A 137,500-nucleotide genomic window follows, 5' to 3' on the forward strand; every position below is an offset into this window, starting at 1 on the left:
ATCTACTTTATTTATTTTATCGGACTATAAAATAAACTGTTGCACACCTCTTCAGCTAGTCGAATTGTTACCTTTAATGAAGGTTTCGCCTCAGAGCAAATAAGATATTTAAAATACAGTGGTGATTACAGCCATGATTCCAGCCAAGCAATCTGTTGTCTGACTTCTTTTTCCAGGCAGCTAAAATGCTCTCCAGCTTGATGTGGCTGTAAGCTCCATGCGTGCTGGTGTATAGAGGAAACTGTCAGCGAGGGTTGGCTATGATATAAACCAGACGCAGAAATTTTCTCTGTGGTTCAGCTCAAAGGCAGCTTTCTACCTAGCTAAAAAATCTTGATAGCTGTGCTATGATTTGCTACTTTGTTTAAACATTAAATCTTTTATTCAATCTATTGTTATTTTTTTGGTTTTTCTTCCTTTTTATACAGATGTTTTTTACCCTAAAAATATTTTAAATTATTTTCTAGTAAAGTGCTCTCTAATTTCTTCATGTTTACTTTTGTCTTTTTTTTTCAGCTGGTTAGTTGACATGGGAACAACTGTGAACAAAATAAAACACTACCTACATTTCCCAGGAAATCTTAAGCCCCTGTCACACCTTGCTGATTTAGCCAGTATGCCTGATGTCCCAGGATCTCCTGAAACGCTGAACTTTCTATGAATTTTTTTTATTTGGGGTGTATGCGTAGAGGATTCAGAACGAGTCCAGAACTTATGTCCGATGACAGCCTAACTAATGCATAACGCACAGCAGCATAATGTCCATGAAATGTCACAAGCCAGTGTCCCGAGGTGGGCAGCAATGCGCCCGGAGGCGCCAACCCTGCATAAAAAGATTTCTTTGATTGCGTTATTTACCTAGCTGCTGTTTACCACCCGCCAAAAAATAAAAAATAAAATAAATAGATAAAAAGAAAAAAGAAAAAAAGAGAGTTTGCAGTCGCAGCAGATTCAGTGTCATGTCTGCTTGGAAGTTTGTTCTCCATGGCCATGGGCATGAACGCAGGGAGGATGCATTACACTCACCTTCTCGCTCACCCTATGATGGGGAATGAAGTCTGGAGGAGTAAAGATGGTTCCTCCTGTAAACCCCCTTTTATAACAAAATGCTGCCAATAGGCCATTATACAGTAGCTGTAAGTTAGAAACACGTTCAGCGGTCATCTGGAATAAGTCAAATACATTGATATGCATTGGAGATAAGTTATTGATAAGTTATGCACAACCTATGTACAAGTTACTCATAGGTTTTGGATAAGTTAGACTCCACGACTTATGGGCAGAAATGGCAAAAGTACTCACTTTCCGTACTTGAGTAAAAGTACAGATACTTGTGTTAAAAAATACTCTGGTAAAAGTGGAAGTACTGATTAAACTTCTTTACTCAAGTAAAAGTAAAAAAAAGTACAGGCTTGTAAATTAACTTAAAGTATAAAAGTAAAAGTAGAAACCACTTTTTTCATGCCGTTGCCTACATTTTAAATGGATGTCTGCCAATAGGACTAGATCTCTGTTGTGTTCATTTTCAATCATTTCGTTGTCCATACTACTATGCTAACGCCACCGCCACCAAGCTGCAATGATTTGCCGCGAATGAATACCGCCGAATCTGTCGATTCATCTTGTACTGGTGCGTCAAATGCAACATAGATTCCCATCCAATTAGATTGAATTTGGTATTGATGACATGAAAAATAATAACGGTAACTCCATTGAAATGATTCAAAACTAAAGTAACGAGCCAATTTTTTAAATGTAAGGAGTAGAAAGTACAGATATTTGTGTAAAAATGTAAGGAGTAGAAGTAAAAAGTCGCCATAAAAATAAGTAGTAAAGTAAAGTAAAAATGTCAGAAAAATCTACTTGAGTACAGTAACAAAGTATTTGTACTTCGTTACTTCCCATCTCTGCTTATGGGTAACTTACATTTAATTTATGTCAAAGATTTCAGCATGCTCATAACCTATTAAAAAATGTACATATAACTTAAGTGGGGAGTATACTTTTGCAACCGCACACATCAAATGTCGCTTGCGTCTGATTGCTTCTGCAATGTCGGTCTGGAATTTCTAGGGACACAACGCAGTTTCCCGCCAAAGCGCAAAGGGGAGCCTATTCAAGAAAATGGTGCACCCCGACAACGAATCGAGAAGGTCGACCACACAGACAGCCGGAAAGGCATACCAAGAAACAATCACAACTGCTTTCTGTCTGCGAACTTCTGCTTGGGGTCTGCGCAGGTTTGCAACCGTCCGACGTGTAGTCAAGATTATTTTGAGGTGCCCGACGACAGCTGCAGTACCTCCGCAAGGGGGGCGTGGTCGCGCACAGAGACAGATTTGATGGTTGTAGAGGCTATGCGTCAGAAGTATAAATTGGCCTTTTTTGCCAGATTATTTGTACATCTGGCATAAGTTGTCTAAATCGTCAAGGTTTCACAGGGGCTTTAGAAGGTAATGTTTTTAGACATGAACCATCTAGATCATGGATGTCAAACTCAAGTCCTCAAGACCCCAGATTCTGCAACTTTTAGATATCTCCCTGGTCCAACACAGCTGAACCAAATTACTTAATTATTGCCTATAGAAGTCACATTGCTCAGGTCCTTCAAAGAATCGAATTATTTGATTGTCGTATGTTGAAGACAAGACTCATCTAAAAGGTGCAGGACATTAGCCCTTATGACTGGATTATGACATCCCTAATCTAGATGACGTAATTGTGTTGGAGCATCACCATCTAAATGCAATACTGCTCCAGGCTACAAAGGGAGACTATTCAACCAAAGAGATAATTAGGACCTCTTTCCTAAAACTGTATGATATTCATAAAAATGTTGTAGGATGAGGGCAAAGAAGGTCCCAAGCAGCCTGTGGTGTTTGTTTCTTTGTATTATCAGAAGTTTGGACCTTGTCTTTTAAGAGGAAAGGCTGAGAGGAAGAAAAGAGTCCTTCAGACAGAAATGGCCTTAAATATGAATTGCAATATGCCATTTTCATTGTTTGTTTTTTTTGTTATTTAAACAATTGTTAAAATCTATCTGTCCATCCGTCCGTCTTTCCGTCCACCTGGTAAATGTTACTGTTTGGAAAGGGTTCCGCAGGATCTATACTTCAGTTTCAAATCGGATGATGAAGCGTCTCAGACTGCAGGCACTCAGTGCTTCACTTTGTGTTGCAAATTTAATGATTCGATTCATGGCAGCTTTCCAGGCAGCATATGGGACATTGGGACTGATGGTGACGGTGTGGAAAGAGGTTCTGCTAAACTGACTGGAATTGTGCTCTTTTTCTCCTCCATTAGTTTGGCAATTAAACTAGTATTAGTTTAATCTAATACTAGAGTTGTAGTCAAGACCACACCAACTGAGTCCAAGGAGTGCTGAGACTGAGACAAGACCAGGACACAAGGATGTGTGGGTTTGCTGGATTGAGTCAAAGCCGGAGCCAGGAGATTAATGTGACTGGGCATCGTGTGTTTGAAGCTCACGAATGAGGAACAAAGGCTGCTGATCAGATTCAAAAGAGGCGTAAAATTCCACTTGACGAGTGAAGGTTTGCTTGCGTGCAGGAGAGCTAAATGAAGGAGATCTTGAAAGATGACTGACTTCAGAGAAGGTGTGGCACCCAGGTTGAATGGCTGGAGCTGAACGAGGGACATCACTGGTGGTTAATGTGAAGCTGGTAAGAGTCTTATTGATTGAATTTACATCTACAAACAAGTTATTTTAGTTTTTATATATATATATATATATATATATATATATATTGCTCCATTTTAAAGTTTTCAGTTTCTTTTTCAATTGCACGGTGTTGATTATAGGTCACATTAGAGCCAGGAAGTCAGAGCAGAATCCAGGATGAAGTCGGGTCACAGTTCAAGGTACAGTACACAAACAGGCAGAGATCTGGCTGGAGTCTGAAGACAAGTCAGGCAAACATATGGGGGTAGATTTTTATTTCCTTATTTTTCAATTAGTATATAAGTAAGTATTTGAAAGCAAGAAGTTGACACTCAAAAAAATACATTTGAACACTGCTTTTCTTTGATTGAAAAAGGTTTATTTTGTGTAAAGCAACTATTTTGATTGAAGTAACATTGCTTTTTGAGCATATAATGGGTAGGACATATGTGTCTTCATCATTCAATCAAAAAAGTTTCTTCAAACAAACGACGAAATCGAATTAAAAAATTAATTTAAATAAAAAGATAAACATTTTTAAACATAGAAAATTGTTTTTTGAATGCAAATAAAATATTTGATTCTTCAAAAATTGCACTTAACACTTTTTTTTTTATTGAAAATGTTCTCTTTGATCAAAGTCACCTTTTTTAGTGTTTTGCAACTGAATGGGTAGGATATTTGTGTCTTAATCATTCAATTCCAAATAAGGCGTTTCAATAAATAAAAAGTTTAATCAAAGAAAAAACTGTTCAAATGCAAAAGAATACCAGGTGAATAAAAAAGATTTTGAATAGAATGTGTGTGTTTTTTTTTATGGATTTATTTTGACACAAAAGCCCCTAAGTATGCGAGTGCTTCTCTGTTGGTCAAACGTGTTTGATTGACAAGTGTTCACAAAAACGACGTCTTTCTGACAAAAAGGTCAGTAAGCGAGGGAGGAGTCGTAGAGTTGTTCATAAGTCAATAAAACAGTTTGAAAGTAATTGGTGTAATGTTATTAGCCTATTCTGTTCTTAGTTACTTAGTTCATGTTGATGAGTTTACTGATGGTGTTAGGATAGATTTCTAAATATTTTCAGACAGGTTAGCATAGTGGGGGAACGGCAAGTATATAACGTTCGCCCTCCACACAGCAGCTTGCTTTGTGCTAGTGCTGTGTTATGTAAAATACAGACCAATGCTCACAAAGCTGCCTGTTTAGTAGATGCTTTATTTTGGGAGCAGTATATAGGCTACATATGCTGTTAGGTGGAGCTGCATGTGGCCCTCCAAATTTAACTTTGATAAATTTCTTTGGCCTCAGAAGAATATTTTGCTTTGGATATTTAAAGCATAATTTTACCAAAACTTCCCTCTTGTTTCTACCTGTGTTTCTCCTTTCTTTCTAAATCACACTCTGTGTGTCTCCATTTCCCTCTGTTTCTAACATGCTCATGATGTCTACCTTACTCTTTCTTTCTGTCCTTCTTTATTTTGATTTTTCCTCTTCTCCTTTGGACCTTTTGTATTTCACTCTTGTTATTATTGTTTTCATCTGTCTTCCTGTTTGTTAAGCTTCTGTCTGCATCAGCCCTGCTCTCTCCGTCTCTGTCTCTTTTGTAATGGCCAGTCCCTGGCCCATTCAAAATCCTTTTTATGCTATGCTGGTTTGGCTTATTCTACACATTTCTTACTGGACTCCCTTCATGTTCACCAGTTGGCTGCATGCTTCTGTGAATGTGTTTTCATATTGTATAAGTTTTTTAAAATTAATATTAATTTTAAGAAATGTGCTGCTCCATCTTATTTCTCTTTAGCCCTTGCACTTTTGAAGACTCTTTCATTTATTACATTTCAACTAGTGTTTGAGATTTTGGTTATTTTGAGCCAATTTCAGATTTGGCTCTGCATCTTTCTCCTTAAGCAGATTAGAATAAAGATTTTCATTTGATAATGATTGTGCTCTTCTGCTATATTATGAGATTTCAACTGGGGTTCTGTTAACTTCAGGTTTGTATCATTAAAGTCCCACATAGGAATTAAGCTTTTCGGCTTTTTACTAATCATAACATTTAGGCCATATTTCTGCTGTTGGCTTCATCTTGCTTCAGCTATTTTTGAGAAAAGTAATTAAGCAGTTTTGTTTTCTGCTATTTTTTCAGTTTTTGCTTTTGATTTCTGCTTGTTACTGGCATTTTTCTGGTTACAGTTTAGCATACAGCCTTGACACTGCATTTCCACAGGAAATACAACTTTTTCTACACTACAAAAAATGTAATCAAAATAAGTATTTTTTTTTTAAATAAGGGAAGTTTTTTCTTGAATTGAGGAGGTAAGTGAGGCAATTTGCCAATGGAAGAAGACAATTTACATTTAAAATAAAAATAAATCGCATTGTCTTATTTCTGGTGCATACTATCTACTTTTCTAATTCTGAGAGTAAAATAGTCATTACATTGGCAAATCTTATTCACACCTTATTTGTGAATAAACTTTATTTAAGAATGTTTTACTTATTTCAAGATTATTTTTTGTGAAGTTTTATTTTGATAACATTTAATTTCAAATTTTATCTCTGAGCTTGAAGTGTCCTGAATTTACTTTCAGAAATATGGTTCTTTTAATTATCCTAAAGACCATTTCTTGGTCGCAGACTTGTACAGTTAGAGGTAATTTAGAGGTACAGAGGACAATATTTTATTTCCAGGTGGATCATCTAAATAAGTGGTCCTCCTAATTGAGTTTTTGGTGATATGTTTACGTAAAGCTGTTCTACGTGTTCGCCCCATTAGCTATCTTTTTCTGAGCAGTTTATATGTGGTGAGCTACGGTTTCAGACAGTCATTGAAGCTCACCTTTCTCACTGCGGTTCTTTTAAAATGGCTGAAGGTTTTAAGAGACAAAGTGTCTACGAAGTGTATGAGAAGAAAAGAAAGGCCTCAGAAGAGGCATATATATCCCGTAATGCTTTGTGTGGAGAGCTCTCCTCGCTAAGCATTATGGGACTTGTTGTCACAGCGGGCCAGCATAGGTTGTTGCTGCCCGACAGAGGCGACAAATAACAAAGATGGCACAGTCACCGTGGAGGAAGAGCTACCTGACCAACAGAGCAAAAAGCAGTGATCATCTGTCCAAACGGTAAGTTTACTTAGTTTGCTACAAAGTCCACCATACAGTCCCTGCTCTATATAGTGATTGAGGGATTTAAGGGTTAGGGTGGACATTCAGGCACTGTAAAGCCAGGCATACACTGTGCGGTTTTCACGGAGCAATTTTGCAGTCGTGTGAAAATCTTTCGATCGGACTGACTTTCAGCCTGATCATGTGTAGTGAGTCGTGTAGTGCCCAGGCGGTTACGAGGGGCGATCAGCCTCTCACGACCGCCTCCCAATCAGGAATTTTGGATGTTTGCATGTTTCAGGATGTTTGCATGTTCTCCCTGAGCATGTGTGGGTTTTCTCCGGGTACTCCGGCTTCCTTCCACAGTCCAAAAACATGACTGTTAGGTTAATTGGCTTCTCTTAAATTTTCCTTAATTGTAAGTGTGTGCGTAAATGGTTGTTTGTCTCTGTTTTGCCCAGCGATGGACTGGCGACCTGTTCAGGGTGTACCCTGGAACTTTGGGATGTCTGGAACAGCAACTTTTAAACAGAGCGTGCATGAGGAGAAATGGGCTTGTGCAGGCTCTCGCACGCGCATTTTTTCTTTTAAGGTGGAGAGGGCAAAAATCCTCCACAATTCCTTTAAGTAAACTTATGCTATAAAGCTAAGAACTGGGAACTACGGCATAGGCCTGCAGTCTGAATATAATACTTAACAGTTCATTTTTATTTTATTGTATGTCTTTGTGCTTAAACTTCCAGAATCTAAAAATCCTTAATTCTATTTTATCATATTTGTTAAGCTACAACATAAAATATTTGTTATATTTTTGTAAGTATGTTAGATAGAAAGTACTGAAGGATGATGATGGTAAATAACCAAATTTGCTGACAGTTTAAAATCATTTCTTACCCCATTCATTTGTTCCAGCCTCCTTATTCTTGTGTCAGCGAGACAAAGCAAACATCTAGAGACATAACATTTTGGCATCTCTGCTACCCCTGCCAACGGTAAGGATCCCTGCAATCCTGTTAGTGGTTAAATAATGGATGAGACAAAAAGCTTAGGCAGCAGGCATCAGAGAGAAAGGCTCTCAGATTGACAACCCGTATGGTCCCAAATGTTATTCTGTCAGAAATATTGTGACACATTAGTGATAAGATTTATAGGACTGGCTTGTTTTTGTCAATATCAGAAAAGGCTGCCAACATCCCTGTACAATATTATGAAGAAAGGCTTCTCAGTCTTTGGCATTTTTTTTTATAACTTAGGAAAAAAATGACACAGGTTATGTGTAGTGAAATTATAATTATCATTATATTGGGTTTAAATTGACATTAAATAGGGTTAGTAACTGTTAGTCTTCAGTTTGCTGTGTTTTTGTCTTCACTGCTGAATATTTCACTTTCTGGGATCCAAAAGTAACTTTTTGAGATGAGAATGTGGGTTAGTTATACTGAAATATCCCCCCAATTAAAAAAAGCATTTTGTGTTTCTCTCGACCAACTCGTCTTGACAGCTGTGAGCCAATTGGGCCGTCTTCCCTCCCTTGCCTGATTCCTGGCTAAGAACATTGAACCTACTGCTGGGCTTGGTTGAGTTTGAACACATATCTTATTCAGATAAATGAATGAAATGCTTATGCTTGGCTTTTTTAAGACTTTAATTTTTTTTCATCTCTCAATCTCAGTTAAAGTTGAAATTCTGAACGAGATAACCTTATTTAACTTTACTAGAGGCAAAAAGAAAAAATCGCACCAAATAGTTGGTTTTTCTTCAGGCCTGCCCTGTTTGGTGATATTTCCCTTTAAAAATTAAATTAAGGACCCCTTATCTTAATTATAATTGATCCAGATTTTACTTTAACCTTTGTCATGTGACATTTACCGGTAATTCTTTATTCATTTGTATTTCTTAAGACGTGTATCCTTCCAATACACGATACACTTATCAGGACAAATAATGGAGAAAGAAGAGATAATTTTCAAACTTGATAGGTGCATTATGCTGTCACGGTTGCTAGGCAACCAAAGTTCCTCTGAGAGCATTGGACCGCTGCTGAAGGCTGGACCATCCCACTTTACAACTTACCACTTCTGCCCTTAGTTGTCTTTTTGTTTTTTTGTCTTCAGCCTCTAAATCGGTTGAATACGTTTGGTAAAATCAGAAGCATTCTGCAAAAGGCTGCCCAAAAAAATGGCAGTTAAAGTCCAGAGATTTCCTTTTTTTTTTTTTTTCATTAACCTTCTTGGTGTTTTCTTTAGTTGCTTTATTTTTATAATAATGCTTCCAATCCCTGATTACTTTAAAATTAAGTCATGTTTTTAGTCATTGTTTTACCCTCCTGTGTTTTCCTGTATTTCTCCTTAGCTGTTTTTCCCCTTGTGTTTCTTTGCATTGTATCGTTCTCCTTGAATGCCCCAGTTGATGCTCCTTCAAAGCTGTTCTATATTCATTTAATTAGACTCAAAAATTGATTGTCCTACTAATCACAACTCCATATATGCCAATCATATCTGGCTCATGCCTAATTGTTCTGTTGTAATATGTTTTGCTGTTTGGCTCCTAGTTCATATCACTCTGTGGTGCTATCTGCTTTGTTCGTCTGTTCTTTCAAGAAGTCATTTGAGTAAGAAGTAGTCATTACCTGGTAAATTAGATATGCAATCATTAGGATATTGTCTTTAAATTCAAGTTTAATCATATTTAGGACATAAAAAATGTAGGAAATAAAAAAATGTATAAAGCATTTGGATCCCTTTTTATACCTCTTTTTTCCTTTTGCACATGAGAATTTAACTTGAGTCAATGTGCATTTGTGTGAATGTGTTGTTAGCAGTTTGCCATGGTTCCTTTGCTATCAATTCCAGCTCTCTTACACAATGGGTAAAAAGTTACACAAGCAGCAACACTTACCGACAAGATACCGACTCACACTGGAAGAAAATAAATGCCATGTTCAAACTCTGCATTTTCTAGCAGGCACCTGTTTTAACAGTTAAAAGTCATAATCCTGTGCTTACCATTGTGTTGTGGCTACTTAGTTCAACCTAACACTTGCAGGGAAGAATAGCTTCTATATGTCCACTCCCAAATCACAGTTGCATTCAAGGTGTTGGCACTAACAGTGGGCTTAAATGGTGTCACTGGGTGCACTGGGGACAAAGGTGAAAAGATTTAAACTGACTTAGAGCAACAGCCTTTAGTGGAGAGTCAAAATTGATATGTATGAAATCCTCATTCAAAATTCTCAGGCTACCTACATAACATATTGTAATTACCCTGAAGATCTGACAAATTTGAGGCAAAACAATCCACAGAGTACTTCAGCAGGGGAGGCCATACAAGTCTTTGAGTCACTAACCAATTAATGGGCTGGTCATCAATAAACTCCACTGCCTTTTTTGTTTCCTGATCAAATTAGAGTTAAATTGCTTGAACAGATGTCTCACCCCCCTGTAGACAGCCTCTCCATTAGTGGTGGGCCTAATCATGGTCACAGGTTGGTGGGGGTGCTGGGGGGTGGCGAGAGTTTGCATAATTTACACAATTCTTTTGAATAGTTTAGGAAATGAGTTTGACTTTTTTATTTCTCTATTACGAGTATTTGAATTTTTATTTATCATGTTGAGGCCAACACAAGTTCACGGAAGTTACGTTGCGTTGGCAATGTCAAGCAAGCTTGTGGTCACCATTTAAAGAGGTGTCCCGCTCGCAGCAGCAGACCAGTAAATTTACATAGTCTAATGACAGAAATGAGGAAACATGGCAGAGAAACACATTTCAGATTTTTTTGGGAAAACCACCACCAATGAAGAAGAACACTAGTACCAGAACCACGATAAGGGAGAGCAGCCGGAGTGAGCAGACTGTCTGCTCACCTCTGATGGCAGTTGCACCGGCAGGCTCAGCCCCAGCATCCGCAACCCAGCCTAGCGTGATTGGATTAGATAAGCCCTTCCAGCCAACATCCAGTAATAGCATCTTTTTAATGTTCTTTGGGAACAGCTTGGTTTGCTAGATGGCAGTTGCTGCATTTTGTGGAAGAGACTGATCATATTTTGTGTTTTGATTGTCTGAAAGCAGTCAGAAAACTGTCACTGCTTTTAGTGTGAAGTTTAATTAGAATCGCATCTATTCACCTATGAACTGATTATTGATTCATTTTATTGATGATGTCTGTCTTACAGACCCTAGTTGTGTACACTGAAGTGTATATGGAAATAAAGTAGTGAATCTCAATCTGTTAATTTTATTTATTGTATATAGGGTCATAGGTATTTTGTCTAAAAAAGAAAAAAATTTCTACAGGATCCCCTGATAAAAAAAATGCATCCAGTGGCCCTGGCCGTTATCGGCGTTAACGCATAGCGTTAAGCCCAGACTCTTATCAGGCGATAAACAAAATATTGTTGTTAATCTATTCTCACAGTTGTATTGGGAGATGGGTTTACACTAATGATGACTTTCACCTTCATATTTTAGCGCAGGTGTATATCTGGGGGCAAAAAACAAATCAGTCTTCCAACCTCTGTACACATTCTGTGAAATTACCACATTAAAATGGATGCGGCTATAATCACAGTTCTATCAGCCAAGCTAAACAATCTCCTCGCTCAGGTGATAGACGCAACCTTCCAGCTAGTTCTCCAGACGATTAAAGGTGCCATATTCTTAAAGTGAGACATCTAGAAATGGAAGTAAGACACTATTTTTTGCAGCAAAAACACAGTCACAAATCAGTAAAAATGTATTTATAACTGTCAAAATAAAAAAAAAGTAAACCTTTTCTTTAACATCTGGAGGTAGCACACCCATATCATGAATGCGTTTGGCAGAATTCAAATGATTAATCTAGACTAATTCCAAGTTTATGGTAAGATTATTCTAGATTTTAAAAAATAATCTATGCCGACCACTATTTTATATATATATATATATATATATATATATATATATATATATATATATATATATATATATATATATATATATATATATATATATATATATATATATATATATCACTATAGATAAAACTGACATAAAACATATTTTTGGCATGACCAGTGACCTAGAATGTGAAGAAAGGAGTTCATTTGCGGCTGGATTGTGAAATTTGAGCTAAGCGAGATCTCCCTTTTTAGTGATAGCTACGATCTATGTCATCTGAATCAATTAGAACTGCTCAGATTGTTTGTGTCCCGAAAAGATGGCTGAAATGATGATGGAATAAAGCTTGAAGAAAGTTGATGAGTGAGAAACTGATTCTTAGAAAAGAACTTTAACTCTTTGGCCATTTTGCTGCCTTTTGTATGTGTTGTCTCTAAAAGCTCTTCTTGTCTGCTACCAATAGGCAACACTCAGTCATAAAAGATTTAATACAGTTGACCAACATCAAATGTGGAAACAGAAACATCTTTGGAGTCAACTGATATAAAGTATCTATTTGTACATAAATCTGTCAGATGAAAATGTGTAAGAAATGTAGGAAGATGGTTTGATAGCACCCCATAGTTCAGTTCTGTTTGAACATTTAGACAAAAAGATATGATCAAAATAAAATAGCATTTGATGTCAAGGAAATGGATGTCCCATCTGTTATTAAACAATGTTGGCATTTGTTCAAAGAAACCTAATATTTTCCTGTAACCTAGCAGTTTTCTGAGTCCAGCCAAAAGTTGTCAGAAATATCACAATCTGCTGTCATCAGTAGCTATTTTCAACAAACAGAAGACAAGACATAACACAATGCATCAAAAACAATAGTGTACTGATCTTCGGATGGATGCTGATCTTGAATCATTTGGAGTAGATGCCAAAACTTTGCATCTACTTTGGCTTTGGAAAGGTAGCACTTTATTTATTTAAACAAGGAGACCAATTTGCTGTACTAGCTGCCTGCTTCCAGCAGGTTTTTGCAAATCTGTAGGGGTCAGTGCAGACTGTCAATCTACAATTTAATCAAATTAGAAGTTGCCAGCTAAGATAAAATGTATGTTTTTGGACTTAAGGAATAAGTCACAGTACTGAGGGAACAGGGAGGACATCCACACTGTAAAAAAAAAAAAAATATTTCTAACCCAAACTCAGGATCTGAGTTATCTAAAATGGATAACAAGAGAGCCACTTTGCACCACAGAAAGATTGAGAAAGCAGAAATAAATTAAACTCCATAATCATAATAGACTTATTCACAAATTTTCAAATTTGGATAGAAAATTCATACTTACTTTATCATACTTCTAGTATTACCTCTCTATACTGATTTCATGACCAGTTACCGGTACGTATTTTTTCAAACAAACTCAACATGAACTTCCCAACAGAAGGGACTGAACAACAAACTAAACCCATCATTGTCTGTTTGTGGAAGGACATCATCCAGGAATAACTTCAGTCTCCCTGCAGCAATTGGTTCAGTTAATTGAGATTTGTGGTCCTTTCTCTGTAGTCTAATTAGAAAGTAAAAAAGGATGATGAACAGAAAGAGTATAAGCATTAAATTAGTACATTTGCCAGTCTCTCTTTGGGATCCAAATTGTTACATAGTAGGCGATATTACCACTATTGAATGATTGCCACCCTGTGATGGACTGGCAACCTGCCCTGGCTGATCCTCCAGCCAGGGCAAACTAAAAAAGTCCAACTAACTGTAATACTATCAGCCTCTAAATACATTAAGTGGATCTCTGTGCCCATTATTGATTCATCATCAATACACTTTTAAGTGTTGCACTTGTTGTGCAATTCTGTGTATTAGGTTATAAATATTATTGATAAATATAAAATAAAGTTATACTTAATAATAATTTGTCCTTATCAAAATCCATTCACAATGAAAAGAGTGTTAAGAATATTGTGATTAATAGCTAGAAGGCTTTAATGATTACAATAAATAATTTGGATTATCAATTAACACTTGTTAATTTAATTTATCAGTAAATGAGGACCTTTTAACAAATTGTGAAAATGGGTTTGAATGAACAACTAATACTTAGGAACAAAGTCGATTTCAAATTGGAATTGCCTATATTAATGATAATTTAAACTTTAAGAAATGTCTCTATATAGTCAAGCTTTTGATTAAAAATGAGTTATTCACCTCTAGAGCTTTAGTTAACAGATCACTAATATAAAACGACCGAAGACAAGCACTTTTAATATAGGATAAAATGTATTTAAAAATAATTTGCTGTTACATGTGGGAAAATTGGTTCTACTAGAACAAGCCACACTACTGAAAGAAGGAACACTGTATGAACATTTAAAGAATAAAATATACATATATTAAGATTCTGGCCCATCTGTCTGCTCTGATTTGTTCTGCTGTCTTCCTAAACAAGTTTATCTGTTCCACCTGTTCACTACTGCACAATTAGGCACCTGTTTCTCTGTCTATAAGTACAGCAAAAATAAGTGCAGCAAAACCTTTCTTATGTTCTAAAACATTTAAGATCCCATGTTCCCACTAACAGGAGTCTGTCTCTCCACCTATGGTAATGTCATCACTCTGCAAACAGTTCTTTTTCTTACCACTGAGGAACCAAAGAAGGGGTTTGAGGCACCATCTCGGTTCTGAGAAGGTTAGAGGCTTTTTTCTTTGGTTTTCTTTTTTTTTTTTTACTCATCCTAAACTCATCACAGCGACTAACCCATCTATATGTCCTTAGGAGTTCCTGTTGCTGGTGGCATGCAGTTATCCCACAGAATCAATAAACCTTTTAAAGCTATCCATTCACGTCTGGCTGGAATTTTGGGTCATCTGTGTTTCTAGTCATTACACATACTATTTAAATACCTTGCATAGTCCTTTGACCTTCTGCTTTAGCCACTGAAGTAACTGTGTAAAGCAGATGGGCAACCTGATACGCCTACATCACCCCTGATTTGCTAAACCAATGTGTCGGTGTAACAGTATCTGACATAAGAGGAGAGAACATGCTGTATCACTGTTCCAGGTAGCAGATTATATGGTAACCATGAGCTTTTCATGAGGCATAGTTTTCAAGCGCTGTGTCCTCTTTCTACAAAAATTACTCTTTCATATTCAAACAGTCTGTACTGCAAGTTTCCAGCTAATAAATAGTACATAACTGAGGGAAAGGTGATGTAACCAGAAGTCTAGTGGTAAAAAAAAAGAAGGGGAATGGTGGTTTTATTTTTTATTTTTTTTGGAGCAATATGCATGCTATGGTTGTTACTTGTCAGGTACGCCGGTGTAGGTACCAGATTGACACAATACATAATTGTTTTTGATTGGTCTGGACAGCTTACTAAAGTAATTATAGCGGGGTGTAGGTTTTATTCGAAAGCGGGATTGCGGTTTGTAAACGGACAATTTTACGAAGAAATTCTCCATGGTCCCTGCGCCTTCCGATGACGTCACTGAATTCGCCATGGGCCTTGCGCCTCCCGATGACGTCACATTATGGCAACGCCACTCAAACAAACTACATTGAGCCGCGGTCTGCATTTGTAACGAGAATAAATAGAGGACCGCGGGCGCAATGTAGTTTGTTTGAGTGGAGTTGCCATATCGTTACGAGTGGCGTTGCCATATAGTGACGGGCGGAGTTGCCATATTATGACGTCATCAAAAGGCGCAGGCCCCCGAGTCAATCTGGCAGCCCGAGTCAATCTGGTACCTACACCTGTCATTGACCTTGACCAACGCACCTTACAGTAGAACTGCAGTCAGTCACTGGACTGGCATGGCTATCACTACCCCTAAATAGTTAGTGTCAAATGCAGAGGACAAATTTCCCACTGGGGTCAGTTTCATAGTCATGGTAGACCACTTCTTTGAGTTTATTTATTTTGCTCAGGCTACTAATAAGCCCACAGCCCGCCAAATGTTAAAACGGGAATATTATTGCCATTACTGTTAATATATAGTATAGATTCTACACATTAAGTAATAAAATGTCACAGGGGATGGTCATTTAAGAGGGGGAATGATTTTTAAGATTTTTTAACTCGAGTACTGCACGTAACATTTATTTATTTTGAAGGGAAGTTAAAGTGTCATAAATAACGCAAGCATGACAAAGAGTAACTGGCATGCTGTAAAGATATTAAACAAATAAAAATAAAATCAACATGTCATGTCCTTTTTAAATCAAAGAAAACATCAAGTTTCATACATAACTGCAAATGCCATCCTTTTTTTCTTTGGAGCTACATACCAGTGAAAAACCACTGAGAACGACTCAGTGTTGCCAAAAGATATATACAGAGATATTAATAAGTATGAAGCACCCTGCAGAGAGGAGGGAAAATGTGCAAATACATATGCAGTCACTAAAGAATCTGATCCTCTGTGGCTGATGGTTCATTAAACCGATCAAACCATTTATCAACCTTGTCTCATTTTTTATGAGTCCAGGGCTCTCATTAGGGATGAAAACACCAGAATGCCACTAATTCCCTGAAGTCACCGCTAAAAACAGGCTGCATACTAATTGCTTCACAGGGTGAAGACTCATGCTTTACAGTGAGCAGGACTGTCACATAAACTTGATTCTTGTTAAATAATCAGTTTTTCTGAATGACTGTGAGTCCTTGTTTTGCTGTGGTTTCCATGGAAATCATGGGAGACAATTACCACCATGCACACCTGGGGTCCTTCTAACAGAGCAGTCGAAGGCTTCAGAGTGATGCTGATTTTTTCCATTTAAAGCTTGTTCTTTTCATGCTTGCCTCATTGTGGAAAGTTTCCCCTCATATCTCAGAAGAAAAGGTTTGTAGTTCTTACCTACTGAGACACTAAAAAGTATGAAATATTCCCTTTTATGACTGCAACCTAAGCATTGTTTACGATATAGATCTATATAATCAGTAGTTGTTTACCAAAGTTAACAGCAGATCGGCTGGCGTAGAAAGTGTTTATAGTGTCTTGGACTTGAGTCCCCCATAGCAACATTGTTTGCGCTGGCAACAATTGGGATAAGGACAGAGTAGAGCCCTCTGCCAATTGCAGCTTGTAAAAGCACACGCGAATGTTATTACTGGGATTTAATGGAGCAGCCACAGCAATAAATCCAATAAAGTATATATTACAACTTTCCCCGAACATACGATAAAAACAAGTCTGCACCTCATAATCACCCATTGTGCTGAACAAGGCTGAGAGTTCATAATTACAAAGAATTAGGTTTGGGTGATTACAGACTTACACGTTTCAATAAATCATAAACCAATTACTTTAAAATGGGTGACAGGGCTTGGGGCTGAAAGAACACTGGCTTTGGTGATTGTGTTACCATTTTCTTCAACTCTGTGCTGGCTCAGCGTTCTCATCACGGCAGAGAGCCTGGCAGCAGCCATGTGCAACCTCAGATCAATGCAGTGCAAGTCCACACTTCATCAATAAATAAAGACATGAATAAATAAAAAGCAAAAAATGAATGACTAGTGTTGTAATTACACTTTGAACAATAGATTATGTACAATGGAGAACTGAGTTAAATATCCTAAATTATTAATCTTATCAGGTATAGAGAAGAAGCAAACTTGTAACTTGCAATATTTTACTAGAACTTAATAAATAACCAAATCAAAGGGTTTACAATGGCGTAATTGTTAATGAGTATCTCAATCCTGGCTTATTGAGATTTTTCTTTTGTCCTGTCTTTAATGGAAGGGTATGTAAAATTTCAAGCACAACTGTATAAAGAAATCTGCACCAGGATACACACTAAGAGTCAAGGACAAAACATTGTTATAGTTTTCTTGTCTTCCTTAGAGTGGACACAAATATTCACACCATTAATTCACTTAAACAGTCCCATTTTACATGACTGCTACTTTGATTAAAACGTACCATCTAAAATAGGTGTATGAGTTAGACTTAGACAACATTTATTGTCATTTTGTATACAGGTAGTGTATACAAAGCGAATTTTCATTTTGTACAACTTTTCAAAAGTAAATGAGCAGCAGCTTTACAGTGAAATTAATATTAAGTGCAGCAGTGATCAAATGTAAAGCGTGTAAACAGTGCAGAAGAAGAAACATGATGCGAAATGCAAAAATACGGAAGTTAAGAGCATTTCAAGACAAATATATATGGTGCAAATATGCAGTATTTTGGTTGGGTGTTTACAGTTTGATGCAGAGTCTGTGACTTGATTTAGAGATTTTTTCAACAGTTTAGCAATCTTATGGCGGTGGGCAAGAAGCTGTTGCAGAATCTGTTGGGCTTGCAGTGGATGCTGCCGAGCCTCTTCCAAAAGGGCAGCAGGGAGAAAATTCCATGGTGGAGGTGTGAGGGGTCATTGATGATGTTACGGGCTCTGGGCACCAGGCGCTGGGATGAAATGTCTTTAATGGAGGGAAGAGGAGCCCCGATGATCCTCTCTGCTATTCTCATGCATATCGAGAACTTGATTATACACCTATTTTTACACAGTCCCAAAGCTTTTACATTTTGAGGTTAATCAGATCGGGCTGTACCACAGGTAGTGTTTGGTTGCACATATGGTCCTCAGTCATGATCTTGGTGCTGAAAACTGGCCTGATTACTTATTTCATTCATCTGCCTAGCTCCACCCAGGTCTCATTACCGCTCATCTGATCCACCTGCTTCAGCTTCTATTTAACCAGCCCTCAAGCAATCATCAGTGCTAGATTATTTAAGCCTTTGATGAGAATTCTCTAGTGTACCTGAGTGTTTCTGATTGCCTGATCCTGGCCCGTTCTGCCTTTGGACCTCTGAGCCTGCCTCTCCCCATTCTGATCTGTTTGCCGGACCTGTCCTCGGACTCCTGCTGGATTCTGCCTGTGTACCAAACCTGGAACTGATTCCTGACACTGTCCTGGATTCCCCTTCAGTACCTCTTCAGATGTCTGATCTTCTGGTCCTCCCTCCTGAGCACGTCCTCGACACCAGCTTTTGCTTCACCCTCTGGATTATCCTGCCTTCCTTCATCTGCTCGGATCTGATCTCCTGCCTGTTCTCCGACCTCTGGGGCTACAGCGTCTGGGACTCTGGGCGGCACCCGCGGTGTCTTGTCAGCAGCCGACTGGCTGGAACCAACCTTGTTTTCTGGGCACGAACTGAACTTTAAGACCAGGTTAGTGACTCACACTTTAATAATCCCCCTCTGCCAGATTGATGTGAAAACTGGGCCCTGTTGTTATGAGCCTTGACATTTCCTCACTACATAAAGCAAGACAAGAATGTGTGTGTTTTGTTACCTGGTGGGGGCAATTTTCCAGGAATATCCTACATTTGCGGGGTTTATAGGTACTTGTGAGGACCAACAATTGGTCCCCATAAGGAAGTTAATGGAAAGTCCCCACAATGATAGTTTAGGCAGATGTAAAGAATGTTATTTTGTACTTGAAGTTAGGAATAAAATGTTTTCTTTTTTTAAATCATCCTGATTGCTTCCCAAGCTCAGTACTTTGATCTACCAATTAGTCTTATAGTTATGAGATAGCTAGTTAGTCATATTGCAAACAGATAATACAATTTTTTGTATATACCCACTATACGAGAAAGCCTTGCAACAACTTACTGCAGTTTAATAAATGACAAAAACTAAGGCTTCACAATGGTGCAATTGTTAATAAGCATTATGATCCTGTCTTAGGTTTTAAACTTTTCTTGGTATTTACAGCACTTTGTGGCAGCTGGGGTTGTTTTAAAGGGCTCTATAAATAAAGTGTAGTTGAGTTGAGCCAGAGTATTACTGGTCCTTCTAGTAACACACATTGTTTGCCTTGAGAACAATTAGAAAAATTAATTGCTTAAGAACTTAAGCTCCTATACTGACCATGGGTCTGGTAGTTCTCTACCCAAAAGGTGTTACCCAGTAGCAAGACGTCAGCATGTACATAGGTCTACCAGTGTGTATTTCTTTTTCTTTTTCCATCTGTCTGTTACACAAATATAAAAGATTCCTGCTGTCAAGTTTTGAGTTTCTTTCTGTCAGTCTGAGGCTATGGACTGCTGACTCAAAAAATGGTACTGCCAAAACAAGGAGCTGCACTCATAATAAAACAAACAATCAATAGCACAATAATGACCAGGGCAGCAAACGTTCACTCTCTGCGCTTACTACTTGACATGAACTTTTAATATAATAGGCAGAGAATGCTGGTTAATCTGTCAGAGTAATGCCAGGAGACCTACCTGATTGGAGCATTCCAAGACATAGCAATCCCTGCTTTTTCCAAGCACTGTAACCGGTGCAGATAACCTTCTGCTCTGCAGGATGTATGGGAGACTCACTAAAAATTAAATCAGAACTGTATTTAAAACATTAGCATCTCTTTGTGATTGGTGAAAGTAAAAAATGCAAATTATCAATCTAACGTATTGCCCCGTTTTGCATTTAAAAGTTAATTCATTCTTTCTACTATTAAATAAGGAATTGGAAGCATTCCAATGGTGTAGAGGCAATAGAGACTTTAAAAAAAGCTACAATTTAGAACCAACTGTTAAGAAAATGTCCCCCACATCATTACACCACCAGCCTGAACATTAATACAAAGGAGCATAAATCCCATTTAATGGGAAACTAAACCAATACACTCTTAAGCCACTGCTGAAACCTCAGCAGACAGGGCAGCTTTCTCTTATTTGTTATTGTCCAGACTTTTAAATGTAGCCTCAATTACCTGTTGTTAGCTAACATCAATCATGCACTGTACAGTCATCCATATTATCATGCTTCAAGATGAATTACTGAATGTCCAGCTGTGATTTCCATAAAATTTGACTCTTATGATTCTGCACTTTTTGGTTCTGTTCAAGTTTTCTTTTTGAGTTTTCAGTTACACTTTGACTCATGTCATTCTGTCTATTCTAGGTAATTGTTTTCATTTCCATTTTTTGTCTTTCTAGTTGTTTTCTGATTAAATTTGAGTTCTTATGTATTTCTTGTTTACTCTCTGTTGCCCCCTTGTGTCAGTCTCCTCTCCTCTAGCTCCCTTCTAGGTCCTTCTGTCCAAACCTGCTCCCAATCAGTTTACTACTCCACTCTTTGTTTGTTTGGTATTTATACTCCTCTGCAGCTACTGTTTGCTGGATTCTTTTCATTCCTTCATTTCCTCCTTAACCCTTTGCTCTGGTTCTTGTGTTCCTTGATCAATTAATTTTGGATATATGCTTCTGATGTCACTACTCCTGATTAAATCTTAAAAGAAACAACCTCAGCTTCTATCTCTGCATTTGGGTCCTCTAAAAACCTCCACACAACCTGACACCTCTGGGATTAATAAGGTATTATTTAATTAAATTTAATTGAATATTTGACCTTCAGTGATCCTTCAAACCCTGGTTGTTACAAATCATTCAAGGTGCTAGTGTCTTTCTTTCATCTCACATCAGTAGGCCTAATTTCCTCTAGCCTCTAACATCAAAAGGTTTTTCATCAAACTGCCAAACATGATTTTTTACATCTTTAATGGACTGTCTTTAAGCTTTAAAAATGTATGTGCAAAAAAAAGTCTACAGTTTCTAGTATAGTCAAAGTCTCTGTGCCACCAATAACTGTGGGGCAATCAGTTATTTAAAGAAAGGTTGGATTTTTTTTTCCAAATCTGATTCTCACTTAAACTTCAGCAAATCCGTACCATATCACGATCATTTATATATTAAGCTGCTGACAGTTTTTTTTAACTGATTCATTATGTGATTTTTTACCAAGTGATTAATCAGGTGTTAATAAAATTACGCTGTATTTGGTCCTATATGCAGAGTGTAAAAATAAGATAATATTCAGATGTTTTTTGTTTTATTTTTATGAATCACACCATCTAATTCATATTTTTTTTTAAAGGATATATTTTAGGTGAAATGGCAGCTAGAAAAATTATCATTTGAGATACATTTATTTATTTTTCAAAAATCACAGACATTATTAAAGAAAAGACTGAACATGAATTTATATTTCTGATTCCTATGAGATTTTTGCTTTAACAATGTTTGTTCTATAATCAAGCTGCTATGAAAAAATTACAGTCCCATTTCCAGCCACATTTCTGGTCTTATTTCTGAAAATGTGCTTTATGTCTTTAGAAGGCATGTGAAAATATTTTTATACATTTTTATACAGTTTTAGAAGTAATCAAACAGTTTATGTTTTAAATTCAAGCTACAACCAGATAATTGAGTAGAAGGATAAAAGCGGGATATTATTGGCTGAATATTGATTTCATTTACTCTAGGAGGTTTACAAATGTCCTTGGAGCATTAGACTGTGTTTCTATACATGGTTTAAAAATGTCATCTGCTGCCAAGGTTTTTTTTCAAAACATAAAAAACACCATGATGTCATGATAACACTGCAGCTTATTTTTCATTATCAACAAAAATGATTTCTATAGCCCTGTATGAACCCTTACAGTCGAGTAAGACTATTTTAAACAGTGTAGTTTGTAGTTTAATGTTACAAATGATTTATTTTTTTTCTACTTTGAATAATTTAGTTTAATTTAGTTTTGTTTAAATTTGACTCAATGTAGCTGGTATATATATATATATACAGTCAGATTGTTAAAAAGTTTTATATCAACGTAAAACAAGGTCATTGTATAGAGTCACTGACTTTGCAGGATTTGCTCCTCCGGGATGAGCATCAATCAACAAAACTGCAATAAAATGACCTTAATGATTACCCTCCCTTTGCACTCTTTTATTTTATACTTTTGCCATAACACTTGCTTAAGTTAACAGTAAAGTTATATAATCTATATATATAAGAGCCTTTGTCAATCCTGGTGACTAGTATCGATGTATATCATGGTGTCTTGCTCTTGTATGAGGCACCAGAATGGACAAAGATTCCTAGTTATTTGTTGAAGCATTCGTGAGATAAAAATGAGCGAAAATCCTATTTAATCCAGTTTTGTGGCTATTTTGTTTGTCTGCTTCAGCTGTTTCTACCATTTCTTCAAAGTTGTGAGATGGCTCTACCTTGTCCCACCTCCTAGCCACCTCTACTAGGCGTGTTGAAAGAGAGGGAGTTAACAATAAAACATTTGGAGTTAAAAAAAAAAAGAAAAGAAAAAAAAAACATAGCAAAACATGATTTCATATGCTGTTCTTCACTTCTGAAGTAGCACTAAACTTTAAATAGAAAAATAAATATGAAAAATGCAAAAGCAACAATTACATGAGAAATTATCCCTTGTTCAGCCTTCATACAGAAAAGGCCGGAGAGAGGGAGCAAGACATGATACAAATGGTGGATCACATCATACATTGCACTATGGGGAGGCAAAATCCTTCAGCATGAGCAGTTTAGCAGTGGGTCAGTATTGGTGTGGAGTGTCATTACTTTGGATGGCCACACAGTCGCTTGCCAGAAGTTGTTATGATTCTGGCCTGTCTGCCTGCTTTGCTCTCCCTGTGAGCAATCATTTCCAGCTGCTGCCTGCTGCACTGCAGTGCAATCAGCAGAATGTCTCTCACCTGTGTTTAAGCAGCCTGTGGCAGGCAGACAGGGCTAGATAATTGCAAACCAACTACCTTCACGGATTTTCCCTTTTTGGATTTCTCTGCCCTCTGGACAACGACCCTGTTTCTGCCTCTTGACTTCTGCCTCCTGCCAAGCTCCCTGTTCACTAAGCCTGGCTTCCAGGACTTAAATCCTGCCTCTGTGCTCCAAGCCACCCAACTGTTGGCCACCCAACAACAGTTTAAAGGAGCAATCTCCTCTATTCAAACTGCTGATCTTACTGAAGGGAGGACTCTTTTAAGAAATCCCTGGCCCACGGTGGATGTGCTCCTGAAGTCCTGAGTTTTTAATAAACTGTTTAAATCCTTATTCTGTGTTCTGGCTGAAACTTTGGGTCTTCTGACTGGATCATTACAGAAGTAGCATGACCGAGGTCCTCAGACCCTTTGTGAGACCATACGCTGGGGCAGTTGGCCCTGGGTGCAATTGGCAGGGCAACACAAGACCCAATGTGACTGGAATGTGTCAGCAGTTCCTGCAAAATAAAAAAAAAACTGTTCTTAAAACACAAGTCAACATCTGATGTGTATTGACTTGACTGATGCAGCTTTCATCAATTCAGCAGTTAACCATGGATAAGCAAAGGGGAAATCTGATTTGCCATGTTGTTTTCGTTTATTTCTTTTAGTCTAGCAACAGTGTATCAATAAATAGTTTTGGTCTAATAGTCATTTAAGACCATAGCTCACCCTCCCAACTTGCACAAACTCTTGAGCTAAAAACACTGAGCAGGAAAACATGCTGCAGGTCCATGATCAATCCTGATGTTAATGACTGCCAATGTCACTGTGGTTAGTGTTTTTCCCTTGATAGCTACGGCTCCCACAACAGATGGAGTCGGTGCTCAAGGGGAAAGCTTCAACGACTGTTTAAACAAATTAGCCAAAGGCTCAACCTTAAATATTTCACTGCTCAGTGCACAGGCGTGTTCATTAGATCATCTGTATCAATGTTCCTGCATGTGACGGGCAGTTTATACCAGATGGCTACAGTCAGTGCAGGCACAACCTGATGAATGCGGCTTTATTGGTTTTTCTGAAGGGAGCTTTTATCTTCTTTTTTTTCTCGTTGTACAAGGCAAGCTAATACTGGCCTTGTACATAGTTCAAAGAATAGAAACTTATTGGGAAGACTTTTTAAATGGTTGTGTTTTAATGGTAACGTTTTTGTTGTCGCAGTACAAAGGCATTTGCAGAATCTATTTTGTTTAATAAAAAAGAGAGCAGGAGAAGGGTCTGAACAGCATATCACCTATATAAGTAAATGTTTTAGAAATAAATGTTCTAGAATGAGAATTAAAACATATGCATGTGGCAATGGTTTACAAAAAGAGCACAGTATCAAAATATTAACTTACCAACTTACCAACAAAACAAACGTTTGTACTCAATTAAGCAAGTAAATAATTTTTTTAACTCTGTCAGACTAACATTTAAGATCATTTTATTTAATAAAGAAGTGTTTTGCTAATAGGAAATGACACAGGCATTTCTCAAATAATAATACAAAAATGTGAAAGAGGCATAAATAAAAAAAATCAATGTTGTTTATTCTATAATTTAAATTTATATTTGAATGTTGGAACAGTTCTTGTTTTTTTTGTTTTTATACCCCATAGAGGGAAAACAGATTTACCAACAGCAAAGTGGAACACAAATGTAAGTGTATTCAAAAGGAAGGTGAAAAAAAAAAAAATATATATATATATATATTTTTTTTTTTTTTTTTTTTTTTTTAACATAAAAATAAGACTGTAAGACATCTGCAATTGAAACATTTTATTTTATCAAAACATAAGAATGTAATAGCTGAACCACCACTATCACATCTTGAAGAACTTACACTTGGAGGAAACAGTTTTTTTTTTCTTTGTTTTATGCAGCTTTGATGTCATATGATAAAGGATCCACCTTTGACAGGCTAGACGCATGGAAACTGGATGTTCAGGTGGATATAGAAAAGGCAGATTGGGAAAAGGCATGTTTTAAAGCCCAAAACTACTGTAATCTATCAACACTAGAATGAAAGGAAAAGGAAAGGGTACTCTATATCACTGCATATGGCATTGCCTAAATATAAAATAATATTGGAAACAAATAGTTCTGACTTTATCTGAGATCATTAGGAGTGAAGATACCTCACCTGGCACAAATATGTATACTTGGTATATATCCAAAAAACTTTACCTTTACTCCTTACGAGTCAACTTTAATTAATTTTGGACTCCTGCAGGCGAGGAGGATGATAGCTATGTCCAGGAAAAAAATGGATGTGCCCTCTGTTGAAATGATTCCCCAGAATTATACATATCTCTCTTCATTTCTCTAAAGTGAAGAATGTAAGAAGGTAAAACTAGCACATCTAATAAGTCTTACTTGTTGTGATTTAGCAGTAGTTTGGTAAATTCAAAAACAATTTCAAAATGTGATGTAACTTAAAACTGTAACTTGACCCTTTTGTTAGAAAATCTGTTTTTATTTTGAACATAAAAATGATCATTGTGAGCTACAAGTCCAAAAACAAATTTAAAATATATGAATATATTAATCTTAAGAATGTGGTTTTTGCTCTCAGATGGTTAACATAATTAACCATCTGGCATACCGGGTAATTTGTTAAGACCACTATTGTGATCATTTACAAAGCATAGCTACTGGTCGAAGAATGTCATCAATGCTATTCGAAAGAACATTAGTAGTCTGCTAATGTACAAGTTGCTTCACAAAAATTTGGATTTTCTTTAAACATAAACATTTGTTTGTGAAAAATTTCTTGTTCAGGTTACACCACATCATAACTAATTGGATATCTGAGTTTCTTCAAAAATCCCTCCAGCTCAAGCTAAGATGCTATTGGGGATAATTTGAATGTGCCACACCAGGTTCTGCACGGCAGGGTGTTATGTGTCAAAATAATTTGACAGTAAACCCAAAGAAATAAAAGAAATCCACTTAACACAGTGATCAACTAAGCACTTTGATGTCAGCATCATATGGTGATTCTGATCAAGTAAGTTAGGTGTATTCCCATTAGAATTATGCTTGAGCAATAACACAACCTCTTAGATGCTTTTACAAAGGGACTGCTGGGGGCTTTAAGGGGGTCTTAGTGATTGCAAGCTGCTAATGTAAATCAGCAGCACAGAGTGAAATATGTTTTTTTGTTATGTCTGAACTCAAGAATGATGATTCTCTATGTAACGCATCTCAGCAGCTCTTAAAGCATTCCTAGTGTGTAAAACATAACATCTCTATTATAGTAATTGGTTTTCAGGGTTTGTTTCCATGCAGATTGTTTCAGCTTACAAGACTGGTTTACAAACTAGTTTCATGTTCACAAGAGCTATTATAATGTAAGTATATTTCCTTTGATTATTCTTATTCAAATGATAACAGGGGGAACAATAAGGAGATACACAATCAATAATGAAAAAAACAGAAAGAGTGTCAGCGAAACCTAAATCTGATCGGAATAATTACTCCCGACAGAATCCCACCACATTCAGCACCACCACTCTTATAAATAAAAAATACCATTGTTTTGTACCTTTTTATAACAACTACAATTCCTAAGCTCTCTTGGAGTATAAAAATCAGTTCTTTCTTTTTTTTTTTTTTTTTTATGAAAATGTGCAAATAAATACTTAAGATTCATAAAAAAAAGTAAAGAAACATTGGGGGGGAAACACTATCAGTCTAGTTGAACAAAGAGCTAACCAAGTTCTTTTCTGTAGAATCAGAAGCAGTCCTGTCTTACATGTTGATTCATTGTACATTACATGATTCATTGTATTTGTTCTGTGGCTTTTATTAGTTGACAGTGAGTCACAGCAGCTTGAGAGATTGAGGGTCAGACTGATCTCTGGGGACAGAGTGAAATACAGGTCACTGAATGAATGATGGTTAAAACATTTTTAGGATATTGAAGGTTCTGCAGAAAAGACAAGGACTTCTGGGAAGCAAATGATACAGAGAGTTGGCCAGAATTAATGATAAAAAAGTAAATAATTGATACTACAGCTTCTTAAAAAGGTTTAAAAAATTAGGTACAATACTCACCCCAGCAAAATGGCATTAATTAATTGTTTTCAAATTAAAACCAGTAGGTTTTGTTAATAATATCAAGGAGTTACCAGGCTTAATTGTGATTAGTGGCTGAACACAAGGTTCAGCATATGGATGATGCCTCAGGAAACATATCGTGTAGAACCACAGATGGAGGGTAATAATTCAAAGCAAATGGTCATTTCCTGACAGTATTACAGTAATGTATGTTAGCATGCTGTGTCTGCTCTGAGACAAAGAGGCCAGAGATTTATCTGCGCAGCTCGGGTACAGCTTTTGTTGTAGGATGCTATGCTTAAAGCTGAGTAAGAAATGTGTTGCAAAGGATCACTAAACTGAAGCAGGATTTTCATAAGCTGATTAAAAGTTTAAGACTCCAATAAAGCCCAAATCTTAAAAAAAATCTGTGGATTCTGTGACCTTTTCTGTCAGTAGGACAATTTCACCGGCTGTCCAATTGGTTATCCATCAAAACACAGGACTATCTTCGACCGAAGTTAGCTGCATTCCCATAACCAATCAGACGATATGAGAGAAGGGTTTTCAGAAAAAATTATCTTTAAAGACTTTCCTCCCTAAGCGACACCGAATGCCTTTTTTTTTAAGTTTTGCACAAAAGCCAGATGCTCCTAATGGCTTGTAGTGTCACTGGCATGAAAAGGAAATCCTAGCCCGGCAAGCCAGACTAACTATGTACACAGGGCATAAGTCAGTCTGGTGAGCCTCAAGAGTCTCCGATCTGTTTTAGACAGTACAGGAAGTGGGAATTTACACGTGCGCAAAAAAAAAAAAAAACATAATGGAAAAGCATTTTTCTGTAACAACTGAGCAATTTTTTGGTTTGTTTACTTTTCTCTGTTAATGATGCCCTTAATTACGTCCGGAATCGGTTGGAAATATCTTTAAGAATTTAAACAGCTGAAAACTATAAAACATCTATCAGAAAGGGTTTATGAAAACAAGGAATATATCATTACAACAGGATAATAAAACCACTGAATCACAGAAAAAAGGAAAGAAGGGACAAATAAGAGTACCTTAACAGTTCAGGGAAAGAGCCAAAAAGTGAAGAGAGAAATGGTGGAGCCTAGAGGCGAGCAAGCTGGAAAGTAAAAGTAGTACATTCTTTTAGAAAATTATACCCCTTGCAATTATTTTGTTTTGTCCTCATGTGTCACTGTCTTTCACTAATCTGGACTGGTACTCAGATATGGCTGTTTATTTGTGCTTCTTTCATTCTTTTACAATATAAAGTACAACTTCCTTCATATCCCACTGGAGAATCAAGATAATCCACAATCTTTGCTGAAAAAAACCAAAGTAAAGTATATTAAGTTAACCTTGTTGACATTATGAATGTTTTTGTGCTCTCATTTGTTGTTGTTTTGATCATTATTGGATGATTGTTTGTCACATCACGTGACCTGTCTAATTTAACACACTCGTGTATAATAAAGGGTGTGTCCTTCAAACAAAGGGGGAACAACACGAAAACTGACTGAGTCTCATGCTGTCATGTTGAACGCTGTGCTGAAAAGTTGATTCTGCTAACAAACCTCCTTCAATATTAATACATTTTATGACTGTTTTTTTACAACAAAAAGTACTGTTATCCATAATAGCTTGATAACATGATTGATTACTACCAACTCCCTAAACCCTGTCCGCATATGATATTGTTTACACTTCTACCACCCCAACTTCGAAATACGGACTCAATTCTCCATTTTAAAATGCAACTCAAAACCCGTCTATTCAAGATTGCTTATTCTCTTTAAAAATATCAATTTCACTGTCACAGCCTCTGTATTTTTTTAAATGTTTTTAAATGTCTTTATAATTATTATTTTTATTTTTATGACACTTTTTATGTTTTTGTACGGTGACCTTGAGTGTCCAGAAAGGCGCCTTTTAAATAAAATGTATTATTATTATTATTATTATTCTATGCATGTCATGATTTGAGTGGCAAACATTTATTTTTTCTTGTCTTTAAATCATTATTATATGTAAATAACATTGCAAGTTGAAAATACTAGAAAATATGGGAACAATTTCAAGCTTTGCAGTCAAAAGCAATGTTTTATTGTTGCTATTTCAGCTGTTTCTCTTGCTTGAATATATTGCTTTTTCTCGTTCTTTATATATTCCATCTCCCTATCTACACTCCGATGAACCATTTCAGATCTGCTTTTAAGTACCACTTTTTTAAAATAGAATTCTCCATGCACCCTTTTCTATATTTTCATGTGCTGTTCCATTTCTGTTCCCACTCACTGGGACAGCGATTTTGCTTCCAAGTCCCACTTCTCCTGTCTCATCTCTCATGTCGACGCCGCTAAAGGTATTTCAGACAACTCAAGCAAAGAAGAATCTTGTGATTGTAAGTCTGTTCTCTATACTTTTGCAAAAACTATAATGCGCTTTTTTTAAAGTGTTTCAATGATTTAAGACCAATTTTTTACTTTTTATTTGTTGCTGTTTTCTGATGTGTGTTTTTAGTGACTTGAAGTTTGAGGGAAAAATATTTCAACAATTAATTATCAATGATATCTATTATTTTATTTCTGTGAAAGAAGCATTCAGAAACATGTAGAACCACTATCTCCATGATGCAAACTCATCCCTGCTTTTTAGACAAAAGAAAGACATCCATAAGTTTTTCATCATTCACAAGAGGATATACAGCATCATGAATGTTTGCAAGCTCATTTGGAGCCTTCGATTAACTTTAATTGGCACCATCAACATAGCTTCTTCTAGTTCCCCTCTGTGATGCTGAACAACATAAACCAGATGATAAGCAATGCATTTGTATCTCTAGGTTATAATAAGAATTTCTGTGCACATTCTTCCACTGGCAAAGTCCTTTAGCAGTGCCAAGGCTGCTATTGTTTCACAGTTACACATGCCTCCTTCATGTGTCATATAAGTTTATATATATACTGAAAGCAAACCTCAAAGAACATACATAGATCTTTTTCCTCCTTCACACAGAGTAATGGATATTTACAAGATCAAAACCAAGGCATATCCAAACATGGTTGTTTCACTAATTTTTTTTAGGTAATTATTACATAATTATATAAGGCTAAATGCAATTAAATTGCATTAATCAGGTTCAAATCATTACAAAATCTTAATGTGGATAATATCAGTTTTGATGCTGTATCCTTGACGGAAGTCTCATTTCAGTGTATTTGGGGAACTTTTAGTACTTTTTATTTTGTCATTTACGATTGAAAAACATTGTGTGGCTGCCACAAATTCTCCAGGCCAGTCCATGATTTGCCTGGATTGCCCACACGTTCTTGCAAGGCTAAGTTTTATAAATCCTGTGTTGTGTGACAAAACTTTAAGCCGAAGGTTTTGTGTGAAGGCATGTTCTATATAAGAGGAACCTGGTGAGTCTGTGGATGCTTTCAAGGATGCATTGAGAGAACTACTGCAGCAAAATCACGTCACTCTGGCATGATGAAGAACACATTGCTGTGTTCATAGTAAGAGACATCCAGGTTGATTTGACGAAGAGAAGTGTGCATGCAGACTGCAAATGCAAAACTGAAACAGTGAGAGGAGGGAGAAGTAGCTAAGATCATTCCAACAGCGACACTGTGTGTTACAGATATTGAAAGGAAACTTGTGCAGCAGATCAGCAGATGACTTTTCTGTCAACACTCGTCAATACGCACACGTGTTTTAAGACGGGAAAGAAAGCAACAATTAAAATAACAGTGATGAAAATAAAGACAGAAAACAAATAAGGACAGTAATACAAAATGGGTCTGACTCTAATGCATTCAACCATGCTGTAGATGCAGCATCCTAAAGGTACTGTAAATGTCAATGTGAACAGCTATAGTTGGAAATGCTCATAGATACAAAAAGTGTTAGAAATCATATTGAGGATCTTCAGCAGATATAAATGTATTAAACAAATGTCTGCTACAACAAAACTGGAATAACAAAGAAAAGGTTCTATGTCTATGCTCCAAGTACTCAACTTGGGACTTCTGTTTGAACGATACATGGTGTCCGTAGGGTTTTGATGCACTGCTACCTGTTTGTTTTTTTTTACAAAAAGAGGCATCTTTCATTTTAACTATATTTTTAAGTTCAATATATAAACTTTATGGGGCTGCTCAGTGGAAAAGGTAGCACTGTTGCCTTTCAGCAAGAAGGTTGTGGGTTTGATTCCTGCCCTTTTGTATTTCTGCATGGAGTTTGCATGTTCTCCCTGTGCATGTGTGGGTTCTCTCATGGTACTCCAGATTCATCCCACAGTCCAAAAACATGATTGCTAGGTTAATTGGCTTCTCTAAATTCTGCTTAGGTATGTGGTTGTTTGTCTCTGTGTTGCTCTGCCATGTCCAGGGTATACCCTGCCTCTCACCTGTAGACAGCTGGATAGAGGCACCAGCACCCCTTGTGACTCTGCTTGAGATGAGCTTGATGGAAAATGGATGGATGGATATAAACTTTACATCATCTATATTTCAAATATTGTGGCCAACTTACCCTCTAAGTACGGTAAAGGAAAAAACACTAAACACACCCATCTGCAGCCTTGAAGAAACGATGACTTACGGCCCTCAATTGGAAACTCCTTCTAGTGTCCAGGCATGGCTGGAGCCTCTACTCCAGATGCAGTAATAGATCTACCCACATTTAAAAACAGATTCTTTTCAGCCTTGTGTGTGCGCGTCAATACCATATTACAAAACTCACTGTTCTTCGTGGTAGCCTCACCTTGATTCAGTCTGATTCAGCAGTATCTTCACTATGCAGCCTAGAGTAAACAGATTGGGGGCTATGCTGGTGGGTGTGGAAAGAGCAGAGCAAATCTGGCCCCGAACACCCCGTATGATCTTCCGCCACAGAAGGTGTTTCAGCCTTATTAAGGGGAGTATTCCTTCCACCATCCAACAATGTCCCCTTTCAGAGTTAGCTCCATACTTCCATTGAAAATGGTGTCAGCAAAGTACTGCTTTCTCTTTTTGGGGCACTGGACAGTTTGCCAGAATCGCTTTGAGGCAAACCATTAGTCTTTCTACATGGTTTCTTCAAATCCCTCTCTGCTCCTGTCATCATTATCACTCATTCTTCCCACCTGTGTAGTCTCAGGACTCTTGTTTTTGTGTCTGTGTTTCTGTGTTTGTCTCCCTTCATCCACCAGGAGGCGCCTGATTCTGGTCCGCCTCCTCACACACCTGCTGATGGTTTCCTCGTTAAACGGAGTGTTCTTAAGCTGCTGACTGCCACTACTTCGATGCCAGAGTGTTTGCCAGTTTAGGGTACTCTAGCCAAGCTGAGTTTTTTGCTGAGTCAAGCTAAGCTGTTTGTCAACATGAGTTTACCTTTGTTTTTGTCTTTGCGTCTCGGCAGAAGGTCATCCTGCAAACTGGATTTCACAGACCTTCACTCCCTGGAAGGATCAACTGAGCTTCAAACTGAGCTGGGGTTCAAACAGGATGTTTGGATCCACTTTCCCCAAGAGATCGTTTGAGCTTCTCACTGAGAAAGGGATATTTCTCCACTACGACCTGTTCAAGTACCGCAGGAAATCTGAGTGGCAGTCAGTTTTCTCCGTTCACCAAGTATCAACAGCATTCTGGGTAAACGCTGTTCCGCCCTCCACCGAATCAGACAAACACTGGAACCGCGGCACACAGACAGGAGTCAAGGATTCAACAACTTCTCTGGAAACATGAGTCGGCTACCTAATCCTCTTCTCCAAGTTCACGAGTCAACTTCCCCACTGAGCCTGAACTAACCGCTGTGTCTTCCCCTCACTTTACAGTTTCGGTTGAGCAGTGTTCAGAGCAACACTTCTCCCTCTGTTTAACTTCTTCAATAAAACCTGTTCAACCTTTTCCCTGGTCTCTCTGTTCGGTTTTCTGCATTTGGGTCTGAACTTTGTAACATCATGACATGTAGCTCCTCCCCTTCGCATCAATAATTATGCATACCACCTGCTATCCTGCCTATTTAACCACACCCTTAAACAGGTTACCGTTGCCAGATTAATTAAAAGGCGATTAGATGTCTAGCAGTCCTTCCATACCTGATTGCGTCATCCTGACCTTGCATTTGCCTCATGGGATTCACACCTTTGCATTGCCCTCTCAAGCCTACTCTAAGCTTTCTGATTTCTGAACACGTATCTGACCTTTTAACTCCCACTATCGATTGCCGCCTTCCCTTTAGATACCTCAACCTGAATCTAGCCCCCTTGCTCTGACAGTGTCCCTGCCAATGACCGAGTTCTGTTTTTTCACTCGGATAACAAGATGGAGACTGCCTCTAAGTGAGTTCCTGATTGCTACCCTGTCCTTATCTGTTCTTGTGAGCAGCACCCTCTCCCTCAAAGAAGTACAATCTACCAGTGACATCATCACTGAGTTTAGCACATTTTAGTTTCCTCGTTCCTACATTTTTTGAAGGCTAGTGGCTTTATTTCTGTTTTCTCAGATCAAATTGAGAGCCGACCCAGTCACTAACTTGATATCTCTTCCTCAGAGGTTCCTGTTCCGGCTGCTAATTTGGTTCCTGATTTCTTTGCTGATTTTAGTATATTTTTTGAATGTTTCTGGTTGTTTGGTTGAATATTCGGTCCTGAGTCTGGTTCATTACAAGCACATTTTATCTTACAGACCTAAGACCCCCCAGGGAAATCTAGTCTCTGACCCTGCAACATCCATCTATCCATCTTCTCTTGCTTCATCTGCCAGAGTTGCATTGGGATTGGCGCCTATCTTCCGCAGTCTATGGGCGAAAGGCACGGTTCAACCTGGACAAGTTGCCAGTCCATCGCAGGGCAACACTGACACACAACCATTCACACACACACTCACATGTAAGGACAATTTAGAGATGCCAATTAACCTAACAGTCATGTTTTTGGACCGTGGGAGGAAGCCGGTTATCTGCAGACTCCTAATACAACTGAAATGGATTCCTTTCTTCGAAGATTGAATATTTTAGTTGTTAGTCCGTTGTTTGTTAAAAAGCTTAATGCACATGTTATCTCTCATTAATGTCGATGTTATGGTTTTGTCAACGTCTTAGAAAAACCTTGAAAATGTCCTTCCTGAAATTATTTATGAAGGACAGAATGGTTTTATTACAGATTTGTCACTTGCTTTTCAATATTCACACATTTTTCATCTGCTCTGCTCAGTCTCAAGCTAATCTAAGCTTAGAGATGGTTCTTTACCCAATGCAGTGACGTTATTTGACCTGGTTGAGTGGAACTAACGTTTAGAGATCCTAAAATTCAGTTTTGAAAATAAATGTATTTCAAACTACTATCTTTTTGCTCCTATATATTTTTACCCCTAAACTAATGTGACAAATAATTATACTTGCTTTTTAACAGCTAGGCTAGTATGCAGGGTTGCCTTAAGATGGTTAAAACACTCAAAAGTGAATTGTGAAACATTAGATCTCTCTGTTCATAGAGCTTGTTAGTTCATTACTTGTTTGTAATACATTTTGTTTTCTTTCAGAAACCTGCCTGCAGCAAGAGGGTTGTGTTCAGATGAATGAAGGGAGCTATTTGTATTTTCACATGCCCAGAGATTTTGGGTGAAGAGCGGTAGTCTTTCTGTCATATATCATTGATTAGTACAAAGCCAATAAATACAGTAGTTACAATTCTTTTGAACATTTAACTCATAGTTTCCCCATTCAAATTGTGAACAAAAAAAAAAACACTTATGTTTGCAAATTTGTATCATCTACCATGCCCTTACTCTCAATTTTTAAATCAGATTTCAGACTTTGTATATGATTTTGTTTGAAATATTGACAAAGGCATTGACAGGGATTTTACCATTCATGTCAACATTGAAGGTGATGACCTAAATGCAACCTTTAATGCTATCTTAGACTTGATTGGCTTTGTTCAAAATGTGCATAGACTCCTGCATTCTCATCTTCATACTTTGGACCTACTATTTTGGCATTAATGGTAAGGCAAAAAAAGTATTTCCTCACAACGCTATCCAACACTATCCAATTTTCAGTAACCTTTAAACTGAATCAAATAGAGTTCTTCTCCCCAATAAAAGGTTTTAATTTTGCACATCATTATCACATAATGCACTAACAAATTTCAGATCTATTCCCTTTTCTCTGCGCATTCCTTTGGAGAACATAGCCCCTTGAAAAAGAAGGCCTTCATTAATAGGAAACTGGTAGTGATGGGTTGATGAGGCATCGTGAAGCATTTCAACACACTGCCAAAATGTTGATACTGTCACTCAATACTGACACCTGCTGGACTTATAAAATCCCCACATGCGGCCCTTTTGTCAGACCAAACTTAACACTGATTTGATGACCTAGTAACACTATAATTAAAGCAACTCTATATTATATTGTATTATTTTAAATCTTAATTTATATGAAAAGATGTTTGATATTTTTTAGATGCAGTAAGTAAATATTACGATTACATAATGTGAAAATTTAGGTGAACATGTGAATGAGGATGCTTGTAGACTAGCATTAAAAAAAATACAAAATAATGACAGTAAGTACGATTAACTAAATTTTAAATTGGATTTATAACTTTATAATTTTATAACTTGAGGGATAACTGAAAGGAACAGGGTGACACAAAGAGAAAATCAAAACAAATACTAGATCAAAAGGGTCCCACGAGATCTCACAGTGGAAAGAATAAGGAGCTGGTGTTAAACACTGGCCAAAGAAAGGAGATCATTGTCGACTTTAGCAAGAGAAGAGCTTTACATAGACCTGTCATTATGGACGATCTCAAAATCGAGGTGGTCTCCATACCACCTCAGAGTCCACCTTGACAATAAGTTGGACTTGTCGGTGCAGGGAAATGCTGCATACAAAAAGGGGCAAAGCAGACTACTTCCTTAGAAGACTTAAGTTGTTTGATGTGTGTAGGGATATACTTTTCCTCTTTTATCAGTCAGTGGTGGCCAGCGCTGTTCTGTTTGCGGTATTCAACTGGGGAAACAGCATTACTAGCTGGGACAGGAGTAGAATAGACAAGTAATCAGGAGGTGTGCTGCAGTGATGGGGAGAGAGGCAGTCCCTATGGAGGAACTGGTGGAGAAAAGGACTAGGGCAATAATGAAGTCCATAAGGGCCAATGGGAGCCATCCATTGCACAGTACTATCAGGAAAAAGTGGCTCAGGAAAGCAGCCATGTTCAAGACTGATTTTTGTGAGAAGCAGAACAGAGAGCTACAGAAGATTGTTTGTCCCAGCACCATTATACAGTCTAATGCATCTTGAAGGACTGACTGCTTTATTAATATTTATTTTAGTCTAATTTTTCTTTATCCTATTTTATATGATTTTATCTTTGCTATAGGGCAGGTGAATTTCACCTACCGGGGATTAATAGAGTACCTATCTCTATCTATCTATGATTCCCAGCAACATTTTAGATATGATTAATCTGTCCCTGTTACAGGGATATATACTGAAGGCTTTCAAGGAAGCTGTAATTAAAACTTTAACTTAAGAAACCTGCTGTCAATCCAAATGTCTTGATAAATTATAGACCTAAAACCAATCTTCATCATAGCACTGAAACAACACTGGTTAAAGTGACTTGTAGTATTTTGTTGCCTCAAATTATAGTCTTATATCTGTAGTTGTTAGTACACATATAAGATATCTTAGATCACAGTGCTGGATTTGATACAGTCACACATTAAGGTATGAAGGTGCTGCAGAAATTAAGGGACCAGCACCAGACTGGCTTAAGTCATATTTGTTCAACAGATTCCAAGTTGTTCATGTCAATTAAATACTTTTCAAGTTCTGGGGTAACTTGTGGAGTATCACAGGGATCAGTACTAAAGTCAGTTCTCTTCACTATATATGCTCCCAGTTGATGAAATTATCAGACAAGCATTTGATCGATTTTCACTTATGATACTCCATAGTTCCTGATGAAGCTAGATCGTTACATAGACTACAGGCATTTCTTGAGGACATCAAAACCTGGATGACTTCAAAGTTTTTGGTTTTAAATCCAGACAAGACAGAAGTTGCTGTCTTTTGACCAAAGTCTTTAAAAAAAGAAGCTAATTAGTCAGTCGCTTCATGTGGATGCCATTAATAGTAATATTTAATGGCTAAATTATAAGACATTTCTAGAGGTTTACATTCGCTCATCCACTGATTTTCTGCACAGAGCTAGAGTTTTTCCTCTCCCTCTATATGAAGAATTGCTGCAGAATCGATGACAGGTTTTCTGGTTTTCCTGAGATTAAAAGCTTTTCTCCCATTGTGCTGTATCATTTTATTTATTTGTCTCTCTTAAGTACCCTAAGATGAAATATGTTTTGCATTGTTGATGTTCACTGTAAATAAATAGAATTAGATAGATTTGCAAACTGTTGGACATGTTTGCCTTGAAAGAATTTCCCCTTTTAAAGGTGACAGGAAACTGATGTTTCATAACTAGTCAATCCGTATTCTTCCTGTAGGGAAAGCTCTATGAAATACCTATGTTTTCATGAGGCTGAACTTCTAATCATAGAACTGGTCAGGAGAGTCAGGTAGGAAGAAAAAAAAAACTCAATGGCTTTTATTCCAAATAGATTTTAATGGATCCCCTCAATAAACAACTGAAGAATGGATAAAAAATAATGAGTCTTGATATTTTGGAAAAATCTTGCTTTTCACATTAACCAAAAGGACAACCGTGAGAGAACAGAAAAAAAAAACTGCTGTCTTTAAAATCTCATTAACAGTAAGTCAATGCTGAGAAAATGTACTCAAATGAAGGTAGTAACTCATATTGGTAGCACATTCGATTACTTTATCTTCTTTCATTGGCTAAAAACACCCAGATCCATTTCTTTTCCTGGGTATATGAAGATTTGCATCGCTTCAATAGGAACCTGTGTAAATGTAAAAGTTGCTGCCTTTGATCTTAAGGTGACATAAAAAAAAAAAAGGTTTCACAACAAAACAAGTTACAAGTGTGCACTATAAAACCAATTTTAATAGCAATGCTGCGTGGGGCAGGGTGGGATAGAGTGCAACCCATGAGCGGAACCTTGTTCCATGATACAAATTTATATTGGAGATCTTTGCTGCATTTCTTCTTCCTTGCTCTTTACCTTTAGCAAAACACTTTGATACAGATTTCACTTGCAAAAGCACGTTTTGTAGTTAAGAAACTGAAACCATTTGATTTGGTCTAAATGGGATTTTTCCCTTATAAAGCTTTTAAAGAAAAAAAAAGACAAATATGTAAACAAAGAAAATGGTATCAGATAAATAAGGTTATAAGTGTTTTTATAGCAAAGGCATCAAACAATCATGTAATAATTATTCACTGATGACATAGTTTGTACTGTGCTCAAAACATTTTGTTCCCAGAAAGGTGGAACCAAGATACCAAGTGTTGATCATGAAAGCTGTTTAGACTTCAGGAACTCCTAGAATCGTCTCTACTACGACCCCAGCCCAGAGGACAGGAAGTGGAGGTTTCAATTCTTCTTCGGATGCTATCAGAGACAAAGAGGAAACACACTGAGATCAATATCTTATGATTTTAGAGACATTTAAAGACAGACATATCAAGTTACATCTGAAGGCTCATAATGTCCCATGGAGCAGGACAGGAAAGTCTAATCAACAAAATCAGTCACCTTGTCTTAATGAACCACAGGGGCTGCCAGGAGAAATGCCAGGCATTCCACGATAACTGACTGATTAGGAAAGGACAAACCACAGAGAAGGTGGAAAACAATAACTCTGATATAAATTCCACAAACCTCTACAGAGCTCTACATGATTATCCAACCTCCAGGTTTCTGCTTGAGATCCTTAGATAAGGACCACTTGACTCGGGAGTCATATCTAATTAAGACGTTCACTCATCAGAGGAACCTTTTACCTGGCACCATAGAAGTCAGGAGATATATTTGCCTCAATTTGTAACATTTCTATTTGTAACAGATTGCCAGAGAAGGGCTGCAGCTACATTAACTGAATGCTGAAAGGATGTACAGGCAGTCGAGCAGCAAAGGAAGCCACACAGGAGGTTTGAAGACAATTAAATCCCCTCCAAAGGGTCAAAGACACAGTAGCTGGTAAAAAGAGTTGAATTATCCAAACCAGAGCACTAATTTCAGTTGGTAACTTTTAATGCGGAAGAATATCAACCATCATGGGTTGAAATGAATAGAAACAGACTGTGAGATTCATTTAACTACTTTTTTTAATATAAAAACACACAGGGACTCAGATTTATTATCCTCATCCACAAAATAAAATATTAACAATTTAATTTAAATGGATTTGATAGGAGATCCTAGTAAATCACTGAGGAAAGAGGTGCAATAGAAGAGATTATGAAACCAGCTACTTCATGAAGGGATTGAGGGAAAAATAAAAAACATTTGGATAACGTCTACAAGATGAACTTGGATGCAGACAGTAAGGATGTATGATAATGGCTTTTCTCAAGCGATAATTTCCTGTTTCTTGTGGCTGATAACTGATATAAAACACTAGATATACAGGTAAACCAATTAATAATATATATAGCTTTCATTTTACCAAAATAAACCTGCAGCAATATTATTTATAGCAAAAAAAAAACCTTAACTGTACAAAATCAAATTGTAGTTGTTATTCTCAGCAATAATAACATCCCCTGACAAGCTGTCAAACAATTGGATCTGGAAAGGATGTAAAATGAATAGAAGTAAGTTGAAATGGCAACATTGCATTTCCTGAGAAATAGGAAATAATGCCTCCTCATAAATAACCTTGATTTTTAACACAAAAACAGCAACTGTGGTTTTACAATCCAGAATGCCAAAAAGGAATAATACTACGGCAAAAAAATGTGTCATTTATCATTATTCTTGTTTAACTAAGGTCCAATCAGTAGATTATTTTTTATAAAAAGCAGCATCTCCCTCTTCTCACAGCTCAGTCTCATAGCGCCATGTTGTTTCAGTGTTCTTAAGGCAAGTGCAGTAATGTGACATCAATACATGCGACAGAAGCTTGTAGTAGGGGCGGAGAGCAAATGCTCCAGAATCAAGCAGTTTATTATTGGTCCTAATTATTGTTGAGATTTTAATCTATTTAACAGTTTGAGGACATAGTTGTCCATTATCGCCTAATAATTATTGGTAACCAATATTATCCTGCATTCCCTGGAAGATAGTTAACTAAATACATTCTTTATTAACTGAGGATCTAATTTAAAAGCATTGATGTTCTAATTTTAACTTAAGGAACATTAAGAAGAATCAGAAAAATTACATTCGCTACAACAGAAAATAAAGTGTGTTTTATGCAGACAGCTGAGGGAGAAAAGTTGAGGTCAGCAGCTAAAGAAACAACAAACTGAAATGTGAAAAATCGCTAAACAGAAATAAAAGGAAAACCACAAGCAGATCAACTTCAATAGAAAGTAAAAACTTAAATGAAATAACATAAGCTGACATCACTGCAAAGAGCGCTTTTGAAAAATAACATTTTGAAGAAAAAGCAATAATAAAGCATTACAGAACTGAAAGCCTGAAGGTTCTTGTTAGCAAAATGCTATCATCATCTCAATGTGTTTGTGTTATTGTCTAACCCAGATTATTATGTTTTCAACACTTTGTCATTTGGGGTCCCAAGATTCACCCCAACTGTGGAAAAAAAAAAGCATGTTTAGCAACCTACTATCAGGGACTATGAAGAGGCAGAGCTAGGAGGGGGTCATTCGATTGGTTCAGTTATTGACTCTGAGCCCAGAAATACAATTGCCTTTAACAGGGATTTGATGGAAACGGAGGAAGACAATAAGAAGCCGAATCATTTGGGAATAACCCAAGGCTTTGTCATCATCTGCAAATTAATGCGTTTCTGGGTGGAAGTATGCAGCATTATGTGGGATTCAGCAATGAGCGAGCTATAAAAGCATTTAAAGGTTTTACAACACCATTCATTTTAAGGGGATTTTAAAAAGTGAGATCATTTAAAAAGTGTAAAACTGGCAGTGGCCCATGCCCTGTGGTAGCAGAATAACTATAAACTGGAATGGCTGAAATAGCACAGAAACTGCAGCAGGGGTAGAGGTCCAAAAAGTGTAGAAAGAGGGGCATTATAGTCAGAATGCCTGCAGCTTTCACACTATTAATCTAGCAGTTTTTATGAGGAGAATGAGGAGTGTCTTTCGACATATATTGCACTGGATGCAACACAGAGTAAAGCACAGATTTTTTGCACACCTAACACAGCTATGATTTATTATTCCTCCACGACCGTCTTTCTGTAAATATTCCCAACATGTTATTACCTGATTTTTCTTCATTTTTACGACTTCTTTGCACTAAATGACACTTAATACACCAGGGGCTTCTAACCTTTTTTCTTAAGACAAAGTGCTTGCACATACAAAAGTAAAGAAATTACTAAAACCATCCAAAATATTATTATAACTACATTCCTGAAAATATGTAACAATAAATCTCTCTCTATTAACCGATTAAACTTAAGTTAATAAGAAATGGATGGATGGATGGATGGATGGATGGATGGATGGATGGATGGATGGATGGATGGATGGATGGATGGATGGATGGATGGATGGATGGATGGATGGATTGATGGATGGAGAAAGAGACCGCTTGGATACATTTTAGCAACCAATACCTGCTCTTAACACAGTCATGTGAACAATTCTTTATGTCATAAATTCAATAATCTAATAATGTTCTAACTCTTGCAAATTAAAAAAATTTAAGCAGAACTAAGTAATTTTCAAATTTTGGTGCCCATAGAGGATCTTTAGAAAATAATACTGACACCCTCTTTGAGCTGCTCCCCCAAACCTACATTTTAAATCACTATTGAAAACCGCTTGCACAGAGAATTGTACCTGTTATTCTAGCGTCTAGTTTATGATTGATTTTATTATGTTGTCCTGTGTTCTTATATGTCTTACTGTACTGCTGCCTCTTGGCCAGGTCTCACTTGAAAAAGAGATTTTATCTCAAGGGACTTCCTGGTAAAATAAAGGTTTAATAAAAATAAAATAAATAAATACAGCGCTGTCACTCTCTAAGCAGACTGAAGATTCGTACTATGACCAAATGTCTGAAGATATGAGTAGTATTGTACATTATTTTATGTAAATTAATACACCGCAGCCTTTTTACTGCAAATTGTTAGTTTGATATGAGTCAGTTAAGTCTGCCTCTCAAGTAAACAGTTTTATACTTGCTCTCATTAGGTGATTTGGCTTCTCAGGTTTTATAGTGTCTCGCTAAAATTTATCACTCTATATTCACAATAGTAACTAACTATTCACTAACATAAGTCAGCACAAATGGTATCTAAAAGTGGAAGTTCTTTACAATAAATTGGGTGTTAAATGCTTATTGCATATAGAAAATGCAAAGGTAACAACAGCCAACTGTATTTTTGCTGTACTGCATCCTGCTACTTGATTTCTAGCTTCGACCCAGGAGGAGACTATTTAAGCTTTAGACACTTTGGGAAATCTAATAGAACTGAACAATGAAACTGAGGACTTTCTGGTGTTTTCATGGCAACTGATACTTACGGCAGCGTTCAGAGCCTGGTCAAGGTCTTCAATGATGTCAGCTGCGTCCTCCAGTCCCACTGAGAGTCGGATCAGTGTGTCACTGATCCCCAGAGTAGCCCTCTCCTTCTCAGGCACCGATGCATGGGTCATGATTGCTCTGGGATCAAATAGAAAGCAGTGTTAGCGGCATGGGCGTAGGTTTGCATAGGGACCATAGGGACATGTCCCTACCAAAATTTTGAACCGACCTAATTGTCCCTACCAATAATTGGATGTGAGCAACATGTTTATAACTCTCGCAGCTCCTCTGCCTGGTTTCTCCTGTCCCTTTCATGCAGCAGCGCATGCAACTGTGCTGCGCTGTTTAACTCCACTCTCATTGGTTGTTCTGCCTTAGGTTCCGCCTTCTCTCTCTCTGATTGGCTGTTTTCTAGTCCTGGTGTGCTTGGAGCACAAAATTGAAAATTTATTCACACTAGAATGCAGTGGTTACTACAATAAATATTAGGCTACAAAACTAGTCCCAATTAAAAAAAATGAATATCATGTACACAAAAACCTTTTTTTTTCTTTTAAAAAGCGAAATATTCTGAGTCAGCCAGGAGTTCTGAAGACACAAAATGGGCAAATAAAGGCTGCAAGCCATCAACATTTCTGATTCTTAGCCACAGCCAACTAAAAAAGAAAAAGTGAGTGTTTCCTTTTTACCGATATTTAGTTGCTATTACTGTTTTCATTTTTTTATGACTCTTTGAGAAAGTTCAGGTATAATTATTAGCAGGTGTTATTTCTCTTATACAGTACAACAACAAGAAATGGCGTCTAAACATCTGCTGTTTTTCGTTTAAAAAGCATAATTAGGGTTCCACATAATAATAGTTCTATTTTATTGACTATTTATACTGCTAGAAATAGGATAAAGACAAGAACAAACAAAGGAAGAATATAAACATTGATTTTATCTTACATAGATTTCCACACAGTCTATAAGTAAATTAGTACAAACATTAATGTCTGGTAAAAATGCTTGAATCTGGCTGTTTATTTTGGATAATGTTAAATTACAGATAAGATAGTGTTATATTGTCTTTTATAATTGTTAAAAATTATTTTATATTTGAATACGGTACAATTAGGCTCATTCTTAGTGTTGTGTTTGTAGATGATGCCACTAAAAAAGAAAATAGACATACAGTAAGGAGCTATTTAAACAGTCAGACAGTAAGCAATATAGGACAATGATAAAAGCTTGTGTTACATTTAATCATTTACTATTAAAATTGCACTTATACATTATATGATTATAGGAAACACAGATATCCAGTAATAATGACGCAGGGCAGCTTGTAGGTGAAGCAGCTGGCCCTTCAGTGCTTCAGGTGATGTCTAAATAAACCAGGTGAAACTAAAGTATTTCCACACGAGGAGTTCTGGATGGAGAATATTGACAGACAAAACATTTTATATATATGTATATATATGTGTGTGTATATATATATATATATATATATATATATATATTGTATTTTTACAATTTTGGTATAATTACTGATCTAAGTGGATTGCTCTGTAGGGGAAAGGGACATTTTACATTTATATTATGTTTTATAGTCTCCATTCTCCAGTTAATGATTAATCACATACTAAATTAGTTGACGATTATTGAAATAATCAATTAATTTGATTCATTTTTTTCAGCCCCAGATAAAATACATGAAATGGGCTACACAGAGTAACTACAGCCCAGATGTTCAACGTTTATAGTGAAGTTAATATTTTAATGAATGTATTATTTTGCTTGATACAGAGAGAGAATAGTAGGTAAAATATAAGAGTGGGGTTTAACTCTGCACAATTGTATATCTTCAAAAGAAAATACTGTATTTACCTTCTCTCTTAGTCATGCAAATGAATCCATTTACAAAGTGGAAAACAGTCCTAATTCCACATTCATCAGAGCCGGTGATACTTCAAACATTGATAAACAGCATCTAATGAGTGTAGTGCTTATAAAAATTTTATTAATGTAGCAAAATGATGCTTTTCTCTTTTAACAATGAATTCGTCTTATCAGTACGGATGCTCACATCGGGCATAAAAAAGGGCACGCATATTGCAGCACCAATGACACCCGACCAATAGTGTCCCCACCGAAGTTCAAATCAAACCTACGCCCTTGGTTAGCGGCACACAAGCTGGATAAAGCAACAACAACAAAACTGATCCAGTGGTTCTGAATGAAAACAGAACTGTGAAGGCAAAGATTTTTTATTTCTTTATATCTGCTGCCCTCTTGTGACATAATTCCCAACTGCAGTTTATCTTCCACTATAAATGCTTAACACTACAATCTATTAAAATTTATATTTAAGACCAAAACCAGGGGATACTTACGGGTGTTCAGCTAAACTTTCATAACCACCAAGGCTTTCTGCAACTGCAAACATCTGAAAACAAACAGACATGAAGTGGAATGCACCATAGAAGCATATATTTAAAGCATCTACAAACAGATAAAAAAAGATACATGGTGCTTAACCTTAAGCAGAAAATACTATAATGAAATTTCCTCCATAATTAAGAAAATGCTAAACAAAGTGCATAATTCAAAGCACAATTAAATTGCATTTTTTGTAAGAACATCTGTGTTTACATGCTATACAATAATGAGATTAGCTCCCATGCTGATTAAGATTAACTCTATCTAAAGAGATAATACTTTAAATGATGACTTAATTCTCATTAGAATTGCTGATTTCATATGTCTTGGACCTCTTCCACACTCACAAGCATTTTATTCCTTTCCACCCAATCCAGTTTGAAAAAAATCCTCTATATATTACTTTAAGGTTGCTGAGGAAGGTGGTGGCGTGCTCGAGTTTTCCCTTAATGTAGAAGGTAATCATCCCTGGACACCCTGTGCATTGTTTCTTCATCACCTCATACTGCGGGTGGGATGGGAGGCCTAAAATGAGAAGAAAAAACATGATAAAATAGCCATTAAAACCATATAATATCCCTGTAAAGGAAAAAGGATGTTTTTTAATCGACTTCTTGTTTTAAACTGAGTCCTAAATAACCTGTAACAATGCTTGGATGCTTCTACTTAAACGGATCAGATGAACTGATAGACACAACTCCATACTTGTGTTCCTAGCTGTACTGTCCCCTCTAGTAAATCACTGTCAGAGTTAAGTTCACTGTATCTCCCCGGTTTCTACAGACCGACACATCAGATACCCGATATTTGGCAGATAGTCACACTTTTTTCTTGCATCTGTGCAAGAAAAATCTGTGTGCCCTTTAGTTTAAATGAAGACTTGCGTACCACTTGTCATCATTGCAGGGTTCTTGCCAGGATATCCAAGAGTGGCAGGGTGCTTTGCTCAAATGTGCAGCCGTTATGATCAAATTACGGAGGATGGGCTCATTTTTATGACAGCTTCGGCCCTTTGACTGACATCTTGGCTTTCTTCCAAGCGCCTTTCCGCACAGTGAGTGTAACAGCTGCAGTAACATTTACCTCCTTATTTGCTCATATACATAAGGGATGTGCTGTGTAAACATGAACCCCATGCTGTTAAAACTCATCGCACCGAGGTGTGCGAACGTCCTATCTGCAGCACTAGAGGGGGCTGTTGTACAGCGTTACTGGCCCTGTCATCAAGTAGGAGAACTTGAGCTTCAGTTTCAACACGTTTTTTTTCTTCTCTCATTTAAATGGAGAGAAACCAAAATCAGCCTGGCAGCAACAGCTGACATCAGGAGTTTGCAGTAACTGAAAGCAAGTCTCTTACATCAGCGTGTAAGAATTTTGGCTCACTGCTCTTTACAGAATCATTTTAATGGAGCAGCTTTTATTTTATTTTATTATACCAAGATGAGAATCCTTTAAGGCCACACTACAACAAATGGATTTAAGTCAAGACTTGGACAAGGCCACTCTAAATCTTTGATTCTGTTTCTTTCGAGCCATTCAGAGTTGGACTTTTTGACACTCTATGTATCTTTGTTCTTCCCCATAACACCAGTGCGCTTGAGCTTAAGGTCACAAACTGATGGCTGGACATTGTCCCTCATCCTTATCAGAATTCTTTATTTGTCATTGCTCCACAGGGGTGCAACGAAATTTCTCAAATCCTTATCTGGATTCCATTGTTCCATCAGTGATAGTCATCCAAGTTCGGAAGTATTAAAGTAAACCCAGAAAACTGAAATGTCATAAAAGCTGGCTGTAAATGGGGATAAGAATAATACATAAAGAATTGATAAAAACTAACAGTTCTTGGTTTTCATTACTATCAATGAAAAAAAACTGTGTGTGGCTAAAAGTTATATACTGTTGCTTTAAAAACACCGAATCCACAGAAGTACAGACAACAGGAGAATCATAAATATATGATTCACTGAGGGCATAAAGGCATAAGCACCTTGATATTGGACACTATGCAATTGTTATCAAACCTACAGTTGCATAAAAAGATGAAAGGTCATAGTCAGAGTGTACTGGCATGAAGATCATGAAGTGGAGCCGCCAGAGCTGATTACACAAGGTTACCGCAGTTTGTGTGAGAACATCAAAGCACTTATCATTGTGAGCCAGACTTTATGAAAATGCCAGCTACACATCATTGCAACCGCTGTTAAACAAACGCTTACAAAATTAATTTACAGCAAAAACCCTTTCTCATGGGTTTGTGGTATAAACACGCCCATTTGACGCATTTCTAAACAGCCTTCTGCTCTTAAGCTGCTTCTTTAATACCTTTCAAACAGTTCCCTGTAATCAGGGCATGTCTAATCAAGTATGGTTCTCGCTACAGGAATTCACCTGGGAAAATGACCTTCTCCACCCTGGGATCAGCCTCCAGAAACCTAGCTGCCGCCATGCCATTTTTAAAGTGCTGCTCCATGCGCAGGTGTAGGGTCTTCAAGCCACGGTTACAGAGGTAACAGTCGAAGGGAGACGGTACACCGCCGATAGCTGATCACAGGCAGAAAATAAATGGGAGGTTAATGACAAAGCTTCCGAAAGAGCTAGATTAGGCAAACAGAACAATAGCCTAACAATGAAAAGGTTTAGTTTGGTGAAGGACTTTGACCTCAGAAATATCTCTTGGTTGTTTGCTGAATGAAAGCAAGAGAGGTTCAACAAGTAACTTCACCAAAACCTTAATAGACAGAGGATGGTTTTAAAGAAAAAAATACAGCAATAGCTATAGTGTTTAGATTAACCAACATAGTTCCTAATAATTTTTTATGTTTGATCACTGTGTTCATGTATAACTGCAGATAAAAAAAGGCATGACATAAGCAGAATAAGAAGCATTTAAGCATAACTTTATCATAATACTCAATACTCTCACCGTTTTGCAAAAACCTCAGTCGTTCATTCAGATCCTCCCGGTTGACAGACACCAGACCCATCACCACATCACTGTGACCTGCCAATTCAACACAGGATTTTAGAACAGGAAGTAAGATGTGATTTTTTTCCCTATATCTCTATTTCAAAAATGTAATAAAAGCAAGTAAAAGGTTAATATATTCCAAACTTTTACAAATGCAGCATTTTCAGTTTTATTTAACAACCTGATTTGGGTCTTATTTGGTCTATTTAGCACAGTAGGGCATAAAAGTCTTTAAAACTAAACGGAGAATAACGATCAGCAATAAGTCAGTTCTGTTTTAAAAACTAAAGGCTGTTCTGTATCCTAATGAAAACAGTTACATCACTGTGGCTGATATGTTTGTGTTGACTTTCCCTTTCTTATTTCCTGTTTACTTAGGAATGGTCCTGGCTTACTGGGAATATTTACAAATGCCGGTGTGACATCTTCTTTACCAGCATAAATTTAGTCTTTCTCTTCAAAATAGATGTGTTAACAAATGAAATAAACTAAAATTGAAGCTTTTGAGGCTTGGATTTATTTTCAATGTTTACCAGAGGTTTTTTTCCTTGGACTGATTGCACACATTGAATAAATTCTGTCTTTTCAGTCAGGTTTGGTCATTTTGGACTGCTTTAGCATGTTGTTGACATATGAAACTTACAGAAAAACTATTCTGTTCAACTCCATTAGTGATTCGAATATAACAAAAAATGCAGCCTCTGTTTGTTTTAACCTTAACAATTTTGACATTTCCATGGTTTGAATTTTTTTGCTGTTCAAAACAAGCAGGGCCAATCAGAGCCTGTAGGGTTGTCACAATAAAATTTGAAACTTGATATTGATACCCAGGAAAATATTTGATACCATCTTTGATACCACAGGAATAAAAACAAATCCCAAATAATTACAGGCATAAAAACACATTATCATGAAAAACTAACTTTTTTCAATCTCAAAATGGAACGTGCTTTCTCAACAGATTCTCTTGGTTAAAAAAGTGTAGTAACAAATGGAAATAAAAACCTAAATACAACACAATTTGACAATACTTGAGAAATTACCATTATAATCTGTAAATAAACTGGAAACATCCTATTAACAATAGCAAAAACATGCAAAAAATACTTGTATTTAGTATCGATACCGTCCCTATGTATCCGGATACGTTTGAGTATCAAAGCATTTCTGAGTATGAATAACAAGGATAATGTTACAGCACTGCGATTATACAGTTTGTTGTTTAACTACCTTATCCAACTGCTAGTCCAAAATATTTACCAATTTGTAATAACAAAAAGCTCTGATATTAAATAGAGGCAATGTCTATGACCTACCGTTCATGTATTTGGTGGCTGAGTACATACAGATATCAGCTCCCAAAGCCAAAGGGCGCTAAGGGTTAAAAAACAAACAAGTTACTCATTGAGCGATCCTTGATATATCCACAGAAATCTGATTGCAGGAAATCATAAAAACCTGGAAATAAGCCGACATGAAGGTGTTGTCAACAACCACTACAATGTCTTTGTTGTGCTCGTGCACCAACTGGGAGCAGGCTCTGATGTCCACCACCTTCATCATGGGGTTGGTTGGAGTCTCCAGCCACACCAGCTAAGAAAAGAGCGCACATCATTGCAGAACACACTCAGATAAAATAAACATTAGGGTTAAATTAATGGTGACAATGCTAAGTACTGATTAATACTCACTGAATCAGCGAAAAAAAACACAACAAAAACCGACATAAATTAATATAGATACCGTAATTTTGATTTTTTATTTTAAAGAACAGCAAGTTATCCTCTTTTTTATTGCATCTATCCTTGACCTACTTTGGTGTTGGGTTTCAGGGCAGCCTTCAGCAGCTCAGGTTTCGTACAATCAGCAAAGGTAGTCTCCAGCCCAAATCCAGATGCAACTCTTTGGAAGTATCGGTTGGTGCCTTTACAGTGAACAAGCACAGCCATTAGATTCCCAGCATCATGGCAGATGTACGCACACAAGCATCCCAAAGTTGCATCTCACCTCCGTATACATCATCCATGCAGACGATTCCGTCTCCCTTCTTCAGCATATGGGTGATGGTCAATGTGGCTGCAATTCCTGAAGCAAAGGCAAGGCCTGTGGGGTTGGGGCACAATGCAAATCAAGTAGTCAAAAGAGGTCTGCTCTATAGTTTTGTTGGGGATTTTTTATCCTAGTCTAAATTTTCAAGGTTTCTGGACATTTCCCTGTTTTATGCTAGTTCTGGGGAGGTCCTGTTTATAACTTTCACACACATGTTTTCTAGGTGTGGCCAGATGCCTGAAGCGGTCTGGTTTGAGGATCGGCAAATTTAATCTCTGTGGCTCCTTGTTGCCAAGATCTACTGCTGCAATAATGCGACTACTGCAGCGTTCCATTGTGGATGAAGACGGAGCTAACAGGGGAGAATGATTATTATATTTATGTCTTTCTCTCCGTAAAAGTTTAAAAAACAATCCACCGGACTTGGTTTCCAAAGGTTTAAAGACGTTTCGCTTCCCCTCCAGGAAGCTTTCTCAATTCAAATGTCTGAGAAAGCTTCCTGGAGGGGAAGCGAACTGTCTTCAAACCTTTGGAAACCAAGTCCGGTGGATTTTTTTAAAAACTTTTACTGAATGACTATGACCTGGAAGACTGAGAATCTTCATCAGCATTTATGTCTTTCCAACCCTGACCTCTTTCTTATTGTAAATAGAAACAAAGAGGAAACTTTTCCAATGCCGATAAGAAAGTTCAGAATCTGTTGACTTATAATGACTTAGACAACCTTTGTTGTGATTTTGTATACAGACTTTATACAAAACTAAATTTCCATTAGCACCACTTTTCAAACAGCAAATGAACATTTACATTGCATAAAGTGCAGCAGTGATTAAATAATCAGGTTACTTACAGTATTTTGCTCCATCCAGCGCTGCCACAGCCTTCTCCAGACAGTTTCTGGTAGGGTTTCCACTCCGACTGTACTCAAAGCCCTTTGCAAAGAAAAGGGGAATAATTAGATTGCTAGAAACTTGTACATTGAACATGCAATGACAAAAACATCACAATTAAATGGTGAGTACATTTTAAATAAATAAAAAAAAATGTACTGAGGCTAGTATTGTAGCTCCACTATTTCAGCAGCTGGTATTTCTAAATGGTTGCCTATAGTAGATCCTCAGGGAATATATTGGTGGCTGTAAGTGAGAAACACCATCTGTAACATAGAAATACTCTATCAGCTTTATCTACAACAAACTGTATGCAGAAATGCTTCCCTATATCTATAAGGCCTTGTTTAGTTTGCACCAATCATTTACCAATTCTGAGAAAAGAGACCTTTTCTTTAGAAACACCACCAAAAAAAAAAATAAGATTACTTTACCTACCGTACTAGGAGCTGTTTTTGATTAATAGAAGGATTCAGGCTAATGAGGGAGTCTCTGGAGGCACGTTTTAACACAAGAAAAGTTACCGTAGTTGAATTTGCAGACTAACTGGGAATGTGTTTGGTGTGTAACATTTACAATATCAATTGAATGGAAAGTTCTGTTTTTGCTGATAACATTCTGCAGACCTTTATTCCTTGACCTGTCCAACAAGAGTTAACGAGAACTGTAATAATCTCCCCGTACGGAAAGCTATTTTATGTGCTTCTTTAATGCAAAAGCTCAATACCTAACTTGTGGTGTGAAAATTAAGTTTCCATATAACAAGCCATGTAATCATTAACAGAAAACAGCAAGTAAATGTGTGTATTGTTGCTGATAAAAGGAATGCATAAAGATTTGCAGAAACCTTCAGTCATACACTTGACTAACAGATCTGACTGATAACAGATGGTGTAGGAAATCTGCAGGACAATTACAAAGAAGTTATTGGGACAAATGAGATTGTTAACATGCTCCTTTATAAAGGCTCCCTGTGCAGTAACAATTTAAAGAGAACATAATAGCCTATATACATACATACTCAGCATGGTAAGATAAACCCTATGGATAAATATAGTGAATCCAGTAAGAAAACTGATCTTATTAGTTTGAAAAAGGAACTTAAATAATGATAGTGTGGTAGCTTGACAGCTGGCTATATATAAATAAACACTCTTATCTCTTAGACTATAAATGCTTCTCCATAAATATAAAGACAAATAGTGTATTTCTGAAATCAAACATAAAAAATAGATTCACTAAACAGCTTGAGATATTTCAAGCACTTATAAAAACTTTAATATAAAGCAAGACTCAGTCACTATGCAACTTATTAGGAGGCATAAAAGAGTGGCAGAGAGTATAGCTGTTTATAATATATTATATTTATATATAATTATTTTCTATTCCAACAGCAGTTTTAATGTCTATTTGGGTTTGTCCAAACAGTCTTATTAAGTAGAGGCTAATAAACTATTCAAACACTTTGTTTAATCCACTGGCAGCAAAGCAGACCATCATGATGTGACCACCACCATGCATTATTGGTACAGGAATATATTTAGCTTCTTAGTGCAGGAAGAAGCTTACATTTTTAATAGTGAATAGAGTTGTTGGTTGTAAAGCTGGGTGCTTGATTTCTTCTATAGATTTAGGTTTTTTGGACCATCATTTTGGCTTTACATGAGCTGTAAAGCAGTGATCACAACACTTAGTAAATGAGAAAATAGCCTTTTAAACATTATTGAAACAATTACAAAGGTTTAACTGTCTAAATTTACCGTTTGAAATAGATAAAAAATATAGATCATAGCTTTAATGCATGTTTATATCTCTGGTTCAAGAAGCACACTCTAATACAATAAATCAATGTTTAAAAAGGCTCTGAGGTTAGAGTCCAGATCTAACATGTTTAATGCGTAAAACAGCCTTATGTAAACAGATCAATTATTGGCTGATTCTGTAACATGGGAATCTTCCACGTGTCCTTCCGGCTTAAATAACCGACTCCTAACCGGCTACTTACAGCGTGGTTTCCCGGGGAGAGCTGTTTGAAGGTGGTTGACAGCGAAATCGGCGGCACTACAGCCATTGATGTCCACTGCTCCGGCTCCTGGCCGATGTGTATGGCATCTGTGGCGAAAGATTTAAAAGCCGTGCGGAAGCCGGCGAACAAATCGTCGGTTTCGTCTTTGTTCGACTGGGCCATGGCTGTGTTGTTTCCTGAAATCACCGCGAACTGTACTCGGGATGGGAGCGCATAGCGGTTAATAGTGTGGGGGGGAAATACTATTCAACGGGGCCGTTCGTCAAGCCCGTCCTTCTCAACCAATCAGCGCTTAGTGGCATGCAGAGAGCGGCTCTGATTGGTTGAGATATAGGGGGCGTCCGATGTCTATGACGACAGCACGTTGTTTGCGCTCCTGTCAGTCCTGGCGCTATGATGCAACGATTCTTGTTTTTTGAATCAGGAGGGTTTGGATGTCTCGCTTGAAAAACATTTTTCATTTCAGTTCTATGGTGATATATACTACATATTTTTTATATATATATATATATATATATATATATATATATATATATATATATATATATATAAATGCAAGCACTTGGAGTAATAAAGGCACCTCTCACTGTTGCTGATTGAGCCCAGGAGAAAGGTCTGTAGTTCCGCGTGTACTCTTATTTGAACCACAGGGGGCGGAAGTGTTCCGTAAGAACTATTACATCTACACTTTCAAAGATAACAAAGATTCTCTTTGCTCATTTCAGCTCAAACCAAGCAGGACTGATATAAATACAGTATATTGTACTTCATCTGGAAGGGATTAAATTGATCTCAGATAAAGTAAAAAATCTTGATGTTATTTTTAATCAGGAAGTGTCATTTAAATCCCATATCAAAGAGGTTTCTAGAAGTTCCTTCTTTCATCTCTGAAAATTGCAAGACTGGACTATTGTAATTTTTTACACTCAGGAAGTCCACAGACTGTAGGTACAAGCATTGAGCCGATCCAAAATGCTGCACCCAGAGTTCTTATGAATTTTAAAAACAGAGATCGTATCTCTCCTATTCTAGCTTCTCTTCATTGTCTTCCTGTTAAATCCAAAATAGAATTTAAAATCCTCCTTCTCACATATAAAGCTTTGAATGGCCAAGCTCTGTCATATCAGAGATCTGGTTATTTCTTATGTCCCATACAGGGGGCTTCACTCTCATTCTGCAGGCTTACTAGTGGTTCCTAGAATTTCCAAAAGAAGAATGGAAGGCAGACCTTTTAGTTATCAGGCTCCTCTCCTGTGGAACCAACTACCAGTTTTAGTCCATGAGGCAGACACTCTGTCTGCTTTCAAGGGTAGGTTTCAAACTTTCCTTGTTGATAAAGCGTATAGTTAGAGTGGCTCAGGTTATCGTGAGCTTTCTCTATAGTTATGCTGCTATAGGCTTAGTCTGCTGGAGAACCATTTCATCATTTTGCTTCATTCTATCTGGCTCCCTCCCCCCGTCCGCCGGAGTTCCTGGACTAGCCCCAGAGCTCACGGCTCGGTTCTGCTGCACGTTATTCTACCAAATTCCCAAACGATTTTGAAATTCCCCTGGCCCCTGGACATTTTTTTAGGTATCAAAAGTAGGACATGTCCAGAAAAAAAGAGGGCATCTGGTCACCCTGTTCCAGTTAGGCTGTGATATTATCGCAGAGATAAATATCAGCTGCCATCAACACCAACATTTTTTATATGTTGGAGCTTGACCTGTTTTTTCAGTGTAGTCCTGTTTCTCTTATTGTGACTAACTATATGTGCTCTCTTTCGACCTCTAACATGGCAGCTGGCTCAGAGCTCATCTGCCTGGCTGTGTCTTTCCTGGATGGAACTGTCAGGAAACGAGGACAGATGGACCCAATATTCAGGAGAGACAGTCAGTAGGAAAGTTCAAAAGATTTATAAAAATAAAAACAAAACAAAAGCGGAGCTGTGGCTCGCGGACACTGCAGGCGGGGGGGCAGACACTCTGGGGGAGAAACACAGGTAAGTGACCACGTTCAACTGATAGAAGATTAACTGTGTTGGTCACTTACCTGGTTTAACAGTCCAGACCACGAGTGTCCCCAGTGCTGCAGTCCCAGAGGTGATGCTGGAAGCCGATCCAGGTGAGGGATCCAGAACAGACAGGAACAGACAGAAACAGACAGGATCCAGATCAGGCAGGAACAGAGACAGGTGACATGATCCAGACTTCCAGGCATCCACAGGCTTCCAGGAGGGTTCAGAGTCTGACTGGGACCAGAAGCATGACCAGGTGGTCACGCACAGGAGCAGACAGGATCAGGTGCAGACAGGCAGGCACAGTAGAAGAGGGTAGCCGAGACAGGACGTAGGAACCGGAACTTGAAGCTGGACTTTAAACTGGTCTCCTCCCTGGAGCCAGGCTTACTTTGATAAAAACTGAACCTCCCCCCATAATGAGCCAAAAACCCAGAGGACTCCACGGGGGAGGAACAGTGGACAATCAGGAGACAAGACAAACACTAAAACCCTCTTTCCACTGGCAGCTAGGATCCAGGACATGAACCAAATAAAAACTGAACAGAAAGACTGACAGAGAGACAAGCAATGATCTGGCGCTGAATGCTCAGGCTGAACTGAATATAAACTAGAGGAAACAGGTGAGAGGAATAAATTATAATTGAGGCAGGGAAGGAAGAGGGCAGGTGATAGGAATTACTAATTAAGGGAGAGCAAACAGGCCAGATCATGACAGGAACCGCCTGTGGAGCTGGTTGACAGTTACCTGTTGTATCTCTGCTTCTTTCTGTATGTCTGCTTCTTTCTCCTTGAACCCCAGTCGGCCTCGTTGGATGGCGCTCACACTGAACCTGGTTCTGTTGGAGGTTTCTTCCTGTTAAAAGGGAGTTTTACTCTCTCAACCATGTTTGGCATTGGGGGCTGCTTTCGAGTCAATTAGGTTATGCAATCAGTTGGTTTTCCCTTGGTTTTGCATTGAGAATGTGAAGTGAATTGGAGCTATATAAATGAACTGGAATTAACTGAAATGGTAAAAGTGATTACAATACATTAATATTATTATTTCTTTGTACTTTATAACCCCAATTCCAGATAATTTTGATAGGATGACCCTGTGGGCCATCCTTTTTTATGCAGTTGAGCCATAAATAAGTATAGGACAAATTTAAGTGACAAAATAAGAAGAAACTTTGGTGTGGATGTGCAAATCTCCAAATCATGTCACAGACTCTGCATCACACTGATAACACCAAACCAAAAATATTCCATATTTGAATCATATATATTAATGCTCTAAGCTTCCACATCAATGTGTTTTTTTTTTTGCACCATGTTTTTTTCTCCCTCACTGTTTACATTTTATCACTGCTGCACTTTATGGAATGGAAATGTTAATTTACTGTCTACAAAGCTGTACTAAAGGAAATTTTATTTCGTATACACAGAGTGTATACGAAATGAAAACAAGAGTTGCCTTAATCATAACCTCCATTATGATGAAACCAAAGAAAATAATGTTAAACCAATTGCCTTCAAAAACCGTTCAAATGTATATCATGCACTCCATAAATGTGATTGAATTTCGTTGGGTTTGATAAGAAAAACGTGCTTTTCAGTAATTTGTGAATTACAAGTTAAAAAGAAGTCAGAAACCATAAAATTCTTTAAAAATTTTTAAATTTTCTATATGTGCATATAGTTTCTTTTAAAGAAAAGCCTTCAAGGAAAGTTAATCAGGTCTATTCTTGCAAAGTACTGTGACTACAAGTAAAAACTTCAGTAAATGGTTACTAAACCAACAAAACCTCAAACATCTTATATGTTTCACATAGGTTTTATTCTTCATCACCTATTAAAACAAATGAAAAAAATAAACTGTTTACCATTTTTTCTTTACAAATGTTTATCGATTTAAACTTCCGAATTCACTGGTTTGGAGCTTTACTCAGGTCTAAAGACATTCACTTCAATTCAAAAATACCTTATTAATCCATGGAAATTAAATGTTGCAGCAATTCATAAGCAATTTTTTAACATGGTGTTGTGAGTTTGAAGGATCTTCTGTATCGGTCTGTCTTGCACCGCATCTGGAGAAGCCTCTGACTGAAGACTCTCTGTTGTTTAGAAATCTTATGAAGAGGATGCTCACTGTTTTCCATAATTTTCTTAAGTTTTTCAAGAATTCTTCTTTGTGAGCAATCTCCAGAAGTTCTGGAAGTGTTCCTACAGTAGAGGAGAATCGCCTTTCTTTATTAGCCTGAGCAGAGGCGTAGCCATAACATTTTTATAAGGGGGGCCAGGCAATAACCAATGTACACTGAGGGGTGGACAAAAGCAGATAGGCACCAAAACCTCTCGGTCAATCTACACTGTTCCAACCGGAAATTTAATGAACTAAACATCCATATTTTCTAAATAAAGATAAACTATATTTTCTCACAGCCTTTGCCAACAAAATAGACAAATATATTCATAAATCTTTGCTTTCTAAATCAAAGGTATAGTGGATAAAATTCTTTCAGGTTTGAGATTTGGGCGAACATCTTTTCCATTGTCATTACTCAAGTACTTTTATCAGTAAACCTTCTGCATAAAATTGATATTTAAAAGTACTCATATCTACATAAATTTATTATTTGATAAGTTTTTATTAAAAGTTATTAATGATTTCACTGAAGACTCCTAGATGACTTGCAGAGATGTAATTTTCTCTTTAACCCATAAAACACTAAATCTATTACTGCTTGAATTCTGTGATTATCTTTAATGTTAGTATATTGATGTGCATAATTAATCACAGGGTTTTCGTTGTCAAGTAATTGTTAATATATCAAAAATTTAATTTTTCTGAATATTCTACTTGAGAGTATTACTGTTTCCACCATCTGTATTAGAGGGAAATAAATGTTAGGTGGCCAATGATTGTCTAAGGGTGGCTATGACCACCCCTGGCCCCCCATCTAGCTCCACCACCGTCGTTGAGTTAATATTATTATTATTTTTAAGTTAATATCTCTGGAAGGCCCTTTGTAAACAATGAAAATGGAACCTGCGAAATTACCTCATTTACTGTTTAGGCAAAATAATTACGAACGTGAGTCGACAATTTGCATCTTGTGTAATTTTTAGTAATAATATGATAAAAATGTTGAGGGAGAAGATTTTTTGTAACCCGCATAACAAAACAGTATTTTAATAGGGGCGCAAATACAACTTTGCAGTCACCAAAGTGGTAATAACCGTTGGTAACCTTTCCTGAACTCTCGCGATATTTTAAGGCGGAATCTTTCGTACTTGTGAAGTGGAGAGACGCTTCTGTGAACAGCACCTACAGTTTACAGGCCGGCGGGAGGGTAGGGAGCAGTTTGTTCAGACAATAAATCGGTAAACAACGCTACCACTTCGTTATCTTCGAGAAGAGTGGCGGTTCCGTATCTTTTGTCTGACGGGTTTTTGTTAAATTAAATGTTGTACATTTTCCAGCGCTTGCGTAAGGAGCTACAACCGGCGAATCGCATCAGTACGCCCGGTGGGTCATCGTCGGTGGCGACACCCTCCGCTCCGTCAGCGATAACCGTGTAGAAAATGACCGGAGAGAAGCTCCGCTCGCTGCGGAAGGACCAGAGGCCAAGCAAGGACGAAGATCTGCTGGAGCCGGACGAGGAGGCTGCCACCGGGACTTTTGCCGTCCCCAAGGCGAACAACAAGAGCAGGGCGAGTAAAATATTCAGCAACCACAAGTTAATCAAGTCGCCATCCACACAGTCACAGAATAATGGTAACACAAACAACACACTGACAACAACGGATGTTATTGATGACAAAAACAAAAACCCCATCATCAAACCCGGGTTGGACTTTCCAGTGCACGAATGTGTGTTTAAAGGAGATGTCCGGCGACTGTCGTCGCTCATCCGGACCCAGAATATCGCCCAGAAGGACGTCCATGGTGAGTTCACTTACTGCTTATAGGGTGGGATTCACGAGTTCCCCCCAAAATTAAACATTTTCAAGCTCCAGTAAATCATCTTTATTTTTTGTAATATACCATTAGTCTCCATCATCCTTAAAAGTAGGCGAGGCTTTTTCACGCAAGGCCCGAATAACTCCTGACAAAACACTAGTTTAAATCAAACACCCTGTTATAAACTTGCTATCCACCAATTATCCAGGCTGGGGATGGAACAGGTTTTTAATAGCTCACTTCAAAGCTAGATAAATACTAAAAATGTGACACATTCTCTTATTTATTAAATGCATCAAAACCAACTTCAACACCAACCAGCTTAATGTGCTCTTATGTGCTTTAATCTAGTTTAGAGAACATATTTATCTTCATTAAAGCTGTTTTTATGAGTTATGGTCAGGATTTCCTCCCTTCCAGGTCTGTAATCTACAGTTGTGTAGTAAACAGGTTAAAAAAACAAGGAAGGTGAACACACAGCCCTAATTTCTCTAAAAGGGAAATATGTCATATGCTGACTCGAAAAGCCTTTTTTTATTGGTAGACCATCTAATTTATGCTCTATTTCTGACCAAAATAGTAATGATCTACATGGACGCCAGCACTCTCTTTTTGCTCTGTTCTACTAGAAAAACCTTTTTTAATATGTGTGAAATTATAACAGTAAAATCAAATGTAGCAGTTCAACGGGAATTTAATTTCAGTCCACAGCTTCAGTCAAACATTCACACAGAAGAAAATAAAATAAGTTGTTACAGAATGTAATTATCTTAGCCAAACATTTAGAGAGTTTTTCATTTGCTTACAAAACACCCCTGAGACAGCAGAAGATGTTCAGATGTAGTCAATGAATTAAAAGTATCATATGATTTGTTACTGTTGCATAATGTAGATATTATAGAACACGTTTGTAGTCCTTTTCAAACACTGATTTATGTCGATGAAAGGTGCTACATTTTTAAGAAATATTTTCTCTTTATAACATGTTCATCATCATGCATACTTTTTCAGTGAGAGAAGCTTCAGATTATCCATTTAGTGTGAAAAAAGTGTTTAAAATTGCTATATACGCACAAGATTCCTTTTATTTTACTCTAATATGACCTTTTAACTAAATTGTTATATTTTAATTTCATAATTTCTATCAGGTTCATAGCTACTATCTGTATCAAATACCCTTCACTTACTGTTTTCTCTATTATGTCCAAAGTTCCTCAAAACATAAATTGTGAGAATCTGAAAAAGAAAGTCAAGAATACTCTGTCATTCAGCAAAAATCTTTCCCATATCTGTCTACTGAAGGTGTAACAGCAGACAATGTGAAAAGGGCGCTCTGTTCCAGGCAGTAGCGTATCACTTCCCAGCAGGGTAATAAGCATCTCATTAGTCATAATTAGTCACCTGGTATGTAAGTTTATTGACGATATGCTGTCATTTTACAAAACTTTTGGAATTACAGGTTAATTACAGTTACTCTTTAGAGCAAAGTCCAATTAGATAACGGCATGGTTTCCAAACAGACTTCTCTAGCTCAAACTGAACTAACCACGGTATAAGATTGTCTTGTCTGAATTACATGCCAACACAGTATATGGCCCCTACTTGTACTAAATGTCAACACAGGAATGTGCTTCCATGGCTTTAATTCAACAGGGTGTCAGAAAGGAAGGCGTAGTGGTTAAACCTGATCCTAAACTAGTTAAAAAAAATTTGTTGTTGTACGTTGGTCTGGCTTAGCTGCTTTTTGAATCTTGATCCTCATATTAGTTCTGCTTTTCAGAGAGATCCCTGAAATTAGTTGCTGTATTCCTGTTATGTAATAGCATATTTGAATAAAAGAATAATGAAAAAGCCTTTTAATTACTTCTCCTGCCTCCATTCCATACTTTAAAGCTAACCCTGTCATAACTATTTCTTTAAAAAGTATTATGCAAGTTCATTTTTAGGTAAATATATTTTTCTAGATCATGGAAATAGATCTTCAATATTTTGTGTTTGGTCACAGGTTTTAGAAGATAGTGTTTGCATAGTGACAGCAGTACTCTACATTTTCTAATGCATAAGGAAAATAAGTTAAACCATACAGTATGATGAAAATACTTTTGAAAGAAACCTTTAAGGACTACTGGTAACTGGCCTATGCCTTGTTATGTTGCTTGTGGTTTCCCTCACGTAGAAAATCCTTCTGGCTTCTTGTAAACCATCTTAGAAAATGTAACCCTATGGAATGGGTCCATTTTCAAAATCTATCTTTCTTCTCTTTAAATGCATGTACGAAAAAACGCTAAATAATATCTCAATTTAACAAAGTGTAACCAAAGGGTCTGCACAGCAGGACACAACCATCTGGTTATAGGAAAACTGTATTGTTCTCTGAAACTGGGAGCTGCAGCTAGTGTGCCTTTCCTACATAGAACTGCTCTCTCCTCTAATAATTTACCACATGTTACCTGAGTTGCAGCTTTTATTCTTACATCATATCAGGACTTTTAGTTTTTGATGGTGCTCCCTGTTCTCATCACCTCTATTTCCTTCCGCTTTTAAAATACATTGGGAAGAAAAACTAGGTTTTCTTCCCAATGTATTTCTTTTACACAACTAAAAAGAGTATCTGATGTTGCTCTCACTATGAATATATAATATATGTTCCATTAACAAGCCATGTCACTGCCAGATAAATGGAGATTTGTTTTTGTTGTGGTTAATAGCCATAGATAAAGTCTGTTATAATGAGATAACTCATAGTGGGCGCTCATTATTAACTTCAAGACTTGAAGGTAGTGTGTTCAAAATGGTTAAATCACCCAAACTGTAACTGCTTTAAAGAAAATCTTGTCACTGCTCTCTTTCCTGTTTCTATTAAAGTTACTATAGAAACTCTGTTTTCTCTCTTCTGCAGGAAACACACCATTACACCTCGCTGTCATGATGGGACACAAAGGTAAGCAGCCTTTGAAAGAGTCCCTACCATATAGTGTGCTCTTGTTTCTGACTGATGGCTCGTATCTTTGTGAAGGGTGATGTCCGTAAGTAGGCATGATATCTGTTTGTGTTTTACTTTGTTTCTGTTATGTGTTTCAGTTGATTTTTAGTCTACTTCCATCAGACATTTATGAATTTCAGAAGGTGATATGCATATGTGAATGGATTTTGGTGTTGCTTTGTTTTTGTCTTTCTCTCTATTGTTAGGGTTTCTCATCATGCATTTGAAGGATGGTCCTAAACCGAGAATTATTATACTCTGAATTTACAGCTGGTTTCTTTAATTTGTGATGTTTTGTCTGAAATAGGTTTGTAAGCAAGCATTCATATATCTAAAGCAAACATTTGCTGAGTGAAAACATATAAAACCAAAAGGGGAAATCACTTTTTACTTTTAGTGGGATGATAATGCCACAACATGTCAAGATAGCATATATTTCCAATACTATTGTGGAAAATTGTATCTATTATGAGTAAAACATGAGTTCCCCGCCATCCTCCTTTAGATGTATCATCTCTGTCACTGAAAAATAGATTGTAGCATTAAAAGTTGAAGTCTAAGTAGTTGGGCAAATAAGTCATCAACATGCAAAGCATTAATTAATGACACTCGATATAGCTTTCTACCGAAAAAATGCTCCCAAGCAGCCTTTAAATGCATTTAAATTGGATTCAATTTAGTTACATTTTATAGCGCTAACTTGAAAGGTATGTCCTCGCAAGGGACTTCAAAGAAATAGTGAAATGGTTAAAGTTTCTGTCAAGGAATACCAGCTGATTGCATTGAGTCATTAACTTGCAAGAAATGGGCGAACTTGCGGCAGTGAGTTTCGTTGCATTTTGTTGTCGACTCCACAGCAATCCCTTACACTGAGCATGTATGTGGAGATGGGAAGAGAAAAAAACTTCCTCTTAACAGGAAGAAATCTCTAGCAGAAATAGACTCATTGCTAAGCAGACATACAAAAAGAAACAAATATTAAAAAAAGGTAACTGTTAACTAGCTCCACATTTGGCACCTGTGGTGAAAGTGTGAAAGAGAGCACATATAGTTAGTAACAGTAAAAGAAACAAAACTACACTGGAAAAAACAGGCTCAACTCCAACATCTATTAACTAAGGTGTTACTGGCAGCCGTCCAGCTGCTTTTCAAATCCAGGATAGAGTCACAGTTAAACAGAAGCAGACCAGATAAAGCTACTATGACAAGAAATAGCAGCAAGAACACATTCCAGGGAATAGAAATAGAATGAAGCAGAAGGAGGAAAAGTGGTCTCTATGTCATCCAACAGTCCAAGCCTATAGCAGCATAAATATAAAAAAAATAGCTCAGGATTATTATCTATTTTGGTTGAGGTAACGGAAAAGGAGAGACAAGGAGAAACATCTGTCTGGACTGAATCCTCCCCCTGCCAGATTGGGCTGTTCACTCTACCTATTCCTACTTCTCTACTCATGCAGATTGGCTGACAATGCAATGATAAATGTGATTCACTAGAAAATAGAGGTGGGAGATGTGGAGTGAACAAGTAATCTCTAGGCCATTTGATGGCGCTGCCCAGCCACCGAACCAGGTGAGTCTATTCTGCACAAATGAATTTGCTGTGCAGATTGGAATCACCTATTTCAGTGGCTGGGCAAAACAAACACATTCCATAGGGATGACTTGTTGAATCCATATCTCCAAACTCTGCTAGAAAATAAAACTTTATAGTATACTCCTACGCATGCCTTGGTAGCACAACCTGCAGAAATGGCCTTTGATAGACAAGCTTAAGGTATTTAGCTGCCACGTTAATTAGTTTACAGTGTACTGAGAGGTTTAAAAGTTCTGAAACCAGCTAGTATTTATGCTGTCGTAAAGCCAGTTGCATTTCTGAGGAAAAAAGTCACGCACAACATCAAACATTGTAAAATAGACGTGTAGGGTTTAATGTCAGAGCCTTGAAGCAATTCACTGGGTTTTGGTATTCATTTTATAGTTAGGAGAAATACAAATGCAGTGATAATTTTTGTTGTTGTTGTAACCAGTTAAATTTTTACTTAATCCCCTAATCTTACTTAACCTTTCCTGAGTAGGATTGTTGATTATTTAAAAAAAAATAGATGTTCCTTATCTATTGGCTGGAAGCCCGAAAGCAATCGAGAAACAAAAACTTTAATGGTGGTTGCTTTGCAATAGATTCTCTAACAAAGTTACCACTCTAGCAAATTGAAAAATGATTTAAACCGCTGGACTAATCCTGTAGTCCCATTTCACTCTGAGTAAAGTTTGAAACAAACCTGCTGAAGCTGAAAGTTAAGCTTGCCAACAGGCACTTGTGTCTGGATATGTTTGAGCCTTGTATATCTATAAGTGGATGAAACAGAGAACATGAGTCGCATTTTGAGAAACTGAACATTTCAATAACGCTTTACTACAAAAACCTCCCAGATGCAATAAAGAGCTAAAGTCTTTTACTCTAAGGCAGTTAGCCTCATTAATAATAGTTAAAGTTGAGAGGAGTTTTTAAAACTCAGAATGATTAATTTTAGACAGAGGTGGGTAGAGTAACCAACAATTTTATTTAAGTGTGCACTTCACTTTTTCTTAAAGAAGAGGTAAAAGTAGTCAGCCAAAATGACTCAAATATGAGTAATTGTTGGCTGTTGACAGCTGATTTAATGTAAAAACTTATATGTAGTCAGACAGAGAGTTATCTGCAAATTCTGCCCTTTCAAAATATGAGATCAAATTTAAAAATACAAATAAATAGCATATAAAAAATGACACTCTTAACACAACCTTTAAGAAAGTTTGGACACATCTGTGCCATCTAATGCCTTTTTTGAAATTTTAATTATTTCTTATATTAGTTATATTTTTCAAAGACATCGAAGCTATGATGCAAAAGTATGTAGAATTATTTAGCAAACAGCAACTTAATTGAAATAATTCTTATCCTTTGTATTCTGTATCTTTAAAATCATATTCTTTAATTAATGTGTAGCAATAAAAATAAAGACAAACCATTGAATGAGAATATGTGTTCAAAATTTTGACTAGTAGCATATTTTTGAGTTTATAGTACATATGTAGCACATCTTAAGGCATATTAAACCCTTGTTTCAACCTTTTTAGTGATACTTTTTTTAGCTGACTAAAAGGGGACTGAGAGCAGCAGCCAGTCTCATTTGTGCTACTTAAATTGGAGAGAAAATTTTAACCTTTATCTTTCGCTGCTGAGCTTTGTTATATGAGGCTTATAGTTACTCGTAGAGCACTTTCCCATTTGTTTAGTGTCTGCAGCATCGGTTTCAATTGATTTCACATTCACAAAGGTCAATTCTTGTCACCGGCATCAGAGCCCGCCACTACCCTTCTGGTAACTCAGCCAGTCATGTGACAGTGTGGTGTTGGATAGGCCACGGCATTGATTGCGCTAATGAGGTTGCTTGTTTTCTTGCCTGAGTTGCCCTGTCCTCCAGGGAAGCTCAGGCAGCCCAGGCTTCAGCTACAGCATGACATCACTGTCAGGGTGTGGCTGCTCTTTGTGTGTAGCACCGCATGCGCAGGTGTTTATTTTTGTACCCTATCAGCAGTGACAGTTATGCATATGAGTGGTCTGAAGCTACATCCGTATAGGCTGGGACGCAAAGTGATAGAGGTGCCAAAATTACAGTTGACAAAGATGAATGTAATGCAGGGTGGATGGCTGATGTTGTCATTTGGATTGTTGAATAGGTTTTGGATGAAAATTGTGCCCTTCTTTCTTATTCTACTGCTCGATTCTGTTACAAAATCTGCATAAAGGGGTAAATGAAGTATTTGTTAGGATGGGGCTTTGTTTTTATCCATTTATTTCTTCATCCACAATCATTAAACATTATTAGAAAAGCAACGGCAACTCAAAGTGATCATTAGAAGCTAAAAACAGGTCTACAAATATCAGAGGCTGAAAGAATACTTGAAACAGGAGCTGCCTCTGCCTTGTCTTTACTCTAAGCATCAGTTTTTCATATCTTCTCATCTTTCAAAGTATGTTTACATGTGATCTTGTCCTTTCTAGTTAACAAGTTACTGCAGTTTTAAAAACAGCTAAAGGTAAATATGTGATTGTTATAACTGCAGTATCTGCAACATAAACTTCACAGAGAGATCATCATGGCTGCAATACAGTATTTCAAAGTTAAAGAAATATATTTATTTCATTCAAGTTTTGAAATTGGTTGAAGTTATTGCAGCAAAAAGAAAACTATAAGCAGAGGAAATCTTTTTCAATGTTTTGTGATGCGTTGTTGTAGCACCACTCTATCCAAAGAGCCAGCGAGGCTGCTTAAAAATCCCCTAATCCCAGAGCAGAAGGACATATGGCTCGGCTGCTCTTTCCATGGTTCTGAATATCTGCTAAATGCTGTTGTTATTACACAACCACCTGATTTAACATTGTGATGTAGAGGTCATAGGCTTCAGGGGGCCTAAGGCTTACATCAGAATGGGAGGATGCATCTGTGAGTCTGCTCGCCTGCATTTTCTCATCATCAGCCTCAGTTATCAGCTTAGCCCTGTTACAGGTGGGCCGAGGCAGAAGCCCAGGGTTCTGCTGCAAAATTCCCTGGTGCGAGTAGTTTCTGATGCATTCTGCAGCTGTTTTTCTTGTGAAAAAAAAACACCTCCATGTTTAAGTAAAGCCAGGGATTTGACTAAAATAAAGGACAGAACCAAATGGAGCAGGTTGGGAACTCTTTTTAACATTCCTATCTTTCGTCTTAATCTTCTGGCGCTAACAGTAAAGTAGCCCCACCACTCTTTTTGCTGCCACACAATCCTGTTGTTTTTTCTCTCTCTCTCTCTAGTTACTTATTTGACTCTTTAAAACCATGTTTCGTTTTGTCAGGAACTGACATGCACAGTTAAGCATCCACCTGATGCAACACATTTATTATATAGATTTTTCAATCCTTAACTTGAAAGTGGTTAAACTAAGTAGATTGCCCCCAGGAAAAGAACTGGAAGGGTAGCTTACAGGTGCAGAAGCCTTCAGGGCGTACTAGCCTCCATTACAAATTGGTGTTCTTGCACGGTTTGGATTGTTTTTATTATTTAAGTATTTCCTTGTTAAACCCTAACATTACCTGTCTGTTAAGTGTCAAGACTAATGTTTTCCCAAGCAGTTAACCTCATCAGGACAGCTCTTCTGTCAGGATAAGTAGTAATAATCTTCATTATGTACATAACAATGATTTGGGAATGAAATAGGAGCATACAGAGTGGATTTTTCGTAACAGATAGCTCTGTCACTGTGCAATCAGGTTGTCCTTGATCTAAGAACATTGTAATATCTTGATATGACTGGAACCATTGATGTCTCCTCATTGGTTGTATGATGTAATGATGTGACATGTAATGATGTGGCAGGTGGTGACACTATAAAATGCTTCTTTAACTGTTATTCTGAGCCGACTTTTAGAAGAAACGAGTCTGGTGGAAAGCGCTGCCATCTGTAACCCAAGACATTTCCCTGGTCTGAGTACCATTACAATATCTGTAAAAATCTGTTGTCATATCTCATAGTATTTTAATACATAAACCTTATAAAGTGCTATATAAAGTGTTTTTTTTTGTGAGTGATCTCTTCTCAGGAAAGAGTTGGGGAGAGAAAGCTTAATATGTTACCATAGAGCCTTCCTTTACAACTCCAAAGCATTTAGGTTTCGGTTTGCATTTGTTTACTGCAGTGTCCGTTGTACTGTAACTGTTCAGCCAATGGTTGAGAGACAGAGCTGTACAGCTGCCAGTATTATAATAAATGACTGCTTAGTCTGAACAACAGACTTCCTTTTGACTGGCCACCCAGACAGCGGAGGGATTTGTATGCTGGAGCTGTCTGGCCATTTATCAGTTGTTCTAATCAAATTACATCGCTCATTAAAAGATTAGCAGTTATCTCAATCCTACACAATCTGTCTATAGAATCTGAGTCTTTTTCAAAATTCTCACTTAATTCTGTAATTTAATTAGACATTTTGAAGGTGTCTGACATCACATGCATTGGAATACATCAGAGATGATGTGATGTGTTGACAATCGGCAGATTTACAGTAACCAACACAAGTAGGAACCCGTATACCCTTTTTAAGAAACTGATAAAGCCGAACATAAAACTGAATGATCTGTGAGTAACCATAGCAACATCAGATTTCAAAGTTTTTGTTCAAATTTCGTCACATTTTTCAACAAACTCCAGTGTATTTCAGTGGGATCTGGGGTTTGATCATAACCAAGTGTTGCCTTCCTGTTACAAAACCTAAAAAGTATGGCATGCACATGTGATCAGACCCCTTATCTCTGATAGACCAGAATAACATCAAATGTAAGCAATATTATTCAGAAGTCATCTATCTTGTAACCCTTATCACCCTGTATATAATTTAATCTCAGTATAGGTATAGGTCTGATGTAGAGTCGATGTCTTTCTGATTTGGGTTAATAGCAAACACGCGACTGTCAGTCAAACTAGAAGGCTTGTTTGCAGTTGACCAATAAGCAATTGTGATTTTTCTCCCCTAGTTATACGCTTCTCGCTATCAGGAGCAGCCGCCTCTCTCCATCTGACATCATTGCCAGGATTTTTTCATTTTGGAGGCGAAACAAACATTCTTTATAGAAAGAGATTTAATAAAAAAATAGATGTTATTAGCTTGATCTATGCAATTCAGAAGCGCATAACCTAAGGTATTTAGAGGGTGACACAAGTTTATTACATTTTTATTTCCAAAACTGAAAAGTTTAAAGTCCTGCTGCCAAGGTCATGAGGAGATGGACACAACAGTAATCCATGGGACACGTGTTTGTCTGCATGAAACTAATAAATAAATGTTCTGTCTTTGTCATAATACGAAAAGCTTGCATTGCTTAGTTAATTACAAACTCATGTGCCAATAAGCTACATCCAATGTAATGTTCTGGTATGGGCTACAAATCTTAATAGATAGCCTCGTTTTTTACCATCTTATGTCGTAAAAAAAAAGTTTAAGATTTTCACCCTGCTGTTTTTTTTCCACTTTTGTAATTGCAATACAACATGTATTGCAACCATATTCTCCCTGCGTCTTTAGGAAGGGTGGGCTTTAACGCACTTATGGACATAGTGAGTTGAAATTTCTTAATGAATCTGCCTCTTTCCCACCTACTTAACTTCTTAAACATTTTTTATCAGCCAAAACATATCTTCACAATGTCTACATTGCATGTAGTACTGCTCTATTGATCAATTTGCCATACGTTGCACAGCCCTATTAAAAGTCGTACCAAGACATGACCGTTGTTCTAAATCGACTGACCTGACAAAGTTCCTGGTAGCTATTGAGGATCTGCAGAAATCCACGTTAAAGTAGTTGCATGGGGATAAAAATAGAGTAATAGTGAAGAATAGAAGGAGACTTGTAGATTCAAGATGTGCAAAGATGTGCGTAATAATATGCAAGTTTTGCAAGAGTTTTTAAAGAGGTTTTAATGTTGAGTCAAATACTGACTAGTACTGAAACATACATAAAAAATTGATTTTTCAAGGCTTGTGTTTGTGTAGGTTTGTGCAGGACAGATAATTTTTTGTGTGCGCAGTTTGTTTGTGATGTTTGATGTTTTTTTGGTATTTATGATTATTTATTTTGCTTGTTGTCCCTTTTGCAGAGTGTGCCCACTTGCTGCTGGCTCACAATGCACCCGTGAAGGTGAAGAACGCTCAGGGATGGAGCCCCCTTGCAGAGGCCATTAGTTACGGAGACCGACAGATGAGTAAGTATCTGAAACAGACAAGATACTAGGCAGAACTGTGAAGCCTTGGTACAGGTTATTTGCGGCTATATACTGTTCTTGTAACTAGCTTGTTTACAGTCATCCTGTGGCTTCTCTCAGATGGGTATTTTTTCCTGTGTGAAAACCTCAATGAAAAGTAATGCAAATCAGCAAAGGTCTCTGCAGATCCCTCCAAACTGCTGCCTCTCAGGAAGGCCATTATGGTGGCCCGCTTCTTTTGTTCATCAGAAAGAGGGTACATTCCTCAAAGCGCTCCTAGTCTGTATGCTGATCAAAGGGCATTCGTTAGAAACTTCTCTCACTCCTCATAGGCAATTCGTTTTTAGGCTCATACTATTGTATTGCTGCCAGTAAAGATAGCTTTGTTATAAAAAATAACTAAATTACTACCAAGTGGTGCTGGTTTTAGAAATTTTTATTCATTATTATTTTGACACACTGATTGCTACCATACCTCTGTAAAATGCCTGGTGTTACTTTTGTGGAGAGATTTTGGTTGATCTGTGGCTCCCTTTGTCGCTGTATTCCAGGGTGTGCTGTTGGCATGGCTATCCTCATAACAATATACCAGAAAGTTGCTAATAAACGTAAGCATTTTGTTCCATTCAGCACAGGCTAATATTTTTGAACGTTAGCCTGATATACAGTAGCTCAGCATAACATTTAACCTGAGTGATCCAACTTGGTGTTTTCATGGATTCATAATGGAAGTTGAAACACTGGAGCTTTTATTTGTTTCACCGACAGCCAAACATTCTGGCTTGAATTTGACTTGGATTCATTTCAGCTAGTTCTCTGTTTCTATTGGGGTTCATTCATATAGCTCACATATAGCTGCAATAACAGTATATTGATATTGATATTTTTACAGAATATACAATCCTACATGTTTGAGTCACTGGACACTTTTCTCTCCCTGAGTTTCTTTTGGGTTTAGCTATGAAGCAAAATGGGACTCAAAAGTACCTGTTGTGTGTTTTGCCGGCAAGAGCTATTTCTATCCACTTCTGTTACACTCACACAGCTGTGTTGTCATTAAAGAAGTGGTTATAAAGGCTGTCTCACTCATGTTTAGAGTTATATGACAGGGAGGGTCTTTTTTCCATGGTAGTGTTTGGCTGTAATGCTTTCAGCAGAGGAAATAAACGGCCAGGCTACAGCAGAACTGTCTACTGAAAAACTGAAGTAGAAAAACTAGTGCTCAAGCAAATTAAAAAACTCCAGCAATGTTTTTCAAAGTGGCTTACCCTGAATAGCTCTTTTCTTACAGCACTGTGGGGAGGCTTGATGCCTCTCTGTTTCATGCCAGCATCTTTTTTCGGGTGGGATGTGATATGAATCCAGACTGTTAATTTAGGGAAACCAGCATGCAGAAATGGCATGAATGAAGTAGGGCATGCTGCGTTCAATTGGTTTTGTGACACTGGTGTATTATCTCTACACACACTAATGTAACACTAGTCGATGTCTATCAGTTTGGGTGAATTACAAAAGAAAATCAGTAACATTTAAATGTGTGCTGTACAAGTAAACAGAGATATATAGTTAAAACTAATCCATATTCTTTTCATATGTGAAGAGCTTCAGCTGCTATAAGAATCATGTAGATCCAATGAAAATAAAATTGAAGTATTTTTTTAATTAAGTTGTGAATATTTATAGTGTTGGACAGAGTGTCTGTAATGTGTATAATCAGTTCATATTAGTCTATCCAAAAAATTGAATGGGTGTTACAAGCAAAACTGGCTTAACCATTAGAGTTTGGTTTCAGTTCGTCCAGAGTTCAAATAACTGCAGATGTTTTACATATATTTCTTTAAACAAACTAAGGGGGCTGTAGCTGTTGCAACAGCCAACGTTATGGTTTAGCTAAAAAGATTGCTACCCCTGGCCAGTTTTATTATCATATTGGCAATAAATCAGGTATAGACTTACCAATGAAGATATTTTAAGACCTTCCAAAAGAAGTAATTTTATTAGTTCCAAGGACTTATTCACTTTTAGCAGTGATAGAAAATGTATTTTTCCGTTGGAATACAGCAGTGAAACCCTATGGTCAGGCACCTAATTCTGCCTTCAGGAAGAAGAGTTAATTTGGTAGCATGTTGTAGTGGTGTGGCTTGGTTTAACAGCCTTTGCTGTCTGCATGGTCCATGGCTAGATGGTGAGATTGCTCCCCTCTTCTTGCCAAAGTGAGAGGTGCTGAGGATAAAGAGGAACTCCGTCCAGTTCTTATCATCATTCATTAGACCAGTTCACAAACATCCTTTGGTTGTGTCAGGTTGGCAAGTGTGTCTTCATATATGTCTACCTGTGGTGATGAATGCCCTGTTGTCCAATTTGACCGGACTAAACCCTTGGATCTGTACTGCCACATGGAGAGCCTCTGAAACAATATCAACAACCTGTTTGTAACATTGACTCACTACCAGCACATTGGAGCCTCCTTGGTAGTCAGGGTTATGATGATCCCAAATGTGTCCACAATTATTTAGTTTGATTTGAAAGTAGGACGCTTTTGTTGTCACAGACAAAATAAGAAATATATTTTTAAGTGTTTCCAGAGCAGTAACTGGTACGGTCATATGGGCATTCACTCCCTCCTGGCTTCATCAAAGAACCAAAACTGTGTCATGAGCAACAGACGGCTGTACTCTCCTCTGAATAGAAAGTTCCTCTTACATAAACACCCAGCAGTCAGATCTAAATCCCTACTTTTCCCGACTTAGTTTAATAGAACTGAATGCTTGAAAATATGACTGGTTATAGTTAAAAGTTTGTGTCTTTGTGCCTCTGTCTTTGGTCAACGTATAGAAGTCAAAGGCAAAGCTTATTACCAGTAAGGCTCATAGCTGAGAGGTTGTTGCCTTTGAACATCCTGGAGTTTTTTGTTTCAGTACCATGATTGCTTAGATGAATCAGGTGTCCTGTCTGATTGTAGAAAGCTGGCTCATCTGTTAGGAAAAGAGAAATGTATTGTTCTGTATTTTACCTGGGTGCTAACCACATTTCGTTCATATTTCAGTAAAAACTAGGGCTGGGATTTTAACATGTTAATTTCAATGAATGAATTAGAAACATTTCCATACGTTCCATACGGAATTTTCATACATACATACTAAAATCCCATTCGGAACCTTTGTACTCGTTGTTTCTTGTAAATCGGATGCACAAGCCGCATCACAGTAGATGTTCCACCGGGGATATAAAAGTTTAAAAACCAAATTGGCTCAAACCGAATACAAGGTCTGCAGGGAGGTGTCCTTACTTGGACCAAGAACATGGAATATTAGTGTGTGTAACTGGCTTAATGATAAAAAGTAGCCTCAATGACCAAAATGTTGTCATTGCACTTAATGCTGTACGTGGAATAGCAATTTTTAAGCTCATAAAGTCAATGCAGAGCTGAACTGTTATAGTTCTGGCAGTATTAGAAATGGAACGTTATCTTCTGTTTTCTGGCAATATTGTAAGCATTGTTATTATTTGTATTTTTGTACCATAATATGTATAAGGAATTGTGCTATGAATGTTGTTAATGGACTGTTGTTATTTAACTATGAAGTAGTTTTTAATAGAAATTCTATCAAATTTCAAAAAGCAAACGTATTACAACTTTTAACCAGTCTGATAGTTGAATAATCTTACTAGCTGGATGAAAACAATATATGTGCTGTTGTGCTTAAATAATTATTTCTTCGATACTGAGGAGGAAAAAAGATTTTTGAATTTAAAAATGTGGTTTATTTTATTAATTATATGGTTTTTGGTTAAAATATTATTAATTTCAACTGATTAATTACAAACCCTGTCATTAGCTCAATAGAAACTGTCAATTGAGTCTCATAGTAAAAACCTCCTAGTTTAGGTATGTGCCCTCATAGGCCCAATATACGTCCACTATATTGCGAAAAAAATGTTTATATATTTTTTCTTTACAATTTTGGTTTAATTGTTGCTCAAGGGTTGGTTGATCTGTCACCTAAAGGCATATTTTACAGCCTCTGAACTCCAGTTAACGATTAATCGGTTACTAAATTTGTTGACGATTATTTCAATAATTGATTAATCACGACTAATCCGATTAATTGTTTTAGCCCTGAATGAGTTAACACTTTGCACGCTGAGAAGTTATTTAGCCAGAGTTTTACTGCATTAGAAGCTCCAAAAACTCTGAAAATGAGCACTTACTCACTTATTGCTTATAGCTATTCTCCATCGTCCATCAGTAAGCTTATTGAAGGAAGGTTCCCTTACATTTGTGTTGCTTACAAGAAAGTTTTATTCAACTGTTGGGAAATATTGTCATCTGCAATCCCTTAATGTGAAAACTTAAAGAGCACCACCCATTACCCTTACTGAGTCAATACATAAAACTTTATGTGAGATTTAGGCATTTTTATCAATTATTCATCAAAATAAACAAACCACCAAGAGAAAAATACTAATATGTAATGGTAAAGTACATTTCTGGAAACTACTTTCTTTATAGGTATAACAGGGAAGGAGGTATCTACAGAATGATGACAAATACGTATTAAATGTGTGTATAAGCAGGTTTTATCATAAAGCAAATCCTACAAAAGTAAGACTGCTGACAATTTCAAATGATGTTTTTCAAAGACGAGAGAGAAGTTTCTTACTTTTGAGACTATTCCTTCTGCAAATCAGCATAGTAGAGTGGATAGATGGTCTGCTTAGAGATTTTAAAGTGGGACTTGGATCCAATAAAAGCAGAATATTCAAGTCAAGAGCTCTCTGTTTATGGAGCTGATTGCATGTCTGTCTGGTCTAGTGCTCCTTTCTCAGTGATTTAAAAAGTTTAAAAAGCAGGAAGTGCTTTATGTAACGGAAGAAAAAGCTTCTTAATAGTTAATACTTCTTTTTGTCTCCTTCCTCTCCCACAGTCACAGCATTGCTGAGGAAACTGAAGCAGCAGTCCAGGGAGAGTGTAGAGGACAAGAGGCCTAAACTGCTGAAAGCCCTTAAAGAGGTATGTACTAATAGTGTTATTCTGCCGACCTAAGATGTAGCTCTTTTTTGACGATAAAATGTTTTCTACTCAGTAACTTGCTGTTTTTCTGTTATTGTGATTCATAAGTTTTTTTTTCTGTCTATGTATAAAAACAAAAAGATTTTCAGACCTATGGACATAAGCAAACATGTAGACAAAAGATGTTTACATATGCTGTGTGTTTTCCTATTATATTCCCTTTCTCTGGTACAGCTCTCTGAATTTTCTAAAATATACTAAAATGTGATGTATAAAATAGGGGTGCATGTAGGGCTGGGCGATATAGAAAAAAAGCTTATCGATAAAAAAAAAAATGCATATTGATCGATATCGATAATTATTGAAAAGATTTTAAACCATATTTTATGTGCAGCTCTGTCTGGACTTTTTATGATATTGCTAAATGATTTAATTTTAATAAAGAACACAAGACAGACTTCCAATTAAATCTTTATTTAACCAACTTTTTTAACCATAACAGAATTGTTTTAAAGAAAAATAACTTAAGAGACCTGAGTTATGTTATTAAACACTGACAAAGAATAAACTAAAGTGACCAGAAAAGTGACCAAAATAAATAAAACAAATAAATGATATTTCTTTCCATCCATATTGGACAGAAACATGTTCAACAAGAACACAGAACCCATCTCGTTCCCAAGTGGTATGATGATCCATTGTCATCTAGTTTATACCTGTGCATAATTGTTTGGGCAAATAAATATGACACCCCTGACTTGGGGAGGCCCATAATTCTGATCTTAATATCTTGACTAGTTATCCACTCTGAGTTAATTTGAAGATGATGTCTTCTTTATGTGTAAAAGTATCATATCTAATCAATTTCTCATTATACTGGTACAAAGTAAATATAAATCATTGAAGAAGTACCAATGCCATCTTACTGGTCAAGACAAAAACTTGTTTGTTTCTTACAGTGTATGTTAACAACCATTTTAACTACAGAGCCATTTAGTAAATTAGAATACTATTATTTAGTATTTCAGCAAGTCAGTTCACCGTGTACAACACATTATACAGATTCATTTTAAGCCTCTATTTTTATTGATTACATTGGTTATAGGCCTATAGCGACTGAAACCATTGCATTCATGATGAGAATTAACCAGACCATACAAAAAAAGCAGAAAAAGATTTTGAAACAGAAAGGTGGCCTTATTGAAACCTTAGGTTTTTATTTTCAAACAAACCTTCACAGAATGCATATTCTAGTTCCATGAATATTTTATTTTGTCTTATGTTTTATTATAGACGTTTTATCATCATTTGGTCATAAGGTATGCTAGAGTCAAGTTAGAGTAGCTTCAAAAATATTAATCAAGTAGAAGTAGTAACATTAGTATAATGAGTACATATTTTTTTTCACTATACCTAAGTAAAATGTAACTAAATCCTACCCACCTCTGATTAGACATAATAAAAGCCTACATTGATGGAGAAAAAAGGTAATTTTTTTCATATCATTGCATCCCAGAGATGATTAAGACTCGGAAGTTTGCAATCCTCTGCTCACTTTATGACAGATTAACTGAGTTAGTTATGAGTCAGCCTTATATCAAGATCCTGTAAGTACCCAGTCATTTACTCAACAGTTATTAATATGAAGCTTTAAATAGTCCCTGGTCATTACACTGTTTATTTCACCGTTACAAACATTTCCTCTGCATTACAGTTCCAGTTCTTAACTGAAACTGAAACCAGTTCTATAATGATGATTTTTGTTTTACATTTTGTCCTGTCTAATACATAGCATATATCTCTGCAGCTTGGAGATTTTTACCTGGAGCTTCACTGGGACTTCCAGAGTTGGGGTGAGTTCAATACCATTCTTCTTAGTCACGAACTCTCCAATTCTGGCCTTTATGGTAGAATCTTGTCATTCTGATTGCAAAAACCTTTTAGGTGACAAACCTTAATAGAAGAAGGTGCTCTGAAAGGATACCAAAACTGAACTGTTTGGTCAAACCTACACTCTTTGTTTGCTGAAAAACTAAAACCTATTAAAAAAAGAATCCTCTTCACTATTGACACGGTGGTAGAAGAAATATACTTTGTGGATGCTTTTCTTCCGCAGGGGCAGGTTCAGTTGATGGGATAATGGAGGGAGCTAAATGCAGAGAAATCCTTAAAAAAAAAAAAACTGTTAGCAGCTGCAAAAGACTTAAGACCAGGGTGGAGAATTATCTTCTAGTACCACAGCATCACTAAACCTGCAGCCAGAGCTATGCTGGGATGGATAGGGTGAAATACTTAAATGTTTTAAAAGCATATCCTGTATATCCAATTCTGTAACAAGATGTTAGATTGCTTGTTCACATATCTTCTACATCCAATCTGTATGAACTTGACATGATTTGCACAACATATAAAACAGCAAAGAAAAGAAAAAAAGACTCAGTCTATAGATATGGAAAAATAAAAGGGAACATACTCTCAAAGACATGCAGCTTTAATTGTTAGAAAAAGATGGTTCTGCAAAGTATAGAGCCACTAAACACTAAATGCTTTGTGTTGTTTTAAATACAGAGAGGTTTGTAGTTGTTGTATGTCATAATTCAAGGGCTTTTGCTTGACCTTACAGATTCATTTTTTATGTAGAATGATTTAACAGTGGAATCAGCTAATGCCAAAGACCAGAACATGTTGAATAAACAGTGTATCTGCTATCAGTGACTTAATCAGAGCTGTGTGGAGACTGCTCACAGGTCATGTACTGAACACTGTTTCTCAAGCTGGACATGAGCTGACAACGCCTTCCTGTAAAGTGGTTTTCTGGGAAGAGACGGTTGTTATTCACAGACTATGTGATTTGTAGGATTATTAATGCTGAATCTATGATAAAAGTTGGATAAAGTATAACTGGAAGGAACAATGACCCAAACTGAACCAGTGTACCGTAGCAGCATTCACTCTCTTTGGCCAAAGAGCGTCCTATAAGTGACCCATGTGGGTTTGTAAATGATTTACACAATTTGAAAGAATAGATAATATTCATGTGTACCGTATTTTCACGACTATAAGGCGCACTTAAACGTCTTTTTTTCCCCTCAAAATGTGCGGTGCGCCCTATGGTGCGGTGCGCCCTATGTGTGTTGTAACTGCGACTTTTGAGACCACCTCATTGAGGAGATGATAAAAGAGTGGTTGAATGTAAAGAGACCAGGTGTTTTTTTTCCACTCATCACCATTAATCTGTGACTCCATGCGTGCCCATCTCACAGCTGATGTGAAAAACATGGGGAAACAAATTAACGCTGTGCTCGCTGTTCAACCGCTCAACATCGGTGTGAACCGGACCCAGCAGGTGCAGCAGAAGCAGCGAGTTTACATGCAAAGTCAATGGTTGACGCGCGTATAGGTGCAGCAAAAGGTCCTGCAGCGCGTTTTGAGCCGCAGGTGCAGCACGTCGGGATCGTTTAAGCATCTGACGCACCGCCAACGCGCTGCTGCTGCTCGAGATGGAAAAATTGAAGTTTTGCTGCTGGACGCGCCGCATCAACCAATCAGAGAAGCTGATCTGGGAGCTGGCTGGGAGACAGACACAGCGCTCTGATGACATATGATATTAAATGAAAAAGGCTGGATAGATGAGGAGATGATGAAAGCGTGGCTGAGGGAGGTGTAGCCTATGTGAGGAGACCAGGTGTTTTTTTCCACGCATCACCATCGCTGCGTGCCCATCTCACAGCCGATGTGAAAAAAAAGGTGAATCAATGAACGCTGTGCTCGCCGTTATCCCGGGGGGTCTGACAAAGGAACCTCAACCGCCCAACATCGGTGTGAAGCGCCCGTTCAAAGTAAGGCTGCGAGCGGCGTGGGAGCGATGGATGGCCGACAGAGACCACAGTTTCAGGATAAGTGGAAGGCAGCGCCGGGCAAGTTACGCCACCGTTAGCGGATGGATTGTAGATGCTTGGACTAACGTGTCTGCTGGCTCTGTTCTTCAAGCTTTTGCAAAAGCCGGCATTATTTCTGAGGAGCTGCGCTGCACGGAAAGTGACTCTGACAGCGAAGAAGGGGAAATTGGCATGTCTGATTTAGCGCAGCTGTTTAATTCAGAAACAGAGGATGATGACTTTGATGGGTTTGATTAATACTTTGTAATAAATACATGAATAAAGCACAATCATACTCAGTTTTGCTCCCGCTTTATTTTTCTACCTGAAAACTTAATTCAACAGCAGCCTCTGGGCGGGTCTCCTCCTCTTCACCGCGGTGGCTGGCAGGTGTTTTTTCATCTGAATAATCTTAATCTTGCAGCTATATTTGCTGTGATCAGTGGGAATAAAGTAGTTTTAATATGTTTTTAAGTGAGAAAGTCCACCTGAAAACTTCATAATTGCAGTCAGTTCATCCAGATTATCTATTTCTGTCGGAGGCGCTCAGACCCCCACATACCAGCGGTGCGCCGACAGTAGAAATCCTTTCGTTCACGCGGTGGCTGGCAGGTGTTTTTCATCTAAATAATTTAAACTGCAGGCACCAGGATACCGGTAATAAAAGCGAACATATTCTGTCGGCAGGTTTCAGGATTTTAAGTTAATTTAGGAGTGACCACAGCGCTGTGTCATCTGCGATGTGTCTGTCTCACGGCCAGCTGCCAGGTTTGATTAATACTTTGTAATAAATACATGAATAAAGCACAGTCATGCTCAGTTTTGCCCCCGCTGTATTTTTAAATACGCAGTAGAGGTATTTAAAGGTAGTAGAGGACATGTACCTGTATATAAAAAACGCGCCCTATAGTCTGGTGCGCCTTATGTGTGTGTTAAATACAGAAATGGGACACATAACTGAGAGTGCGCCTTTTAGTACAGTGCGCCTTATGGTCGTGAAAATACGGTAATAGACAGCAGAACTTGACTGATTTGGGGCATTCGGATATAAGCTGTAGACTTTCTTGTTATGGTGGCTGTATAGCCCACTAGACATGTGCTTTAACGTCCATGATGTCATTAATTATTCATACTCTTCCTGAATGTAGATGCAGTTCAGTTTTTTTTTACCTGTGCTCTCTGCATCTTTTTTTTTTATGTCGCAGTGCCTTTGCTGTCCAGAATCCTCCCATCGGACGCATGTAAGATTTATAAACAAGGCCTAAACATCAGGTAAGTTGTTTTTAAAAAAACAAAACACAACTAGTAATATTTTTGTAGCAAGGTCACTGTTTTTTCCCCCCCTTGAAATAAATGTGTAAAGATGATGCAATTAATTTAGCATCTTCTGTTTCCATGTTCTCGCTCTGCTGTTGTGCTCAGTTTTGTGAATCAGAGGGATGTCAGAGCCTGCCTAGAAGCAAAGGGAATGGCAATGTGTCTGAGCAGACATCTGTAACTTCTGTCTTTCTGTTTAAGGCAGGGCCTCATAAATGGAGAGTTACTGTAGAATTTACTGCGCTGTTCAGCTCACTCACTTAAAGTGTCAGCAGAAAGTCGTCATACTGTGACTCACACTAACACAGTCAATGGGAATCCATATTCACTCACTGCCTTTTGGGCAGAAGCCAAATGTTTTCGGGTATAGCTTGCACTTCTTAGACATATAGTTAAAAAGAGCCCCTCCTTTAACCAGAGTGTAAACATAAACCTCTACTCTTCACTGCCATAACCTTCAGTATACTATAAACCCATTTGTAGAGCGAGTTTGAGTTTTGCTATCTGTGGGCTTTTCCCTTAAGAGCTAACCTTGATGTGAAGCTTCTCATTATCGTCTGAACCTGCTCCTGGCTGTCTAATTTTATATTCAAAATGCCCTCTCGTTATTCCAGAGATATAGAGAGGGAACAGAGAGAAACTGAGAGGGTGAAAGGAGCGAAACCAAAAACTGTCACACCGAGTTCATTTGCATTCTGCTTTCCGTCATGCTTTTCCTACTTACTTATCCACATGTCGCTTTTCTTCACATTAAGATCAGTTATTCTCTTTGCTGTCGCTGCAGACTGTGACACCCTACTCAGACAAACAAGCACACAAAATAAGCAGCCTGAAGTTTGTATTTGATCTCCCATCGCAGTGATTATCATGCACAATCTCTGAGCTCTCAGAGTAAATATGCGACATTTCTGCACCAACATACTTCCTCCTGGTTTAAATGGGCCAATACGTTTAGCAAGCTAGTGCTTTGGGGGTCATGATGAAATGTATTTTAACTCTCCATCCTTTAAACTAAACCCTTTTGTGCTTCTTGACATGTAATCCATTGGGTACAGATTGGATACAACCCTGATTGACTTCACTGACATGAAATGCCAGCGAGGAGACCTCAGTTTCATCTTCAATGGCAATGCTATTCCCTCCGAGTCGTTTGTTGTGTTGGACAATGAACAGAAGGTCTACCAGCGGATACACCATGAGGTGGGTGAGATCTACTGCCCCCAATATTCAATTCATTTCAATTCAGTTTATTTATATAGAGTCAATGCGCAACACGTCATCTAAGAGCACTTTACAATTCACCAGATCATACAGTCAATTTGAATCAAACTTTTCTATCTAAGGAAAACCAGTTGATTGCATTGACTCATTGACTCAAAGGCAATCCCTCACACTAAGCATGCTTGTAGAGAAAAAAAACTCCCTTTTAACAGGAAGAGACTGGGGTTCTAGGAGACAGAAAAGCAACTGTATAATAGAAAGAATAGGAAAAAAAGCCAGGCAGACGAGCACCGAGCCAGCTCCCATGTCAGAGGATGAAGAGAGCACATCCAGCCAGTCAAAGTCAGAGAAACAGGACTACACTGAAAAACAGGCCACTCTCGAACATCTATAAACAAAGACATTGATGGCTGCAGCATAGCTGATATTGACTGCAGAGTGGGAGAATAAAGATAGTGAAGCAGAATGATGAAATGGGGACCCTATGTCCTCCAGAAGTCTAAGCCTATAGCAGCATAACTATAGAGATAGCTCAGGTTTAGCAGTTAAGGTTAATGCTAGGTGAAACATTTTACAAACTATCTTAGCTCAATAGCTCAGGATAGCCTGAACCTCTCTTGCTATAAGCGTTATCAAAAAGGAAAGTTTTAGGCCTATCCTTAAAAGTAGAGAGGGTGTCTGCCTCGCGGACTAAAACTGGTAGTATCTGCTACATGTATTCGCTGTTTCGCAATCAGTTAGAATGCAAGTTTATTACACACATACTGACGTGCTTCTTATTTATTCCTGTTGATTTTGAATATCAGGGCTTATAGTTAATAAAAAAAAACAACACAAAGTTGATTTTCTTTGAAAATTAGAATATATCATGGCCTATGTAAGCATATGTTAGAATTTGATTGACAGGTGTCCAACAGGTTATCCTCAACACCCCAATAAGGAGAGTAAGCCACAAAAGAAAGCACTGAGTGCTGTCTCCACATATTTAAGTGAAACATTGAGTGTAAGGAAAAAGTTTGGTAAAAAAAAGGTGCCGAAACAAGAATAACCTTAAGATGATTGTGTAGCAAAGCCAATTTAAAGTCAGATTAGTATAGATTTATAAAGGACCATTGACTATAGTCACAGCTCCATGAACCACCACACACAGACATATCAGTGACTCAAGCTGCTACGGTCATTGTTTCAAGCTTTTCCTAAATAAGAAACAGCCTGGGAAGTGTTATACCAGGATTTAATATGAAAACAATCGGACTCTTATCCAAAGTCCAGAATCATCTTTTAAGATTTTGGCCTTTGAACAACACCTTTAAAGTATATTTTATGCTATTTGGAAATCAGGTTCTGAAAGCTCTGAGGAAGAACTAAAATAGTAGAATCCCAGTTGATTTTATTCCTGTGTGAAGTTTCCACAGCCACTGATGATTTGGTGTTTCTTTGTATTCTGCTGCAAAACCTCTTCTGGTAGCACTATGCTTCAATTCCCAGAAAATGTGCTAGATCTATTCCTCTCATGGTATCTATGAAATGTTTTCAAGAGAAAGATGGCACTAGACACAAGAGCTTACAAAGCAGATGAGCAGAAAGCTGCTATTAAAGTAATGTGGGCTTGTTGAACACTTCAGCAGTGCTGCAGGCGGATCTCTCCAAAGCCACACTGCAATTATTCATAAGTAAAAGGTTAACCAAGCACCAAGTGCATATGAATGGAATACTGTTCCCTAAACGGACATCTGTGTGTCAAATAAACTTTTTGAAATTATTTTGTTTATTTTTTAATAAGCTGTGAGCAGAAAATAACATAAAAAATAAAAATTGAAAAACATATCACCATGTGGGAAATGAATCATTATTGTTCAAGGTTTCCTCTTGTTTTTTTAGACAGCTAAATTAAGTGTTTTCACTCCTGCCTGTAGATTAAAACCGGACTTTTATCACATTTCTACTTGTGCTCCTTTCTGTTCTCCTGTCTTCTTAGGAGTCAGAGATGGAGACCGAAGAGGAGGTGGACATTTTGATGAGCAGTGATGTTTACTCCGCCACGCTTTCCACCAAATCCATCACCTTCTCCAGGGCTCAGACTGGATGGCTTTTCAGAGAGGATAAGACGGTTGGTGTTGTTATAAGGAGGATTTTATGCTTCCAGCTGACTCTGCTGTTACAAGCATGATTTTAAGGTCATCTACCTGCCTGTGGATACAGAAAAACATACATTTGATCAATCTTCAAGGGATGCTAAACCGATTTTATTTTAGCAATTTAGCAAGTAGCAATAAAAGAAAACTGGCCAAGTTTTCTTAAATTGTACTTAAACATACACATAACAGCTAAATCAGATCCTTTATTTGTTTTAGTGTTTTTTATCCTTTTGCATATATCCATAAATAATCTCTGATCATTAATTCTCAGTTAGTTTACTGTATGTCTTTCATTTGTCTTTTTATATCCAGTCACATGGAAAAGCACAAAAATAAATCATCAGTTCTTTAGCAGTAACTCACATATTAATGTCGAATATTGCTTTTTTTTCGTCTTGGAAAAATGAAAGTGAAACAAACTAAATGTAACCTTTGCTTTTCAAATTGAAGCTAAAAACAAATATTAGGCATTTAAAAAGAACAACCGTCCCAATGATCTGAGGTGCTAACCCCTTCAATTAAAATAACTTGATAGATGCATCTTGCAGCTATTTACCAGTGTTAATTAAGTGAGATGTTTGAAGTTTTCTTACATGACAAGTTGGTGAGATATACCAGTATAAATTCTGGCAGTTGACGGACTACCTAAATTTATCATTGAAGTCCTGTTTGAAAGCACTGAAGGCTTGAGGCTCAGATTGAAGACATGCTCTATTCCTCCTTACAGTTAACCTGTGCAGGATTTGAGAAGCCTGCTGCTGTCTATACAATCTGTTACTGTATGAATAGGTCAGTATTATAGCCTCATTTCCTCCTACAGTCCCCTTCACCACACATGGCATCGCAGGCTGTCTGTGCACAACAGATTTGCATACGGTCTAAGAATGGAACAGTGTAATGGTCAAGTCTTTCTCCTAAAGCAAGTCCAGTTTTGTCTGGTTGAGCAGGTGACATGCTGGATGCAGATGGATCTATAGCAGATAGTGAGGCATTGGGTTGAAGTTCCAGAGATGAGGAGATGAGGCTGTTTCTGCAGCCTGCTGGTGACGGTGAGCAGAGCATTAGAGGCTGCGTCCACATTAGCAGAGGAAGTAATGTATACTGCTATTACATTGACGCCACAAAGCTCCCCTTCTTGACACACGAATATAGCCTCCTGCTAACCGCTAGAAGTTCAACGTCTGTTACACTGAATCACTCCCCCTATTTTTCTCTTAACGCTGTCTGACATTTTGTCCACTCTCAAAAGATGAAACTTATCAGCAATAAATTGAGGTCCTGATTAGAGGTGTTAGCCTAATTTCTATGAATAGGATGGTGCTGTTCTCTCCCTACTCCTGTTGGTGTTGTATGAGCCACCTGCCTTTCTGTCTTGCTGGAACTAGATTTCAAGTTTCCTCTCATGGTGTGGAAAACAGATTGAAAAAATTTTCAGTTTACAGTTTGGTTTTTTTTAGGCGAGAGATGTCATGCCTGTCTTGGGGAAACTGCACTGGACTCCGCAGCTCAAGTAGCTATTTCCTGCTGTAAACATAACGTGCATTGGCGCTTTTAAACATTGCATTGTTGATTAACTCAACTATTTATAAAGCCATTTAAAACAACCACAATTGAAAATCACTGTCCATCTTAAAACCCAACACTGAGAAAACAGGCTTTAAAAAAATCTGTAAAAAAAGGCTCAAGTCAACGGGGGGGTGTTCAAAAACGTTTCTGGGACCAAACACCATTGCTTCCGTTTTTTTAAATATAAAAAGTTTAATATCAAGGGAAAGCTGCAAATACAGTAAAGTATAAAATTTTATAATAGCGGTCATAGAAACATAATTGGGAAAATAATTATTAAGGTGAGATCTGTTGCAACTAGTAGCCAGATTAGACTAGCCCCAAAACCATGAAAGGTTGAAGCTTAACATCCCCAAACCATAACACATCCCCCTCCATGCTTCACAGTTAAAAAGAAATGTATTCATGTTAAAGTTGCTGCACCTGTAGGCAAACATGTCCTCTGCCCTGGTTTCCAAAATGTTACATTTTAAGCTCAGCTTCTCGTTGATGTTTTTTTTCTTCTCAGAAGCCCTCTTTGTCTTTGTACTGTCTTGCAAACATTTATCTGGTCTTTATTTTGTTCTAAGATAGCAGGGTTTCATTCTTGATATTTCCCATGAAAGTTGTCTGCTATCTTTTTCCACTTGTACAGGTCAATCCTCCTTTAAAATGTTGCTATGGTGCTAATCATGTTTATATAATGTGACAAACTTACGGTAGGATTTTAACTACTTTAAAAGGGGGTGTCCTTCATTTTTTTTTTTTTAGCAAAAATTGTCTTGTTAAAGTACATTTTGTTGTACACTTTGAAATGTATTTTCTTCAGTTTTGTCTTTTTTAAGACAAATGACTTAGGTCTCTTATTATTTTTAGCATTATTTTAAATTTTCATATGACTAAAAATGCTAAAAAGACATATTGACTGTGAGACAAAAACGTGTTTTTAGAAAGATTGCCTAAACTAAGATTGCCACCTCCCTCCCACCAAGAAAAAGAAACAAAAAGAACATTCAAACAATTCCTGACAAGTTTTTTTAAACAGGCATATATTAGAATAAATATTTCTATTTCAAACGTATATTCAGAAATTCAGGAAAGGACCTCAGGTGATGGGCTGAATGCCAAAAATAACACGGGAGAGTACAAAAGTGTACAGAGGCTGGGAATAAGATAGGGGTTATTGCATTCTCTCTTCTTAATCTTTTGTTCTTTCAACTTCTGTTTAGAGAGGAAATTGGTGATACAACAGGCAGACTGATCTGTTTCTTCTCTCTCCAGGAGCGCGTGGGAAACTTCTTGGCAGATTTCTACTCTGTAAACGGCCTGGTGCTGGAGTCCAGGAAGAGACGAGAGCATTTGAGTGAGGAGGACATCTTGAGGAATAAAGCGATTATGGAAAGTCTGAGCAAAGGAGGGAACCTCATTGAACAAAACTTTGAGGTGATGCTTCATGTTGTTTGGCTCTTTTATCTCAATTGTAATAAGTGATTTTTATCATTGTAAATTATTAGTTAGAGATTCAATTCAGTTTATTTATATAGTGTCAATTCACAACACGTCATCACTTTACAGAGACACAGATATACAGTGAGATTGGTTTAAAGTTTTCTATAAATGGAAAACCAGTTTTGTGCATCGACTCATTGACACAAAGGCAATCCCTTACTCTAAGCATGCTTGTAGCGACAGTGGAGAGGTAAAGCTCCCTTTTAACAGGAAGAAACCTCCAGCAGAACCAGGATCAGTGTAAGCGGCCATCTGCCGACTGCGGTTCAAGGAGACAGAAGCAGAGATAGAAAAAGAAGCAGAGATACAAAAGGCAATTGTCAACTAGCTCCACAGGTGGCCACGTCCAGGAAACCCACAGCCAGGCAGACAAGCTCCCATGTCAGATGATGAAAGAGAGGACATGCAGTTAGTCACAGTCAGAGATCCAGGGCTACACTGAAAATCAAGCCAACATCTATAAACAAAGGTGTTGGTGGCAGCAGTAGAGCTGATATTTCTCTCCAGGATGGAGTAACAGCCAAACAGGAACAGACCAGATGAAGCTACTATGATAAAACATCAGAGAGCATAGTGTTAGAGACTGGACTAACAAATTTTGCAGGGTGAGAGAATAGACATAGAATGAAGAAGAATGTTGGAAAAGTGTCCCTATGTCCTCCAGCAGTCTAGGCCTATAGCAGCATAACTATAGAGATAGCTCAGGTTTAGCAGTTAATGTTAATGCTAGGTGAAACATTTTACAAATTATCTTTATATCACAGTATCTTTATCCAATGCCTAGTTTTTTAGTGTTTAGCGTCTTTGTGGAGAAGAAATCATGACTCGTTGAAATATATAATTACTTTCAAAAAATTTAGAAAGTTGAATACAAGTTGTGACATTACCCTATTCATATGTAATCTGTTTACTTTTACCTTCAGTATAACAATGAGTTCAATCATGACACTGTCCAGCCCAATTTTCAAATTGACCCTAGGGCTAGAACCAAAGGCTCTACTAGATAAACCTCACAATACCTGACTGTATTTTGTACTTGGGGATAAAGCCTGTGGAAACGGTTGAAAAGTTTTCTGACTTATTGAGACATACACTATATTGCCAAAAGTATTTGCTCACCTGCCTTGACTCACATATGAGCTTAAGTGACATCCCGTTCCTAATCCATAGGGTTCAATATGACGTCGGTCCACCCTTTGCAGCTAGAACAGCTTCAACTCTTCTGGGAAGGCTGTCCACAAGGTTTAGGAGTGTGTTTATGGGAATTTTTGACCATTCTTCCAGAAGCGCATTTGTGAGGTTGCACACTGATGTTGGACGAGAAGGCCTGGCTCTCAGTCTCCGCTCTAATTCATCCCAAAGGTGTTCTATCGGGTTGAGGTCAGGACTCTGTGCAGGCCAGTCAAGTTCATCCACACCAGACTCTGTCATCCATGTCTTTATGGACCTTGCTTTGTGCACTGGTGCACAGTCATGTTGGAAGAGGAAGGGGCCAGCTCCAAACTGTTCCCACAAAGTTGGGAGCATGGAATTGTCCAAAATGTCTTGGGATGCTGAAGCATTCAGAGTTCCTTTCACTGGAACTAAGGGGCCAAGCCCAGCTCCTGAAAAACAACCCCACACCATAATCCCCCCTCCAACAAACTTTACACTTGGCACAATGCAGTCAGACAAGTACCGTTCTCCTGGCAACCGCCAAACCCAGACCCGTCCATCAGATTGCCAGATGGAGAAGCGCGATTCGTCACTCCAGAGAACGCGTCTCCACTGCTCTAGAGTCCAGTGGCGGCGTGCTTTACACCACCGCATCCGACGCTTTGCATTGCACTTGGTGATGTATGGCTTGGATGCAGCTGCTCGACCATGGAAACCCATTCCATGAAGCTCTCTGCGCACTGTTCTTGAGCTAATCTGAAGGCCACATGAAGTTTGGAGGTCTGTAGTGATTGACTCTGCAGAAAGTTGGCGACCTCTTCGCACTATGCGCGTCAGCATCCGCTGACCCCGCTCCGTCAGTTTACGTGGCCTACCACTTCGTGGCTGAGTTGCTGTCGTTCCCAAACACTTCCATTTTCTTATAATACAGCTGACAGTTGACTGTGGAATATTTAGGAGCGAGGAAATTTCACGACTGGATTTGTTGCACAGGTGGCATCCTATCACAGTTCCACGCTGGAATTCACTGAGCTCCTGAGAGCGACCCATTCTTTCACAAATGTTTGTAAAAACAGTCTGCATGCCTAGGTGCTTGAATTTATACACCTGTGGCCATGGAAGTGATTGGAACACCTGATTCCAATAATTTGGATGGGTGAGCAAATACTTTTGGCAATATAGTGTACCTGGCATAATGCTATGGCGTTCTGTTTGTCAGTCATCTAGCCTGAATTATAGACCCTCTGCAGCCACCTTGTGGTGACAGATGTAAACCTCATCCACAGACCTTTCCCCTCATCACATTGCCTCACTGTAGTATGTTCCAGAGTTTGCTTAGCAAGCTGTTGTCTGAACTGAACATAAAGCCTCCCAAGAAGAACAAAGCTTCCCAAAACCCACTGAATGGCTTTTAAATGCTTTGTTGTATTTTTTGTTGTTGTGCAGTCTCTCGTGTTCTGTGTTAGGCTTTGTATCCTCTTGTTGCCATCTGTTTTCCTTTTGTAGAATTGTGAAACTGAAAAGGCAAGGTAACAGTGGACCTCAAAAGGTCAGCTTCGATTTTAGAGAAGACCTTTAAACTAAGCATGCCACTGTTTGATGACATTAATTATTTTGGGGAAAATAACTGTGAGAGTAGACCAATACATCAGGAGTTTTAGATCTGAACAGCTTTTATTTCACTTTGCCGGCACAGCAGAATGCCCAGGCTGGTACTCAACAGGCAGCGGGGAAAAAACTCCTGTAAAGCTGTAAAGCTAACAGTTTTTTTTCTTTTTTTTTCTAATTACTTTTAAAAATAAAAAGCCATCAAGCTTTCTCTTGGAGTCTTCAGATAGCCTGTCAACCATGCCATTGTCACATAATGCTCTGCCCTTATATCCTTACCACTGCTTACAAAAGAGAGATCAACTTGGGTAACGATCACATTTTCATGAACATTAGCAAGAGGGAGTTAACTCTGGGAGAATGTCAATTTTAGGATTAACAGGATGGCACTTGTCCCAGATCTGGTTCAGGGACAGGGAGAACAGGCTGTCCAATCCTAAAATAAACTGAAACTGAAGAACAGGCGTTGGGGGTGACTGTACTGGAACCGGTTTCCTCTGGAAAGATGGTTCAGTTCGAGGAGGAAATTCCTTAGTTTTTTTAGGAGTTTCCTTTAGCCTGTTTTTTTCTGGTAGGTCGAATGTCTGTGGGGATATTGAAATATCTAAACGGGGGGTCTGATCTAGTTAAGACTCACCTATCTGCAGAAGCAATATACTTAACACTGTCATGCATTTCAAGATCTCCTCACTTCACTGAAATGATGCACAGAAGGCTTATAGACATAAACATACATTGAGAAAAAAAGCATAAAATGCATTTCAGTTTAACAAAAAAACTAAAATGCAAAAAAGGTTGAGATCTTTAAGAGGTATTCATAAAGGTCAACTAAGTCAGTTGTCTTAGGAAGACTGCTGTAGGTTTAAGGCCACCACAGACAAATCACAGTTCACCTGTGTAAGATGGACAAAATATAAAGAATGGGATCACAGACCTGAGTGGTTTAGGGGTGAAGCATGGAGATATAAGAAAGAACAGAAAGGTGTGAAACTGTATGCAGCCTGACATAAATTAATACTTTGTAAAACCATGATCCACTGTGAAGTTTGTGGTTGTTGTGTGACGAAATGTTGAGGAGTGATTAAAACCTATACAAGACACTATATTATTATACATAATTCAGGCTTTTGATACTAAAAATCTTGCCCCTCCAACAGTCATTTTAAATGGTGCTACAATAATAGCTCTGTTTTAACAACCATTCTGCTTTACCACCTTTTTTAATTTACGATTTTCAAGGCAAGCCAGAAGGAGTCTAAAAGATATCTGGAATAAGAATGAGTTTGTGCAGAACCTGTCAGAAATGTGAGCAGCACTTACCTGTGAAATATCATCCTGTCTTAGAGCTACAAGTAGGAAGCACTTTTTGCCATATAAATGATTTATAGAAAGTATCCTTTGAAGCTTGAGCTCATGTATAAACACAAAAAGCTGTGCTTTTTATTGTCTGTCGAAGAGATTAAACTGTAATTCAGTCAGGCTGAACACTTTCTGCACTCCAGCGCTTATGTTGAAGTCTGCTCATCTGTTCTACTTCTCCCTGTTTCTCTATAGAACGTGGTGTGCATAAACTATCAATAAACACAGGATCCCTGACAAAATATTTGCAGATGATTACTTGTGTGAACAAGAATGATTATTTTGAGTCATGGGAACAGCATATGTTTTTAGCAGCTCATAGGTAGTTCAAAATTTTAAATAAATAAACTAACTCTTACTGTCTCAAGTCTCCACAGGGGTTCGATCAGACTAAATTTGACAATATCAATAAAAGTGGACCAAATTTTTCTCCTCCTTTATTTATGTTACATAATCCAATAAATGAAATTCTCCCTTAGCTTGAACCAAAGCTATATACCTAAATATTGGTTTAAAAAAAAAAAAAGTTAGATTTTGTAGTGCCTCCTATAGCAAAGCCCAAACTTAACCTTAATGTTTTTGAGCAGCACAGTTTATAAATCAAATCTATCATCTTTACAGAAATGAGTGTCTGCTTTGTTAATAGTTTTAAGGATTGTGTTTGCTGGCTATTTCTAGTTATAAACTACTGCTTTGCATTCTGGGTGTTAAATGGAGTTGCAGTACAGTAGAAGCTTAGGCTCGACAGAACAAAGAGGAAAAAATGTTAAAGGTTGCAGCGAGTTTTTGAAGCATTGCAATAACAGCTTAGAAAAGGAAGAAGATGTGTTAATGTGGATTTATCTCAACTGATATCATCATGGATGAATGAATAGATAAATAAATATCTTTAATTTAGTCATTCCTGTTGAAAATAACCAATGTAATTCAATTCAATTCAGTTTATTTATGTAGCACCAATTCACAAACCATGTCATCTCAAGGCACTTTACAGTTCACCAGATCATACAGTCAAATTGATTCAAAGTTTTCTATCTTAAGGAAAACCAGTTGATTGCATTTACTCATTGACTCAAAGGCAATCCTTCAAACTAAGCATGCTTGTAGCGACAGTGGAGAGGAAAAACTCCCTTTTAACAGGAAGAAACCACCAGCAGAACCAGGCTCAGTGTGAGCGGCCATCTGCTGAGGCTGCCTGGGGTTCAAGGAGACAGAAGCAGAGATGCAAAAAGCAGCTGTAAAAGGCCGCCCTGTCCAGGATGTAACACATGCAAATCTGCGTAATTGATGACATGTATAATTTTGATATGTATAATTTAGTGCTTATGTCTTAAAAGGGGCAAAGAAGTGACATTCATTTAATCATAGCACTATACGTTCCTATTGTCTTTGACAAATAAAAATAAACACACATGTAGGTATTCACATGTGGCAATACACTCATTTTTAAATAGAGTTATACATAGCCAAGAGGACCAGATCACAGCAGTAAAGAAGAGTCTCTCAATGCCATAACTCTTTAATAATCGGCAGTCCTAACTGTTATATAAAGATTGGAATACATCAGTATTTTATTAGTCAAACAGGAGTCTTTCTTTCCATTTAATTTAAGGACAATAGAGTTTAAATACAAGTGGATTGCTAACATTATTTTGAATGGCCTGTTATCGATGTCATGTTATTTTTTGATGCCAACTCTGATATTTTTTTTCTTCCTCTTAGCCAACAAGAAGGCAATCCTTAACCCCTCCCTTACCCAGCACCATCTCCTGGGAGGAATACATCACCGCAGACAATGGAAGGTAGGAGGATAAAACTTGCTTTGTAAAAGAATAATCAATGATGACCAATACATAGAGAATCTGTAATGATTTCTTCATGTGTGTTGTATCTTTATGCTTAGAGCACCTCATTTAGGAAGGGAGCTGGTCTGCAAAGAGAGCAAGAAAAACTTTAAAGCCACCATAGCCATGAGTCAAGACTTCCCTCTGGGCATCGAATCGTAAGTGTTTATTTTAAGCTTCCCACCAGAAACAGGTGATTTTAAACTGGTTTGATGAAAATAGAAACTTTTAGCATACCAGAGAGGGAATTTTACATACAGCTTGTATGGGTATTAATGTTAATGTTCTGGGAGTAACCATGTTACGTAATACATGTTACATGATAACATGTAACATATATGATATATTTTTTTCACTCAAATGTTAATCCAGCTAATTGGTTTTCACATATTAATTATGGTGTTAATTTAGAATCTAACACAGTATGTTACTACAACTCTATCAGGAAGCACTCTTTGCTGTGGGGAGAGATTTTTACTGCAGAGATAGAGCAGGGGAGATGAGAAAACGGCCCACGTTCACATTAGCTGAGGGGCGTAAATTGGGCGAGTTTTCCTTATGCTTTAATTTGTGCTTAGAAGAGCTCTGCATATAGAAAACTGCATCACTGTGCTGCAAAGGCTCTTTAATCAAAAGCTAAATGTTCCCTTGATTTCCTGCTTATGTCTGGGAATAAAGACTTCATCCATGTTGATTACAAACTGCTATAATTTAATGAAGCTTACGTTATCTCAACATCAGCAACACAATCTGACAGCTGAATTCTTTGTTTATCAACACATAACACTTTAATTTCTCTGGGTTTTTTTTACACTTAGATACTAAGAGTGTAGTCTTGCTGTTTTTTGCTTTTTTATAATAGTGCGATTAATCTTTAATTTGATTACATAGTATATCTTATGATTGATAGATTACTTTAAAAGTCTTATTCTTTCAGTTTTTTGTCTAATTCATAGCCAGTGGAAGCCTGTATACATGCAAAAATATGACATTGTTAACAATCTATTTGCTTTATTGTTCTTTAATTATAAAAGTTAATCAATGAAAAGTTAATCTACATCAATATATTACAAAGGAGTCTTGTTCCACCACACACACTAAATTATTGTAGATATATAGACAATGTAGAATTAGTAGTAGTATTTCATGTTGCAGGAACTGGATTCTTTTTTCACAAAATTCTTAAAGTAGAATCTTTATAAACATCTGACCCATACTGTATATTTCTAACTTTCATTCCTTGTTGATCCAGTTAAATATCTTTGCTTTCACCCTCCTTCAGGTTACTGAATGTCCTGGAGGTGATCGCTCCCTTTAAGCACTTTAATAAACTCAGGGAGTTTGTTCAGATGAAGCTCCCCCCTGGCTTTCCTGTCAAACTCGGTAAGCAGAAAGTCGCTACGGTTCTGGAAAAGAAAGAAATGTTTTCATTTTGTTTTATGAAATGCATTTGCAGTGAATTGAAGATTCTCTCATTGGTTTCCTGCAGACATCCCCGTCTTTCCCACCATCACAGCCACCGTCACATTCCAGGAGTTTCGCTACGACGAGTTTGATGCATCCATTTTTACCATTCCCACTGACTACAAAGAGGATCCAAGCCGCTTCCCTGACCTTTAACCTCTCGGCTTGGACTTAAACTATAAGTTAATCCTACGAAACACCTTTTTCATGAATAAAAACCCCTGGAGAACCTGTCACCCACTCAGACTATGAACACATACTGTACAGCAGCAGGATGATGACAGGACCAACTCCAAGTGGACGGGTGCTGAGGTGTTGCTGATTCTCATTCTCACCTCCAAATCTGAGGCAACGCAGCAGGAAGTGTAGGTAATTGATCTGTATCATCAGTCAAAGGGCATTGAGGTGAAAAGAAACGGCAGCAGAGCAGGTGAGCTTTTATTTGTGAGGTAAAAGCGGAATTAAAAACTACCAGTTCAGTTGAGGCTTGTATTTAAATAAGTTGTTTATAAAGGGACTGTGTCTAACTGACGTGTTGTGATGCACTGATAATGCTGTGGGAGATGTCTGACAGAAAGTTTATATTAGATTCATTTATTATTTGAGCAAAGTGGACAAAACAAACAAAAAAAAAACGTTCTTACCATTAAGGCTTATTATATTTTACAGTGTAGACAAAATAAAACCATCTATTATTTGAACTAGATATTTATATACGCTGTAAAAAAGAAGACGGGTACCTTTTTTTTGTTTTACATAAATGAAAATTTCCCTTTTATCAGGATCACCGAAATAATTTGATTTGTTTTCAAACTTGCCATAAATTCCCTTAGTCTTTGTAAGCTTGTATACAAGTGATTGGAGGATGTAGTGAAAGATGAAGAGAAAGGTTGTGGTTACCTCTGTGGTAACACAAACACTACAAACCAAAAAGCAGCATGTAACGTTCTGCCAATGTTCGAACTCTCACCTGTGGTCATGAGGTATGAATCATTAGAAGAACAAGACTAGAGAGAGGAACTCCCAGTGGAGCTCTAAGTAGAGCCACTGCTGCTCCATCAGCTCAGGCATCTGATCAGGATGTGTCCTGGGGGACAAAAACATTGGGAGGAAAACCTTGCGCAGAACCATTTTATGCTGAAGGGACTATATAAATATCTTTTAAGCGGTGGTCGCACTGGGATCCCAGAAAATGGGAGTTTCCTTCTGTTACCCCATTTGATCCAGTAAAAAAAACAATAGATGATTGGATGTTGTAGGTCTCCTTCCACAAACGTTTTATCTGAGTTAGAAACTCGTTCTTCTCATCAGAACTTTGGCAACGGAGCCAGGCCTGTAGGTTTCCTGGTTAACAGGATAGATTTAGACCTGTGACAAGCTACTTTGTAACTAAGGCATATTCTTTGGGGAGCTATTTGTGCCAAAGTTTTAACTTAACTTTTCTTTAGTTTAAATGCAATATATTTTGCCAGGTGCATCAGTCCCTCCTGCAGTAATCGTGACCTCCTTACTACACAGTTCTGGTTCCATGCTTGAACTTTTTCCCTATTTGAGACAAAAATCAAACAATATATTCCCATTTAAAAGGGAAAAAAAGCTAATTTTAATCTAAATTTTGATATTTGTTAAAGAGCAATGGCTTATTCCTCTCTACGTGGCCTTTCAGTACATATTATTAGAAGTCCTTCATCAGTGTACTAGATACAAATTCAGAACCAGGATCTGCACAAGGCCTTGTAGCTTTGTTCTTAGATTCATATCCTCATTTGGTACAAAATCACCACCTTTGGGACACAGACAGTGTTTCATGCTGTATAATGGTTTAAAATGACCTACATGATGGTGTCTTCAGGCATCTGACAAATCACAGGTTTAACCAGACTTATGGATGTTACGCCCCCAAGGTCTAAGGGTGTTGGGGAGGTAACATAAATAATGTGTCCAGAGCAGTTTGGGGGAAGGTAAAAATGATTTATTACAAAAAAAAGGGTTAAACAGACCCAAAACACAAAACAGCTTAACCCAATTGAAACAAAACAAAAAAAAGAAAAGGGCAAACAAATTCAAGAATGGTCAAGAGCAAATAAAATTACAAAATGCCCAAAACCAGTCAGACTAAGTTTTAACACAAAACAACCCAAAAGAAAAGACAAAGGGAGCACCAAACCTCCCAAACACAAGCTACTAGCTTGAACAAGTACACCTAAAGCAGGTTAAGGAAAATATAATCAAGCTAGGGCAAAGAGTTCTATCTTCCCAAAACAGATTCAAAAAAACAAAGATGGGGGAACAGCTTAACAAAACCTTCCTACTAGCTGTCCTCAAACTGAAGCTTTATAGGAGCCTTTTATAAGGTGCAGGTGGGCCTCATCAGCATTCTGATTGGCTTGACACTCTCCTGCTGATCCAATCATGTCACTGCTCCTCTGCAGTCCTCAGGCAGCCAACAAAGATCTGTCCGTGCTGAACCTGCATAAGAAAAGCCTGCAGTCTTAAAAGGCCAGGGGCCGTAACAATGGAATGATTAATTCGTTTCCAGAAATCTTGACAGATTTGGTTTGATATTTTCATGATGTCACATAAGGCAGCATCATGGTTTAGGTGTTTTTTTTAATATATATTCACAGGTGAGGTACAAAGAACTACAATGTTATCTATCATTTACTAAAAGCTTACAAAGACACTAACTGGCTTTTCCATGTTGCTAAAAAGGCAAAGTTATTTTGATTTCTGTATCCAGATGATGGTAATACAAAACTCTTCGCAATTCTGGTATTTATCAGATAGAAATTATTATTTTTTATTCTAAATGCTTTTAAGCAGCTATAGTTTAGTCTTATTTAATATCAGACTGTGAGAAAAAAAGTGTTTCCCTTGTCTTTTTACACAGGGTATGTAAATATCTGTTTTTACCTTTTAAATCATGTTTAATTATTTACTTCCATCTATCACTGATAACATTTTTTCTGTACTAAATGAGACCTGTGAATTTGGTAAAAAAAAAAAAAAAAAAAATAGTATTTTTTTGTTTAAAATCAAAATTTCTCAAATGTCTCTCACACACGCAAAAGAAATCTGAATTTTTCACAGACATGCTGTCATATCACCATACATTTGTTATCACTATATAAACTGTCTACAACTCTTCTTTGGTTTAGAGACACTTGTTTTATGATTCACTTATTGAAATATAAAAAAATACATTGAAGGGATGAAAGCTGCAGATCTATACGGTACATAACTCTTGGTAAGTGGCAGCGAGTCTTAAGTTGTGCTGATTAAGTGTTTTGTTTTTTTCCACCTTTTTTAAACTATGTAACAGACTAGTTCAAACATGTTTTATCTATATGAAGCATATAGATTTATAATAATTACAGTATACATGCAGATTTAACATATAGAACAATGGCCTTTCTGTCAGTATATTTGTTCATCTTTGGGTGTTGGTCTCTCTGTTTTGATATTTTTAACTGATAAGAAGTAAGATATCTTTGGGTTTTTGTTGTTTTATGTAGCATCTGATGACTTATCTCACACTCTTGTAAGTTGTGGTACATTTTCTTTTTTTTTTCAAACATAGATTTGTTTAAGCGGCTTTCTTTGAACTCTGCAGTCCTTTTTACTTCAGTGATGTACCATATACCTCTCTGATAGATAGAAATTATTTGAGAGGATATAAAAAAGCACAAAACACAAAGAATCTGTCTGAAAACTGGGATACAAAGAACTGTTGTTTGTTAAAAACCCTTGTCTGCAGGATGTTCCTGCTGTACTGGTTTAGACCAGACAAATAAAGCTTTTTATTTTTTATTTTTCCTGTCATTAAAGTTCAGCTGGGGGGTTTGCATCTTCATCCATGGCAGTTTTTTTGTTGTTGTTTTTTTTAACTCCTGTTGCTCCAATTTTAAATGTTTTCTGTTGGTGTTCTTCCATCAAACTACATGTCAGTTGTACAGCAAAAACTGTTGTATAAGTCTGCAACACTATTTTCATATAAAATATGCTAAAAATAAAAAAAAATCCTCATATCTGAATGTGTTGATGTCCTGCTTTTTCTACATAACAAATTACAAACCTATACGCTGCTCACCAGTTCTTATTCTTTTCAATCATTCATAAACACAAACATCAATAGAAGGTTGTTTGATAAGGAAATGACTTTATTTTGAATGTTCTGCTATTGATGCTTTAAGTAGAAACCTCTATGTAGATTCATATCCTTTTACATCCTTAGTTTTTTTTTGGTCACACTGAAATCCTTCAGCTCATCAAATGAAAAATTTTTGTAAACTTTTGTATGCAAGTATTGGTCATTATTATTACCTGAAAACACTAACCTTATGTGAAACATGAAGCCGGGGTATGAATGTGAGCCATAGGAGACGTTTAATAAGAGAGCCACTGTTCATAGGAAAGTATCCAACTATATCGGATGATCAACACAGCATTTTAGAAAAAGATACCAGCAATAAAGTACAGTGATGGTAGTGTGATGGTCTGGGACAGTTGTTCTGCTCTACACCCAAAGGAGAATGTCTGTCTCTATTCATCAACCTTAATTATAAGAGCTTAGATAAGTGTGAAGCAGGGTAGTAATTCAGAGCACACCAGCTAGTCCATCTATGAATGGTTCTCAGCTGTTTTGAAGTCTAGACTAAAATCCAAGTGAGATGATGTTACATGACCTAAACAAGTCATGGGGCCTCAAACCCCTCTCTCCTGGATGCATCTCTGTATCTCTTAAGGTGCTTCTGAGACCAAAACCCTTTGAATGGTGAAACTCATTGATGCTAATGGCTGCGTTTCTGAACGACTCAAGTCCATAATGTGTCCTTTAAGCCTACTTCATGTTGTTAGGCAGGCTCTACTTAAAGCCACTTACTGCACAGATGAGATTAGTCAAAGTTATGTCCAAAAATCTGTGGTTCATTAAATTTTTCAAGATGGTTCCATTCATTAAATTTTTCAAGATGGTTCCATAATTTCTCCCTTCAATTAGATAATTTGAAAACTGCATTTCATTTCAATTATAGTTCTGTTTCTCTAGGCGTATAAATGTTTAATGTCAAATATATAAATGTGACATGAAAGACAAAGCTAATATCTGAAGAGAGGAAAATGCTTGGGTGTGTAGTGGGTTTAAACCATGACCAGCTGTCGTTGACCAAAAAACAGGACTTTTTTACACCTGGCATGAACAAAATAAGCTGGTTTTCTGTTGGAGTGGATATGCTACGAGGGAAACGTGTAATAACTGGTGTCTGCAGGGTGTGAATCCTTTATTCAGCAACAAAACATTGCTTTTATTTAGAACCCAGTTTTAAACGCTCTGATATATATTACAACAAAGTGCAGGTTGTGCTCCTGTATGTCTGCCTGTTCACTCGGTTCAATGCTGTTTATCTAAAACAAACACCATGTTCATAAAATGTACAAAAAAGGTGAAACTCCAAACCTCACAGGATGGACACCCAGCTGATGTCAGCTAGACATAGGCGTTTCTAGATGGGGGCCAGTGGTCCCTACACCAAAAACATAACCCTTAATAATTTAATGATAAAGGATATGCACTGGCACAGAATGCTAGGTCCTTGTACCATTTCTTTATTCCTTCAAGTTTTATTTTAACAATGATGTAAAAATCAAACTTGCACTTTAAGCTTTGGTTTTATTACAAGATGATAGGGTTGTCAAAAGTATCGATACTCAAAGAAGTATCGATACTGAAAAGTTGTGTCCAGATACAATACTCATTTTCAAAAGTATGGATACAGTGCTACCACCAGTGGCACCTAAACAGTCATTCATTTTATGCTCAGATAGAGGGAAATGCACTTCTGAACACTTTGTGATTGAATAATTCTGTGCACTTTTTGGTTTCAGACTTTTTTCTGTAACAGGTGCAGCTGCTGAGAATTATTTTTGTTTTATAACTGGTTTGGCTAGTGTCATTGTTATGTGTGTAAAGCATAGCCAAGGAAGGAACACTTTTTTTTTATCAAGCTTGCTTAATATTGTGCACAGCATACAACCTCAAAATATTGTTTATTGTATTTATTTATCTATTTATTGTATTTTGTTTATTAATGAAGAAATTTTTGTTGAATTTTGGAGTCGTTGTTTTTATCCTTGTGGTAATGAAAATGACATTGAGTATCGAATATTTTACTTAGTATCGGTATCGAGTTGAAAAGTTTAGTATCGTGACAACTCTAATCTGTATCTTTCTGTCTTTCTATATCTGTATTTTTCTGTGTCTTTCTATATCTGTGTCTTTCTATATCTGTATCTCGTGAATTGAGAAACACCCTTGTTGTTTCAAATAGGTTGTTCTGTGTCGCAACAGTCTTCTTCTTCTTCTTCTTCTTCTACTTCTTCTTCGTCTTGCGTTGTTTCAAAACGGCCCTTCTGTTCCGGAACACTCTTCTTCCTCTTGCGTTGTTTCAAAACGGCCCTTCTGTTCCGGAACACTCTTCTTCGTCCTGCGTTGTTTCAAAACGGTTGTTCTGTTCCGGAACACTCTTCTTCGTCTTTCGTTGTTTCAAAACGGTTGTTCTGTTCCGGAACACTCTTCTTCGTCTTGCGTTGTTTCAAAACGGTTGTTCTGTTCCGGAACACTCTTCTTCTTGCGTTGTTTCAAAACGGTTGTTCTGTTTCGGAACACTCTTCTTCTTCTTCTGTTGTTTCAAAACGGTTGTTCTGTTCCGGAACACTCTTCTTCGTCTTGCGTTGTTTCAAAACGGCCCTTCTGTTCCGGAACACTCTTCTTCCTCTTGCGTTGTTTCAAAACGGCCCTTCTGTTCCGGAACACTCTTCTTCCTCTTGCGTTGTTTCAAAACGGCCCTTCTGTTCCGGAACACTCTTCTTCCTCTTGCGTTGTTTCAAAACGGCCCTTCTGTTCCGGAACACTCTTCTTCCTCTTGCGTTGTTTCAAAACGGCCCTTCTGTTCCGGAACACTCTTCTTCCTCTTGCGTTGTTTCAAAACGGCCCTTCTGTTCCGGAACACTCTTCTTCCTCTTGCGTTGTTTCAAAACGGCCCTTCTGTTCCGGAACACTCTTCTTCGTCTTGCGTTGTTTCAAAACGGCCCTTCTGTTCCGGAACACTCTTCTTCCTCTTGCGTTGTTTCAAAACGGCCCTTCTGTTCCGGAACACTCTTCTTCCTCTTGCGTTGTTTCAAAACGGCCCTTCTGTTCCGGAACACTCTTCTTCCTCTTGCGTTGTTTCAAAACGGCCCTTCTGTTCCGGAACACTCTTCTTCCTCTTGCGTTGTTTCAAAACGGCCCTTCTGTTCCGGAACACTCTTCTTCCTCTTGCGTTGTTTCAAAACGGCCCTTCTGTTCCGGAACACTCTTCTTCGTCTTGCGTTGTTTCAAAACGGCCCTTCTGTTCCGGAACACTCTTCTTCCTCTTGCGTTGTTTCAAAACGGCCCTTCTGTTCCGGAACACTCTTCTTCCTCTTGCGTTGTTTCAAAACGGCCCTTCTGTTCCGGAACACTCTTCTTCGTCTTGCGTTGTTTCAAAACGGCCCTTCTGTTCCGGAACACTCTTCTTCGTCTTGCGTTGTTTCAAAACGGCCCTTCTGTTCCGGAACACTCTTCTTCCTCTTGCGTTGTTTCAAAACGGCCCTTCTGTTCCGGAACACTCTTCTTCGTCTTGCGTTGTTTCAAAACGGCCCTTCTGTTCCGGAACACTCTTCTTCGTCTTGCGTTGTTTCAAAACGGCCCTTCTGTTCCGGAACACTCTTCTTCCTCTTGCGTTGTTTCAAAACGGCCCTTCTGTTCCGGAACACTCTTCTTCCTCTTGCGTTGTTTCAAAACGGCCCTTCTGTTCCGGAACACTCTTCTTCCTCTTGCGTTGTTTCAAAACGGCCCTTCTGTTCCGGAACACTCTTCTTCCTCTTGCGTTGTTTCAAAACGGCCCTTCTGTTCCGGAACACTCTTCTTCGTCTTGCGTTGTTTCAAAACGGCCCTTCTGTTCCGGAACACTCTTCTTCGTCTTGCGTTGTTTCAAAACGGCCCTTCTGTTCCGGAACACTCTTCTTCGTCTTGCGTTGTTTCAAAACGGCCCTTCTGTTCCGGAACACTCTTCTTCGTCTTGCGTTGTTTCAAAACGGCCCTTCTGTTCCGGAACACTCTTCTTCCTCTTGCGTTGTTTCAAAACGGCCCTTCTGTTCCGGAACACTCTTCTTCGTCTTGCGTTGTTTCAAAACGGCCCTTCTGTTCCGGAACACTCTTCTTCGTCTTGCGTTGTTTCAAAACGGCCCTTCTGTTCCGGAACACTCTTCTTCCTCTTGCGTTGTTTCAAAACGGCCCTTCTGTTCCGGAACACTCTTCTTCCTCTTGCGTTGTTTCAAAACGGCCCTTCTGTTCCGGAACACTCTTCTTCCTCTTGCGTTGTTTCAAAACGGCCCTTCTGTTCCGGAACACTCTTCTTCCTCTTGCGTTGTTTCAAAACGGCCCTTCTGTTCCGGAACACTCTTCTTCGTCTTGCGTTGTTTCAAAACGGCCCTTCTGTTCCGGAACACTCTTCTTCGTCTTGCGTTGTTTCAAAACGGCCCTTCTGTTCCGGAACACTCTTCTTCCTCTTGCGTTGTTTCAAAACGGCCCTTCTGTTCCGGAACACTCTTCTTCCTCTTGCGTTGTTTCAAAACGGCCCTTCTGTTCCGGAACACTCTTCTACGTCTTGCGTTGTTTCAAAACGGCCCTTCTGTTCCGGAACACTCTTCTTCGTCTTGCGTTGTTTCAAAACGGCCCTTCTGTTCCGGAACACTCTTCTTCGTCTTGCGTTGTTTCAAAACGGCCCTTCTGTTCCGGAACACTCCTCTTCCTCTTGCGTTGTTTCAAAACGGCCCTTCTGTTCCGGAACACTCTTCTTCCTCTTGCATTGTTTCAAAACGGCCCTTCTGTTCCGGAACACTCTTCTTCCTCTTGCGTTGTTTCAAAACGGCCCTTCTGTTCCGGAACACTCTTCTCTGCTTGCGTTGTTTCCAAACGGTTGTTCTGTTCCGGAACACTCTTCTTCCTATTGCGTTGTTTCAAAACGGCCCTTCTGTTCCGGAACACTCTTCTTCGTCCTGCGTTGTTTCAAAACGGCCCTTCTGTTCCGGAACACTCTTCTTCGTCCTGCGTTGTTTCAAAACGGCCCTTCTGTTCCGGAACACTCTTCTTCGTCTTTCGTTGTTTCAAAACGGTTGTTCTGTTCCGGAACACTCTTCTTCGTCTTGCGTTGTTTCAAAACGGTTGTTCTGTTCCGGAACACTCTTCTTCGTCTTGCGTTGTTTCAAAACGGTTGTTCTGTTTCGGAACACTCTTCTTCTTGTGTTGTTTCAAAATGGTTGTTCTGTTCCGGAACACTCTTCTTCTTCTTGCGTTGTTTCAAAACGGTTGTTCTGTTCCGGAACACTCTTCTTCCTCTTGCGTTGTTTCAAAACGGTTGTTCTGTTCCGGAACACTCTTCTTCGTCTTGCGTTGTTTCAAAACGGTTGTTCTGTTCCGGAACACTCTTCTTCGTCTTGCGTTGTTTCAAAACGGTTGTTCTGTTCCGGAACACTCTTCTTCGTCTTGCGTTGTTTCAAAACGGCCCTTCTGTTCCGGAACACTCTTCTTCCTCTTGCGTTGTTTCAAAACGGCCCTTCTGTTCCGGAACACTCTTCTTCCTCTTGCGTTGTTTCAAAACGGCTCTTCTGTTCCGGAACACTCTTCTTCGTCTTGCGTTGTTTCAAAACGGCCCTTCTGTTCCGGAACACTCTTCTTCGTCTTGCGTTGTTTCAAAACGGTTGTTCTGTTCCGGAACACTCTTCTTCGTCTTGCGTTGTTTCAAAACGGTTGTTCTGTTCCGGAACACTCTTCTTCGTCTTGCGTTGTTTCAAAACGGTTGTTCTGTTCCGGAACACTCTTCTTCCTCTTGCGTTGTTTCAAAACGGCCCTTCTGTTCCGGAACACTCTTCTTCCTCTTGCGTTGTTTCAAAACGGCCCTTCTGTTCCGGAACACTCTTCTTCGTCTTGCGTTGTTTCAAAACGGCCCTTCTGTTCCGGAACACTCTTCTTCCTCTTGCGTTGTTTCAAAACGGCCCTTCTGTTCCGGAACACTCTTCTTCCTCTTGCGTTGTTTCAAAACGGCCCTTCTGTTCCGGAACACTCTTCTTCCTCTTGCGTTGTTTCAAAACGGCCCTTCTGTTCCGGAACACTCTTCTTCCTCTTGCGTTGTTTCAAAACGGCCCTTCTGTTCCGGAACACTCTTCTTCCTCTTGCGTTGTTTCAAAACGGCCCTTCTGTTCCGGAACACTCTTCTCTGCTTGCGTTGTTTCCAAACGGTTGTTCTGTTCCGGAACACTCTTCTTCCTATTGCGTTGTTTCAAAACGGCCCTTCTGTTCCGGAACACTCTTCTTCGTCTTGCGTTGTTTCAAAACGGCCCTTCTGTTCCGGAACACTCTTCTTCGTCTTGCGTTGTTTCAAAACGGCCCTTCTGTTCCGGAACACTCTTCTTCGTCTTGCGTTGTTTCAAAACGGTTGTTCTGTTCCGGAACACTCTTCTTCGTCTTGCGTTGTTTCAAAACGGTTGTTCTGTTCCGGAACACTCTTCTTCGTCTTGCGTTGTTTCAAAACGGTTGTTCTGTTCCGGAACACTCTTCTTCTTCTTGCGTTGTTTCAAAACCGTTGTTCTGTTCCGGAACACTCTTCTTCTTCTTGCGTTGTTTCAAAACCGTTGTTCTGTTCCGGAACACTCTTCTTCTTCTTGCGTTGTTTCAAAACCGTTGTTCTGTTTCGGAACACTCTTCTTCTTCTTGCGTTGTTTCAAAACCGTTGTTCTGTTTCGGAACACTCTTCTTCTTCTTGCGTTGTTTCAAAACCGTTGTTCTGTTTCGGAACACTCTTCTTCTTGTGTTGTTTCAAAATGGTTGTTCTGTTTCGGAACACTCTTCTTCTGTTGTTTCAAAACGTTTGTTCTTTCTGTATCTGTATCTTTGTGTCTTTCTATTTCTGTATTAGTGATGTTAAAAGTATCGACACTCAAAAAAGTATCGATACTGAAAAGTTGTATCCGGATAAAATACTCATTTCGATACAGTGCTACCACCAGTGGCACCTAAACAGTCAATCATTTTATGCACAGATTAGAGGGAAATGCACTTTCTGAACACTGTGTGATTGAATAATTCTGTGCACTTTTTGGTTTCAGACTTTTCTCTGTAACAGGTGCAGCTGCTGAGAATTATTTTTGTTTTATAACTGGTTTTGCTAGTGTTATTGTTATGTGTGTAAAGCATAGCCAAGGAAGGAACACTTAATTTTAATTTTGTAAGTTTTTTATCAAGCTTGCTTAATATTGTGCACAGCATACAACCTCAAAATATTGTTTATTGTATTTATCTATTTATTGTATTTTGTTTATTAATGAAAAAAAATCTGTTGAATTTTGGAGTCGTTTTTATCCATGTGGTATTGAAAATGACATTGAGTAACGAATATTTTACTTAGTATCGGTATCGAGTTGAAAAGTTTAGTATCGTGACAACTCTACAAGATGATCACATTTTTCCATCAGCTACATTTAAAATGCGTTTAACGTGGCCTTAAAACCCACCTTTTTAGGAGAGCTTGTAAATAAACTTTTTTTTTTTTTACTTATTGTCTGATTATTTTATCTTTTTTACTTTTTTATTTCTCATGTGCACCATGTTTTTATTTAGCACTTACCTGTTTTACTATGTAGCACTTTGGGATCTGTATAAATATAAAGTGCATTATAAGTCCTAAGTATTGTTATTATTAAAATGGCTCTTTAGTTCACTTGGTATTTTAAACAGTTTTTTTGCTTTCATTCTTTTGCTTGGTGCTCCCATTGGCTCCATCCTGGCCATGCTGGTAAATTTGGTCTGGAGCATGCATACATTATCAGGACGTAATGATGAATTCACTTTAACAGCAAAATGTATATAGTTTAGTTTAGTAAACCAGCTTTTACTGCTCTACCACAAGTAGAGCTCAAACCACTTTGATTTCTCCCCCTTAAAATAAATATTTGGAAACAATTTTAATACATGATTAAAAGTTTATTTTCTGTTAAATTCTTACTTTGCCATAGTTTAAATGAAACATGGTGCTGATTGATGAATGACGATAGGAAAAGGATAAAATCCGGACAGGTATGATAGAAAACAAATCCTACTTAAAATACCGAATATTCTGCTTTTTGAAAATAAAAACAGCATTAAAACCAAAAATGAACATGATCTCCAAACAAATGGGGGATAAATTATAGTTTAAAATTTGGTTTTAGTCCCGATCTTTTCTCAATATCTGTACAAAAATGGTCCCATCTAGGCCGTCCGTCCTCGATGATTATTGTGTTAAAATCAAACCCTGCTAACGGCGATCATTATGTGGCCCATACAGGGAAAAGGACTCGGCAGACAGACAGGAAGTCTTTAGTCGCTCATTTCCATGTCCTCCTCGTGGTGATCGCCTCCATTCAGGTCGGATCTTTTAAAGGCTCGATGTGCGTCTCTCTCCACCTCCTCATGATCTTTGACAGACGACACAGAATCGGATTCGCTCCTCCCATCATCCTTCTCTCCTCTATCACTGTTATAGCCTTGCTCCTCCTCATCATAATCCCTTGTAACCTGTAACACATTTGAAGATTATACTGTGTATGAAGCTGAACGATTCCAAGATCTACAGCGTGGCTTCAGTCTGAGACATACTTTCACATCTTTCTCACTGTCGGATTTGCGGTCCCGCTCCTTGCCTTTGCTCTTCTTCTTCTTGCTGGTGGAGCGTTCTCGATCGTCTTTTGTGTGGTTCTTGTCTTCCCTCCTGTCCCGGTTCTTTTCACGCTCCTTGTCCTTCTTCTTTTCTTTCTTGTGGCTGTTAAATTAAAGTAACCAAGTATGTTTATTACTTATATTGGATTGGAATGGCCAAAATGGTGTGAATGAAACTCACCGTCCAGGGGAGGGAGACCTTGAGAGCCTTTTTCTTGGGGTCCTGGAAGCACTGAGACTTCGCCTGCGCCTCCTAAAAGCCACACAGCATTAGAAAGAAGTGACTGCTGAGCCCTAAAGTACAGAGATGAACTAGGATAGATGATGCTCAGTGAAGAACAGATGGGAGTTCACTCACCGACTGATGCTTGGAGACCTCCTGGCACTGCTGTAGCTTTTAGGGGGCGTCTTGGATCTTTTCTTTGTTTTTTCTTCTTTTCTCTTGTCCCTGTTAAATAAACAATTACACAAATTATCTAAAAGTCCCTCTGTGCTAGAAAGACTGATTTTGTCTTGACTGCAGCTGCAAGTCCTTTTCGAGTGAATCAGCTAAACAGCAGGAACACAGTCACAGATATGAAAAAGGAAAACAGTGAAGCCACTGACCTGGATCTACTGCGACGGCTTCTGTCTCGGGAGCGACTCCTCCTCCTTCTTGGGCTCTTAGACTTCCTCCGGCTCCGAGAATGAGAACTGCGTCTGGACCTGCTGTTTGAACTTCTGTGTCAAAATCAAAGATAAACGTGTGTTAAAGAATATAACCATGCTGATGGTAAAGGACAGAGGAAGGCTTTATTTTACCTGTGTTTTGATCTTGACCTAGACCGTTTGTGCCGTGACCTTGAACGCGATCTGGAACGCTTGCGTTTGTTATCTTTCTTACCTGCAGATATAAAAGGACAGATTTGCACATTTAAACCGTGAATGGAAACCTGGCTGCTCAACACAAGCAAACAACAATTTGATAGTATTAAAAATCCACCTAAAGCTCATTGAAACACATATTCTATATGTACATCTGAATCAGAAAAAACATCCAAAACTTTAACTTCAAGCATTTTTTTTCAAACCATAAACTCTTGTATAATAGCTTCATCACAAACGAAATATTTTAAAATAAGATTTTTGTGCTTCAAGTGATATTTAGATTTTTTTTTAATTTTCATTAGCTCTAAGCCATAATAATCTAATATTTGCTTAATTCTATATCAACGTCTATTTAATTAACCTTTTATGAGTTCTTATCTTTGACTTATTCCAGACAAATGAATTTCCATGACGTTACAAAAAGATTGGAGGTGAGGGAACCTGAAAGCTGAACTCACTTCCAGGTTCGATGGCAGCAGAAATCAAAGACTGGGCTTCTCTGACTCTCTTCATCGCCTCTTCGATCTCCTTGTTGGCAGCATCCGCTTTAAGCCCCGGGGTCAGGTTTAATCCAGCCGCTAGGGGATTCAGTCTAAAAAGCAGTTCTTTAGATTTAAAATAATAAAAAGGGAATAAAACTGCAGATCTGAGTAGAAATTAGTGGTTTCTTACTTTGGGTCAATAGACTGCATAAGCTTCAGGAAGTCTGTAGAGAAAGCCTGAGAGAGAGAGAGAGAGAGAGAGAGATGAGAAAGACAATATTTTAGGAACAGAAATGATTTCCTTCCCATATCAGCACAATGACTGTAGTGGAAACACACCTGGTTTATGTTGGGCCCTGCGATTCCCATCGCAGCTATCTGGTCCATAGTGGGAGCCCCCAGACCTCCAAATGGGGATGCGCCTATCTGCAGTGTTAAACATTTAACCAATCAGCACCAATTTTATTTTCATATTATCCACAGAAGAACCACTGACCAACTACCAGTCAGGTGGTTGTTTGAACAGCAGTTAGCTCATTGTTTAGTTGAAAAAATGAAATAGAAGCACATCAATAATTTCCCCTGAATATGAATCAAATTCTGTGAAAAGTGTGCACTGCTCCATATGTTTGCTTTTACCCACAAGTCTACTAAGCTTACTGTGAAACACCAGAACCCAGAGTAGGACAATTAAAGACATAAGACCCATTGATGGCAGTCTGTATCCAGTGGAAATTAAAAACCCAGAAAAAAGAAAAAGAAAAAAAAGATAAAATCAAGGAGTTTAAAAGATGACTGCCAAAACTTTCCAGGGCCATGAATCTATTTTTTTAATTCACAAACTTTAAAGAATTAAAGAACCTGTGGGAACTCTGTTGAAAAAAAGATTCCAAGGAATCCATGACTAAAATGCAACCTAAGGAAGATGTTTGACAGATCAGGATTTTCAATCCAAGGCAGGAGTTAAAGCTGCCCAGTCGGCGCCCTCCTCAGGTTAACTACGGGATTACTGCATTGGACTTCTGCTACTGGCTTAAGAACTGGTTATACTCGCTCAGCAGTATGTTACAGTGAGCTTGTCGCAGATATTTTTGATTTACGCCCAATATTGAAGCATGGTCTGTGCTATGTTATTCCACGCCACAACGCAAGAGGTTAAATCATGAACTAGCTGTTGGTCTAGATACGGTGAAGAAGTGTCGGCGAGTTTGTGCAACAACGGAGGGACATGAGGGTGAAAAAGAGCGGGAATCCACGTGGGAAAAGGGTCCCAGCGTTCTCGCGCAGCTCGCTCTTCTAGCTGGTCCATCTTCACGAGTCCTTTTCCACAATGGAGGTCATACAAACAAAACAAGCCGGTAAAGTACCAAACAGGAAACACAGAAAGTGAAGAGCGGATGTAGATTTGACTAATCAGAGGCCTCCTGTCTCGGTCACCTACAATTTTGAAGAGGTGCACAATTTTGAAGTGTCTACGGCAGGGGCATACTGTATCTGCATTAACTGCGACACACACGCAGACAATCTGGTTTCTAAATATAAATCAGCCTTCAGCAAGGAAAGTGATGTAATAGGAGAACTGATGCCAGCAGCTTTATTGGTTCACACTGGAAAAAAGGTGAGATCTAGATAAGTCATTTCTTCTTAAAATAAGTGCATTTGTTCTTGGATTAAGGAAGTAAAAGAGACATTTTGCCAATGGAAAAAGACAACTTGTACTTAAAATAAGAAAACACAATAGCATTGTCTTATTTCAAGTGCATGTTATCTAATTATTTTATTTTAAGAGTAAAAATACCCATTCCATTGGCAAACTATATCATTTACCTACTCAAATTAAGGGAAAATACACTCAATTTAAGATATTTTTACTTCTTTCTAGATCGTTTTTCTCGTTCACTAAGGGACAGACATTAAATCTAATGATTTTGTTATTATAGGACATGAAAATAAATCACGTTTTCAACATTAAACAATGTGATTAAATGCATTAAAATTGGATAAATACAAATCTGCATCGTCTCTCCGGTCAGATTTTGTGTCAGACAGTCGCATGACTTCAAGGCTACTGGAAAGAAAAACAATCCTCTCTAGGTTTGCTCTGCTCACCATGTCTGTATTGCTACAGTATCGCTATGCCGATACTCTGCTCTGGTAAAAGCAATAATAAAACTGACCGATGCCAGAGGATTAGGAGTTGGAAGAAGACCTCCTCCTGGCATCATCCCTGCTACAGCATTGGCTGGAGCCAGTAGAGACATCGCTTTGGATTCATCAGGAATGACTCCTGAAGGAAAAAAGAAAAGACAGAACATTTCAGTGCATAATGAGGGAACAGAAACTATCAGCAATCAATAAGACAAGACTTGCAGACAAGCCACCTCAATAAAAATCCACTCTTTGTCTTGTCTGTAAATCTTGATGCCTGATTTTTCGTTGTGTGTGAGAGTGTAATTGTGGGATTAGTAGCTATGAGATCATAATCACAATACACACTGTGGTCAACACTGCCAAGATTTGATCACCTGTACTTGTTTTTTAAGTCATGAACCAAACGTTAGCAAGCACAGCCAGTTGTCCCATGGGATGTGCTCTCAAATTTCATTATAACCAAGCCACGCACGCCGGCTGCTTCGCTATAAAGCACACAAAAACATTGAGATACAAAACAAAAAAAACAAAACAAAAAAAACAAAACAAAGTTCATGATTTAGATGTGGAGACAAGGATACATTTCAACATCACATCCCATAACTTCAATAAAAAAACACTCAGTTTTACCTTTACCAGCTAAAAAGCACTTGCACTGGAAAAACAATCCAGACATAAGTAAAAATGTCTTAAATTAAGTGTATTTGCCCTTAATTTGAGTAGGTAAATGACATAGTTTTCCAATGGAATGAGTATTTTTACTCTGAAAATAAGATAATTAGATAATAGGCACTTGAAATTAAACAATGCTATTCTATTTTCTTATTCTAAGTGTAAATTGTCTTGTTCCATTGGCACGATGTCTCTTTTACTACCTTATTCCAAGAGCAAATGCACTTATTTTAAGAAAAAAAATGACTTATCTAGATGTTGATTTTTTTCCAGTGTAGCAACCACATTTCTGTAATGCTATTTAAACCAATGGTATGTTGAACGAAACGCTACACAAACAATCTGTCCTAAACAGTTCAGGGCTATCACAGGAATAATAATTAAAATATGTCCAAAGCTGATGGGAACCAAACCGTAAAATTAAAGAACAGATGATCGTCCATGGCTGTGTAATCTGAAAACAGGCTAATTTTAATCTGAAAAATTTCCTTTTTTTGAGAAACAGAGAGAGAGAGAGAGAGAGAGAGACATCTCACACACACTCACACACAGAAACAAACACTTGAGAAACAGGATAAGGCTGCGGAGGACAAAACTGTTGATGGCATTTTCAGCAGGGCCTGGAATATAGGGCTGGATGAACCAGGGAAAACAACTGGAAAACACAACAACAAAAGAAACACTACTGTTAAAAGTTAGAGTCAATCAACATGTTCAAGAGCAAAGTACGGAGAGGGACTATTTCCAAAAGGCATTTTCACAGCCAAGCATTGCTTTAAGGCTTTATATGACTTGTGGAAATTTAAATTTGATGCAAAAGGAGTAAATTACAAACAAGAAGCCATGTATTACCAAGTGAAGCGTATGTGCTACTAATCAACATGATCAGAATTTATTGTCAGGATAACTGTGTAGTTTTTTTTTTTTACTATATCAGAGCGTTTTCAGCTGATTAGAGCCCTCCCATCCTTTGATGCCCCAAAAACCTTTTTTCTAAATACCAAGGGTGCCTGGAAACAACAAACGCAACATTTAGATGAAGTGTTAAAACATTTTATCTAAATGAGGAGGTTCAGGCTAGAACCGTTCGTAAGAACAGATTCGTTCATAAATTGTTAGTATTTAGGAGAAAATGTTGCATTTAGGGCTGCAACTAACGAATATTTTAAAAATCAATGAATCGGCCGATTATTTTTTCGATTAATCGATGAATCTGACAAAAAATATTTTTTATATTAACCTCTTTATTCCAAAAAAAACATTTTAGACAGAACAAACAAGCACACAAGTATAGGTTGCTCATTAACTGTACTGATGCAATATGAAAAATAAATGTTTGTGTTAAAACTACGCAAACTTACATGAGAAATGTAGCTGTACATCCACAAAATATAGGGTACTTTGTTTCATAAAGTGCAAAAAAAGACAGGCATTTTTTTTTTTAAAAGCCCCTAAGGGGTTCAAACAACAGGCCCCCCCATTTCAACAAATGAGTTTTTTTTTTAGACTAGAAGAGTTCTGCCTTTTAAGACAGGAAAGTATAGCAGTTAAAGTTGCTACTTGAGAAAATACTGAACCATAGAGATAAAAATAGCCCTGTGATTCAAATTATAAATTGTATTTGGAATAAAAATGAGAGAACTAGGGGTGCTAAAAAACACATCCTCCAAAGACAGATATTTACATGGGAAAGTGGCATATAATTAATTGACATATTACTGATCTTGCTGATTCTGCTTTACTTCCATAAATTGCAGGATCTTCTTTACTTTATCTTTGCCGGAAGATTTAAACTTTAAAAGCCTTGCCCTCATAATTTGCAAGTTAATTTATTTATAAAGGCTATTGTAATTATTGTGATCAATTTGCGCCGTCAATCCCGGCGCATGCGCGCTTCATTTGCAGTCTGGACGCTGAGGGTAAACATCCTGCGGCTCTGACTGCAGCGCTAAGAGGGACTCCTGCGGGAGAATGGGGTTGGGATGGGGGAGGGGCCTCACGGCAGCAGCTGCCGCTGGAGGACAAGATTAGGAACGATACATGCTTTCACGTAAGAGTCTCCAAAAGCCGCCAGTGACACCGTAAAAAGTCGCCAGATTTGTCGCTAGTCGCTTTTTTTAAAAAATAGTCGCTGGAGGGGTCTGAAAAGTCGCTAAATATAGTGACAAAGTCGCTGAGTTGGCAACACTGCGCACCTGCGGCGCTGGCTCGCTCTGCCGTAATTTTTTTTCTTCCCCCGTTTCAGTCAAGTGGCGGTGATGACGGCGGCGGCGGATGATGCATTAATCGTGCAACACAACTAATCGATGATGAAATTCGTTGCCAACGCTTTTAAAAGTCGATTTTTATCGATTCGTTGTTGCAGCCCTAGTTGCATTCACCATTTTTCTCTTATTTCTAATCTTCTCTCAGTGACGTAGGAGTCTTACGCAATCAGTCAACTGTTATCCAAACCCAGTTTTTCACTAACTGAATACATTTGTTTAACTTAGAAGTATTTGTCCATTTTATTAGGCTACATAATTTTATATTATGCAACTCTGCAATTATAAATCAAAATGTTATTATATTGGTCACTACACCTGCAACTGGCATGTTGGTATCCAGACAACACTGGTTTCATTTTTTTTTGTCATTTGGTAAAAAGAAACACGACTCAGAGATCAAGCTACTATTGAAGTAACATCTGGAACAGAAAATGGATGGAAAGTTCAACAAAGCTCCTCTAATGGAGAGACTTGCATCATTTGACTCAATGGCAGCTCTTTGGCTTTATTATTACACTAAATGCAGAATAATTTGGTCTGTTTTGCCGAAAACATTTGATATGTTTATGCGTTATGAGAAAGATGGAGAGTACGATGAAGGGATGGCGGCGTGGTCTGGAGTTGTACAGTCCAGGTGTTTCATATGCTGCACCTCTTGCCTTAGTCAGTACTTTCCATTGACTGTTTTTGGATCAAATGGTTTTATAGCTCTTTGAATGCATTTCCTACTGCTTGGCTTTTTACTGGTCCTTTTAATTCTGATGTTTAGCTCTCAGCAGACCTCCATCCGCAACGTTTTTCTTCTACGTTTTTGTTGCCACCTGCTTGTTCATTCACAGAGGGAAGTCGTGGTCTTATATGGAATAATAAGGGCAGTAATTACGTACATTCACCTTTCTTTTTAATAAAAAAAAAATTACTAAAGCTAACTGGATATTTGCCCAGCTTTTTATTAGACAATAATATATAACTAATAAATATTAATATCGTAAATATTTAACAGTTGTAATTCGAATGATTTTCTAAATGACTAACAATTTGTTCTACGCAGGCCATGCTTTACTTAACATCCATCATAATCAGAAAAAAACTACTTTACTTGAGAAGTTGTGAAGCTGTGCAGCTATCAATTAGGAAAGATTGCCAATTATTTTGATGCAGGAAAAGAAAAGTGGATTGCCAATCCTGGTGCTATTATTATAATTGTTTTAAGAGGACTGCTTTCAGCCATCATAGAGAGGGTCTCTGCAAAATGACTTGTCCACTATGGAAAAGCACAACACAAATATCAGAGAGAAGTTTAGCTAAATGTGAGACATAGACACACGTGTACATTTCCCTTTAAATACCTTAAGATATCAAGTACTAAAAAAAACTGGAAAAAAAAGAGTAAAAGTAAAATATGTTCAGATTCAATTCATTCTATCAATTATATCTTAAATCAGGGTTTATACAGGAATGAGTAACTCTTAACTTAATAAGCTTGTTAATGCTCTAAGAAATAATTTTAACGCCATCAACAAATACCCATGACTCTCATATACATATATAACACGGCAAAATCCTTCATAATTTTTACCATCGACAGGCTGCAGCCATGTCCTCAATTCCTCGTTTTCCAGACACTTGAAATTTGCATTTTCCCATTCCCTAGCCTTTTCTCCGCTTCGAGCTTCTTTTCCGAACACACATCTTTAAAATCAACTGAAAGCAGTTCGACGCAAACACGAGGAACCAGTTATATCTGACGAAACTGTTGGCATAAACTTTTTTTATTTTATTTTTTTTATAAAGCATTTTAAATGCCTCTATAATCACATTTAATGAGTTTTAATGCCCATTAGGGCCTTAATTTAAAAAACAATAATTTAATGACTTAATGACCCGTAAAAACCCTGTAAATATGAGAGACACAGACGTGAAGGCTAAAGAGACAGATCGGACACCCACCTTCGGCGAAAGGGACCACGATCAAGGCCCTGTCCACGAAGACGGTGTTGGTAAGATGCTGGGACACTCCGACAGACTCAGGCTCATTGAATTTTACAAAACAGACACGGGAAGTCACAGGCAAGGGAGAGTCACTGGAAGAAAATACAGATGTGTTGTGCAAAGAATACGAAATAGGAGAATAACATGCCCCTTTTCCACATGTTAGACCATGATGCTGGGAGAACTGATTAGTAGATTTCTGCTACAGAGTCCAGACAGTTTGAAGGTTACCAAAGGGACAGATTGCATATGTCTGCCAAACTTTGGTGTTTGGACAATAATATTTGTTGAGAAAAAAAAGGTCAAATTACCATTGTGTTTTATTTTATAGCTCTTTCAGATTATATACATTTTATCTAATCTTATTATAGATGCAGACCTGATTGAGCCAGCTGTCATATGTGAGAGCATTGGCTATTAGAATCGATATTACATTATTTTATTTGGCAGATCTATTTGGGACCTACAGTATGATGGTTCTGGAACATATAATCTAAAAAATATATAATAAAATAAAATACAACCGAGACCAATTAATAATTTATTTGATAAGGAACACAACACAGCTCTGATTTTACCAAAGGTGGAAACATTATGAACTGGGGATCTTAATATAAATTTATATTCACTCATTCTGGAAATAGCAGATTAATACTGACGTTATTGTCAAAGATCAAATAAAAAATTAAAGTTATGTCGTTAGTTTATACAATATTAGTTTATTAGTCTGAAACTTCTGATGAGTTCAGGAAGTACTGTTTTATTTTGGTAACAAAAAGCAACAAATCATACATTTTCTAAATTAGAACGTTTTTTATATAAATAAATGGCAAAATTTATGACAGTTACAGGGAAATAATATACATATTTTAAATTTGTAGTAGTCGTCTTGTTTTAATGCGTATATACAATTTAAATATGGGTTTATCAGCTTCGATTAGGATGTTTTTACGCCAAGTGGCGCGAGGCGGTAAAGTGTTAGCATTAGCATACAGGATAGCCAGGCCTGGCGTTGATGCTACAGGCCTGAGCAGCGACGGTCAAGCTAAAGGGACACAACAGGACCGTAGTTCTGAATACTCACTCAGGTGGAAAAAGCTTTAGCTCCTCTATAGTTCCGAGGAACCCAAACAGAGTCCTCATTTGCTCGGACGTTGTGCTCGGTGAGACGTTTGTCACCTGGATGACTTGAGTGTTGGAGCTCATCTTTGCGAGCGCTAACCAAGCTAGCCAGTCCGGAGCTAGGCGCGTGCAGTCAACTCACTATTAGAGCAAATATTAACGCTCGGAGTTTAAAAGTCAAAAGGCCTCTATGAAACACTGCATTTTTTATCTCCGTAGGAGTGAATAATGTAGATGGTTTCTACAGAAAGAGAGACAATGCAGCTGAAGGGACAAGCGATGCTCTGATGCTGCATTCAGGGACACTTTGTCATGTTTGTAGTTGTCAGTGCTATAAATTTGTAATAAATCTAAATAATCCCGTTTATGCTGGGACTTATGTACGGGACAGACTGTTATTATTATTTTTTTTTAACATTGCTGTAAAGAAAAAAAAAATTTAAAATTTCAGTTGTTTTTTTTTTTTAGTTTCATCACCACCATATTTAGCATATTAGGCATACACTGAATTTTCAGCGTTCTTGTTTTATTCTGTTTTCTGGTCTCGATAAAACAAAACCAAACATAATTCTAACAGTCAAGCTTGGAGGTTTGGACATAATGCTTTGGGTATTTTTTTTTCTAAACCAGCTGGACAGGCAGTCTAATTGAACTAAATTCAGTTATAAATAACACTATATTCAGATTCTGAGTAACAGCACTTTAGACTGCAGAGACACTTGGGCTAATTTGGACGTATCAGCAGTAGTGAGGAAAAGCTCAGCTGACCAAAATATTAATGCTGTGGGGTAGACTGGTCATAGTCCTGCCTTGAATCAAATGGAGGGAGCTACTACAAAGATTAGACTGAAAACAAAGATACCTTGGTGAATCAGTCAAATGTTAATTTAAAAAAAGGCAAAAAGATTATAAGGATTTATAAGAAACATTTGTCTTTTTTTAAAATAAAGAATATTTTCTTAAATATGCCTAATTGTCATTATATTGAATGTGTTTTTCTTCCAAATGTATATAAAAAACATATTTTCAGATTGATACACTTTATATATGTGCATTGTCCTGATAGTATGCTTTTGAAGATTCTGTTATTCTGGTCATATTCATTTCAAAGTCTTGTTAGCTTTTTGGGAGATAAATGTATGTCTTTCTTATTTAAAAAAAAAAAAAAAAACTAGGTCAGGGGTCTGCTGTTTTCCTGGGCAAGGACCCCTTAACTGATGGCGGGATGGAGGGGGGACCCCTTAATTATATATATTGTATGAAACTGTGTTATATCAAACTGGTCCTATAGTTACTCTATTACATATGGAGTAATGTAACAAAAGTAATTTGGCCCTGGGATTATTAAAATATTTCTGATTCTGATTCCTCGTTAATGGGACAGGTGTTGTGAATGAAACGGTGCCCAGTTTAAAAGAGCTCCAGTGTGTCGCTGAATGTGTGCATTGATGACTGAAAGACATCTTCTGCCTCCATTTATCTGTTTACTACAGTGTGTTGAATTCATATATTTAAAGACATTTCAATTAGTGGAAAAATTGCAGGGGAATATAAAAAAAAGTCTAATCAACCAAAACATTTGTGATCCCCATACAGTACCTCGGACCCCCTTTTGAAAACCTCTGCCCTAGGTGGTTTAAAGACTGCTTTTATTCTAATTTCGTAGCAGTAATGATAATTATTTCTATTTTTGAGACAAAGTTCGTGACCAAAGATGTAAAACAAAAGAGAGACAGTATTTCCTCCTTCAATTAGTTTACTTAAACTAATCAAGTTGGGGTAATAAAACCTAGTTAACGCAGTATTTAAGCAATAAACGTCATAATTCGGACGGTACGTAAAGTCAACACGGCTCTAGTGGGCGTGGCTTGGAGTGCTTGATGCTACACTGTTAGCAAGCGGCGGGTTCTGCTTTTGCTGACATTTCAGCATGTGCCCAGATTGAAATCTCAAAACAAGGAATTATATAAAGACCGCGAAATGTGCAGAACGACACAGGTATGGAAAGATGTCAATCAGTTTCAATATATATGTGATATATTACCATACCAGCAGAGCCGAACCTTAGCGACTCTGATCTGGGGGCAAATCTGCTAACATTGCAGCTCCCTTGTCAACAAGTGGAGGTGCATTATTATATTATATTTAACTGCACAACATTGTCTGGTGCTTTTAACATGCATACACTTTTTGCTGCTGCATGCACAGTTTATTAAACTCATCTCTGTCTGGATATCATTATTATTAGTATTATTGTCTAAGTGAAACTTTAGTTCATGCTGCTGGATTGTTTTAAAAGCATTTCATATACAAAGCATCTTGTTGTTTAACGTTATGCAGACAAATCTGTCATAACTGAACAGAGCAGACTGCAGAGAAACAAACCTGCACATTGAAAGATGATAGAGAGAGATGGTTTAACACATTTAAAATATCTGAACACTGGCTGTGTGCTGTTTTCATTGTGGCATAACTGCAGTGTTTTAAAAGGCACTTAAAAAAAAAAACCATAAAAGTGTGAGTTATATTTTTATAAAGCAAATAAGGCAAAAATAATTGAATATCTTAATGCTTTGAAACAGTAAGTGAAGTCATTTATTTATTTTCATTCATTAATATGTTATTTTCACCCAAAATAAGATTTTATGGACCTCCTTTGTCGTGCTGGTCTAATAAATAGATTTTTTTTTCTTCTTTAAGAGGTTACTTTTTTTTTCTTCATATCCCCTGTTAAATATGATAATAAAACAATGTGAAAGATCTAAGCATTGATCATTTTTGCTTATGGGACACTGATTTGATGCTTAATTGAAAAACGTATTTTTTTCCTTCCAGGGAGCTTTTGGAAAGTTATGAAGTCCAAAAAGCAGGGAATGGTTTTGCCACCTAAACGTCACTTCACATGACTCTAACTGGTGAATATGGGATTCTTAAGACTGGTGGCCAGAATCATGGGAAGGATCAGCACATTCAGATCCTACCAGTTTGTATTGCTACTGGCAGCCACATTTGCTGTAATAGCTTTTTACTACTTTGGCTCTGAGAGGAACAGCTTCTCCAGCACCACTAAGAGGATAAGGCAGACCCATGCCAACACCAACAGAAATGATGCCGACCTCACCGTGGACACCAGGATCTCACACCTTCCCGCATCTGATGAGCGAAGAGGGAACGAGCTGAATGCAGGAAGTGACTTTTTCCGCTCCAGAAAAGGTGGCTCTGACACTGGAGGCCAGCGCTACCATGTGCTCATGATGTTCACCAAGGTGGACAGGAGCAGAAGCCTGCAGGAGAAATTCAGGGTGGCCATGTTGTCAATGGCAAAACATGCGCATTTCCTGGAAGGTGAAGTATTGGTGCTTCATTTTGTGAGTGATCCAGCCAGCCAAGAGCTGGGCCAGAGGATGCTGCAAGAGTTTCTACAGGATGCAACGTTTAAATATGAGGTGAGTGGTATCTTTAGTGTCCTTTTAAAGTTTCCAATAAATGTGTTATCAAGGCAACTATATAACAGGTACTTTATGTAAGACACACACTGCCTGATTGACAAATGGAACAAGGAAAAAATATTTGTGGTTTGGGACGGCAACCTCAACCCAGTAAAATATGATGCGGAATGTAAACAATAGAGAAAGGAATGACTGATGTCCACAGATGGAACGCATGAACTGCTTTTAAATAAGGGTCTACTATTGAAAATTTTTTCGTTTGATCCGTGGGGTGAATGAAGTCATGAATTATAGTTAAAGCATAAAAGCGAAGCAATAAGAATCGTCTCATTTTTGTAGCAGCGATTGAATACTAGCAATAAGCGTTCAGCTAAGCATGATGAGCAGAAATCAGAGGAAGAACCAAATGTACATAATTATGATGAGTAATCCACTGATTCATTAATTTAGAGGGAGTTTGTATGGAAAACTGTTGCTCTGTTTTATTTGAATTAGTATTTGCACAGCTGTCAGAAACCTTGGATGAGGATGTGGATCTTTTAATAGAGATCATCCTCACCCCTTTTGAAAATGTAGAAAAAAATAAGTATTCTGGGAAATAAATGATCTGTAAAGCGCTGCAGATGAACGCTAGACTGGGGAGTGCAAAGAACTCTCCTATTGCTGTAACTAAGCAGGTTCTCAGAAGGGATGACGGACGCTCGAAATGATAACTTAATCAGCAGCCATCTCCTTCCCACTCTGAGGCTTTCACTGAACAGCTGTATTTATACTGGCAGTGAACTGCATAAAGAGCTTTGTTTTGTTCTATCACATAAACTGTTGAGTTCAGCAGGTTGGATAACATGAGGAAGAAAATGTATGAATTAGGTTGGCTTTGTATTTTTCAGACATTTCCAATATGACATGTCTGCAGAGTTTAGGCAATACTTGGAATAATCCAAGAGAATCTGAGCTCAAATCATGAGTTCTGGGCATGCAGCTTAAAGCTGAGCCACAAGGTGGCAGTAATTACCTGCTTGGTAAACCCATCACCAGTGAGAGGAATGCAGCTTGTTTACACTGTTCTTCCTGCCAAAAATGAGGATTATGTTCCTGGTCTGTTTGGCAAAATGTACCTTCCAGTTTGTCCTTTGTATGCTTTTCATAGCTAGGCATCATAAATCACTCCATTGTCTTCACTAAGAGCTAGAAACCTTTTCTTTTTTTTAACTTCTGATTTTTTTATTCCTGGAATACTCAGATTATTCTCAGCATAGCATCCTGGATGTTCAAAAACTGAAAGATGGATTTTTGTCTTGTGCTTAAAATATTGCTGTAGGTTTGAACCCTGCTGTAGGGTTCCTGTTTGATTTGGTTTTTAGCTAAAGAAGAACTTCTTTAGGTCTTATAATAATAAAAACGTTGCTTTAACCATAAATTTATACCGGGTTTTTTTTAATAATGAGAATAAATCTATTTATAAATTGTATTTTAGAAGAAACGACTCCAAATCTAATAAAAACATGGAGCCTTGTTTGTTTTAGTGTTACACCCTGTAAGGTCGCTTTCAAACATGGCTGATGTTGAACTGTACAATGGAAGCTGTGCAGTCATCAGACAGACAGTCCTTAGCTGTAGGCGTATCTACACACCTACACATGCATCAGCTATCTAAAGGAGATTAAACAGGACTACAAAAATGTCTGGAATCTGACTTCATGGTTTTTCGAGGTTTGGAAAAGGGTTGAGAAAATGGGTTTCCCAGCTTTAGTCTGTCCTATTCACTAAAAGCGGTATCAGTGATGAATCAGGTTATCCATCCAGTTACTTATATGTCCGTCCGTCTGGTAAAGGGGACAAAACAGGTTCTAACATCCTATCTAAACTAGGATTTTGCAACTAGCAAAAAAATAAATAAAACTGGGCTGAACTTATAACTCTCTCAGAGTGCTAAAAAACAACAGTAAAACCGTAATAACTGTAGTTTAAAGTTTCAATATCAAGAATAAAACCTGGAAAAGTTGGCCATCCCCATCTAATAGACCCTAGTTTGACATCAAACTGCAATCTGTGGAGCTAAAAGAGTCTCAGCTTTTACAAATACATGATTTTCATCCATCCTAACTCGGCTCAATTAAGAAATACACATTTTTAACAGGGAATAAATTGAAACCAATCAGATGTGTCCTTCGTTTCAGCCAATCACATGAACATACCCCATTTTGGATATTGCTAAGTTAATCAAATATTTTTTGTATTCATCCTATGCATTGTGTGGATCATGTGTGTGTTTGTGAATTGTGAGGCTCTTTCTCCACACTAAACACCTGTATTCATCTCACTATCTCTTTCACAACCTCTGCTTCGCCCAAAATAACGCAAACAAGTTTGGCCTATATTAATTATTACAACATAATTGGGCTTCATTGGGAGTCTGTTGAGGAATAATGGAGAGAAGAATGAAATCTTGTTTCTTTTCACGGGCTCCATGGTGGTTTTCTGTTCTCTACTGGTTAAAGATATTGAAGTTTTGTTTGTTCATACACTTGTCAATACTTGTTCAGGCAGGATGTTTTCTGTTTTTGTCTGTTTACGTAAAGATCGTCTGCAGTCCTGCTGAAATGATCTGTCCTGATGACTTTTATTTTTTCCTCCACATGTTGTGGAACATGAAATAGATCTCTATATATGCAAAGTTCTGGCAGCGTAGAAATGCAAACATCCAGAAATACTAATAAGGGGAGTCCTCAGAGTCTGAGTGATAAAACGCTGACATCCTTGTTGGTTCATCTTCTAGAACATTCGGAGCCACCTGTGTCTCTCTGATTCTTTCAATGTGGCCCTATTGAAATTTTAACTATCACGGAAAGGGTTTTTTGTATTATCATGCATTATGCACAGGGTTTTTTTTTTTTTTAGCTTTACCTATATGCTTTATTTTTTCAGTAAGACTACTGATTATTCTTTATCTTTCATGTTAATGGTTGCTCCATCAGCTTGCCTTAACCTAAACAAGTTTTTCCTTTTGTAAAAATAATTAATGATCATCTTTCATTCTGAATTAATAAAATAGAACCATCAAACCTTTATTTTGCAGGCTTTTCATATTTTTAAAATCTTTCTTCTGGCTGTTGACACCTTTTTATTTTGTAGCAGCAGTAGAAGAAATGGCTCTCTGAGTTGAAAAGGTTGCAGACTCCCGATCTATAACTTCATGCCTTATAATTACTCACCATCCAGGAATTAAAGGACAACACAGCGGTTATGCAACATATTTTTAGCTCCATGACTTCCCTGCTGCAAAAATTTTGTGAAGCACTTGACATTTTCAGCAGACGGCCTGCAGAGTCACGCTAGCCTGCAGCTGTGCTCATTACTGCTGCATGTTCTTCATAAAACACCCTACATATACAGACACTAATGATGGAGCTCTGAAGCACAGAGCTGAGATATGATTCTCGGTTTAGTAAAAAAAAAAAAAATTGCATCTGATAATTGTATGAATATCTGCTATGTAAAATGGAAATAAATAAATTCATGCATGCTTTTTGAGTTGTAAGTTTAATAAGTACATTTTAAATCCAGCAGGGAACAAGAATAGTAATAATTGGACTGTTAACAAACTTTCTCTATGCAATTACAAACACGCTGTCCTTAAAAAAAAAAGTATTTCTGCTCAGGCCAGGAAGGCAAAAGAAAACAGCAGCTGAGAAGCAGGGCTTTGCTATCAACTATGGTTGCCAAGTTTGGACTGTTTTAATAAAAAATGTCTGTTTTTGGCTCAGCTTTTGTTAAACAATAACAGTCAAATAGTTTTTCCTGTAAGTAAAAGTAGAGCTGGTGATATGGACTCTTATCGAAATATTTGGTACTGTTGTGATAACGAAAAAAGTAGGGCTGTAACTAATGATCATTTTTTAAAATCCATTAATCTGTTGATTATTTTTTCGATTAATAATCGAAAAGCCAAGGGTTCCTTAAAGAAGATTTTTTAAACTTAATTAAAGCAGGTGAAACTGGAGCTGCTAATAGAGCATATTGACAGAAAATATATATATTTTTTTATCTTAATGCACAGTTAACGAATACTCAATTACTAAATTATTTGACAATTATTTTGATAATGGACTAATCATGATTAATCCAATTAATTGTTTCAGAAAGTTTTCATGAAATCCTTGCCGTCTTTCTAAGGTAACTTTATGGCTGCATGCTACTGCAATCATAGCTCCACAGATACCCCTCTTGAAAAATAAAAGAATTTAAAATTAGCTTCTCCAGGAAGAGGTTATATCTCTAAACATCACATAAAAACTGCTTTTAATCATATTCTTTTGATTAATAAAGTCACATTAAAAGTTATTTAAATTCACTCATATGTTTGTTAGTTTTCAAACTAAATACCGTAGTTTACTTTTTAAATTTAAACAACAAAATTCTTTTCCTGACTAGCAATTTATCTCGATAACGATAAACAATATAAGTGACCACCTGTTAGTAAAAGTAAAAAAAAAATTATTCAAATAGCACCAACTTAGTGTTAGAGCTAATTGATTGTAAGTGGCCACAGTTTGTTCTAATTTATACTATATGAGTTTGAATTAAGCGGTTACTGTATATTAAAAATGTCCATTCATCAAAACATCCCTCCACAAAAGACTTTGGGGTAAAACAGATAAAATTATTTGGTTTCTTTAAGTTATTTGCTTTTGAGGAAGGAATCCGACTCAATACCGATGATTTATCAACGTCACGAAGCATTTTCACTTTTCCCAGTGATGTTTGTTACCTTGCTTGGCAAACTGGTGACGGCTAAGGACAGAAAAACGCTGTTGGTCTGTTTTTGCATATATCCTACTGCGGTTAATTAATAACGATATTGATTGTTTCCTCAGATCATCTTCCACAATGTGGTGGAGCTGACCCAGAAGCTGTTCCCCATTGTGGAGGCCATGCAGAAGCACTTCAGCGCAGGCTCTGGAGCTTACTACAGCGACTCCATCTTCTTCCTGTCTGTAGCCATGCATCACATCATGCCTGAAAGTAAGATCAGACTTTTCTTCCATTTGCAACCATGCAGGTTTATCTCACAAGGCAGGTTAGCTGTGTTGGAGTTCTCTAATTAAACTGATTATTCTCTTTGTATATTTTCAAAAGCAAACCCTTTATGATTTCTCTCTGGCTGAGTGCTTTATATTCAGTCACTTCTCTAATTTAGGCGGTGAACAGCTGGAAAAAACAGCATGGCCAGGTATCTAAGAGACACGTGGCGAAGTGCAGAGGCCCTGGAGAGAGAGGAAGGAAGGATGTGCTCTGTCGCTGCTGCCCACATTAGAGCCCCCTCGGCTGGTGTCAGCAGTGATCTGTCCTCTGTTGTGCACTGTTTTGGCTCACTTCAATAGGGATGCAGCATGGGGCATCGCTCCAAAGATAAACCACACTATTGGGCTTTGAGGTTTCAGTCGATAGCATTCAGAGGCACACATGTGAAACCTGTCAGGTAGACAAAACACCATCCCAGCTCACTAATAGTGACTGTGATGTAATTCTTGTATTTGGTGCAGTTTATTTATCTGGTCCAAATTCAGAACTAAAGTAAAGAGGAATAGTAATTTGTCTGTCTAACCTTTTCACAATCCCTGTTGCTCATGCACCTTTTTTCATTGTGATGTATTATGTGATGTAATATTTAGATTTTCAGGGTTTTCGTGACTTTTAACCAAAACATTTTTAAATAAACACTTGGAATACACTACTCCAAGTGTTACTGAAATGATCATATCACAGGAAGTTCCAAGTATTGGTTTGTTTGTAGTGTGAAAAACAGAAATGCCTGAAAATGTGGCTCTGCTCTGAATCTCTGAGCTAAGATTATTTCTTATATTTAGCTTGACAGCTGGAGCTGGTATTCTAGTACCAGACTGAACTCCTCCGCCTTTCTTGGTTTGTGCCTCAGAAAGCGGATGTTTTATTCCATTGCATGTGTTTTGATTTTAATTAAGAAGGAGTGATCAGGGAAGGCCGCTCCAGATCGTTAATCTTGTTGGTTTGGAACCAAGATGCTGGTTTATAAAATGTTTTTTGGAATGTCTTCTTTTAGTCCTAATATTTATTCTGCCGGAGAGACAATGACCTCTTTAAGTAGTTCCTCTGGCATGCATTTAATTGGCCCGACACATCAAATGATGAGAAACATCTCCACAGCGTGATTCCTCAGTCACCAGGCTGGGGCAGAAAAGAAATGGACAGCCCCACCTTTATTCCCACTTAAAATGATCCACTGGTGTGTCACAGTGGGAGTGGAACAACATCATAAAGCATTTGACAGGAAGATGTAACCTAAAACTAAGAAGTTTGCACGTTTCTTAGCATTCAGGTGAGAGTGAAGTGCATGGAAAGGTCTACAGAGTCGTCATCAGTTGCTGTTTGAGGGGAAGAAACGTTTGCTCTTACGAAAACGTGTTGCTCAGGTTAAAGGGACGTTTTGTTACAAACTGGGTATTTAATTTAATAATCAGATTAATCATTATTTATCAATTATTGAAATAATAGTCAACTAATTTAGTAATTGATTAATCATTAACTGGAGTATAGAGACTGAAAAACACGCCTTTAGCTGACAGAGCGACCCCCTTAGAGCTGTAATTATACCATGATTGTAAAAAAATATATAAATATTTTGAATTTAAGATAAGAAAATAAAAATAAAAAATTAATCCATCAATATGCTCTATCCAGAACGCCTCAAGTGAAAAAGTTTTTGTTTCGCCTGGTTTGATTTCTTCGAAAGTCTTCTTTAAGGAACCTTTTGCTGTCCAATTATTAATCGAATAAATAATTGACAGATTAATCCATTTGCAAAATAATTGTTAGTTGTAGCCCTAACAAAAATCAAATTTTGCTTTATTAAAATTACATATTTGGTGAAAGGCTTATAAAATCAGATAACACCAATCCAAATTCTGCATATGCACCATATATTTTTTTCAATGCTCTGAACTTCCATGTAAATCCCCCAGGCACGACGAGCACAAATGGATTTCTTGAACTGATTTAATGAAGCCTCCAAATCTTCATTAGCACCGGGAAAACTGTACAGAACAATACAGCTGACACAATTAACTAATTAGCTACCATCAAACCACACAGTGTACATTGTAGCTGGCTTACAACAGAATGAAACAATGTAACGTTATATACAAATAATAAAATACCTCGTTGGCTGCATGCCACAATGAGGGAATTATCCGTGAATTAAAAGGTGATTGTCCTTGATGCTGTCCTTGGTTTTTACTCAACAAACTTCAGCTTATAATGTTTGTGAGTAATGTGAAAAACCTCCGTTGATTTCCATGAAAGACAGACGTTGGTGTTTGTTTCCATGGTAACCCAAGTCGGACGTTGGTGAAATAACGTCTTCTCAAAACAGCGCAAGAACAAGCTTGTAGATATAATCATTAGAATAATCATAAATAAATCAAACCATGTGTCACTAAATAAAACAATATAAAGATACAATCATATGTACAATAATTCATTGATATGTAAATAACCATATATACATATATCAATTACGTATCAATGAATTATATCAATAAACTGTCTGCATCATCTGTATACATTTACATTCCATATCAATGCTTTTTGCACCTTGCACACTCTGTGTATATTTGATCACTGCTGCACTTTATGGAATGGAAATATTGTGTATACAAAATGGCAGTAAAAGTTGTCTAAGTCTAAGTTGAACTGGACTCTGAAACATAAAATGGACACAAAGTTGCCTTAGGGCTGAACAAAAATCGATCAGTTTAACTAATTTAGTAATTGAACAACAGTTAACTGAAGTTTACAGACCCTAAAACACGCCAAATAATTAATTGAACACCAATTCAGATCATAAATGAAGACAAAACTACATATTTTTGATTAAGATAGAAAAAACATATTTAATCTGTAAATACATCATGCTCTATCCAGAACTCTTCCTGTAGCCTGAGTATTGAACTGAGACTGTCCTATATCTTTCTTTAGCCACCAACAATCCATTTAAAGTGTTTTTACTTTTTACTTTAAATGCTTGTTTTAGAATAATTAATCTAAAAAAAGAAAAATTTCTTGATTAATTAATTACCTAATTATTTAATCAACTGCTTCTTCCCTGAACTGGCAGAACTGCAGCTACCACTAAGTTGGATAAATAGCTTTAATTATCTGATGAGGTGAAGTACTGAGAAACTAGCAGTCCTGCAGGGACTTGGTGAGCTTGGTGGTTAACAAAACCTGAGCAGGGGTGAAGTCCAGATCCTGACCATTTTTAAGGTATAAATAAAGTCTCCTTTATTGTATTCTATGGAAGAAAGTGAGATTATGATCGTGCAAATATTATTGTTTTGTTTTACAGAGGAGTTGCTCACAACTCTGGCTGCAGGGTGCACATTGTGGTCAACCTGGGTGCAGTTTGACCATTTTCCAGATGCCAATAAATGATAAGAAAAGGCATCAGCCTTAGACATTTAATGGGTTTGTCCTAAGTTGTTGTATTATTCTCCAAATCACGTTTTTCCTAACAGGAGAAAATCTGTTTAAACTCTTGCAGTCTCCTTGATCTTTGTATCTTAGCCTAATCTTTCATCCCTATCATCAGAATGAGCTGATTCTGGTTGTTCTTTAGATGCACCTGTAAGATGGATTCACTGCTGCAGGTGACGAGGAGTGAAGTGTGATTCGTCCCTCACGTTTTGTCTGGAAATTATTATCGATCATCCACATGCTCCACCAGTGTGCTGCGAGTGTGTGTGTGCGTGTTTTGCACATCTCTATTTGAGGAATGCTTTCATCTGAAAGGGCATAATGTGTTGTGTCTCTCAGGAGAAACAGGTGGGTGGGGGTGTGTCATGCACAAATGTTCTGGGTTATTTTCTCCGCAGCCTTTCTCTGACTTGTTTTTTTTTTTTTTTTTTTTCATAACTTCTCATCATTCAGCGAGTCACGCAGCAGCAAACAGGGAACATTGTTTGTAATTAATGACAGAGCGGGAACAAAAGTGATGTCCCCAGATGAAAAAATTACAGCTGTTAGAGGGAGGCTCTAAAACTTTCATTTCTTCCACTGTCTTCTGGAGATAAAGATGACATTTATAGAAGGCTCAGATTTAGCTGAGCTGTGTCCTGTTTTCACTGAACATTGTTTTTTTTTTTTTTTTTGTAAATGGAATAAATTATTTTTGTTCAAAAAACATAAATAAATCAGGTTTTGGTCTGATTACACAAGCAGAGGAAGAATATATATATATTTTTAACAGGATTTAATTGAAAGACTCGGATGAAGCTGGTCATGTAAATGGTCAGGATTTGGATATCTGTTTTACAACATCGTCCCCTGGAGAATATGGTGTTAAAACAAAGATGAAAAGCTGTTATGTGTGTTGGGAATGTGCTATAGAAGCTGCAACAGTAATGGAAAAGTATTATATTAAACTGCGTCCCCTATAGAGTACTCAACATGCAGCGACTTGAAGATCCCCTGCTGCAAGATTTCCAGCTCTATTAATGTGCCACTACTAATTCATTCTTTCCACCTTGTATTGCAGCTTCATCATCTAACATTTAAGAAAATTGAAAAATATAAGCTTTTAATTTCATGATTTTTGAATCAGCTTGAAACCCTCTTTTTATTTGTACAATAATTAAATTCAATTTCAATTCAGTTTATTTATATGGCGCCAATTCACAACAAATTTCATCTCGAGGCACTTTACAATTAAACCAGGTCATAATCAAACTGATTCAAAGTTTTCTATCTAAGAAAAACAAGTTGATTGCATCGACTCATTGACTCGAAGGCAATCTTTCACACCAAGCATGCTTGTGGCGACAGTGGAGAGGAAAAATTTAATTTTAACTGGAAGAAACCTCCAGCAGAATCAGGCTCAGTCTTGACGGCCATCTGCCGAGGCAAGAGTTCAAGGAGACAGAAGCACACAGAGAAAGACAATAATGGTTTATATACAAAAATAAAGAACATAGAACTACTAGTATTTTTTACTACCAGTAATTTCATGACTCAGGGAACCTTTCAACTCGGAAAGCAGAAAGAAAATTTTATTATAATGACGCAGATGTGCTCTTATCTTTAAATTCTGAAAATGGCTAAAACAAAGTAGGAATGCATGCTATCATTATCTGACAATATGGCTATTAAACTAACTACATATCAAACTTCTGCCATTTTATCATTGTTTTTGTGACAAACAGGTGGGAATTATGGCTGTCCCAACAGATGCATGAGTCTGTTACAGAAAATATGTTGAAGTAAAAATGTCAGTTGGATTGTTTTTTTTAAGTTTCAGGAATGAAAAGTCAATCTGCTATTTATAGAACTGCATAGGCTAGGAAGGAAAGATCTACACTAGCTACGTTTACATGCGCAAAATTTCCCCGATCCGATCCAAACCTTGGTTGATCGGAAATTCAAAATCTCCGTTTACATGGACACTAAATGAAATGATCCGATCATGACGTGTATACATGTACCAAGCGTTGGATCAGATTAAATCTTTAAGCATGCGCAGAACTTCCTGCCAAACTTGGCAGTTCTGTCTGCGTCTGGTTTTTGGGAGGCCTGACAAACGATGCGCTCGGAGCGAGCGGAAAGAAAAAAGGAGAGAGGAGGAAAAAAGCGCTTGGCAGCGAAATGTCCGAGAGAAAATGTAGAGAATGAGCGATTGAACCGGCGTGGGAGAGCGAGTGGGCTGTAGAGAGGAAGAAGAGGAGGATAAATTCCTGCTTCCTGCAGCTTTAAATGAACTTGAGTGTACAGGTGCTGGTCATAAAATTAGAATATCATGAAAAAGTTGATTGATTTCAGTAATTCCATTTAAAAAGTGAAACTTGTATATTATATTCATACATTACATACAAACTCATATATTTCAGATGTTTATTTTGTTTAATTTTGATGATTACAAATGACAACAAATGAAAATCTCAAATTCATCATATCAGAAAATTAGAATATTGTGAAAAGGTTCAAAATTGATGGCCCCTGGTGCCACACTCTAATCAGCTAATTAACTCAAACCACCTGCAAAAGCCTTTAAATGGTCTTTCAGTCTAGTTCTATAGGCTACACAATCATGGGGAAGACTGCTGACTTGACAGTTGTCCAAAAGACGACCATCGACACCTTGCACAAGGAGGGCAAGACACAAAAGGTCATCGCTAAAGAGGCTGGCTGTTCACAGAGCTCAGTGTCCAAGCACATTAATAGAGAGGCGAAGGGAAGGAAAAGATGTGGTCGAAAAAAGTGTACAAGCAAGAGAGATAACCGCACCCTGGAGAGGATTGTGAAACAAAACCCATTCAAAAATGTGGGGGAGATTCACAAAGAGTGGACTGCAGCTGGAGTGAGTGCTTCAAGAACCACCACACACAGACGTATGAAAGACATGGGTTTCTGCTGTCGCATTCCTTGTGTCAAGCCACTCTTGAACCACAGACAGCGTCAGAAGCGTCTTGCCTGGGCTAAAGAGAAACAGGACTGGACTGCTGGTGAGTGGTCCAAAGTCATGTTCTCTGATGAAAGTAAATTTTGCATTTCCTTTGGAAATCAAGGTCCCAGAGTCTGGAGGAAAAGAAGAGAGGCACTTCATCCACGTTGCTTGAAGTCCAGTGTAAAGTTTCCACAGTCAGTGATGGTTTGGGGTGCCATGTCATCTGCTGGTGTTGGTCCATTGTGTTTTCTGAGGTCCAGGGTCAACGCAGCCACATACCAGGAAGTTTTAGAGCACTTCATGCTTCCTGCAGCTGACCAACTTTTTGGAGATGCAGATTTCATTTTCCAACAGGACTTGGCACCTGCACACAGTGCCAAAGCTACCAGTACCTGGTTGAAGGACCATGGTATCCCTGTTCTTAATTGGCCAGCAAACTCTCCTGACCTTAACCCCATAGAAAATCTATGGGGTATTGTGAAGAAGAAGATGCAATACACCAGACCCAACAATTCAGAAGAGCTAAAAGCCACTATTAGAGCAACCTGGGCTATCATAACACCTGAGCAGTGCCACAGACTGATCGACTCCATGCCACGCCGCATTGCTGCAGTAATACAGGCCAAAGGAGGCCCAACTAAATACTGAGTGCTGTACATGCTCATACTTTTCATGTTCATACTTTTCAGTTGGCCAACATTTCTATAAATCCTTTGTTTTTATTGGTCTTCAGTAATATTCAAATTTTCTGATATGATGAATTTGAGATTTTCATTTGTTGTCATTTGTAATCATCAAAATTAAACAAAATAAACATCTGAAATATATGAGTTTGTATGTAATGTATGAATATAATATGCAAGTTTCACTTTTTAAATGGAATTACTGAAATCAATCTACTTTTTCATGATATTCTAATTTTATGACCAGCACCTGTATAAGTCGGCGTTCCTAGACTCCCCCCGCCATGTTGTTCACAGCGAGAGCGAGAGAGACCGGTGGTTTCCTGTTGTTGACAAGGCGGAAAACGTCACGCTGACGTCGCACACATGCGCAGTGAGGATTATTTTACTCTTCAGATCCGAATGGGTGTTTACATGGACGCCAATCGGAATGGGGATCGGCAAAAACCACGTCTCTCATTCGGAATTAAATTTAGATCCGATCGGACCGATTCGGATTAGAATCTTCAGTCTGACATGTTTACATGAAACATTTTTGATCTGATCAGGCCTTCAATCCGATTAGTTGTGTCCATGTAAACGTAGCTACTGTGTCGTTACGACAGAGTATTTGGGCCAGGCTAGCGATTATAATTTTTTCTTTTATTTGAGAATAAAGTCGTAATATTATGAGAATAAAGTCATAAAATTCAGAGAATTAAGTCGGAATATTCCGGGAATAAAGTCAGAAAATTACAAGAATAAAGTCGCAACTATATGACTATAAAAAGTTGTAATATTATGAGAATAAAGTCCTAATATTACGAGAATAAAGTTGTATTTTATGACAAATCTGACAAGAAGCAATTTCTTCCCTTAAATGAGAAATGTCGAGCGTTGTGAAGTTATACTATGTTTTAGCACACCAGCATCACATTGAGCAGTATATCAAAGTGGACTTGGGTATGATGACTTCGTTCTCTCAATTTATCTACTTTATTCTCAAAATGTTATGACTTTATTCTCATAAATGTATGAGTTTATTCTCATAATATTATGACTTTATTCTGGTATTTAAAAAATAAAAATAAAAAATCTCTAGCCTGGCCCTAATACTCCGTCGTAGTATGGGTTACTTATCAGCCAGATGTTCTAAAATATTGGCAAATTAGATATCCTCTAAAAGTCCTGCTCCAAAAAATAAATCATGCAGTAAAGCCGTTCACTGGAACAGCTTCATTAAGTAGCTTAACTGCAAAGCTTTCCTAATGCTCTCATGGATCAAGTAATGGAAAGAATATTTAAGACAGTAACAGTTGAATAAATTGATGTGAAAATAATGTGTTCAACTAATTTAAGCTGGCACTAGTCTCTGCAAAGAAAAACAAAAGTAAAAAGATAAAAAATAAAAAAAATACATATTCTTTAAATTGCCATTTCTTAATTGCTGCCTGTGGACCTTGATGTCTCCAGTTTCTAACAGGAAAAACATCTACTATTAGGTGCACTTGAGGTTAATGAGACTGAATATAAAGGGTAAACAGGCTGTTTTCCAGTCAGCGCTTGTGAAGCCTGAGAACAATGTGCCATAGAAATTGACTGTAAGTGCTCACATCAAGAACAGTTTAAATGCTGATCTACTTCCTAAAAAATGTGCCTTTAGATAACGCCGTCGCTGTAGTTCTGATGCTGTGTCTGACAGGAAGTCCATTGAAACAGAAGTGTGGATCTGAGAGATGACTTATCTGAGCCTCCCTTACGGTCAGGGCAAGGCTGCATTTACACCAGTGGTGCATATATTTTCATTAGTCTGGGACAGTTCTGATCGCACTGAGGCCTGATATTAAAATCAAGTCAACGTTTAGTACTTTGCAGGGATCTACTTTAGGTTAGTGTGCTTTTATGTGATCAACCTTTACCGATGTGTCCATCCCGTCATTAGTCATGAAAGCTTTTCCATCTCTGCTGATAAAATCATTCCAGCATCATGATGCTGCTTCCACCATCACCTGGCAACAGGTTGATGGGTTAGTTTGCCTACATTTTTACATCATATTTAGAAAGTTAACATTTGGTATCGTTTTTTTTTTTTTTTTTCAGAGTACCCTCTTCCACACGGTTGCTATGTCCCTATCATGACTTTTGGGAAAACTTTATGTTGGCCCATTTGTGAAACAACCATTCACTTTCCTGTCGACAGCTTGTCCAATCTTCAATGGTGGATCTTTGCAGCTTCTCCAGAGTAACCGCTGCCCCCTCACTGCTTCTTTGATAAATGTTTTCCTTTCCTGACTAACTTATCTTTTGCCCCTTTGGTCTTTATGAATCTACTTCATCAAACCTTTGAGAAATTTACAGAACACTTGAGTTTAAAATACGGGTGTGGGGGAAAAAAACAATTTGGAGATATGTCGTGATTTTCGGCTTCCAGATATATCAGTCTTCTAGTATCGATAAAAAACCAAATGATTTTTACAAAAAACAATGAGGGGAAAATTGGGCATGTCTGCACCACCGCTCTGGCTGATGGCGCTGCGGAGCCCTTTTTCTCTGCGGCACAGCGCCGTATCTGTATTTGAGGCAGTCACACTGGAAGACATGGACTGACTCAAACACCATCCATCCATTTTCCTTATTCCAGAAGGTGTCCCGAGGGGTGCTGCTGCCTATCTCCAGCTGTCTATGTGCAGTAGGCGGGGTAAACCCTGGACAGGTCACCAATCTAAACAACATGAATACCAAAATGACTAAATTAACATATGCAGCACTTACTGTTTTATCTATACATTTTATTTTATAGATGGGGAAAAATATTCCAATATATAGTGATATTGCAATATCCTGATAATAAAAAAAATTGTATCGTTTTGCCAGACCCATGCCAATACTCACCCCTAGATTAAACTGAGGTTTAATAACATTTAGACCACTTCTAAAAGTCATTTGGATGCAACAGAGGTCATTTAGGGATATATAAGGGAAAGGGGCTGAGTGTAAAATGCATGGCAGGCTTTTTATGTTTTTAATTGTAAATGCAAACCCTTTTATTTTTTCACCCCTTCCACTCAAAGCTATGCCCTGCTTGGTCTATCATATAAAATTCAGATAAAATATGTCAAGATGAAGAGTTACAAATGTCAGTATGAGAGTGGGGATTTTTGTTTTTGTTTTTTTTAACCTTTCAACCCCATTCTGACCTTGACTTGTTGAGTCATTGGTCCGACATAAAACCCTCCACATCCCAATGTTGTAACAACCGAGGGCCCCCATCCTGTTTCACTCCCACCAGTTAAGCCCCATCAGTGCAAACAAACACCACCGTCCACGCAGAGATTAGCCTCCTGTGTTTCCACAGGGATATAAAGGCATTGTCATTAGCAGCATCCTTGTTTGGAGAGCATGTGAAAACAGCTCACCACCACATTGCTGAGTCGTCATTTTCCCCATGTTAGATGGGAATATTTTGTTTCGCATTTCAAAGGCCCTGTCAAGATATTTTTCCATTTGGCCTTTTTTTTCATTTCTGCTGACAGATCAAATATTTCATTGCATTTAGAATAAAAGGCACAAAAACACACATCAGCCACTTGTCATCAAGCTGTTTGAGAAGAACAGAGTTTGTCTCAAAGTTTAGCTTAGCATAAAGTTTCGTAAGCTTGGTTACATTTCAGTACTAGAATTTAAATGTTTTTGCAAAATTCTAGAGAAAAAAACAGCTTGTGTGAACATCCCATTAACTTTTCTCCTCTTCACATGATGTCAGTTCTGGACTTTGCAACAAAACAATTCAAGGTTCAATCTCAATCAAATTGTCTGCTTCTAATTGCAATCAGAGATCATTTATTAGTAAATAGAGTATTAGACAGCTGCAAATTTAAAAATATATTATTATTCGCTTAAATTGATGAGGGGAGCACTAATTAGATTAGCAGCTAAAATGGTAACTCTGGAGGAGCTGCAGACGTCCACAGCTCAAATTAGAGCTGTAGAAGCTATTCATGTCCTCTCCTGTTGTGGGAGAGTGGCTTTAATAAAATCAATGTTTCAGAAAGCAATAAAATATATTACTTAATGTTAATGCTGCACATCACCCTAAACTCATCAGGTAACTTGGTGGAGAAACGGTCCTGCTGTGTGGAGGTTTTCATTCTGCAGGGGGGAATAAACTCTTGGACGTAGGTGGTGCTGGAACACAACATCCAGGCTTCTAATACACAGAGATTAGGGGGAAACAGTGGCAACTTTTTAAAAAGTTTACATTAGTTTTTAGATATTTACAGACATCCCAAGTCTCCTGGAAGTTGCGGGAGTCTCCCTGATATAGATAGTTGTTTACGGATGCCTGCGAGTTGGATAAATTATCCCGGATTTTAGACTATGCGAGGTGGTGTTTTTTTAATGCGAGTGAGAACGTGCAGGCAATACAATAATTCATGCACCATGTGCAGATTAGAACTACTGCGATTGCACAGACACAATTTCAATAAGCATCTCCCTGAAATGAGTTTTTGGAACTTGGGATGTCTGTATTTATTCACCAATTTATGTATTTATTTACTGCAGTTTGATTTTTTTTCCTCATTTATTTTTGGATTATTATTTCCAGCTATTAATCACTTCTATAGACTTGTATTTCCTGGTTGTTGTTAAATGTAATCTTATTTGTTTTTTACACCTGAGGTTTTTGGGAAACCTTACATTTCACAAGGAATCAATATAGTATTTATCTATCAATCTATGTGACTAATGAGGCCGACTGATATTTCTAGTCGACATCATTGATTACGTGGATTTGTTGCCTCTGTTGTGAACTTTTTCAAACCATCATTATTTTTAGCCTCAAACTATAAGCCATCATTTCTGACAGCCTCTCGTGCTTCATATTGTGCCCACTGTGCACCAGTCATGACTATTTCCTCTTCTTTCATCACCATAGCTACCAGCAAAATATAGGAAGCAGAAACAATGAACAGATGATGGTCTGAATATCCTGGTTACAGTTGTTAGGATGTTGTTCTTTATGCAGCAGAATGAATTTCTAGGCCTGTCCTTTTTCTGTGGGCTCTCTGCTTTACAGATGGGTCTGTGATTTCATTACTGGAACTAAAGACCTAAATGATTTTCTGTTACACTTTTTGCATGGTTTTATAAGTTGGCACAAGATCAGCTTCTCTTATGCAATCCCGTGTAATTTGACAGAATTGATAAATGAAATAAGTTAAACCATCATGTTGTGCAGCATTAAACTGTTATAACTTGATTCCTCTCGATGTTGAGAGTTTTTCATCTTTTCTTTTTTTGCTGTACTCTTTAGTCTATAAGTCATCTGCATTATGTTGTTCTCCTTTAGGTTTGATCAGAATGGTGCAGGTTGACCTCGACCTAAAATACATGACCAACATCAGGGACCTTTTCCAGGAATTTGACAAGTTTCCTCCAGGAGCAGTCATAGGAATCGCTAGAGAGATGCAGCCAGTCTACAGGTAAACACACTCATCTAGAGGAAACCCGATTAGTTAGGAAAAAAAAAAAAACTGTGTGGTTGTGTGTGTGTGCATGTCTGATATATATTTTGGTATATGTCTGTGTATATGTATGTA

The 137,500-nt window shown here is 37.7% G+C and overlaps 4 protein-coding genes across 6 annotated transcripts in view; 2 read left to right on the forward strand and 2 right to left on the reverse strand.

The window, feature by feature from the left end:
- Nucleotides 1-38,284: 38,284 nt before the first annotated feature.
- Nucleotides 38,285-53,484, reverse strand: cth (cystathionase (cystathionine gamma-lyase)). Its single transcript, XM_038301700.1, has 12 exons — nt 53,217-53,484; nt 51,172-51,253; nt 50,280-50,375; nt 50,087-50,196; nt 49,731-49,865; nt 49,589-49,646; nt 48,228-48,305; nt 47,693-47,845; nt 45,705-45,826; nt 45,256-45,308; nt 42,880-43,018; nt 38,285-38,812 (listed from the first exon to the last, which is right to left on the reverse strand). The coding sequence occupies exons 1-12, from the start codon at nt 53,397-53,399 to the stop codon at nt 38,795-38,797; spliced, it is 1,227 nt and encodes a 408-aa protein (XP_038157628.1). The 5' UTR covers nt 53,400-53,484; the 3' UTR covers nt 38,285-38,794.
- Nucleotides 53,485-58,507: 5,023 nt separating this feature from the next.
- LOC119794225 (ankyrin repeat domain-containing protein 13C) lies at nt 58,508-96,037 on the forward strand. The gene is made up of 14 exons (XM_038301682.1): nt 58,508-58,600; nt 58,700-59,165; nt 62,080-62,121; nt 69,835-69,939; nt 74,868-74,953; nt 76,761-76,806; nt 80,037-80,103; nt 81,204-81,348; nt 83,348-83,479; nt 86,334-86,495; nt 92,406-92,485; nt 92,587-92,685; nt 93,810-93,910; nt 94,017-96,037. The coding sequence occupies exons 2-14, from the start codon at nt 58,802-58,804 to the stop codon at nt 94,145-94,147; spliced, it is 1,560 nt and encodes a 519-aa protein (XP_038157610.1). The 5' UTR covers nt 58,508-58,600; nt 58,700-58,801; the 3' UTR covers nt 94,148-96,037.
- Nucleotides 96,038-106,025: 9,988 nt separating this feature from the next.
- On the reverse strand, nt 106,026-116,617 carry LOC119794227 (serine/arginine-rich splicing factor 11-like). Of its 3 annotated transcripts, none has more exons than XM_038301684.1 (12): nt 116,276-116,617; nt 115,150-115,283; nt 110,287-110,396; nt 108,449-108,535; nt 108,300-108,346; nt 108,086-108,219; nt 107,562-107,643; nt 107,367-107,480; nt 107,119-107,208; nt 106,942-107,013; nt 106,701-106,863; nt 106,026-106,619 (listed from the first exon to the last, which is right to left on the reverse strand). In XM_038301684.1, exons 1-12 carry the CDS (start codon nt 116,395-116,397, stop codon nt 106,422-106,424), a joined length of 1,353 nt encoding a protein of 450 aa, XP_038157612.1. In that variant the 5' UTR covers nt 116,398-116,617; the 3' UTR covers nt 106,026-106,421. The 3 variants fall into 3 exon arrangements, with proteins under 3 accessions (XP_038157612.1, XP_038157611.1, XP_038157613.1); XM_038301683.1 differs by having other exon boundaries at nt 108,300-108,351; nt 108,451-108,535; nt 116,276-116,616; XM_038301685.1 differs by lacking the exons at nt 115,150-115,283; nt 116,276-116,617 and adding an exon at nt 110,635-110,751 and having other exon boundaries at nt 108,300-108,351; nt 108,451-108,535.
- A 1,555-nt stretch (nt 116,618-118,172) lies between these two features.
- xxylt1 (xyloside xylosyltransferase 1) overlaps nt 118,173-137,500 on the forward strand; it is a 38,350-nt gene continuing 19,022 nt past the window's right edge. Inside the window, exons 1-4 of the mRNA XM_038301698.1 lie at nt 118,173-118,311; nt 119,149-119,759; nt 124,640-124,787; nt 137,251-137,383. Coding sequence (XP_038157626.1) covers nt 119,235-119,759; nt 124,640-124,787; nt 137,251-137,383 — 806 coding nt within the window. The 5' untranslated portion in view covers nt 118,173-118,311; nt 119,149-119,234. The remainder of the gene's footprint in view (nt 118,312-119,148; nt 119,760-124,639; nt 124,788-137,250; nt 137,384-137,500) is intronic.

This window comes from Cyprinodon tularosa, unplaced genomic scaffold, assembly GCF_016077235.1.
Source record: "Cyprinodon tularosa strain WSP-4 unplaced genomic scaffold, ASM1607723v1 ctg471, whole genome shotgun sequence".
NCBI classification, from domain to species: domain Eukaryota; kingdom Metazoa; phylum Chordata; class Actinopteri; order Cyprinodontiformes; family Cyprinodontidae; genus Cyprinodon; species Cyprinodon tularosa.

What these genes read in the sequence shown, in the direction of transcription:
- cth (XM_038301700.1), bottom strand. Translation starts at nt 53,399, where the DNA reads ATGGCCCAGTCGAACAAAGACGAAACCGACGATTTGTTCGCCGGCTTC. An exon ending in TCTCCCCGGGAAACCACGCT is followed by an intron (nt 51,254 to 53,216) that starts GTAAGTAGCCGG and finishes TTCTTTGCAAAG; the next exon opens with GGCTTTGAGTACAGTCGGAG. An exon ending in ACTGAGGTTTTTGCAAAACG is followed by an intron (nt 47,846 to 48,227) that starts GTGAGAGTATTG and finishes GCCTGTGATCAG; the next exon opens with CTATCGGCGGTGTACCGTCT.
- LOC119794225 (XM_038301682.1), top strand. Translation starts at nt 58,802, where the DNA reads ATGACCGGAGAGAAGCTCCGCTCGCTGCGGAAGGACCAGAGGCCAAGC. An exon ending in CTGGGACTTCCAGAGTTGGG is followed by an intron (nt 76,807 to 80,036) that starts GTGAGTTCAATA and finishes TTTATGTCGCAG; the next exon opens with TGCCTTTGCTGTCCAGAATC. An exon ending in ATCACCGCAGACAATGGAAG is followed by an intron (nt 92,486 to 92,586) that starts GTAGGAGGATAA and finishes CTTTATGCTTAG; the next exon opens with AGCACCTCATTTAGGAAGGG.
- LOC119794227 (XM_038301683.1), bottom strand. Translation starts at nt 116,397, where the DNA reads ATGAGCTCCAACACTCAAGTCATCCAGGTGACAAACGTCTCACCGAGC. An exon ending in TGCTGCCATCGAACCTGGAA is followed by an intron (nt 107,644 to 108,085) that starts GTGAGTTCAGCT and finishes TTATATCTGCAG; the next exon opens with GTAAGAAAGATAACAAACGC. An exon ending in AGGTCAAGATCAAAACACAG is followed by an intron (nt 107,481 to 107,561) that starts GTAAAATAAAGC and finishes ATTTTGACACAG; the next exon opens with AAGTTCAAACAGCAGGTCCA.